We start from the raw sequence: 132,966 nt of genomic DNA, 5'->3' as shown, positions 1-132,966 counted from the left end.
CCCATTCATCATCTTATATGTCTCAATGAGATCTCCCCTCATTCTTCTAAACTCTAACGAGTACAAGCCTAGTTTATTCAGCCTCTCCTCATAGCTCAACCTCCTCAACTCCGGCATCAGCCTAGTAAACCTCCTCTGCACTCCCTCCAAGGCCAAAATATCCTTGCGTAAGTACGGCGACCAAAACTGCACACAGTACTCCAGCTGCGGCCTCACCAGTGCCCTAAACAGCTGCAGCAAGACCTCCCTACTTTTATATTCAATCCCCCTCGCTATGAAGGCCAGCATCCCATTCGCCTTCCTGACCACCTGCTGCACCTGCAGGCTGGGTTTTTGCGACTCATGCACAAGGACCCCGAGGTCCCTCTGCACCGTCGCCTGCTGCAGTTTTTCGCCACGTAAGTAATGGTCCTTCCTACCATTATTCCTACCAAAGTGGACCACCTCACACTTGCCAACATTAAATTCCATTTGCCAGTTCCTGGCCCATTCGCCCAGCCTATCTAGATCCTTCTGTAGACTCTCCACACCCTCCACGCAATTTGCCATTCCCCCAATCTTGGTGTCATCAGCAAATTTCGACACCATACACTCGGTTCCCTCCTCCAGATCATCTATATAAATGGTAAATAGCTGAGGCCCCAGCACCGACCCCTGGGGCACTCCACTAGTCACCAACCGCCAATCTGAATAGCACCCATTGACCCCCGCTCTCTGCCTCCTATTTCACAGCCAATCCTCTATCCACGCTAACACCCTACCCCCAACTCCATGCCCCCTTACTTTCTGCAATAACCTCTTGTGAGGTACCTTGTCAAACACCTTCTGAAAATCAAGAAAGACCACATCCACTGGCTCTCCTCTATCCACCGCCCTAGACACATCCTCATAGAACGCCAATAAATTTGTCAGACACGACTTCCCCTTAACGAAACCGTGCTGCGTCTGCTCTATCAAGCAATTCCCCTCAAGATGCCTCGCTATTTCCTCCTTGATGACGGATTCTAACATTTTACCTACAACAGACGTTAAACTAACCGGCCTATAATTCCCTGCCTTTTGCCTGCCACCCTTCTTAAACAATGGTGTAACATTAGCCGTTTTCCAATCTTCCGGCACTTCCCCGGAATCCAGCGACAGCTAACTAGGACAGCTAACCCACAGAATCATAGAAATGATGCAACACAGAAGGAGGCCATTCAATCTATCTTGTCCATGCTAACCCAAAGACATGATGCAGAGATGCCGGTGTTGGACTGGGGTAAACACAGTAAGAAGTCTCACAAGACCAGGTTAAAGTCCAACCAATTTATTTGATAGTAAACTCACAAGTTTTCAGGGTTTGCCCCTTTGTCAGGTGAATGGAGAGTTCTGGTCTCAGACAGAGCATATAACAGCACACACAGTTTACAGATTACTGATTCGAATGCGAGTCTTTACGACTAACCAGCTATTCAAGTCTTAAAGATGCAGATAATGTAAGTGGAAAGAGCTTTAGGCATAGGTGAAAGAGATGTGTATTGTCTCCAGACAGTACAGTAAGTGAGGTTTTGCAAACCCAGGCAAGTCATGGGGGTTACAGATAGTGTGACATGAACGCAGGATCCCGGTTGAGACCGTCCTCATGCGTGTGGAACTTGGCAATCAGTCTTTGCTCAGCGACTCTGTGCTGTCGCGTGTCGTGAAGGCCGCCTTGGAGAATGCTTACCCAAAGGTCAGCGTACGGGCATTCGGCTTGACAGGCCACTGCCTGTTACCAGGGGAACTCTTATTCAATGGGCCCCACAGGGAGATCCCTTATGAACCTCGTGGGGGTCAAACAGATCTCAAGATGCAACTTAAAGGAGGAGCGAGAGGTTTAGGGAAGGGGAAACCAGGACAGGTCAGAGACCAGAATTGGATGCACTTTCAGATAGAAACATTACATTACATGGCAGAGGCCATTCAGCCCATCATTCTGCAAATTACTTGCTTCCAGTTGCTTATTGATTTCCTTTTTTGAAAAGCCACAATCGAATCTGACTCTACCAGCCTCTCAGGCAGTGCATTTCACATCCAACCACTCTCTGTATGAATCGTTTCTCTCACAACACATTCTTTACTCATCACCTTAAATCCGGGTCCTCTGGAACAACCGCAGATTCTCCTCATAACTGGAATCCCTGAAAAAACTCTCATAATTATTTTCTTCACCTTCGCTCTCTGACATATTCACATCCTTCCTAAATTGTGGTGCCCACAACTGGACACAATATTCTGAATCAAGATTCTATCAAAATTCATCGTAACTTCCGTGTTTTTGAACTCTACACTTCTATTTACACTACTCAAGATTTCTTGTGCTTTTTTAATTGCTTACTCAATCTGACCTATCACATTCAGTTATCTGAGCAAAATACCCCAGTCACTCTTTAGAATTTCCTATTTAGTTTGTCCCACTTCCCCTTGTTCAGAACAGAATGTATCACTTCACATTTCCCTGTGTTAACCTTCATTTCAAAATTGAACAGCCATTCAACCAGGCTATGTCCTCTTGAAGTCCATCATCATCCTTCTCACAGCTGGACGGGTGCAGCTCCAACAACACTCAAGAAGCTCGACACCATCCAGGACAAAGCAGTCCTGCTTGATTGGCACCCGATCCACAAACATTCATTTCCTCCACCATCGACACCCAGTAGCAGCCATGTGTACTATCCACTAGATGCACTGCAGCAACTCATCAAGCTTCCTGAGACAGCACCATCCAAACTCAAAACAATTACCCTCTAGGAGGACAAGGGCAGCAGACACCTGGGAACACCACTATCTGGAAGTTCCCCTCCAAGTCGCTCCCCATGCAGACTTGGAAATATATCGGCCATTCCTTCACTGTCACTGCGTCAAAATCCTGGAGCTCCCTTCCTAACATTATTGTCATGATGTGGCGATGCCCTCATTGGACTGGGGTAGGCACATTAAGGAGTCTCACAACACCAGGTTAAAGTCCAACAGGTTTATTTTGAAATCATAAGCATTTGGAGCACTGCTCCTTCATCAGGTCAGCCATTATTATGTCTGTTTTTGACTTTGGGGAAAGGGAGTTTCTAATCTGAGGCAGATGTGCCAGGCCAGCTGGATGTCCTTGGGCATGATGGTGACCCACTTGGCATGGATGGTGCACAGGTTGGTCTCCTCGAAGAGCCCCACCAGGTAAGCCTCGCTGGCCTCCTGCAGGGCCATGATGACAGAGCTCTGGAATTATTGCAGATTGATACAGAAGTCCTGGATGACCTCTTGCCCCAGGTGCAGCTTGACAGGGAGCTTGCTGATCAACGGCTGGTATTGGTGGATCTCCCACAGCACCACGGTGCTGGGCCGGTATTTCTTCAAGCCACCATTGGCCGGGGCACTCTTGTGGGCAGCCTTGGTGGCCAGCTGCTTGCGCAGAGTTTTGCTCCCAGTGGATTCCCGCGATGTCAGCTTGGTCCTCGCCACCTGCTCCCACCTTCGTCTTCTCACCCCAGCTCATCACTACCTTCTCAAGGGCACTTAGGGATGGGTAATAAGGGCTGGCTGAGCCAGTGACACCCACATCCTGTGAATTAGTGCCATGTGCAAATTTTCAGACTGTCTCATGTACACCCAAGTTTAGGTCATCAATGTAGGTCAGGAAAAGCAGCAGATCTAATACTAAACTCCATGGCACCCCCAGTATAACTCCCTCTAGTCCAAAAGGTGGGTGTCCCGGTGGCACAGTGGGTTAGCACTGCTGCCTCACATGCTGGGTTCGAATCCCAGCTCGGGTCACTGTCTGTGTGGAGTCTGCACATGCTTCTCGTGTCTGCGTGGGTTTCCACCAGGTGCTTCGGTTTCCTCCCACAGGCCAAAGATATCGGGACGGGAGGTGATCTTACTGGCTCATCATGCCAGTTGACAGCTGGAGCAAGCCAGTAAGATTGCACAAGAGGCAAAATATCAGGCTCACATTCGGTTTCTCACCACTTGTGATCTTATTGGCCCCAGATTTCTGCTGATAATTAGTGAGCCGGGGATGTAATTGTCCAGGCTCACTTGCTGTAACAGCCTTACAGGTGAAGGTCTTCATCAGTGAGGATCATGCACGGCCTCCATCAATGGGAACTTGACAGGGTGGCCTCACCGGTAGGACTGGAGGCCATTGAGGCCCCTGGTGGTCAAGGGCATTGGGGGGTGGGGGTAGTGCCAGGCTGGCAGTGCCACTGGGCACTCTGACACTGCCCACCAGGCACCCTGGCACTGCCCACTGGGCACCAGGCAGAGCCAAGGAACAGGGCCATGATGGGGGTGGGACCTAAGGGTAGGCAGGTAGGTGAGCAGAGCTACGCACTCTACAATCGGTGATCAGATGGGCCGAGGGGAGCAAATGGCCTCCTTCTGTACTCTAAGGAGCCTATGATAAAGATAGACATTTTCTCACTGGGAAGAAGGTTGAGAAGTTAGATGATTACTGCTTTTCAGATGTTGAAGAGATTACCTAATGCAGGTGGCACCACTGTTACAGCAGGTAGGATTCTTGTCTCTGAGTCAGAAGGTTGTGAGTTCGAGCCCCACTCCAGCAACATGAGCCTAAAATTGAGGTTGGCATTCTGGCGCAGTACTGGATGAGTACTGCACTGTTGGAGGTGCAGTGTTCCAGATGGAAGTGGAAATCTCCAAGGAAGACACAAAACACGCTGTGCTGATATTTTGAAAGAAGAGGACTCCCGACCAATTGTACCCCAACCAACCCTCTGGAAAGATGATCCAATGATGGGCCGGAATTTTCCCGTTCAGCCCACAACGAGAATCAGAGCGGGTGAGGGATGAAACATGAAAAGGTCTGATAACCTCGGGCGGGATTTTGGGACGAGCGAGGCCGTAAAATCCTGCCCTTAATCTCAGTGTTGTTTGTGGGATCTTACTGTGTAAAAAGTGGCTGCCACGTTTCCTTTATTACTTCAGTATTGAACATTTTAAAACTGTTTCCCTGGCTGTAAAGCGCTTTGGGACAGCCTGAGGCTATGAAAGATTTTATATCAACGTGATGGCTTTATGTCTAGCTAAGGGTGACCGTGATAAGCCATTTCCTGCAGTGCCAAGCAAGTTTGTATCTCTGTGCCCAAAGGGAAGTCAGAAATAATCCGTGTGTCAGCGCTCAACCTTTGGAACTGTCTCTCCTGGGAGATGGTGACAGCAGTTACGACTGATAAACTGACATTAAAATGAGGTAGATAGTTTCAGAAAATACCATTTTGGGACATGAAGCATTCGAGGCAAGGCAAGTGCTGAATGTAACATGCTTGGAGGAACTTGGCAAGTTTGAACCTTTGATCCCTGAAGATTCCCATTTCCGAGAGTTTTCTAACGTCTGGGTCTAGTGTAGATCAATTGATTCCTATCATCAGCTCAATTATATTTCAATCATGTGACTTATCAGGATGGCCACAGGTTCTATGTGTAAATTCACACAAATCTTCTGTTTATGGTGATTTTGTTCCTTTGGTTCACACTAATAATTATGAACCATTTTCCCTACAATTTGGCATGACTATCAGCTCCCAACAGCCACTGGCAGTCTCCCAACAAGTTCCAGAGAGGGATTATATTCCGTCTACCTTCACTATCAGTGGGCACACAGCGTAGTCTGTGCACAAATTTGCTCTGTGAACACCAGCAGGACAAAAGAGGTGTCAACTTGCAGATCTAGCCAAGCATTTACAGGGCTCTGATGATGCTGCTTAGTGTTGTATGGACAGCATCGGGCAATGCATATGTTAAGGAACTGAATCACCTTCAACTCAACCTGTTAGAGAACGCCCTCCGGCCTCATCCCAATCTCTTCCTATTCCTGAATTACACGCTGACCTTAAACAATGCTCTCTGTAGTAGTGCGGCCCTTGAAGGGTGGGGGCATGTTCCGAGGACTACATGACCGGCGAGGATGCTATGGATAGCTCCAGCAGGAAGCTGAGCCAATTGGCCGGGGTGGGGCATGGATAGCAAGTGGAAGGAGGACAGGCAGTTGGAGCCTAGGAGTCCACTTGTGGTCTGGTCTTACCCTGCTGTGCATGTATATGAATACTCTGTTGGCAACAAAGCCTTTATTGTTAAAGCTGCATCGAATCCTCCTCAATCTATTACACTGGCGACGAAACAAAACAGCAATGCTGTCAGGGCCCACTGAGTCCAGCTAGAAGGGGAGGAGACTTGAGTGTTGGGAGTAAGAAGTAGTAAGCTGTACTCAGTTCGCAATGTCGATGATAGAGAAGATCTCACCATTCGACCCAGTGAGTGTGACTGGGAACAGTATATAGAAAGGCTCAATATCACTGTATTACAAATGAAATAAACACAGAAAACAAGAGGAAGGTTTGCTAACAATCTGTGGCTCATATGCTGACAGCTCAGTGAGTGAGAATATTAACATAGTGTTAGGGTCCTGGACTACAATCCCAAATTATATTAGGAAGCCAGACCAGAGCCCAACAATTTTTCTATTTTGGCAGGAATATGAGAGTAGGATGTTTCACTCCTGCAGTGATCCCACTGACAAGTTACGGACCTTGTTACCAAACAAACTTTATTCAAAACACAGTTTAAATTTAATTCGAACAAAATGAAGCAGTTTAACTCTTAATAGTTGAACGATACTTAAAAATGAAAAGAAACAGCTCCAATTTCTAACTTATCACTGTTTCAATTCCAAATAAGCAACAGTCTTCTTATTGACTTAAAAACCACTTTGAATACAGACAGCGGCAACTTGCTATAGGGAGTGTAAACAGTCTCGAAGCAGTCAGAGAAGTTTTGATTTTCACAGCAGCTTGCAGACCTCTGATTTTAAACAATTCCCAGCCAGAACTCAAAACTGTTCTCATCCCTACCAACCTGGCTCCTCCCATTAACCACATCATCGTGTGACACTGCCTACCTAAATCCACATTCCATTCCTTTCATCAAAAATCACAGGGACGTTTTCTTTTTGTAAACAGAAGTCCTATCTCAGGAAATGCTACATGGCTAAAATGAGTAATTACCCTGCTCTTCCAGGTGAGGGCAGCAGAGCAGCAGAGCTGATTGGCTGTTGCAGGTAAGGTTTGCAATGGCGCAGTCACTGCGACCAGAAGGGGATCTGTGGAAGAGCTGTTGTAAAAGGTCAGTTAAATCCCAAACGGTACTTCAGTGTTTCCCTCCTACCTCCTCCTCTAACCAAAAAAAAGACGTCGGGAGGGCCACAAGCGAGGGAGAGGTGAGTTGAGATTATTTTATTCTTTTACCTGTATAAGGGCATGCATAGGCAGCTGGGATCAAGTGAATCCCTTGAAGAGTCTGGGGGGTTAGGAGTAGAGTTAAGACAGAAATCAGGAAGGCAAAAAGGAGACACAAGATTGTTTTGGCAGATAAGGCAAAAGAGAATCCAAAGAGCTTCTACAAATACATAAAGACCAAAACAGTGACTAGGGAGAGAGTAGGGCCTCTTAAGAATCAACAAGGTCATGTATGTGTGGATCTAGAAGAGATGGGTGAGATCCTAAATAAATATTTTTCATCAGTATTTATGGTTGAGAAAAGTGAGGATGTTAGGAAACTTGGAGAAATAAATAGTGATGTCTTGAGGATATACATATTACAGAGAAGGAAATGCTTCTCTGTAAGTCTTGAACTGCATCAAGGTAGATAAACTCCTGGGACCTGATGAAGAGTATTCCAGGACATTGTGGGAGGCTAGGGAGGAAATTGCGGGTCCCCTGGCAGAAATATTTAAATTATCGATAGTCATGGGTGAGGTGCCTGAAGGTTGGAGGATGGCAATGGGAGCTACAGGCCGGTGAGCCTCACATATGTGGTGGATAAATTGTTGAAAGGTATTTTGAGAGACAGGATCTACAGGCGTATAGAGACGCAAGGACTGATTAGGGACCGTCAGCATGGCTTTTTGAGTGGAAAATCATGTGTCACAAATCTGATCAAGTTTTTTGAAGGGGTAACCAAGAAGGTAGACGAAGGCAGTGCAGTCGATGTTATCTACATGGACTTTAGCAGGGCCTTTGACAAGGTACCACATGATAGCGTTGTTGCATAAGGTTAAATCTCATGGAATCCATGATGAGGTATCTAAATAGATACAAAATTGTCTTGATGACAGAAGTCAGAGAGTGGTTGTAGAGCATTGTTTTTCAAACTGGAGGCCTGTGACCTGTGATGTGCCTCAGGGATCAGTGCTGGGTCCACTGTTATTTGTCATTTATATTAATGATTCGGATGAGAATAGGAGGCATGGTTAGTAAGTTTGCAAATGACACCAAGATTGGTGGCATAGTGGACAGTGAAGAAGATTATCTCAGCTTGAAATGGGACCTTGATCAATTGGGCCAGTGGGCTGATGAATGGCAGACGGAGTTTAATTTAGATAAATGCGAGGTGATGCATTTTGGTAGATTGAACCAGAGACAGGACTTACTCAGTTAATGGTTGAGCGTTAGGGAGAGTTACAGAACAAAGAAATCTAGGGATACAGGTTCATAGCTCCTTGAAAGTGGAGTCACAGGTGGACAGAGTTGTGAAGAGGGCATTCAGCATGCTTGGTTTCATTGATCAGAGCATTGAACACAGGAGTTGGGATGTCTTGTTGAAGTTGTACAAGACATTGGCAAGGCCACACTTGGAATACAGTGTACAGTTCTGGTCACCCTATTGTAGAAAGGGTATTATTAAACTAGAAAGAGTGCAGAAGAGATTTACTAAGTTGCTACCGGGTCTTGATGGTTTGAGTTATAAGGAGAGGCTGGATAGTATGGGATTTTTTTTCTCTGAAGCATAGAAGGCTGAGGGGTGATCTTATAGAGGTCTATAAAATAATGAGAGGCACAGATCAGCTAGATAATCAATATCTTTTCCCAAAGGTAGGGGAGTCTAAAACTAGAGGGCATAGGTTTAAGGTGAGAGGGGAGAGAAACAAAAGGATCCAGAAGGGCAATTTTTTCATACAGAGAGTGGAGAGTGTCTGGAACATGTTGCCAGAGTAGTAGAGGCGGGTACAATTTTGTCTTTTAAAAAGCGTTTAGACAGTTTCATGGGTATGATGGATACAGAGGGCTATGGGCCAAATGCGGGCAATTGGGACTAGCTTAGCAGTTTAAAGAAAAGGGTAGCATGAACAAGTTTGGGCCATAGGGCCTGATTCCATGCCGTAAACCTCTATGCTCTATGACTATGATCTGAGCTATATATTTTCTAGACACATGGACAGCCTGCACAATGAAGCCAAATCTGTAAACAATCCATAACACAAAAAATATATAAATATATCTAAAACAATAGCATACTGTCATCACAATAGCCAGTCATTCCAGACACAACCACTTGACCAGATTGTGGATCTGGGTCAAAAATCATTTTAACAATCATTATATTGAGGTACAAATTTCATACAGCAATCCATGTGCCAGCGGGGACCATTTCATGTTTCATGGCAACACCCAGGAGATTGGAAACTCAGCCCAGCATTAACTGAAATGTTAAGGGACAGAACAGTCTGTCGGATGAACAACTCAATAATTCAAAAAGGGTTACTAGTGGAGACCAAAGTCACCTTTCAAAAAGGTATGGAGTCAATCTGGGTGACTGACTGCACAGAGCAGGAAGTCCCAGAGTCGCCAGGAGTTCCAAACATGGTAATTGTAGCAGGAAACGGCTGTGCGGCAAAACAACCCAGGAGCCAGTGCAACAGTGCCTTGTAAAAGAGGTGTAATGTTCTGAGGGCTTCAATGGGTTTTCAATGTAGGAGAGAACGCTCCCAAGATTTTTTAAAAAATTCTTTCATTGTACATGGGCATCGCTGGCTGGCCAGCATTTATTAGCAAAAGCCACTAGCTTTCGGAGCGCTGCTCCTTTGTCAGGTGAGTGGGAGATCCTCTCCACTTGGAGCCAGCAGTTTGTGGTGTCGATGGTAGCCATGATGTGGAGATGTTGTCATTGGACTGAGTAGAAGATCTCCCACTCACCTGACGAAGGAGCGGCGCTCCGAAAGCTAGTGGCTTTTGCTACCAAATAAACCATTGGACTTTAATCTGGTGTTGTGAGATTTCTTATTGTGCTTACCCCAGTCTAACGCCGGCATCTCTACATCATGGCTACATTGACACCGCAAACTGCCAGCTCCAAGTGGAGAGGATCTCCCACTCACCTGACGAAGGAGCAGCTGTCCGAAAGCTAGTGGCTTTTGCTACCAGATAAACCTGTTGGGCTTTAACCTGGTGTTGTGAGACTTCTTACTGCATTTACCCTAGTCCAATGCCGGCATTTCCACATCACAGCATTTATTGCCTATCCCTAGTTGCTCGAGGGCGGTTGAGAGTCAACCACATTGCTGTGGCTCTGAAGTCACATGTAGGCCAGACCGGGTAAGAATGGCAGATTTCCTTCCCTAATGGACATAAGTGAACCAGATGAGTTTTTCCAACAATCGACAATAGTTTCATAATCATCAGTAGATTCTTAATTCCGGACTTTTTTTTATCGAATTCAAATTCCACCATTTGCCATGCGGGATTCGAACCCCAGTCCCCAGAACATTAGCTGAGTTTCTGGATTAATAATCTAGTGATAATACCACTACACCATCGCCTCCAGATTTAACAACAATGTGTGCTTCAGGTGCAACAAGAAAGGTCAATTAAAGTCATGATACAGAGTACATCAATCAGGGCAGTCAGTGCAAAGGAAAGAAACAGTGATGGCTAGCTTAATTCCTGTAAACAAGTTGGATGAGGAGCCTAGCAAGGGATCCAAGTCATTCCCCCTAAAGCAGGACCAACAGGGGTCTGACATAGATGTCCTTGTTATCTCGGTGTTTCAGGATTGAGTGCAGGGACAGGGAAATGGCGTCTGCTGTGGATCCAGGTAATCAGTAAGGCTGGAATTGATTTGAGCCATGACTAGTCTCTTGAAGCACTTCATAATGATGGATGTCAGAGCCACAGGCTGATAGTCATTCGCACGCTGCTTGATCTTTTTTAGGTACTGAGATGATGGTCATCTTCCTGAAGTAGATAGGGACTCAGATTGTTGTAAAGAGAGGTTGAAGATGTCCGTGAATACTTCCACCAGCTGATCTGTGCAGGATCTGAGTGCACGTCCGGGTATCCCATCCGGGCCAGTCACTTTCCATGGGTTGACCTTCGAGAAAGCTGCTCTGACATCTGCAATGGTGATCCCAGTTATAGGTTCATCCAGGGCTCCCATGGTGGAGGGTATGCTCTCACTGACCTCTTGCCCAAATAGGTGTAGAATGCACTGAGCTTATCAGGGAGAGGTGCGTTGGAACCGGCGATTTTACGTGCCTTCATCTTGTAGCGTGTTATGTCTTGTAGGCCTTGTCATAGCTGGTGGGTGTCAGTGTGGCTAGCCTGGGTCTCTAGCTTGGACCAGTAATGTCTTTTGGCATCTTTGATGGTTCTCCTTAGATCATATCTGGCTTTCTTATATAGGTCATTGTCACCTGACTTGAATGCCCCAGACCTGGTCTTCAGCAAGCAGTGGATGTCCTTGTTCATCCATGGTTTCTGGTTGAGGAACATACGGATTTGCTTCTTTGGCACACAACTCAAGAACAGCTTCTTCCCTGCTGCCATCAGACTTTTAAATGGACCTACCTTACATTAAGCTGATCTTTCTCTATACTATAGCTATGACTGTAACATTACCTTCTGCACTCTCTCCCTTCTTTCTCTATGAACGGTATACTCTATCTGTATAGTGCGCAAGAAATAATACTTTTCACTGGATACTAATACATGTGACAAGAATAAATCAAATCAAATCAAGAGACAGAAAATTCTGGAAGATCTCAGCAGGTCTGACAGCATCTGTGGAGGGAGAATAGAGCCAATGATCGAGTCTGGCCATCAGAGACTTATCGGAGCTAAGAGCATAGAAAATCAGAATACTATGAGGGGGTGAGGGACCATAATTAGACAAAGGGAATGTAAATGAGGATGAAGAAGGCTGTGAAAGATGCTAAAAGTGTCCACTGAGTGATCAAAATGTGTAAATGGCAGAACAGAGGTAAAGATGGTTAAGGGATTATCTGAGGATTGTAGCAGTTGCTCTGAAGGAGACATGGGGAGTGTTGGGAGCAAGATGGAGAGCGAGAAGGGAGAAGTAGCAAAATGGAAGTGAGAAAGAAGGATGATAAAAATGGATGAATGAGATGAAAAGAAGAAATGAAATGAAATAAATAGAAGTGGGCTGAAGGTGGAGGAGAGAGTTCATGCTCTGAACTCAATGCTCAGTCTGGAAGGCTGTAAACTGCCCAATCAGAAGGGGAGGTGCTATTCCTCCGATTTGAGTTGGGATTCATTGGAACATTGCAAAAGGCCAAGGACGGATATGTGGACAGGAGAGCAGGGTGGTGAGTTGAACTGGTAAGTGAGAGGAAGGTGTAGGTCCTGCTTGCAGATGGACCGAAGGTGTTCAACAAATCAGTCGCCCAGTCTGTGTTTGGTCTCTCCGACATCGAGCAGACCTCATTGAGAGCAGCAAATGCAATAGAGCAGACTGAAGGAGGTGCATCTGGATCACTGCTTCACCTGAAAAAAAGAGTGTTTGGACCCAGGGATGGTGAGCAGGAAGGAGGTAAAGGGGCAGTTTGTTGCACCTGTGACTGTGGCCAAATTCCCCACCAATTTGATTTTCAAGTTTGCTGACAACACATTGTAGTGGGTCAGATTTCAAACAATGACGAAGCAGAGAACAGGAATGAGACAGAGAATCTGGTGAACTGGTGCAGTAACAATAATCTCTCCCTCAATTTCAACGAAACAAAGGAGATTGTCATCGACTCCAGGAAACCTAGTGAAGAACATGCCCCTGTCTACGTCAACAGGGATGAAGTAGAAAGGGTCAAGAGCTTCAAGTTTTTAGGTGCCCAGATCACCAACAAGCTGTCCTGATCCCCCCCATGCTGACACTATTGTTAAGAAAACCCACCAATACCTCTACTTTCTCAGAAGATTAAGGAAATTTGGCATGTCAGCTACGACTCTCACCAACTTTTACAGATGCACCATAGAAAGCATTCTTTCTGGTTGTATCACAGCTTGGTATGGGCTCCTGCTCTGCCCAAGACCACAAGGAACTACAAAGAGGTTGTGAATGTAACCCAATCCATTACGCAAACCAGCCTCCCATCCATTGACTCTGTCTACATTTCCTGCTGCCTCAACAAAGCAGCCAGCGTAATCAAGGACCCCATGCATCCCGGACATTCTCTCTTTCACCTTCTTTCTTCGAGAAAAAGATACAGAAGTTTGAGATCATCTACCAACCGACTCAAGAACAGCTTTTTTCCTGCTGCTGTCAGATTTTTGAATGGACTTATCTGGCATTAAATTGATTTTTCTCTACACCCTAGCTATGACTTAACACTACATTCTGCACTCTCTTGTTTCCTTCTCTATGAACAGTATGCTTTGTCTGTATAGTGCGCAAGAAACAATACTTTTCAGTGTGTGTTACTGCATGTGACAATAATAAGTCAGATCAAACCAACCTTCTGCAACTGCACAGGAAGGTGCGGTGGGCAGAGGGAGAGGTGTTGGGTGTGATGGAGGAGTGGCCCAGGGTATCCTGGAGAGAGTGGTTCCTGTGGAATGCTGACAAGGGGGGCGAGGGGAAGATGTGTTAAATGGGGGCATCATGCTGGAGTTGGCAGAAATGGCAGAGGATGGGCCTTTAAATGCAGAGGCTGGTCAATTTAGCACGGTCAATGCACCTAACCAGCACATCTTTGGCATGTGGGAGGAAACCAGAGCACCTGGAGTAAACCCATACAGACACGGGGAGAATGTGCAAACTCCACACAGACATTAACCCGAAGCTAGAATTGAACCCGGGTCCCTGGCGTTGTGAAGCAGCAGTGCTAACCACTGTGCCAACAGCCAGCTTTCGTATTCTTGGAGATGGGCACGTTGACATGGGGATAGCAACCTGACGTGATGCAATTTATGCACACAGAGGATGGCAGTGGCCTCTTATCCCCAGTGGATAATTCACCCCCCAGTGTCATTCCTGAATATCCTCCCTCCCATTGCCAGCGTTAATTGCCTTTATTGAACCGATGAACCCTTTTATCACTTCAAGTGACTCGATCATCCCTCAGTTTTCGGTGCTCAAGGAACTAGAAACCAAGTTCTCTGCAACTTGTGCTCAGGATTTAACCCTTTAACCACCAGTATGATCTGAGGTGTTGATGGTGTATTGTTGTGGCACATTGCCCTCTGGTGGCAGAGTGCATGAACCTCCTAAATGCCAAAACCCAGGAGTTGCTGGGAGCTGACGGCCACGAGAAGCCTCTCAAACTCTTGGCACAGGGGAAAGAACCAGGGGCCTCCCTGCAGCTCATGCTGAGGTCAATGACCTCGGGGTTGGTACATGTCCTACCTTGTGAGAGAGAGAGAGAGAGAGAGATGGAAAAACAAGAGAATTCTCAAGTATAAACGCCACACACGAGAAAACTGTTCAAAAAACAGTTAAAAAGCAGAAGATTTTGGGTCCATAACAACCGAGCAAAGGACAAAAGGAGATTGGAATGTAGACAGGAGCAAGGATGAAAGTAAAACAAAGGGAATGGGTCTCAGTGGAGTTCTGAGTCGCTGCTGTTGTAATAAAGGATTGTTATTTCAGCAACAGTAACTCCACTTATCTCACACACGAGCGGATTTCTAGTTACAGCTTCATTACATTGACTAATAAGTGTTGATTTTACACTACCGTTCGATATGCTTACATCAAATCACATGAAGAGACACAAACAATGCATCTCGCTGCCGAGATCAGGAGTGCTTCCTTATTAAACTACAACTTCCCAAACATTATCCTGCTCAGACCCTCATCTTAACACCCGAGAACTGGCACGACCCCAGAGTGAAGATTGGGAGCTTGAGGAGCTTGAGGGGTGGGGAGAGGGGCAGTGTTGGGTGGGTAGATTGTTGGGCGGGGGTGGTTGTTGGGTGGGGGGGTGTTGGGTAGGAGCTGTTGGGTGGGGGGTGTTGGGTGAGGGGAGTTATGTGGGGCAGGTTGTTGGATGGGGAGTGTTGGGTGGGGGGAGTTGGGTGGTGGGAGTTCGGTGGTTCACACTACTGCCTCACAGCGCCAAGGACTCGGGTTCAATTCCCGGCTCGGGTCACTGCCTGTGTGGAATTTGCACATTCTCCCCATGTCTGTGTGGGTGTTCCGGTTTTCTCCCACAGTCCAAAGGTGTTGTGGGGAGGGGGGGGGGGGGGGGGGGGGGGGGGCGATTCTTCCAAAAAATTCTAAGTGCTGAAGTTGTGTAAAAACTGGAGTAAACCCTGCTGGTTTTTCCAGCAGGATTTTCAGAATGAAGCTCTGGGCACTGCAGAGCGCCCTTGCGTGAATCATGTTGAAAATCAGTAGGCGAGGCCTATATCTGCTGGAGAGGCCAGCAGCATAGCCACTGCGGGCCATTGCGCATGCACTGATCTGTCAGCACCCAGATCAGCACATGCATAGTAACCCCTCACTGCCGGCTTCCCAGATCACTGGCCCCCCCAAACATGTCCAGGTCAGCCTCCATACCCTCGCTGTTCCCAGCATGTACCAACCCCCATCCCCAGCAGCCAGAAGCCACCCCTCCTCCCCGCCCAGCAGCCGGACCCCGGACCAGACCCCCAACTGCCCCCCCCCCCAAAACCCCCTCACCGGATGCCCAGCCTGATCACCAGGCTCCCTTCCTCTGTCATCAAGCCCAAATGCAGAGTTGCAGTGGGAGCCCCCCCCCGCCTCCACCAGCCCCACCTATTGCCCCCATTTCCATCCAGAGGCCCTACCCCCAATAGGTCCCATTCGCTTGGCCCTGCCTGATGCGCAGTGGGCAGTGCCAAGTTGGCAATATCCAGGGGAGCACCTCCTCCCTTATCCACGACCTCCTGGGGGTGGAGGATGCACTCTGCGAAATTGGGTCACCAGCTTCACGCAAGTGGGGAGCTGTTATAAACCCTGTTTGAGTGGAACACTCCCAGCAAGGGGGGTGGGGTGGGGGGTAGATTCAAGCGGGCCGACGATTTCAGTCCTGGGCCCACTGATCATATTGAAAATATATCAAATAAGAATTTAAGTAATTTATGCAGTTCCGTGCCGATTTCTGGTGTGGATAGTGCCGGAAATCTGGCTGATGGAGAGTCGCAGAGGCAGTAGTGCCCAGTGGGAAGCCCTCCAAACAGCTTCCGTTTGAGTCCTCACCCACTGCGTTGCACTCCCCGTGCAGGTTCGGTGGAATGGCCATGGGAAATGCAAGGGATTACGGGGATGGGTGGAGGTAAGATGCTTTTTTGGAGAGTCAGTGCAGACTCAATGGGCCAAATGGCCTCCTTCTGCACTGTGCGGGAATCAGTGTTGAAACTGTTGACGTGACTACAGTCATGCTTTCATTGACTTTTTGATCTGATTGGGTTTCCAGCCTCTGGCTCTGTTGTTCTCTGTTTCTAAATGTCTTTTAAATCTTATAAATGAGCCGTCCTTGGAGAATACAACTGCTTCTTCCCAAATTTCTTTATTTTTTAAAAACCCTTTTGGACATTTAATCACCTCCCCTGTTTGTTCCATGTTTTCTGTGAATTCAGTAATCTTTCTGCATATGTATGGATTGGAGAAGGTAACTTGTCCCATGCACTCACTATTTCTTTGGGATTGATGGCTGTCTGTAACTCAGTCCTCGCCAAACTCATCCAGAAACCACACTTCCTTTGAAACTTAGCGCTGAAATCATAGAATCCCTACAGCACAGAAGGAGGCCATTTGGCCCGTCAAGTCTGCACTGGCAACAATCCCACCCAAGCCCTGTCCCCATAATCCCATGTATTTCCCCCTGCTAGTCCCCCTGATAGTAAGGGGCAAATTAGCATGGCCAACCCACCCAACCTGCATATCTTTGGACTATGGGAGGAAATTGGAGGAAACCCATGCGGACACGGGGAGAATGTGCAAAAGCCACACAGACAGTGACCCACGGCTGGAATTGAACCTGGATCCTTGGCACTGTGAGGCAGCAGTGCTAACCACTGTGCCACCATGCCACCACAAAGCCAGCACAGGTCAATGAAAAGTTTCAACAGGGGAGCAGAACAAAACCTGTGCAAGATCTGATCAACATTCAGACATGGTTTGGTTTATATTAAACACATACCAGAACATGGCCATCTCCAATAAGAGAGAATCTAACCTTGGCAACCATCACTGAATCTCTCACCATTAACATCCTGGGGCTATTGTTGACTGGAAACTCTGCTGGATTGGCCAGTATAAATACTGTGATTACAAAACCCCGTCAAAAGTTGGAAATTTTGTGGTAAATAACTCATTTCCTGACATCCCAAAGCCTGTCCACTATCTCCAAGGCACAAGTCAGGAGTATGATGGAATACTCCCCACTTGCCTGGGTGAGTGTGATTCCAACAACACTCAAAAAGCTCAACACCATCCAGGCCAAAGCAGCCCCGCTTGATTGGCCCCCCATCCACAAACATTCACTCCCTCCATCACCAATGTACTGTGGCAGTCGTATGTACCATCTACAAATTATCAAAGTTCCTTTGACAATCCCTCCACCTTCATGTCCATCTCTCCTGGGAGTCCGTGTCTGAGCCTCTCCACTCAAGTTTCTACCCATGTGACAGGACTGAAAAAATTCTTCTCAAAGTCACAAATGACATTCCCTGTGACTGTCTGCATGGAATAGTCCATCCCTTCCCATCATCCTCAATCCATCTCCATCCATTGATATGGGTTAACTCAGCATCCTCCTCCAAATACTCTCCATTGCAGAGTCAGCGGAGATTCTGCAATGGCTTATTCACCCGCTCCCACTCCATTTATTTTTATTCTTTCAGGGGACGTGGGCACTGTTGGCAGTCCAGCATTTGTTGTCCATAACTAATTACCCTTGACACAGGTCATTCCAGAGGGCAGATGAGAGCTAACCACATTGCTGTGGCTCAGCAGTCACGTGTAGGCCAGACTGGGAAAGGACAGCAGATTTCCTTCCCTAAACAGCTTTAATGAACCAGAATTGGTTTTTACAACAATCAATTTTTCATTCCAGATTTCTGTGGAATTCCACCATCTGCTGTGGTGGGATTTGAGCCTGGGTTCCCAGAGCTTTATCCTGGGGTCTCTGGATTACTGGTTCAGCAGCAATACCAGTCTGCTACCGCCTCTCCTATTGTTCGCTGGAATCCCCAAGGATCTATCTTTGCCCCCTTTCCTAGTTCTCATTTACATGCTGCCTCTCAGCAATATCATCCATAAATAACATACCAGATTCCACATGTACACTGATGACACCCAACTCTACCTGGTCGTGCTACACTCAACTCCTCCATTGTTTTGTCAAATTGCTTCATGGAAACAGAGTCCGAGATCAGTCACAATTTCCTCCAATTTTGAACATTGGGAAAACCAAAATCATTGTCTTCTTTTCCCATCACAAATTCCACTCCCTCGCTGATTCTACCCAACTCCATGGTGGATATTTCAGAATAAACCAAACAGTTCTCAACCTCAGTATTCAATCTGGCCCCAAGATTTCAAATCCTTATCCCCCCTTCACAAAGTTTGTCTATTGCCTCCTTTGTAACAGCATCCATCTCTGCCCCTACTTCTGCATATCTGCTGCTGAAACCCTCCTGTGTGTTTCTGTTAACCCCTGATTCAATGATACAGATGCTCTTCTGGCCAGCCTCCCTGCTTCCAGTCCTGTGACTTCCAGCTGATCCAAAATTCTTTCCCATATCTTAACTCTTTCATTCACTACTTTGGTAAGGGGATGTGATGGTGTAGTGGTATTGTCATTGGGCTAGTAATCCAGAGACACAGGGTAATGCTCTGACACGCAACTCTACCTGATCGTCCTACACTCAACTCCTCTATTGTTTCATCAGATTGCTTCATGGATACAGAGTCCGAGATCAATCACAATCTCCTCCACTTTTAGACATTGGGAATCTCACCACAGCAGATGGTGAACTCTGAGTTCAACAAAAAAAAGTGTGGAATTAAAAACCTAATGAAACCATTGTTGTTAAAAACCCCACCTGGTTCACTAATGTTCTTTCGGAAGGAAATGTGCTGTCCTTACCTGGTCTGACCTACATGTGACTCCAGTGCCACAGCAATGGTTGACTATGAAATGCTCTCAGTTCAATAGCAATTAGGGACGGGCAATAAATACTGCCTCAGCCAGTGACGCCTACATCCCAATAACGATTTTTATTAAACAAATGCTCACATTGGCTCCTGGTCTACCAACACTTTGGTTTAAAATTCTCATCTTTGTATTCAAATGCCTGTATGGCCTCACCGTTCCCTATCTCTGTACTCTCCAGTGTTACAAAAGTGCAAATATTTTTCCAGTCATGTCCTTTTGTTCACCCGACCCTTCCTTTACTGCACCATTGGCCCTTCACGCAATCTGTTTTAAAGTTTAGACTTTATTAGTGTCACAAGTAGGGCTTACATTAACAGTGTAATGAAGTTACTGTGAAAATCCTAGTCACCCCACTCCGGTGCCTGTTTGAGGGAGAATTTAGCACGGCCAATGCAACTAACCAGCACGTCTTTCGGACTGTAGGAGGAAACCGGTGCACCCAGAGGAAACCCATGCAGACACGGGGAGAACGTGCAGTCTCCACACAGACAGTGACCCAAGGCAGGAATTGAACCTGAACTTTACAGAAATGATTCACCATGATGTTGCCTGGGCTGCAGTGTTTCAGCTATGAAGAGAGGCTGGAATAGAGAAGGTTGTGAGGCAGCAGTGCTAACCATTGTACCACCATGCCACCCTACTGCAACATATCTCTCTAATGTTGTAACTCCCTCATTGAAGACTGTCCCTCTGATACTGGAAATCACCAATTGAAACCTCCTTCTCTAATATTGTAACTCTTCTATTCAAAGTAATCTGTCTTAGACTGTAACTCCCCCACTGAATACTGGGCTGTGGAAGGAAACCAGAAGAAACCTATGCAGACACAGAAAGGACATGCGGACTCTGCACAGACAATGACCCAAGCCAGGAATTGAACCTGGGTCTCTGGCACTGTGAGGCAGTGGTGCTAACCACTGTGCCACCGTGCTGCCAAGGGTCCTTAATCCTGAAAATCACCCCCTCAACCTCTACTTTTCTCTACGTCTTAAAGCTACCCTCGCTGACTTAAGCATTTAGCACCAATTCTAACATTTGTCTCAGAATAGTTGAAGATAAATGCAAGTTCTCATTGTGTTTGAATAAGTGGAATCATTTGTAAAAGCTACAGTGTAATTACTTCCATCAGGGACCCATTTAGTCTTTTGGCTAATCAAAGTCTCATATCACCATCACCACCACCACCCCACCCCCCCACCCCCTACCCCCATCACATCCTTCTTTATGGACAAAGAGAAATGAAAATGAGACTGACGCAATTAAAAAAAAACACAAAGAAGCCTGATTTTATTGAGCGTCTTTTGTGACCTCAGGATGTCCCAAAGTGCTTTACAGCCAGTTAAGTACTTTTGAAATGTGCTCACTGTTGTACTGTGAAAACATAACACCCAATTCAACACAGCAAACTCTTCCAGACAGCAGTGTGATAATGGCCAAAGGGTTTTCTTAATGCTGGTTGTGGAGCAATATGGCACATGAAGCATATTGATGATGTGGAGCTGCCAGCGTTGGATTGGGGTAAGCACAGTAAGAAGTCTCACAACACCAGGTTAAAGTTGTTGGTTAAAATCCAGGTTAAAGTCCAACAGGTTAAACCTGTTAGACTTTAACCTGGTGTTGTGAGACTTCTTGCAGTTCCATATTTGCCCAGGATACTCAGAAGAACTCTTCCATCTTGGTCTGCAATGACACCATGGGATTACTTGCATCCACAGGTCCACTATCAATAGTGTCTCAGGTTAACATCTCATCAAAAATATGGCACTTTCAGCAGTGCAGCACACCCTCAGTACTGCACTGAAACATCAGCTCAGGTCATTTTTGTGTGAATGCACAGCTTTCTGAATCTGAGACAAGAATAGTGATATCTAATATATGAGATAGGGAGAGAGAGAGAGACAGCACATGAGAAAAAGAAATAGGGAAGGGGAATAGGAAAGAGATAGGGAGGTAGACAGGCAGACAGACAGAGATAAGATAGACAGGCAGACAAACGGACAGATACCTAGATAGAGAAAGAGTGAAACATGGAACTTTATGTCAATGATAAACTGGATACCTGGGGAATAATTTATACCTGTTTTGTCCTTCACTTATTTTCCATTTGCAGAAAGTTATGAGTGAAACAGAAAATGCTGGAGAATCTCAGCAGCTTTGACAGCATCTGTGGAGAGAGAACAGAGCCAATGTTTCGAGACAGGATGACTCTCAGAGCCGATGAAGAATCATCCAGACTGGTTCTCTCTCCACAGATGCTGTCAGGCCTGCTGAGATTTTGCAGCATTTTCTGTTTCAGATTCCAACACACGCAGTAATTTGCTTTTAAGTTGTGAACGAAAGTTGTTAAGTTGCACAGCGCATTGACATTATGATGATCTGAGCTTGTTAAGAGCATAGATGCACCGTAGGGTAAACATTGCATTTAGCTTCATTGATTGAACAGGTTTGGAATTACTGCACATTTAATGATTCGACCTCATTAAAACTCCAGAACTCACAGAAAATATTTAAATTAAACAAAACGTCTAAGCCGACATTGTGTGTTCTGAGCCTATGTTCCATCATTTTTCGGGATGTTTCATTTTTGACAAAGTTTTTAAAGGGAATTACATTTCTGTTTTTGTTAGTGTGGTATTTTGCATATTTTTAGGACAGTGCTGTTCATATTGAGTGTTTCCAACACTTTCACATTTTTACTCAGGTGCAGTTTTCAGATAATTTTTAATTCACTTGCAAACAAAGGTTGTTTTTTTTAACAGATCTGAAAATGTAGTTTGTTGTTGCTTGGTGCCAGTACTGGCTCACTCACACCACTGTGTCAGAAGTCACAAGTTCAAGTTCCCCTCCGGAGACTTTGGTACATAATCTAAGGTGACAGTTCAGTACTGAGGGAGTGCTGTGGGCTTGGAGTTGCTGTCTTTCATGCTAACATACATGGAATTTTAAAGGACTGCAAGACATAAGATCAGAGAAATGAGTAGGCCACTCAGCTCCTCGGGGCAGCTCTGCTATTCAATGAGGTGATGTTGAATCTATACCTAGCTCCATTTCCCTGCTTCTATTCCATACCATAGAATCCTGACAGTACAGAAGAAGGACGTCAGTCCATTGAGTCTGCACCGATTACAATCCCACCTAGGCCCTATCCCCCTAACCCCACATATTTACCCTGGTAGTTCGCCATCCCCCCCCGAAACTTAGGGCAATTTAGCACGGCCAATCAATCTAACCCGCACATCTTTGGACTGTGGGAGGAAGCCAGGGCACCCAGAGGAAACCCACGCAGACATGAGGAGAGTGTGCAAATTCCACACAGTCACCCAAGGCCAGAATCAAATTCAGATCCTTGGTGCTGTGAGGCAGCAGTGCTAATCACTGTGCCACTGGCCACCCTTTGATAATCTCACCTGACAAAAGTTCATAAATCTCAGATCTGAACGTTCTAATTCTCCTATCATCCACAGCTTTTTGCAGGGGAGGAGGAGGGAAGAATTCTATAATATGTTCTGTGACAAAGTAGTTCCTAACTGGTTCCTAACTTTGCCCACCAAGGGTCCTTAGGCAGCACCTTCCAAATCCACCACCGCTACCATCTACAAAGACAAGGGCAGCATCACATGGGAACACCACCCAGAGGTTCCCCTGTAAATCACTCACCATCCTGACTTGGAAATATATCGCCGTTCCTTCACTATCACTGGGTCAAGATCCTGGAACTCCCTCCCCAACAGTACTGTGGGTGCACCTACATCTCAGGAACTGCAGCGGTTCAAGAAGGCAGCTCACCACCATCTTCTTAAGGGCAACTAGGAATGGGCAATGAATGCTGGCCAGCCAGTGACTCCTATATCCTGTAAATTAATTTAAGAACATATTGAGCAGCATAACTCTGATTTTAAGATTATTCACCACCCCCGGTTCTTCATTTCCCTCACAGAGGAAATATTTTCTACCCTGTCAAATCCTCTTACTATTTTGCACATCCCAATCAGACCACCCCTCAATCTCCTGTACTCAAAGGATTCCAAACTAAGCTCATGCGGCCAATCCTCAAAATTTAACCCTCAAACACTCTCAGCATCATTCCAGTGTATCTGTGCTGCACCTATTCCAAGGCCAATATACCCTTAATAAAGCTCAGCATTCCACGCTCAGTGTGGTGGCTGAGATCTCTGTCCAACTGAAATACGGTTGGGTGCAAGTTACAGTCCCCAGATGGGAAATGAAGGTAAGGTTGATGATGGGGATTGGTTTGAATGCACTTCAAGACAGCAGGATAAGGTAAAACAAGGCAGGTCACTCACCATAACACCAACTCTCTTTAGTACACCAGGCTCCCATTGAATCAATAGGCTGCCCCCGCTAACTCCCTGATCAGGAGTCAACTGCAAAGCTTTGCCAACTCCTGCAAGGATGCTGCCAGTCAAAGTGAAAAGTCTGTCCCCCCCATTTCAGCCTCTGGCAAGATGGCATCAGTGGAAGTTCTGGCCACATGTCCATCAAACAATGGATGCAGGGCACCATCAGGTCCTGACTGTGTGCAGGATATTGGGTTTACTGTTGGAGCTATGGCTACCTGGAAAAGGCACAGATGTGCCAAGGGAGGCTAACACATAGCAAGGGGAGGCTGTGACATCTCCATCAGGAATAGACAAAATGGCGTATCACACTGCCAGTCCCTTTAATGTCACCACTGCATCAATCATTACGTATTGAGTCCCTCTTTAGACCAGCACTGGGTCACCTGCCCTATAAGCCTGTTCGGTTGGTGCTTGTAGATGTACCAAGGAGATACACACATCATGGAACAGGCCCAACACTGTGACTAAGGGGAGCAATGTACAGAGACAACAGAATTCCAAAAAACAAGCAGATTCCCTGACAGTCATTGGCCATACCTATGTTGCATTCAACCCCCCCAGTGCACACCATTCCGGTCCATGTGAGATAAAGGGGATCTTATTCATACAGCTGTCAGCTCAGGGTAACAGACTCAAGTCCCACGTACGGGTCCCACAAGGATTGGGCTGACACTCCAGTGCAGTACTGAGGAAATGCTACCCTCTCAGCAATATTGTCTTTCAGATGAGATGCTAAATCAAAAGACAAGCAGAGAAATTCTCCTCAGGGTCCATGTCGAACCCTCCCCTGGCAGCATTATTCTGTCTGTGGAACATTGACCAACGTAAAAAATGGCAGTTCTGAGAATATTATAGAATTACAAAAAAGGCTGGGCTGAGACTTTTAGCAGAATGTTTTTCTTTCTCTCTCTCCCGCTTCAAGGAATCTTCCAGTACTCTGCGAGAGGCAGAAAAGACGCAGCATGTTCAAGATAGGTTTTGTAAATTAAAGAAACGAGCACAAGTCTTGGTCACAAACACTCTGAAACCTGGTAAGGTGGATCTCATTCTCAATATCTAAACAAAATGTCTTGCATAAGGTTGACTTGATGTTCTAACAAAAGAGACCCCCATGGGCTAAGGCCTGGGATTGGAGAAGGTGAGACCCTCTGAGTATATAAACAGGCACTCAGAAAGAAAAAGGTACATCAGAATGGCGAGTTCTCCAAATCGGATCCACGTTGGGGGTTTCGTTCTAACATCCTGGTTAAGAGACTGGCAGCTGAGGAGATCAGCTGACAGGTGCACCATAGAAAGCATCCTTTCCAATTGTATCACAGATTGGTATGGCTCCTGCTCTGTCCAAAACCACAAGAAATTAAAAGGGTTACGAATGCAGCCCAGTCCATCACATTAACCAGACTCCCATGCATTGACTCTGTCTACACTTCCTGCTGCCCTGAAAAGCAGCTGGAATAATCAAGGACCCCACACACCCCAGACATTCTCTCTTCCACCTTCTTCTGTCAGGAGACAGATACAAAGGTCTGAAGTCACATACCAACCGACTCAAGAACAGCTTCTTCCCTGTTGCCATCAGACTTTCGAATGGATCTACCTTATATTAAGTTGATCTATCTCTACACCCTAGCTACGACTGTAACACTACATTCTCCACTCTATCCTCTCCTTTCCCCTCCCCCCATGTACTCCGAGAACAGTAAGTTTTCTCAGTATAGCATGCAGGAAACAATACTTTTCACTGTAACCCAGTACATGAGACAATAATAAAGCAAATCAAATGTATCCTCTTGTCTGAGCTAGGACTGGGAAATGATTCTCTCATGTACTGGCTGGAGGTCAATTTTGCCTTTTCAGCTTTATTTTATTGTATTTAAACAGTTGCTTCTTAACAAACTGCTTTAAACCACTTGTGATCTCAAAACCATCCCACCTTCCCAATCAGACAACCCCTGTGATCCCCAGCCCAAATTGTAAACACTAAATTCCACAATGATGACAGTGGTGCAGTGGGATTGTCACTGGGCGAGCGATCCAGAGACTCACGGCAATGCTCTGAGGACCTGTGTTCGAATCCCACTGCAGCAGATGGTGAAACTTTAATTCAGTAAAAAGTCTAGTGATGACCACAAAACCATTGTTGATTGCCGGAAAAACCCACCTGATTCACTAACATCCTTTAGGGAAGGAAATCTGCCGTCCTGACCTGGTCTGGCTTACATCAGACTCTAGAGGCACAGCAATGTGGTTGACTCTTAACTACCCTCTGAAATGGCCAAGCAGGCCCCTCAGTACAGGGCAATAAGGGATGGGCAATAAATGCTGGCCAGACAGTGATACCCATATCTTATGAATGAATAAAAAAAACTTCAGATGTACCTGATTGGCTGTAAAGTGATTTTCAATGTTCTGAAGAGGTTTTAAAAGTCTTTTTGTTTGCTCAATAACCTACTGTGTAACTATGAGAAGTTTGTAAGACACGTGAATATCTCCTTCATTTAGTGTTCTCACAATGCCCATTAAAGTCAATTATTTGTAGTTTGGGAAAGCTGTACAAAGGCTTTAAAAATTTCAAGGCAATTCTCTTCAGCCATAACTCATAGCAACAATGTAGCAATTACTAAACAAAAGCAGCGTCCAGATAAGCAAAGGTCAAACTACAGCCAGAATTATTATTCAATATCTGAATCCTTCCAATCAGGTTTCCACTGGGTTGCAGCACCAAACTAGCTCTCATCCAAATGACACTCTCTGACTGTGACTATCATTCCTCATCCTTCTCAACCTGCCTGCAAGCTACCCAACCTCTCCATTGTTGACCAGCTGCGTGGAACTGCATTCACCTGGTTCCATCCTTCATGGAGAGTCTGACATTACACTTTAGAATGATGTCGGGGCGGTGGGGGGGACAACACACAGATGACAAATAGGAGGGGAGGCTGAGCACAGATCCTTAGGGGACACCAAAGGCAATGATGCAAGAGTGGGGATAAAAGCCAATGGAGGTGATTCCTTGGCTACAACTTTGACTCTATCCCTCTCAGAAATGTCTGCGGCTGAACCAAACCATTCACAACACTGATTTTGAATCTGAGTCAGAGAGGAGCAGTGTCCATTTTAACTTTCGTTACATTGCCCGACTCTGTCCCTACCTTTGCCCATCAGTTGCTGAAACATTCACCATGCCTTTGTTACCTCTAGATCTGATCATATTGCACTTCTGCTTGTACTTTAACCTTACATCCTTCGGCTTAACAGTTGTCAAATTCCTATCTTCCACCGAGACCCATTCACCAATCACCCCTGAGCTTTCTAAACTACACTGGTGGTGCAGAAACCCTCCACATTAAAATTCTCATCCTGGTTTTCAAATCTCTGCAAGGCCTTGTCCAATCCACCTAACCTGCATATGTTTGGACACTAAGAGGCAATTTAGCATGGTCAATCCACCTAACCTACACATCTTTGGACACTAAGGGGCAATTTAGCATGGCCAATCCACCTAACCTGCATATGTTTGGACACTAAGGGGCAATTTAGCATGGTTAATCCACTTAACCTACACATCTTTGGGCACTAAGGGACAATTTGCCATGGCCAATCCACCTAACCGACAAATCTTTGGACGCTAAGGGGCAACGTAGCATGGCCAATCCACCTAACCAGCATGTTTTTCAGACTGTGGGAGGAAACCCATACAGACACGGGGAGAACATCCAAACTCCACGCAGTCATCCAAGGCCAGGATTGAACCTGGGTTCCTGGCACTGTGAGGCAGCAGTGCTCACCACTGTGCCAATGTGCCACCCTCAATACAATACCTGCCTTGGAAGCACAGTTTCAAAGCCTGTTTGATAACACTCCTGTAATGCACCTTGGGAACTGTTCTAAAGGTGTTATATAAAGGCAAATTGTTGCTGTTGTTGTTGTTGTTGTTGAAGTAGTTCTTAAACAATCAGGGAGTCTTTTGGTACAAACAACTTTCCTTTTCCCTGGCTTTATGATATGAAGCAACCCATGTCTATATGCAGCAAGACCTGGATAACATTCAGATTTGGGCTGGTAAGTGGCAAATAATATTCACGTCACACAAGTGCTAATCAATGATCATCTCCAACAAGAGAGAGAATCTAACCATCTTCCTTTGACATTCAATGGTATTACTATCACTGAATCCCCCACTATCAAGGTATTGGGGGTATTGACCAGAACTGGACCAGCCACACGAATACTGTGGCCACTGGAGCAAGGCAGAGGCTGGGAATGCTGTGACGAATTCACCTCCTGATTCCCAGAAGCCTGTCCACCATCTACAATGAACACATCAGGAGTGTGATGAAATACTCTCCAGTTTACTGGATGAGTGCAGCTCCAACAATACGCAAAAAGCTCAACACCATCCAGGACAAAGCAGCTTGTTTGATTGGTATCCCACTCACCATCACATTCACTCCCTCCACCAACGATGCACGTTGGCAGCTGGATGTACCATGTACAAGATGAACTGCAGAAACTCGCCGAGGTTCCTTCAAAGGTGCTTTCCAAACCCACGACCACTACCATCTAGAAAGACAAGAGCAGCAGATACCTGGGAGCACCACCACCTGCAAGTTCCGTTCCAAGCCAACCACAACCTAACTCGCAAATATATCGACCGTTCCTTCACTATTGCTGGGCCAAAATTCTGGAACCCCCTCCCTAACAGCACTGTGGGTGTACCTACACCATAGGGACTGCAGTGGTTTAAGGAGACACTTCAGCACCACCTGCTCAAGGACGATTAGTCATCAGCAGTAAATGCAGGCCTAGCCAGTAATGCTCACAACCCGAGAACACGTTTTAAATAAAAAATCATCTGCTGTATCTTCTTTTGATGAGGTGTACAAAGAGAGAGTAATGACTGGAAAGGTGAGGTCTTGGCCACGGGTTAGGTATTTTCTTTTGCAGCAAGGAGAACTACCTATCAGCCATTGACTCACGCTACAAAGTACTTCTGTCAGCTGAACGGAAAATCATGCCTAAGGCCTCTGCCAACAAGGTCATGTTCCCAGTCAACACGGGCCAATCTCTGGACACTCACCTTTGTGATTTGGATAGAAGGCACATTTGGAAGGAACTAAAAATGGTGACAGGTGTATCAACAGATAAGCGATGGGAGCATTATTAAACAGAACATGGAAAAAACAAGAGAAAAACACAGAAGGTTGAGGAGGGGCAGAAAGACTTGCATTTATATATCTCCTTTCACAACCTCAGGGCAACCCATCACACTTTACAGCCAATGAGATATTTTCAAAGCGATAGTCACCATGTTAATGCAGCACAATAAGAATTCAAAAACAGCAATGCAACCAGATCGCATGCTTTTGTAATGTCAATTGAGGAATAAATATTGGAGAGGACACCAGGGAGAATCCCCAGACCCCTCTTTCACAATCACGCCATGGGAACTTTTACAACCACTTCATGAGCAGACTGAGCCTTGGTCTAACCAGGGAGGGAAGAGCTAGTCACGTTGACACAAAGTGAATAAGTGGTGCCATCCCTTTAAAGAATCAGCACCTCCAACAGTGAAGCTCTCCCTCAGTACCTCAGTGGAGAGTTAGCCTAGATTATATGTGATTCTCTATGGAATAGCCTTTGAACTCATAACTTTCCAATTGTGAACCAAGAGTACTATCCAGTGAGATATAAATTAAACGTGTGTGTGTGTGTGTGTGTGTGTGTGTGTGTGCGCCTATGCATGTGTATATACATAGCCCAGGTAAATACTTACACAACAGAACACATAGAACAAATAAACAGAGTGCTTAGATTGACAATGAGCACAAATAGGTTTAGACAGTTCCCTAAACAGATTGAACACTTATGTAGAGTAAAGGACAGATAGGCACCAAGAAAGTAAAGCATTACGCACATAGTTAAATGAGCTATTTTGGTAATTAAGATGTTGAGTCCTTTTTAACTCATTTGTCAATGTGCAGAAACTGATAAGAATCACAGATTCACAGATTGATGTCAGACAGAAGAAGGTGATTCAGCCCATCGTGACTATCCCTGCGCTTCCGTAGAGCTATCCATAGAATCATACAGCACAGAAGAGGCCCTTCGGCCCATCAAGTCCACACCAGAACATTAGAAACACCTGAACTTCCACCGAATCCCATCTGCCAGCACTTGACCCATCGCTGTGATTGTTATGATGTGCCCAGTGCTCACCCAGGCACTTTTTAAAGGATGTGAGGCATCCTGCATCTACCACCCTCCCAGGCAGCACATTCCAGACCATCATCACCCCTGAGTAAAAAGGTTTATCATCACATCCTTCTAAACCTCCTGCCCCTCATCTTGACCCAATGTCCCCTCGCGACTGTCCCTTCAACCAAGGGGAACAGCTGCTCCTTATCCACTCTGTCATAATCTTGTACACTTCAATCAAGTCACCCCTCAACCTTCTCTGCTCCAATGAAAACAACCAAAGCCTACGCAACCTCTCTTCATAACTGAAATGTTCTATCCCAGGCAGCATCCTGGTGAATCTCCTCTGCGCCCCCTCCAGTGCAATCACATTCTTCTGATGATGTGGTGACCAGAGCTGCACACAGTACTCTAGCTGTGGCCTCACCAAAGCTCTAAACAAATCCAACATGACCTCCCTGCTTTTCATAGAATCCCTACATTGCAGAATGAGGCCATTTGGCCCATCATGTGTGCACTGACCACAATCCCATCCACCCCCTATCCCTGCAGCCCCACGCATTTACCCTGCTAGTCCTCCTGACACTAAGGGGCAATTTACCATGGCCAATGCACCTAACCTGTACATCTTTCAGACTGTGGGAGGAAACCGGTGCACACGGGGAGAACATGTAACTTTTCACAGGCAGTGACCGAAGCTGGGAATCAAACCCAGGTCCCTGGCGCTGTGAAGCAGCAGTGCTAACAGACTGTACGTTCTCCCCGTATGTCCCATATGCTTTTTTTCACCACCCAACAAACATGCCCTTCTGCTTTCAGCTATCTGTTGCCAAACACACCAAGGTCCCTTTGTTCCACAGAACTTCCTTGTGTCCCATATTCATTGAGTACTTTCTTGTCAAATTAATCCTTCCAAAATGTATCACCTCACACTTTTTAGGATTAAATTCCATCCACCATTTATCTGCCATCGCATCTATACCTTCTTGTCCCAAGACACTCCACCTCACTATTAACCGCCTATCCAATCTTTGTGTCATCCACAAACTTACTAATCCTTCCCCTCACATAGTCATCAATGTCATTTATATAAATGACAAATAATAGGGGGTCCAACACAGATTCCGGTGGTACGCCATCGGACATTGGCTTCCAATCACTAAAGCAGCTGTCTGTCTCCTACAACTGAGCCAATTTCAAATCCACTTTATAAAATTCGTCTGTATCCCATGTGAATTTACCTTCTTTACAAGTCAAAGGCTTTGCTAAAATCCATATAAACTACATCGACTGCACTACCCTCATCTACAGACTGGTCACCTCCTCAAAACGATCAATTAAAATTGTTAGGCATGACTTTCCTCTGATGAAGCCACGCTGACTATCCCTGATCAAGCTTTGCCTCTCCAAGTAGAGATAGATGCTCTCCTTCAGAAATTTGTCTCATAGTTTCCCTACCACTGACGTGAGACTCACTGGTGTGTAGATTCTTGGTTTAACTCTACAACCCTTCTTAAATAGCGGAACTACATTAGCTGTTCTCCAGTCATCTGGTACCTTCCCCATGGCCAGAGAGGAATTAAAAATTTGGGTCAGAGCCCCTGCAATTTCTTTCTTTACCTCCCACAGCAGCCTGAGACACAATTCATCTGGATCTGGGAGATTTATCCACTTTTAAGTCTTCCAATACCCCCAATACCTTGTCTTTCCCTATATCAATTTCCTCCTCCCAAGTGCTGTATGTTTTTGACCTCCATATTTATCAAATTCTCTTTTGATTGTTAACACTGAGTACCTTCAGGCAGTGCATTCCAGATTACAACTCTCTGTGTAATAAGAATTGGTTCCTCATGTTATCGCTGGTTCTTTTGCCAATGATCTTAATTCTGCGTTCCACTCAAAACACTTAAGAACAAAGAACAAAGAAAATTATAGCATAGGAACAGGCCCTTTGGCCCTCCAAGCCAGCACCGACCATGCTGCCTGACTTAACTAAAACCCCCTACGCTTCCGGGGACCATATCCCTCTACTCCCATCTCATCCATGTACTTGTCAAGATGCCCCTTAAACGTCACTACTGTATCCGCTTCCATTACCTCTCCTGGCAACGATATCCAGGCACCCACCACTCTCTATGTAAAAAGTCTGTCTCGTACATCTCTTTTAAAACTTGCCCCTCGCACCTTAAACCTATGCCCCCTAATAATTGACTCTTCCACCCTGGGAAAAAGGTTCTGACTATCCATTCTGTCCATGCCTCTCATAATCTTGTAGACTCCTTTCAGGTCTCCCCTCAACCTCCATCGCTCCAATGAGAACAAACCAAGTTTCTCCAACCTCTCCTCATAGCTAATGCTCTCCATACCAGTCAACATCCCGGTAAATCTTTTCTGTACCCTCTCCAAAGCCTCCACATCCTTCTGGTAGTGTGGCGACCAGAATTGAACACTATTTTCCAAGTGCGGCCCAACTAACATTCTATAAAACGTCAACATGACTAACTTCTTCTGTATTTATCGAGTCAAAATCATTCCAAATTTTGACCATCTCTATCGAATCTCCTCTTAATCATCTTTGCATTATGGAGAATAATCCCAGCTTCTCCAAGAGGTGTGAACCTGCAGAATTCTTTAAGTGCACTTTTAGCTAGTACTTAGCAAGCAAGAGAAGGGGCAGCTCTGGATTTAGTTTGAGGAAGTTAAGATGGGCAGGGGGAGGTAGTGGCACAGTGTTTTGTCACTGGATTAGTAATCCAAGATAATGCAGGTCCAAATCACACTATGGTTGATGGTAAATTTGAATTCACTAAAAAAATCTGTAAGGAAAAATCTAACAATGACCACGCAAATTATTACAATGTCAAAGGGAGATCATCAACAGATCTCCCCGTGGGCCATGTAGAATATGAGCTCCCCTATTAGGCGAGTGAAGGCTCACTCAATAGGGAAGGGGCAGTGAAGGAGTTTGAAACCAGCTGGTTTCACTCATGCTGGCAGTCATCATTGTGATTAGTGATGTTAAGACAAAAGGATAAAGTTCTAAATTGTGGGGAGGGGTGACTGGGCAAAAGTGTACTGGAAACAGGTCAGAGCAGAGGGAGGCACTCAAGGAGGTGCTAAGGAGGGTTTAGAACAAAGGACTCAGGATTTCAAAAGAAAAGGCAAAAACAAAGCCGTTTCTCAGATGTCAAGGCCTCAATACTGCAAAACGCCTAAAATGGCACTGAAAGTGCAAAAGTGAAATTAACAAGGGAATCAGGGGAAGGAATGAGACAGCATACAAAAATTGGCAAAAATAATCAAGGAGGAACCCTGTTTTATCAATACACAAAAAAACGAGAGAAGAATTGGGTTGATTAGAGGTCAGAAATACAATTTGTGCCTGGAATCAGATGTGAGCATGGTTCTTCATGAATAACTTTCATCTGCCTCCACATTAGTGGGGAGCAAAACAGATTTTGCAGATAAGATGGAGAAGAATGTGAAATATTGGATAGGATAAATATAGTGAGAGGGGAAATATTGAACTGTTTGGTACCTTTGAAAGTGGACAAGCCGCCAGGCTCAGGTTAAAACGTATCCCCGGCTGCCATGGGAAGGGAAGGAAGAAATAGCAGAGGTTCTGACCATCATTCTCCAATCAATCCTCCCTGGCCACAAGCAAGTTGATGAAGGACTGCTACAATCGGGCCGTTATTTAAGAATGAAGGAAGAACAGGATTGGATGTTTGCAGGCCAGTCAGCTTAACCTTAGTGGTGGATCAATTACTGAAAAAAAATTCTGAGGGAAAGCAATCATCATTTAGAAAGGTCTGGATCAATCATGGATAGTCAGTATGGATTGAGGTAATTTTCCATAATGATTCCCACAGCGACGGAACCAGAAAACCTCACCTCTTATTATCTCTGCAGGCAGTTCAGAGAAGGTTCACTAGGATGATCCCCAGTGTGAAGGGATGTTCTATAAGGGCGGCACGATGACACAGTGGTTCACACTGCAGCCTCATAGTGCCAGTGACCTGGATTCAATTCCAGACTTAGGTGACTGTGTGAAGTTTACACATTCTCCCTGTGTCTATGTGGGTTTTCTTCCGTTTCCTCCCACAGTCCAAAGATGTTCAAGTTAAGTGGATTGGCCATGGGAAATGCACAGGGTTATGGGGATGGGTGGGGAGGAGGGGAGCTGGGTTGGATGCTCTTTCAGAAACTTGGTATAGACTCAATGGACCGAATGGCCTCCTTCTGCTCTGTAGGGATTCTGTGGATTGGATTCTGCTCTGTAGGGATTCTGTGGATTGGATTCTGCTCTGTAGGGATTCTGTGGTTCTATGGATTGGAAGTTCTCAATATCCGACAGCACACACTACAGTTTAACAACTCACACACTCAGTTTGATCCAAAAGCTGTCACAAACGCATTCACGAGTATATTTGCCTTTTGTGAATGGACAAGATCCCGGCACATTATAAGCCCAGTGCCTACTTAATATGACCACTCCCCCCTCCCCACCTTTCACTCTTCACTGTGAGCCAATGTGACTGGCTCTTCCCTCTCTCCCCTCCTCAAGCCAAAAAGGGGGAAAAAAACTTTGTAGGAAATAATCAGCCAACTGTGTCACTGGCCAGGAACCCCTCCTCCCTGAGCGGTGTTGCTGCCTCTTGGCTTTGTACAACGTGAGGCAGGGAACTAAGTGCTGGAGGATGTGACCACAGTGTCAGGAGACCGGCTGCCTGTCAACAGGACCTCAGTTGCATCGGGACCGAGGGATCCATGGCTTCCTCGAATGAACCTGGAGTGATCAACCTGCCCCACCTCACAGTCACGGTAGGAATCCAGTCCTCCCCTCTTCACTGCTGTCCCCTTCATTCTAATGAAAATGTTACATTCCTTCCCCCCCCCCCCCACCATTCCTTGCGTGTTTTCAAACAGTAACTTGTGTAGCATCTAGAATGTGCATCTATACGAGAGATCTCTCCGTATAATTCTTCACCCACCTGTCGATGATTATCCACTCATGTTAACAGATGTCCTCATTGCTTTTCCACTGTTTCCAGTGTCATTTGCTTCTGGGGTTCTTCCTGCAGGCACTTTATTCAAACCAGACTTTAGTGCCTTACTTTAACACTCAAGCGAACTGCCAATGTTAGCAATCGGAGTGAGACACATCTAATAATCTGCTCACACCGCTTACTGAACTGACCTCTTTCATTTACAGATACCCGGAAATCTGATTTGTACATTTCCTACTCCCTGAATCCACCCTTTCACAACCTTCACACAACTTTGCCCACTTTTTAAAATAATCTGACATTTCTCTTTATCCGCCCGTTACCTGCGAATGTTTTAAACATTTGCATCCACTTGTTCAATTCCTGCGTTTTTCGTTTCCAGTTTATTTTCTATTTTTGTGATTTTCTGTTCATCCTCAAGACTCCCTGACTACCTTCACTCCACAATTCACTTAATTTCTGCTCGTCTGTGTGACTGCCTCATCACCCCAGTGAGTCAAGGTGCCCCCCACTCCTCCCACATAAATACATCCCTTTGAACACCTTAGTTTCCCCCCAACCACTCCCTTAACGCAGTCACAGAGAGTACAATCGACTATTGGGGATTTCTAGTGCAAAACCATTCTGCACATTCTCTTTTCCTTCTCTGTGAACGATATGCTTTGTCTGTATAGCTCACAAGAAACAATACTTTTCACTGTGTCCCAATACATGTGACAATAATAAATCAAATCAAATTAAATCAAATATTAAGCTGATCTTTCTCCACAGCCTGTCTGTAACTATAACACTACATTCTGCACCCTTTCCTTTCTTTCTCCCCTATGTACTTTTGTCTGTACAGCACGCAAGAAACAATATTTTTTCACTGCATACTAATACATGTGACAATAACAAATCAAATCAATGTAACAAAAATACATCAAATCAAATATTGACTTTCCGCTCTTGCCAGCCCTCCCAGCACTTTACAATAGGCTCACAAACATAGTCAGTGAATTGGCTCCCAGTTTCTGAAATTCCAACACCGCCACAAATGCACACATCCCTCTGAAAACTCCTCTTCTCACCCCACTACTCTGCAAATTTCAATCACTTTTCTAGACCAGAAATGTAAAGCTGAGAGTTTTAAAACTTAAAATGGATCTTACAAAGAAGTTTTAACTAATTTGGGAATTGATAAATCTGTGGAATAATTGACCAGATAGAAAAAGAGCAAAACATTCATATATTTGAAATAACGGCAGATTAGTTGATTATCAATGGTTTGGGATTTGACTGGAGGATTAGAGAAATGGAAAGATGGACTTCAATAGAAGAGTTAGGATATTAGAGGTGGGGACTTTGTTCCGGGAGGGTAAGGAATGATTATGATTTCAGAGAGATTGATTTCAATGGGAGGGTTTCAGTATTAGATGCTTCAATCAGAGAAATATTGTATTGGAGAGGTGAGTTCCAATGGGAGATGAACAGTATTAAAGAGAGAGGTTTCAATGAGTATTAGAGAAGTGGGTTCATTGGGACAGTGATAGGATTAGAGTGATAGTTTTCAATGGGAGAATTACAATATGAGACATAAAGGGTTAGGGAGGTGGGTTTCAGCAGGAGAGTTACAGGATAAGAGAGATGGGGTTCAAAGGGAAGACAACAATATTACCATGGGATTCAGTGGGGGAGTTACAGTATAAAACAGATTAGTTTGAAAAGATGAGTTACAATATTAGAGAAGGAGGTTTCAACTGGTGATTTCCAGTATCAGAGGGACAGTCTTCAAGGGGAGTTACAGCATTAGAGAGATAATGTTTCAAAAAGGTGGCATAGTGGCACAATGGTTAGCACTGCTGCCTCACAGCGCCAAGGGCCTGGGTTCGATTCCCACCTTGGGTCACAGTCTGTGTGAAGTCTGCATGTTCTCCCTGTGTCTGCATGGGTTTCCTCCGGGTGCTCTGGTTTCCTCCCACAGGCCGAAAAGTCAGGTCCATTGGCCATGCTAAATTCTCCCTCAGGCGTACTCAAACAGGCTTGAAGTGTTGCGAGTAGGGGCTTTTCGCAGTAACTTCATTGCAGTGTTAATGTAAGCCTACTTGTGACTCTAACAAACTTTAAACTGAGAGTTACAGTATTCAAGTGTTGGGATCCAATGGGGGAGTTACTGTATGAGAGAAATGGGTTTCAATCAGTGATTTACAGCATTAGACAGATCAGTTTCAATGGGAAAATCACAGGCTTAGAACGGTTGTTTTCAATGTGAGAGTTAAAGTATTAAATGGATGGGTTTCACTGTGATAGTTATAGTATTAAAGAGATGGATCTCAGTGTGAGAGTTACAGTATTCGAGTGATGTGTTTCAAAGGGACAATTTTTTTTTACATCATTAGAGTGATGGATTTAATGGGGGAGTTACAGTATTAGAAATATTGGTTGCAACAGAAGATTTATATTATTAAAGACACAGGTTTCAATGGAACATTTACAGTATTAGAGAGATGTGTTGCAATGTGTGTGTTACAATATTAGGGAGATAGGTTTCAATGTAAGAGCCACACCTGGAATATTGTGTACAATTTTGGTGTCCTTATCATAGAAAGAATCATAGAAACCTACAGTGCAGAAACAGGCCATTTGGCCCATCGAATCTGCACCGACCACAATCCCATCTATTCCCTACCTCCATATCCCTATATATTTACCCACTAACCCCTCTAACCTATACATCTCATAACACTAAAGGGCAATTTTAGCATGGCCAATCAACCTAACCGCACATCTTTGGACTGTGGGAGGAGACCGGAGCACCCGGAGGAAACCCCCGCAGACATGAGGAGATTGTGCAAACTCCACACAGGCACTGACCCAAGCTGGGAATCGCACCCAGGCCCCTGGAGCTGTGAAGCAGCAGTGCTAACCACTGTGCTACCGTGCTATCTGAGGAAGGATGTTTTTGGTATAGAGGGAGTACAGCGAAGGTTTACTAGGCTGATTCCTGGGATGGCAGGTCTGTCATATGGGGAGAGACTAAGTCAGTTAGGATTATATTCACAGGAGTTTAGAAGACTGAGAGGGGATCTCATAGAAACTTATAAAATTCTAACAGGATTAGACAGGGTAGATTCAGTAAGAATGTTCCCGATGGTGGGGAAGTCCAGAACTAGGGGGTCATAGTTTAAGGATTAGGGGCAAACCGTTTAGGATAGAGGCAAGGGTTCTTCTCCCAGAGGGTGGTGAATGTTTATAATTCACTACCACAGAATGTAGTTGAGGCCAAAATGTTGTGTGATTTCAAGAAGAAATTAGATATAGCTCTTGGAGCTAAATGCATCAAGGGATATGGCGGAAGGGTGGGATCAGGATATTGAATTTGATGATCAGCCATGATCAAAATGAATGGCAGAACAGGATCGAAGGGCTAAATGACTTCTAGTTTCTATGTTTCTAAGTTACAGTAAATGTCAGATGGGTTTCAATGGGAGAGTTTCGGTATCAGTGAGAAGGGTTTCAATGGACAACTGAAATATGCTAGATACTTGGGTTTCAATGGGAGACTTACGGTATCTGATAGATGGATTTCACTAGGAGACTTACAGTAATAGTGAGATGGGATTCAATCAAAGGTTTAGTGAGATGTGTTTCTATGGATTAGTTACAGTATTCGAGAGATGGGATTCAAACTGAAAAATACAGTGTTAGAGAGATGAGTTACAATGAAAGATTAACTTTATTAAAGAGAAGTTTCAATGAGAGTCACAGTATTAAGGAGATGGCTTTCAATAGGTGTGTTACAGAAGTACAGTGATGATCTTACAACATAGAAAGATGGGTTTCGATGTGACAGTCACAAAATTAGAGAAATGGTTCTGACAGGGAGGGTTACAATATTAGTGACATTGGTTTCAATGTATTACAATATTAGGAGGATGAATTTCAATGGAAGATTGTCAGTATTAAAGAGAAGGATTTAAATGAGGAGTTGTGTATTTGAGAGATGTGTTTTATTGGGAGAGTTTCAATATTAGAGAGATGCATTTCACTTTGAGGGTTACTGTATTCCAGAGATGGGTATAAAAGGGAAAATTACAGGATTAGAATGAGGCATTACAATGGGGAGTCACAGTATTTGGGAGATGAGTTTCCATGGCAGAATTACAGTATTAGCTAAATGGATTTCAATGGGTGTGTTACAATATTAGACAGGTTTCGCAGGGAAAATTACAGGAATAGTGTGCAAGGCTTCAATATTGAAGTTACAAAATAAGAGAGATGGGTTTCAACAGGAGATATAGTATTGGAGAGATTGGATTCAATGGATGTGTTATATATCAAAGTGATGGGTTTCAGTGGGGGTTTTACAGTATTATACAGATAGCTTTCAAAGGGAGGGTAACAATATATGCAGCTTGATTTCATAAGAAATAAGAACATAAGAAATAGGAGCAGGAGTAGGCCATCTAGCCCTTCGAGCCTGCCCCGCCATTCAATAAGATCATGGCTGATCTGTCGTGGCTCAGTTCCACTTTCCCGCCCTCTCCCCATAACCCTCAATCCCTTCTCTTATCAAAAACCCATCAACCCGCTTCTTAAAAATATTTAGCGAGGCAGCCTCCACCACTTCAACGGGCAGAGAATTCCAGAGATTCACCACCCTTTGAGTGAAGAAGTTCCTCCTCAACTCCGTTCTAAACCGCCTCCCCTTTATCTTGAGGCTGTGCCCCCTAGTCCTACTGTCTTTTTTGAGCGGGAAGAGTCTCTCCACCTCTATCCTATCCATCCCATTCATCATCTTATACGTCTCAATGAGATCTCCCCTCATTCTTCTAAACTCTAACGAGTACAAGCCTAGTTTATTCAGCCTCTCCTCATAGCTCAATCCCCTCAACTCCGGTATCAGCCTAGTAAACCTCCTCTGCACTCCCTCCAGGGCCAAAATATCCTTGCGCAGGTGCGGCGCCCAAAACTGCACACAGTACTCCAGCTGCGGCCTCACCAATGCCCTATACAGCTGCAGCAAGACCTCCCTACTTTTATATTCAATCCCCCTCGCTATGAAGGCCAGCATCCCATTCGCCTTCCTGACCACCTGCTGCACCTGCAAGCTGGGTTTTTGCGACTCATGCACAAGGACCCCGAGGTCCCTCTGCACCGTCGCCTGCTGCAGTTTTTCGCCACGTAAGTAATAGTCCTTCCTACCATTCTTCCTACCAAAGTGGACCACCTCACACTTGCCAACATTAAATTCCATTTGCCATTTCCTGGCCCATTCGCCCAGCCTATCTAGATCCTTCTGCAGACTCTCCACACCCTCCGCACAATTTGCCGTTCCCCCAATCTTGGTGTCATCAGCAAATTTCGACACCCTGCACTCGGTTCCCTCCTCCAGATCATCTATATAAATGGTAAATAGCTGAGGCCCCAGCACCGACCCCTGGGGCACCCCACTAGTCACCATCCGCCAATCCGAATAGCACCCATTGACCCCCACTCTCTGCCTCCTATTTGACAACCAATCCTCTATCCACGCTAACACCCTACCCCCAACTCCATGTCCCCTGACCTTCTGCAATAACCTCTTGTGAGGTACCTTGTCAAACGCCTTCTGAAAATCCAGAAAGACCACATCCACCGGCTCTCCTCTATCCACTGCCCTAGACACATCCTCATAGAACTCCAGTAAATTTGTCAGACACGACTTCCCTTTAATGAAACCGTGTTGCGTCCGCCCTATCAAGCAATTCCCTTCAAGATGCCTCGCAATTTCCTGCTTAATGACAGATTCTAACATTTTACCTACCACAGACGTTAAACTAACCGGCCTATAATTCCCCGCCTTTTGCCTGGCACCCTTCTTAAACAACGGCGTAACATTAGCCGTTTTCCAATCTTCCGGCACTTCCCCAGAATCCAGCGACGTCTGGAAAATAACCACCAAGGCATCCACTATCACCTCCGCCATTTCTTTCAGAACCCTCGGATGCATTCCATCCGGTCCTGGGGACTTGTCCACAATCAGCCCCTCCAGTCTGTCGAGCACCACCTCTCTAGTAACAGTAATGTCATTAAGACCCTCCATTCCTACCACCTTTCCATCGCTAACACCCGGCAAATTATTCACGTCCTCCTCCGTGAAGACAGAAACAAAAAAGTTATTCAAGACCTTCGCCATATCCCCATCCCCTACCACTAGCTCCCCTTTCTCATCCTCTAAAGGACCAACGTTCACCCTAGCCAGCCTCTTCCTTTTTATATATTTATAAAAACTCTTGCTATCCTTTTTTATATTAAGTGCTAGCCCAGCCTCATAGCTTCTCCTACCCTCCTTTATCAACTTCTTTGTCAATCTTTGTTGACATTTAAACCTTTCCCAATCCTCTTCTCGCCCACTGCTCTTAGCTACTCTAAATTCCTCCGCTTTTAATTTAACACTTTCCTTCACCTCCTTCGTTATCCACGGCTTATTACCTCTCTTCCTACTGTCCTTTTTAACCATCGGAATAAATTTCTGCTGAGCACCAAGAAAGATCTCCTTAAAGATCCTCCACTGCTCCTCAGCAGACCTACCTTCCAACACATTCCCCCAGTCCACATTCGCTAATTCTTCTCTCATCCTACCATACTCCCCTCTATTCAAACAAAGGACGCGCGTCCGGGAACCCACTTTCTCCTCCTCCATCTGCACCAGAAACTCCACCATACAATGATCACTCTCTCCAAGAGGATCCTTCACCGCAAGGTCCCTAATTCTACCCGTCTCATTACATAGCACCAGATCCAAGATAGCTTGCTCCCTCGTCGGCTCCAACACACACTGTTCAAGGAAATTATCCCGGCAGCATTCCAAGAACTCCTCCTCGAGCCCACCTCGTCCAACATGGGTCGACCAATCAATATGTAGATTGAAATCTCCCATAACTACTGCCGTCCCATTCCTGCACGCCGCACTTATTTGCGTGTTAACAGCCCGCCCCACCTCCAGATCATTATTCGGGGGCCTATAGACGACACCCACCAGCGTCTTCCTCCCTTTGCTGTTCCTAATCTCCACCCACAACGATTCCACGTTCTGCTCTTTGGCTCCGATATCATCCCTTGCTACCACCTTGATACTATCCTTAATCAGCAGAGCTACGCCACCCCCTCTTTCCTCCTGCCTGTCCTTCCTAAACACTTGATAGCCCTGTACATTCATCTCCCAGTCCCTGTCACCTTGCAGCCACGTCTCTGTAATGGCCACCAGATCGTATCCATTTGTGTCGATCTGCGCCACCAGCTCATCCACTTTATTCCGAATGCTTCGTGCATTCAGATAAAGCGCTTTCATCCCAGCCTTCTTCATCCCAGCCTTCACCTGGACCCTATTTGCCGTAACGCCACCAATTGGGACATCCTCGGCCTCTTCCCTTACCTGTACCCTATCCTTAACTTTAGACCTCGTAGCGTCACCTACCCTCGCACCCTCCCCCCCCCTAATTAGTTTAAAGCCCTGTCTACAGTCCTCTTTACTCGATTCGCCAACACTCTGGTCCCAGCACGATTCAGACCAACCCCATCCCGCCCGAACAAGTCCCACCTACCCCAATACTGGTGCCAATGCCCCATAAATTCGAACCCATTCCTCCTGAGTTACAGGATAAGAGAGATGGGTTACAAAGGAATAATTTCAGAATTAAAACAATATTTTCAATGGGGGAATGGGAGTATTAAAGGATGGGGTTCACGATGAGAGATTCAATATTCAAGAGATTGGCCTCAATGTGAGAGACTCGATATTGAAAAGATGCTTCAATGTGAGAGTTACATTATTTGAGAGATGGGTTTAATGGAACATTTTACAGTATTAGAGAGATGGGTTGCAAAGGGTAACCTACAATTTTACAGAGATTAAGTTCAATGGGTGTGTTACAATATTAGTGATATGGGGTTCAATAGGGGAGTTACAGTCTGAGAGAGATGGGTTTCAATGGGAGAGTTACAGCCTCACAGAAATGGATTTCGATGGGAGAGTTACAATCTGAGAGAGATGGGTTTCATTGGGAGAGTAACAGTCTGAGCGAGATGGGTTTCATTCAAAGTTTTTAAGTCTGAGAGAGATGGGTTTCAATGTGGGAGTTACACTTTGAGAGGGATGGGTTTCAATGGGAGAGTTACAGACCGAAAGAGATGGATTTCAATGGGAGAGTTACAGTCTGAGAGAAATGGGTTTCGTTGGGAGAGTTACAGTCTGAGAGAGATGGGTTTCAATGGGAGAGTTAGAGTCTGAGAGAAATGGGTTTCAATGGAAGAGTTACAATCTTAAGACAGATGGGTTTCAATGGGAAAGTTACAATTTGAGAGAGATGGGTTTCATTGAGAGAGTTATAGTCTGAGAGAGATGGAGTTCATTGGGAGAGTTACAGTCTGAGAGAGATGGGTTTCAATGGGAGAGTTACAATCTGAGAGAGATGGGTTTCAATGGGAAAGTTACAGTCTGAGAGAGATGGGTTTCATTGAGAGAGTTACAGTCTGAGAGAGATGGGTTTCAATGGGAGAATTAAAGTCTGAGAGAGATGGGTTTCGCTTGAAGGTTTTCAGTCGGAGAGATGGGCTTCAATGGGAGAGTTACATTTTGAGAGAGATGGATTTCAATGGGAGAGTTACATTTTGAGAGAGATGGAGTTCATTGGGAGAGTTACAGTCTGAGAGAGATGGATTTCAATGGGAGAGTTACAGTCGGAGAGAGATGGGTTTCAATGGTAGCATTGCAGTCTGAGAGAGATGGAGTTCATTGGGAGAGTTACAGTCTGAGAGAGATGGGTTTCAATGGAAGAGTTATAATCTGAAAGAAATAGGTTTCATTGAGAGAGTTACAGTCTGATGGAGATGGATTTCAATGGAAGCATTACACTCTGAGAGAGAGGGCTTTCATTGAGAGAGTTACAGTCTGAGAAATGGGGTTCATTGGGAAAGTTACAGTCTAAGAGAGATGGGTTTCATTTGATGTTTTTCAATCTGAGAGACATGGGTTTCAATGGGGGCGTTACAGTCTGAGAGAGATGGGTTTCAATGGAAGCATTACAGTCTGAGAGAGATGGGTTTCAATGGGGGAGTTACAATCTGAGAGAGATGGGTTTCATTTGATGTTTTTCAATCTGAGAGACATGGGTTTCAATGGGAGAGTAACAGTCTGAGAGAGACGGGTTTCAATGGAAAAGTTCCAATCTGAGAGATGAGTTTCAATGGGAGCATTACAGTCTGAGAGAAATGGGTTTCAATGGGGGAGTTACAATCTGAGAGAGATGGGTTTCATTTGATGTTTTTCAATCTGAGAGACATGGGTTTCAATGGGAGCGTTACAGTCTGAGAGAGATGGGTTTCAATGGGAGCGTTACAGTCTGAGAGAGATGGGTTTCAATGGCAGAGTTACAGTCTGAGAGAGATGGGTTTCAACGGCAGAGTTACAGTATTAGATAATATACTAACCCCAGGAGTCAGTTGAAAGGGAACAGTGCATTTATTGCACCAAATATAATAAACAAGAACCATAGGTCTGTAGTAATCACAACAGGTGCCAAATAGGACTAAAAGATAATGGAACCACTCAAGGTCTTGCTTTATACAGGGCTCAGTATACGAGCTTCATCTGTTTGGTTAACTGCCAATCCCAAGGGAGCTCGTATTTGAGTGCTACTGGGAGGCTCATCAGTGATTCTCCATGCACATCATGGGGGTTAGCAATGTGAGAGTGACAGTATTAGTGTGATTTGGCACCTACGACACGCTGACGTAGTCGTTAGCACTACTGCCTCACAGCGCCAGGGTCCCGGGTTCAATCCTGGCCTCAGGTCACTGTCTGTAGGGGTTTGCACGTTTTCCCCTTGTCCATGTGAGTATCCTCCGGGTGCTCTGGTTTCCACCCACAGTCCAAAAGATGTGTGGGTTAGGTTGATTGGCCATGCTAAATTGATCCTAGTGTCAGGGGATTACAGGAATATGTGGGGTTACAGGAATAGGATGGGATTGTGCTGCAGATTCAATGGGCCAATTGGCCTCCTTCTGCACTGTAGGGATTCTGTGATTCAAAAGAAGATTATTAGAGAAATTCCTTTCAACAGGAGTGTTACAATCTTAGAGAAATGTGTTTCCATGTGAGAATCACAGTTTTGGAGAGATGAGTTGCAATGTGGGAGTTTTGCAGAGATGTGTTTCAATGGATGAGTTCCAATATTGGAGAGATAGGTTTCAGTGGGAGATTTCCAATGTTAGAAAGAAGATCTTCAATGGAGGAGTTACAGTATTAGAGAAATGGGCAAGAACACTTCCTCCACGATCATCCTCAACACTGGTACCCCCAAAGCTGTATTCTTAGCTCCTTACTATACTCCTTCCACACCAATGACTGTGTAGCCAAATGCCTCTCCAACTCAATTTTCATGTTTGCTGATAACGCCACCGTAGTGGATCGGATCTCAAACAGAGATGAGACAGAGTACAGGAAAGAGATAAAAATCTGGTGAACTGGTGCGATGACAATAATCTCTCTCTCAGTGTCAACAAAATGTAAGACATAGTCATCGACTTCAGGAAGCATAGTAGAGAATATTCCCCTATCTACATCAATGGAGGCCAAGTAGAAATGGTAGAGAGCTTCAAGTTTTTAGGTGTTTGGATCACCAACAATCTGTCCTGGTCCCTCCATGCCGATGCTATAGTCAAGGAAACCCACCAATGCCTCTACTTTCTCAGGAAGCTATGGAAATTTGGCATGTCTGCTATGACTCTCTCGAACTGTAACAGATGCCCAATAGAAAGCATTTTTTCTAGTTGTATCACAGCTTGCTATGGCTCCTGCTCTGTCCAAGACCGCAAGAAACTACAAAGGGTCATGAATACTCTCTTCCATCTTCCTCTGTCGGGAAAAAGATACAAAAGTCTGAGATCCTGTACTGACTGACTCAAGAACAGCTTCTTCCCTGCTGCCATCAGACTTTTGAATGGACCTACCTCGCATTAAGTTGATCTTTCTCCACACCCTAGCCGTAACTGTAACATGACATTCTGCACCCTCTCCTTTCCTTCTCTATGAACGCTTTGTCTATATAGCGCACAAGAAACAATACTTTTCACTGTATAGTAATATATGTGACAATAATAAGTCAAATCAAATGGTGGGTTTCAATTGGGAGTTACAGTATGAGAGTGATCAGTTACAATGGTGTAATTACAGTATCACATAGGTTTCAATTGGAGATTTACAGTGTGAGAGAGATGGGATTGAATGGGAGATTCAGTGAGATGGATTTGAATGGGACAATCAGATATAGAGTATATCAGATAGATGGGTTTCAATCGGAGAATTACAGTATCGGAGAGATGTGTTTCAAAGTGAGCGTTATTATTAAAGTTTTAAAGTTTATTTATTAGTGTCACAAGTAGGCTTACGTTAACATTGCAATGAAGTTACTGTAAGATCCCCTAGTCGTCACACTCCAGCACCTGTTCGGGTACACTGAGGGAGAATTTAGCATGGCCAACGCACCTAATGAGCTGCTCTTTCGGACTGTGGGAGGAAACCGGAGCACCCTGAGGAAAATCTGCTCAGACATGGGGACAACATGCAGACTCTGCACAGACAGTGATTGAAGCCAGGGATCGAACCCAGGCCTCTGACATTGTGAGGCAGCAATGCTAACCACTTTACCATCATGCTACCCCTCATTTGGCAGATATATTTGGCAGATGTGTTTCAATTGGTGAGTTAAACTATTAGAGAGATGGGTTTGAATGAGAGGGTTTCATTATTGGAGAGATTGGTTTCAATGAGAGAGCTCCGGTATTAGTGAAATGGGTTTGAATGAGAGAATTATAGCATTTGCGAGATGGGTTTCAATAGGTGAGTTAGTTAGACAGATGGTTTTCACTGCGAAAGTTACAGTAGTAAGCAGATGCATTTCAGTGGGTAAGTTACAGTATCAGAGAGGTAGATTTCAATTGGACAAATGCAGTACTAGTGTGATGTGTTTCAATGGAACTTTAACAACATTAAAGAGAAGTATTTCAGTCAGAGTTGCAATATTATAGAGATGTGTTTCAATGGGAGAATTACATTATTAGAGTGATGGGTTTCAAAGGAGAATTACAATATTAGATAATTTTTAACAGGAGAGTTCTGCATTAGATTTCTGATAGACAGGGGAATTAAGGGTTATGGGGAGAAAGCGGGAAAGTGGAACTGATTCACTTCAGATCAGCCATAATCTTATTAAATGGCGGGGCACGCTCGAAGGGCTAGATGGCCTACTCCTGCTCCTATTTCTTATGTTCTTAGAGAGATTGGTTATAATGGGGAGTGTTAAAGCATTAGAGATAGAGGTTTCAATAGGGGACTTACAATATCAGAGAGAAGAGTTTCAATGGGAGTGTTGGGTTATTAGAGAAATGAATTTAAATGGGACAATTACAACATGTCAGAAGATGGGTTTCAGTGGGAGATTTACAATATTAGAGAGGTGGGATTCAATGGGATAATTATGGTATTAAAGAAATGAGTTTCAGTGGGTCAGTTGCAGTATTCGAAAGATGGATTTCAATGAGAGAGTTACTGTAATGGAGACACCTGTTTTTAAGGGAGAGTTACAGTATTGGAGAAATGGCTTTCAATGGGAGTGTTACTGTTTTATAGTGATGTGTTTCCATGTGAGAGTCACAGTTTTGGAGAATTGGGTTTCAAAGGGGAAGTTTCAATTTTAGAGTGTTGTGTTTCAATTGGTGAGTTACACTATTGTGGATGGCAGGGCTAGCACTGCTGTCTCACAGCACCAAGGACCTGGGTTCAATTCTAGCCTTGGGTCACTCTCTGTGTGGAGTTTGCGCATTCTCCCCATGTCTTTACGGGTTTCATCCAGGTGCTCCAGTTACCTCTCACAGTCAAAGATATGCGGGTTGGGTGGATCAGCCATGCTACATTTCCCCTTAGTGTCAGGGGGATTAGCAGGGTAAATATGTGGGGTTGCTGGGAATAGGGACCAGGAAGGATTGTGGTTGGTGCAGGCTCAATGGACCAAATGGCCTCCTTCTACACTGTAGGGATGCTATGATTCTTCTATGATATTGGGGAGATAGGATTCAATGGAAGATTTCCACTATTACAGAAATGGTCCTTAATGGGGGAGTTTCAGTATTAGAGAAACTTGCTCAATAGGTGAGTTACAGTATTAGAAAGATTGGTTTAAATGCATGTGTTACATTATTAAAGAGATTATATTTGATGGGAGAGTTAAAAGTTAAAGTTTATTTATTAGTCACAAGTAAGGTTTACATTAACACTGCAATGAAGTTACTGTGAAATTCTCTTAGTCGCTATTGTTTGGGTCAATGCACCTAACCAGTACGTCTTTCAGACTGAGAGAGGAAACCGGAGCACCTGGAGGAAACCCACACAGACACAAGGAGAATGTACAGACTCCACACAAACAGTGACCCAAGCCAGGAATCGAATCAGGGTCCTTGGCGCTATGAGGCAGCAGTGCTAACCACTGTGCCACCATGCCGCCCGGTTATAGTATTAGGACAGGTTTTAATTGGAGAGTTTTGGTATTAGGGAAATGGGTTCAAAGGAAACGGTTTCCTCTCAAGTCTGAAAGACATACTGGTTAGGTGCATTGACTTTTAACTCTCCCATCAAATATAATCTCTTTAATAATGTAACACATGTATTTAAACATTTACAGTTTGAGAGAGCTTGGTTTCAATATGTGAGTAACAGTAATAGAAAGATGGGTTTTGATGGAAGAGTTACAGTATTAGAGAATTAGAGAGGTGGGTTTTAACGGTTGGGTTATAGTATAGAGAGATGAATTTCAATAGGGGAGTTACAGTATTACAGAGATAGATTTCAATGGGACAATTACAGTATTATTAGAATGATGGGTTTCCATGGGGGGAGCGTCAATATTAAAGAGGTGTGTTTCAATAGGATAATTACAGTATTAGAGAGAATGGTTCCAATAGGAGAGTTACAGTATTCAATAGAAGGGTTGCACTGAGGGAGTTATTGTGTTAGAAAGAGTCGTTTCAATATAAGATTTACAGAATTAGAAAAATGGGTTTCCATGAGTGATATCCAGTGTGACAGATATGGGTTTCAATGGATCAGTTACAATATTAAAGAGATGAGTTTCCATTTGGGAGATAAGTTTCAATGGGAGAGTTACAGTTTTAGAGTGATGGCTTTCAGTGGGGAAGTTAATCTGAGAGATATGGTTTTCAATGGGGACTTACAGTATTGGCTTGCTGGGTTTTAATGGGAGAATTACAGTATTGCAGAGAACATCTTTTCCAACAAACCTTGTTGTTACTTTGAATCCATGTGTGCAAACCATGATATTTTCTATTTGTTAATTGTTAAAACCCACAACCCTTAACATAGTTAGAACATTAAAAAATGATAATTGGCAACGAGTTGGGTGTTTTTCACTGCAAACATCATGAAAAGATCCAAACTGAAGAGTAAGACATTGTGGGTCTTCACACTGAATATCAGAAAATTAATGAGAAGCAACAACATGATTACACATTGAAGTGCCAGTGCAAGAAGACAAGTAAGACAAAGCTCTCTGCTTGGTTTTAAAGGAGGGGTTTCTTTCTAATCAGAGAAGGGTGAGGTTTCAGGCAGTAACTGGTACATTTGAAAAGAGTGGATGCTTTGCTGTATGGCTGGAGTCATGTGAAAATAATACATCAAATCAATCATCTCCAGAGTTAAAAGGGGATTACTGGGAAGGCAGTAACAAAACATTTACTGAGCACTCTTGATTACTAGTGCCTGTAAAATGAATGACAGGTCGATTAGGATCCATTGGGTCCATTAGCAGTAGAAATTGCAGTGTCAGTGGAACTGGCTGCTAAAGAGGTTTCACAATTTGGTGCACAAATGAAGATCCACAAGTTGGGAGCTGCCCATAATAAGTCAAAAGAGTAACAGTCCTTTCACAGATATGCCAAAATGGGCCATTCAGTGAGTGAATGCTGGAACAAGGTTACTCAATGCAAGATTAGTGGCAAAATGGGTCACGCTGCAAAAGCATGTTGCACCAAACCAGCTTCCTCTGAGAAGAATATTCAGAAGAAGAATCTGGGTACCTTCAAGAAGAACAAGTTGTAGTCTACAAAAATAATTTACATCATGTAAGAAAAGAATTATGACAGTGAAGAGGAGAATGTTCAGAAAGATGATGAAAAATTTTGGTTGAATGTCTTATCCATATCCATTTTGGATGAATCACATAGATTCTGGGTGATTCCAAAGTTAAGTGGACAGCCTGTTAAGATGAAGGTTGATACTGGTGCTGCTATATTTTTAATTTTTGAGACTTCACATTAACAAAAGCTGAAGCATGTTCCTTTAAAGCCAACTGATGTGATTTTAAGGACATACAAAGAGATTGTGAAAGTTACATCGTGGTCAACGTAGAATAGAGTGGACAAGCAGAGGGGTTGCCTCTCCATGTGATCCATAATAATTTTTCAGCTCTGTTTGGAAAATCATGGTTGGAGAAGATCAGACTTAACTGGAGTGCCGTTGACAGACTGGTCAATTTCAAAACAGATTTACATCATCTTTTGGATAAATACAAGAGTGTATTCAAAGATACAGTTGGCTCAATGAAGAGAATTCAAGTGAAATGCAAAATAAAGCTTAATAGTTAACAAAAATGTTTCAAAGCAAGAGCGGGTCCATATGCATTTCAGCCCAAGGTCAAAGAGGAATTAGTACAACTTGTTAACACTGGTGTGTTAAAACTAGTTACAATGAATCACTGGACTAGCCCCATTGTACCTGACATAAAACCTAGCTAATTCCATTTCCTTACTTCTCGAAATAATGGATCTAGCTAACCTGGCTCATGTACTTAGATGCGTTGCTATGCTTTCAGTTACCCTCAGCCTTCTGTGGGCTAAGACTACTTCCATTTTATCACTTTTCCAATTTCATTACTTTGGTTTTAGCACAATTTTCAAACTTACTGCAGCTATATTGTATACCTCCAGAAAGATCAAGCTAGATAAAGAGCCATTTTTTGCAGCACCTTACCTTGAATAACATGTTCTCATGTATTTCCATGTGTCTTCACTCTCATTAAATTTAAAAAGTCAAAAATCCTCTCGGTCCAAAGAACAAGGAATTTAAGATCCAGGGCTCGATTCACCAATTTTCTGTCATGAAGCATGCTGATGTCACCTGAGAAGCCGCTCTCACTTGAAACAACAGTTCATGGTGGTGTATAATTCTGTTTTTGGAATGGTGTGAGGAGTCTTGTGAGACCTCAGTGAGAATAACAGTCCAGTCATTGTGTAACAATTTTTAAAGACTTTTTATTAAACTGAAGAAAAGACAAAACACACAAAAAGACTATAGTACTTTAAAACAATTAAGTATATGAATCACTAACACACAGTTTATGTAGAAATTACCCCAAAATATATCTATGATCCCTGAAGTCCTTAAGACTTCCCCTTTCCCAAACAACATTCAAATTAAATAAGTCCACAAGTCTAATCGAGTTTATAGTTACCACACAATACATCAAGGATCAAGTCTGGGAAACATTTTTACCTGCTCCAGTAAAAATATTTAAACTGCCTTTATGAACAGTAAGAAGTCTCACAACACCAGTAAAGTCCAAAAATGACTCCCCACTCACCTGAGGAAGGAGCAGGACTCCGAAAACTTGTGATTCCAAATAAACTTGTTGGACTTTAAGCTGGTGTTGTGAGACTTCTTACTGTGCCCATCCAAGTCCAATACCAGCATCTCCACATCATGCCTTTATGAAGGGAGTGAGTTGTGGCTATGAATTGTGGACTGGCTCTCAGGCTGTTAGATATGAACTAGACTCTCAGCTATTAGATATAATTGGCCTGCTTGCTTCTGAGGGTGTTGGCAATTATATCATTTTTCTTCTTTCATTCTTCATTCTGTGCATTTGGCTGTTTGCATGTCTCAAATTCCTGGACTCTAGAAATAAGCATGTGTATGCCTCCAATGATCTCTCGGGCATCTAGGTAAGCTGGTTCCTAATAATAGGGCAATTTACACCTGCTTCTATCTAGATGCATGATAATGGCATTACTGGTAAAATCACAAAATTAGACTGCAGGCTCCTGCTGTTGTGAGGCAGATTATTACTTGTTGCTACTACTTGGCAGGCCATACCCTATCATGCTTTGTTAAATGTTTGTTGTTACTAGGCAGATCTATGACAGAGTTACATTACTAGAGAGATGTGTTTCAATGGGAAAGTTAGGACATTCGAGAAATGGGATTCAATGAAGGAAGTTACAGTGTTTGAGAGATGGATTTCAGTGGGAGAGTTACAGAATTAGAGAGATGGGTTTCAATGGGGGAGTTACAGAATTGGAGGGATGGTGTCTGATTTGAGACTTACAGTGTTAGAGAGACGGTTTCTGACTTGAAGGTTTTAATATTAGACAGATGGGCTCCGATTGACTGGAAGGCCATTTCTGCTTCCTAACATTTCTATGCTCCCACATTCAATCCTTTTTTTGATTTCAGGGTCAGAATCTTATTTGTTCACTTCTATTTTTGGTTAGCATCTGCTTTTCATTATAAATTGGTGGACTTCATGTTTTCATTCTTTATTTTACAGCTAATTCCAATCTAATGTGTAAGGCTGTCTCTTTTCAGTTTTTTGCTAATTTTCATCGGAAAATTCCCAGAACTGGAAATCAGATGTAATCAACCATTATGGATTTTCACCCTGAAGATTACTCATACCTCAGACTTGTCATCCCATGTGAACTCATGGAGACTTCTGGTTTCTGCGTACTATGTTTGGTACAGTTGGTACTTGTCTCCTTGGGAGTAGAAGCATGTGATTTCTGAGCTCTGTTTTAACCTTGGCTAACACCTCAATGCACTAATAAGAGAGATGCAATGTTAGGGATGAAGTCTTTCAGACAGTATGGTCAATGGCTTGTTCAGGTGGACATTGAAGTGCCAGGAATTTTTCTGGTGTCCTGATCAACAATCTACCATCAAGAGAGCTTCCTGTGTACTGATAGGCTGCTCTGATGGCAGGCATAATGTGGGCATGGGAGAGGGGATGGTATGCAAAGTGGTCATGAGTGGAGGAGGGTCAAGGAAGTAATCCAACATGGCCTTAACTGGTGATTGAGGCAGTAGGGTTAGGGAGGTTAGATCAAGAAAAGACATTCACTGCTGTGGTCTGTCGTGTTTACTGTTATCTACCTTTCAGAACTAGCATCAAAATGAGGATTAAAATATCTGTTGACATTTAAAGTAGAAAAATTTGTTTTTAAAAAAATTGACAAAATTGGACACATGGAGGCATAGTCGTAATGTCACCAGCCTATTAATTCAGAAGCCCGGGCTTAGGCGCTATGTGAGAACAAGGAGCAGAAGTAGGCAATTAATCCACTCACGTTTGCCCTGCCAGTCAATACTCTGGGGACATTGGGTTAAATTCCATTAATAAATCTGGAATTAAAAGCTAGTCTCAGTGATGGTGAGCATGGAAACTTTCACTGATTGTATAAAAAAAAAATCTGGCCCTAATGTCGCTTTAGGGAAGGAAACCTGCCATCCTCACCTGGTCTGACCTACATGTGACTCCAGAGCCACTCGTAAATGACTCTTAAATGCCCCTCTGAAATGGCCGAGCGAGTCATTCAGTTGAAGATCAAGTAGGGATGGGTAACAAATGGTGACCTTGAGAGAGCAAGAGAGAGACAACCATATCCCATGAAAGAATAAAGAAAAATAAATGTGAGTTCAGATGCCGTTCTAGCCTTTTTCTGGTAAATTAATTTCCACGTGCAGCATGCGACGGTGCAGAGGGACCTCGGGGTCCTTGTGCATGAGTCGCAAAAACCCAGTTTGCAGGTGCAGCAGGTGGTCAGGAAGGCGAATGGGATGCTGGCCTTCATAGCGAAGGGGATTGAATATAAAAGTAGGGAGGTCTTGCTGCAGCTGTATAGGGCATTGGTGAGGCCGCAACTGGAGTACTGTGTGCATTTTTGGGCGCCGCACCTGCGCAAAGATATTTTGGCCTTGGAGGGAGTGCAGAGGAGGTTTACTAGGCTGATACCGGAGTTGAGGGGGTTGAGCTATGAGGAGAGGCTGAATAAACTGGGCTTGTACTCGTTAGAGTTTAGAAGAATGAGAGGAGATCTCATTGAGACGTATAAGATGATGAATGGGATGGATAGGATAGAGGTGGAAAGACTCTTCCCGCTCAAAAAAGACAATAGGACTAGGGGGCACAGCCTCAAGATAAAAGGGGGGCGGTTTAGAACAGAGTTGAGGAGGAACTTCTTCACTCAAAGGGTGGTGAATCTCTGGAATTCTCTGCCCGTTGAAGTGGTGGAGGCTGCCTCGCTAAATATTTTTAAGACACGGGTTGATGGGTTTTTGATAGGAGAGGGGATTAAGGGTTATGGGGAGAGGGCGGGAAAGTGGAACTGAGCCACGACAGATCAGCCATGATCTTATTGAATGGCGGGGCAGGCTCGAAGGGCTGGATGGCCTACTCCTGCTCCTATTTCTTATATTCTTATATTCTTATATTCTTATAATATTTTGTCTTTAAAAATAGAAACTGGTAAATTACCAAGAAATTATCAACTGGGAGTGAAGATCTTTCTTTGCACTTTTTGGTGACATTTATAAGGGTCTCTGTCTATCCAGATCTTCCTGCATTGAAGAAAGATTAAATTCTTGATATTTTTGGGGTGTCCATATGAATTATTTTCTTTCTCTCCATTTATAGGAGGCGTCAGTGACTGATGTCCAGTACAATCATGCCTTTCCTACGGTGGATGTACCGGATCATGCCCACTACACTATAGGGGCATTCATTCTAGCAGTGGGTATCACTGGCATGGTGGGCAACTTCCTGGTCATCTATGCATTCTCCAGGTACAAGCGCGCATGGACCCTGAGATCCATGTTCTTCTGCTATGCGATCGCGAGCTCCCCAACATGCCAGGACACAGACAAGGTTCTCCATTGTCAAGATTATACCCTGAAAATAATGAGTACCGTTTAATGGAGACGACAGGAGGGGTTTGTCCACCAGTTGGAGAGCAGGCAAAGAGTTCCACATTGCCCATCTTACAAAAGGTCTGCCAAATTAAATGCTACTCAGGCACTTAACTGGGCTGCAGAGGGTCTTCTCTGGCATCAATGATGTGGGCCGGGGTGGTGTTGTGGATCTCTCACCTAATACGCTTCGACTGAACAGCAACCCCATTGGGGCGGGGCGGGGCGGGGTGGCGGCGGCTGCCAGTACAACATCCATACCTAAATTTGTTGCTGGATTCAAGGCAATGGGTCAATGATGGTGGAAGGGTTGTACCTGGGAAGGAGGGTCAGCTGCAAGGAGAGTGGGGTGGCTCTCAGCAAACCCTCCCTTGCCTGATGCTGAGCCCCATTTAAGAGCCTCTTTTGGAGGCAAGGTGGGTAAGCCAAGCACTGGCCTTCCCGCCACGGATTTGGTCAGTGTGGAGGTGAGAAAATGGTGGGTTCCCCACTCCCACCTGATTAATGTCAGACCTATGGAATGAGTAACTGGCTAGGCGTCAGCTGGCTACTGTGCCCATGGCTGGATTCCACACTGAGGCAGAATGCCAAGGGCTTGAGTAGGGTTCAGAGGAGGTTTACTGAAATGGCACTGCGGATGAGGGGCTTCACTTTATGGGCAGGATGAATTCAAATTCTTAGGGAAAAGAAGGTTAAGGGGAGATTTAACAGAGATAATCAAAATCATGAATTGTTTTCACAGTGTAAATTTTTAAAAATTTGCAGAATGGTAGAGAATCAGCCAACCCAAATTTAAAGTAATTGGTGAAGGAGAAATGATGATTGTTGCTATTCAGTGGATTAGGAGAAGTCAGTACAGACATGATGGGCCGAAATGCCTCTCTCTGAGCCAGAGCGATTCCCAAACAGGGAAGTTTATGAAAAGGAGGTTGATTTCAGCTGTGGTGTCAGTGCGAGCCTTTGGAACAACTTTCTCAGGTCAGAAGCAGTACACACCTGTGAGTCAGAAGTTGTGATTCAAGCTTCATTTGGAAATTTGAGCAAATAATCCATGCCTGTCGATCCAAGCAGTACTGAAACTACGGGAGCGTCCTAGCCTCTGTCACATGGAATGCTAATTTGATGCCCCTCCTGCCTTTCAAGGATCCCATATTCTAAAAAGGATATTCTTCCAGGTGTTGGCCCAATATTTTTCCATTAAGGAACATCACTATAAAACTGACTATCTGATCACTTTAATTCTTTGTTTTTTGTAGCACCTGGCTCTGTGAACATTGCTGCATTTCCTTTTTTCAACATTTATTTGTTCATGGCACATGGGTCTCACTGTCTAGGCCAGTATTTATTGCCCATCCCTAATTGCTCTTGAAAAGGTGGCGGTGGGATGCCTTCTTGAATCACAGCAGTGCATCTGTTGTAGGTAGATCCACTGTGCTGTTAGGGATGGAGTTCCAGGATTATGACTCAGTGACAGTGGGGGAAACAGCGATGTAGTTCGAAATCAGGATGGTGAGTAACTTGGAGGGGAACTTTCAGGTGGTGGTGTTCCCATGTGTCTGCTGCCCTTGCCTTTATCGATAGTAAAGATTACTGTTTGAAAGGTGCTGTCGCAGGAACCTTGGTGAGTTGCTGCAGTGCACCTTGTAGATGGTACACGCTGTTGTCTTTATGTGTTATGGGTGAAAGGAGAGGATGTATAAGGTGGTGCCAATCAAGTGGGCTGCTTTATCTTGGGTGGTGTTGAGGAAGGGCTAACCACTGTGCCATCATGCCGCTCCAATGCAGATTTATTTTTCTTTTTTAAATCTCGGCAGAATTGGTGTTTTGTGAATTCGTTGGGAGCTGTTGAGCTAAAGGGAAATGGAAACCAGACTTCTTCAAACCAGGTTTAGTACTTGAGGAAATGTGAGAGTTCAGCTTGAGATGAAAGATCATGTACCTAAGCAAATCATTCGATGTGTGGGAGGAGACGAGACCTATTGATGGACTTGCCAAAGGCAAGAAAGAAACAGGGTTTTGAACTGACTTATTGAAGACAGGAAGGAGAGCAAGATGTTATGTCACACCGCTTCAGCTTACACATAGTTCTTGAAGCTATTTAGCAAAGCAGAACATGTGTTTATCTTTATTTCTAGAACTAAAAAGTAGGCAAGTTACGTTAATTCTTGGTGAGGGTATAGTGTGCACTTCTATGAGATATGGGTATCGCTGTCTGGGCTGGCATTTATTGCACATCCTTAATAGTCCCTAAATTGAGTAGTTTGCTGGGCCATTTCAGAGGGCAGTTAAGAGTCAACCACTTTCTGTGGATCTGGAATCACATTTAGGCCAGACCAGGTAAAGATGGCAGATTCCCTTCCCTGAAGGACATTAGTTCTGCTCAGCTCATTACGAAAAGGTACAGAAACAATGGAGAGAATATTTGCAAGAATGATATCAGGATTGCGTGGGTCTACATATCAAAAAAGGCAGGAGGCTGGTTCTTGTTTCTCTTGAGAAAGAGGCGAGGGTGACCTAATGGTCACCCTTGCCTCTTTCTCAAATTAAAATTAGGAAAAGTTTTGATTGGGTGGCTACAGAGGGAATGCTTGCTCTAGTGGCTATCAATATAAGATCATCAGCAAGGAATCCAGTTGGAAAATCAGAAGGAACTTCTTTACCCAAAGAGTGCTGAGAATGTGGAAGTCACTCGCACAGGGAATGGTTCGAGTGATTAATGTAGATGTATTTAAGGGGAAACTAGACAAGGGCATGAAGAAGAAGAGAACAGCAGGTAGACACAGATGAGGAAAAATGGGAGGAGGTGCGAGTATGTATAAATACCATCACAGACTGAATGGGTCAAATGGCCTGTTTGTGTGCCATATATCCTATCTGCAATCCCATATAATCCTATGATATATAAATCACCAGCACCAATACAAAAAAGGAAAAGGGTTATGGGCAGCAGAGTGGCCAGGTTAGAATGAGTGATTTTGAGCAGGTATTAGGGTTGTAATTGTGTGGAAGATAATTCCGTCATACAATCAGCGCTGTTAAATGATGTTTTATCACCTGAGCTTTTAACTAAATTGAAAATTAAAAAAAAGAAATGTTTGAAAAATGATGTTCATTTTTATTTCTTAAACTCTCATCTTCTCCCTTTCTCTCCCTCCTTCTCCCTCCTTCCCCACAGAAGTAAGAGTCTGCGGAGTCCATCTAATACTTTCATTATCAATCTAGCCATCAGTGACTTCCTGATGTCAGTCACACAGGCTCCCATCTTCTTCGTCACAAGCCTACACAAGCGCTGGATCTTTGGCGAGAAAGGTGAATTTCATTTTCCTTTCTGTCTTGTCTTTCAGTTTGCCCTTGGATCCCTGTCCAAGCATCAGCCTGCAATGCCCAAACTGTACCTCCCCACTCAATGAAAACTCAGGCTGTGCATCCAGTTCATTATGAGGACATTGCCATTGTTGGAGTGTTTTGATCTTTTCATGATTGCTTCACTGCGTTAATGAATCCTGTTTTTAAACCGATTGTATTTGCATTGTGTCTGATCTTACTCCCAGAGCATTTCACAACTGAACAACAAATTCATCCATTTCTTTTGAAATGTTGTCATGTTACGGTTTGGGCTCTGCAGGATTCTACAAACAGCAAATGCAATGACCATAAGGACATAAGAAATAGGAGCAGAGGTAGGCCATTCAGCCCTTCAACCACCTTCACCATTCAATGAGATCATGGCTATTCTTCTACTTCAATGCCATTTAGATGCAAGAAAGATGTTGCCAATGGTCCAGAACCAGGGGTCGTAGTCTGAGGATACAGACTAGATCATTTAGGACAGAGATGAGGAGAAATGTTTTCCCCCAGACAGTGGTCAGCTTGTGAAATTCGAAAATAGTTGAGGCTAAAACATATGTTTTCAAGAAGCAGTTAGATATAGCACTTGGGATGAAGAAGATCAAGGGATGTGGGGGCAAGGCGGGATCAGGCATTTGAGTTGGATGATTAGCCATGATCATAATGAATGGTAGAGCCAGCTTGAAAGGCCAAATGGCCTCTTCCTGCTCCTATTCTCTATGTTTCTATTTTCCTGCCCTGTTCCTCTATCCCTTGATGTTTCTAATATGTAGAAAGATAACAACCTCAGAACATATTCAATGACTGAGCCTCCTCAGCCCTCTAAGGCAGAGAATTCCAAAGATTCACCAGTTTCTGAGGGAAGAAATTCCTCCTCATCTCAGTCCTGCCCCTTACTTCTGAGACTGTGGCCCCGCCAATCTCCCTGACACCAAGGGCCAACTTGACACAGCCAATCAACCTAACCCACACATCTTTGGACATCCTCCTGCCAGTCTGAAAAATGAGGTAGGTTGGTTGGTTAAGGAGCTCAAAGAGGGTAAGGTTTGAGCCATGCAAAAAAAGAATTGCAGAGAGGTCAGAGCAAGTGGGAATCTGCTGGAAGACCATTAGAGAAATTTTACCCTCATCCTACAAATATCTACAAACCCACCAGCGGGGGAGCATAACATTCTCCCCAACATTTCAAAAGTTCAGAAGCATTTCATTGGCTATAAAATGTTCTGAGACATCCAGTGATGGTGAAAGGCATTATATAAATACAAGTTTTCCTCTGATAAATTAGCAATTGCCTTATCTTTCCTTATGTTTGAAAAGTTACAATTCATGACTTTTACACTAAAGGGGTTATATTTTCCAGCCCTGCGCACCGCAGGAATCATCGCAGGTGGGATGGACAATTTGATGGACCATTGAAAGGTCATTTACCTCTGGAGATAATTTCTGGTCTCGGGACAGACAAAGCCTGAAAATATCACCCTAAATCTCTAGATTGGTTTCCCCTGATTTATGAGATGGTGGGATTGACATGACTGATTTCGGACTCCCTAGAATCTGTAGCATCAAAAAAACCAAATAGTTCCTGGTTGTAAGTGCCCCTACTTTGTACCAATTTTCTTTGTAGGATTTGGTTTTCCTCTTATTTTCCTCTTGTTTTGTTTTTGGACAACAACTGTTCATTCATCCTGCACCTTCTCTAGGCATATATTTTCTTTCTTGTCCCATTACCTCTCCCTCTGACCCTGCACCACTAATTCTTTTGTCATTTAATCTCCCATCTTCCACCTGGTCAACACGCTTTCCTTTGTGTCCTTGCTCCCATCCTTCCCACTTTTCCTTACTTTCAGACCAATTACTTTTCCCAGTTCTGATGCAAGGTCAATTCTGTTTCTCTCTTCACAGGCGCAGCCAGACCTGCTGAGTATTTCTAGAACTTTCTGTTTTTATTGTCATTATCAGTTATTACCTGTGCCCACCACTGACCCAAAGGGGCAAATTTTACAGGTCCAGCTGGAAAATACGGCGAGCCATTTGAAAGTCCATTGACCTCAGCGGGACCGGAATATTCAGCTGGTGGGAAGCACTGGAAAATTCCTGCCTTTGTGTGCGGATTCACGAGAGCAACCTTCACTGACGTTCAATGGCCGCCCCCATTGTAACATTCCAAGCGCGCTCACACATTGTTAAATTAACCCAATGTGAGTCAAGTCTGAGACTAAACATGAACCTTTAAATAGATGTCAATTCTTCAGTATCTGATGCTCCCCTTTCCCCCCACCCCTCCTCTTCTTGCAGGTTGTGAGCTGTATGCTTTCTGTGGTGCTCTCTTTGGAATCTCCTCGATGATTACGCTGGTTGTCATCGCGGCCGACAGATATTTGGTGATCACTCGACCTCTGGCCTCCATTGGAATGCTGTCCAAGAAGCGAGCTGTCTTCATTCTGCTGGGAGTCTGGTTGTACTCTTTGGCCTGGAGCCTCCCTCCTTTCTTTGGCTGGAGTAAGTCTCACTGAGAGACGTTGTGAGGGAAATACCAACATTCAAATGTTTTCTAGGATATATGATCACATTCCCGCACTCTGTTACACTTTAGCATGTTAGGCCTCTGCATGGACAGATTTCTTAGGCCTCATTTTCAACTAACCAGAGTGCTAGGATATCATGAGGGTAATCCTCCGACTGGAACATTTCTATAACAGGATAGCTGGCCCACAATGTAAGTTGTCCACTCCAGTGATCAACTGAAAACGAGCCTTTTTAAATCCAGGATAGGTTCTCTTTCTCTTTCCCCAGGGGCTGAATTTTAAACACTGGGGCTGGGAATCAAAAGCTGTTTTTGGGTCCAAAATGCCCCTGAATAGGGAAGCGGGGGGCTCACTCCTTGGGATTAAACCAGGGATCTCCCTTAATTGATCTGGAGACAGCTTTCCTGTTCAATTTAGTGCTGTTGGTGGGCTCTCAAATCTGCAGCGTAGTCAGAAACCTCGCAGCCTGGTAATCTTAATCACTGATGGACTGATCATCTCCCAGTCTGAGTCTCACAGTAGGTTGCAGAGTTAAAGGGAAATTTTGCAAGACACAGCACCTGTCATTGCCCCAGTTGTTCCAAAGTGTTTCATGGTCAAATGAATCATTTTGAAGAATAGTCACTGTTGTTGTGCAGATGAACTGGTTTTTACTCAGCAATGTTCCATAAATATTGTTACAATCCTTTAGCTTGGACAATTCACCTAACCAGCACGTCTTTTGGACTGTGGGAGGAAACCAGAACACCCAGAGGAAACCCACACAGACACGGAGAATGTGCAGACTCTGACAGACAGTGACCCAAGTCAGGAGTAAACCTGGGTTTGACTCCTGGTTGGCGGTTAGCAGTGCGCTGTGAGGCAGCAGTGTTAACCACTGTGTGACCACGCTGCCCTAGTGCAGAAGGCTGTGTTTACCAGGGTGGTCCTCCCAGCCTGCTCCCTGACTGTTTCCCTGTTATCCTTACTCTGCAGATTAAAGGGACAATCAACACTTGGTGTAGGGCCCATTAGGGATGTTGCCCATCCCTAATTGCCCTTAAACTAAGTAGCTGACTAGGCTATTTCAGAGGGCATTAAGAATTAACCACATTACTCTTGATCTGGATTCACGTGTACATTAGTGAACCAGATGGGTTTTCAAAAATAGTTTCATGCTCACCATTACTGAGATTAGCTTTCAATTCAAGAATTATTAATTGAATTTCAATTCTACCAGCTGCCGTGTTTGGATTTGAGCACATCCATCACCACCCCCACCCACCTCCTAGGACATTATTGTGGAATTCAGAGTTACTAGTCCAGTGACACTACCACGATAGCACCTAACTCCCCCCACTATTTTAAGAACGATACTAGAATTTACTAGAACTATACCACAAGACTACACATTTGTAAACAAAAACAAACTTCAATGTGTGAGAAAGATTTGAATAAAAGAAGCACCATTAACTTAACAACAATATGAATCATGAGATTAAACTTTACTCACATTCTACATAATATATAATGAAGTTACTCTGTTTTCAGTACCAGCCAAACTAATTGTCATTACTTTGGCTATCTTCTTTCAGTGAGCTCACTACACACAAATTCCAAACTGCAACTAAAAAAGCTCTCTCAGCAAATGCCCAAGTAAATTGAAACCATAAAATTTCTCTAATTAACACTGATGTCCATTCTCTAGGATGTCCTCAAATGGATCTTTAGATTAAAGGGAGCGGTACGGTAGCACAGTGGTTAGCACTGCTGCCTCACAGCACCAGGGACCTGTGTTTGATTCCCAGCTTGGGTCACTATCTGCATGGAGTTTGCACATTCTCCCCGTGTCTACATGGATTTCGTCCCACAGACAAAAGATGTGCGAGTTAGGTTGATTGGCCATGCTAAATTGCCTGTTAGAGTCAGGGGGACTAGCTAGTGTAAATGCATGGGATTGAGGGATAGGGCCTGGGTGGATCATGGTCACTGCAGGCTCAATGGGCTGAATGGATTCCTTCTGCATTGTAGGGATTCTATGATTAAGATCCTCAATTAAAATTCCAAGTTTGGTTTGAAGAAATACATTGATTTTATAAAGCTTCAGGGTTTACTGCTTGCTGTTGAACTAATTTAGTTCTGACCCTTAAAAGGAAACCACCTTTCTGGATTTCTCTTACTACAAAAATTGCTGATGTCATGTTTCCAGTTCTTTAATTAAGTAAGCCCATACACTGTTTTATGTCCTTACCTTTCTAACTCGTAATATCTTAAGTCAATATGACCCCACATTTTAAGTGTTGTAAACTTCATTCTTGTTTGAGTTGCATTTGCTGTAGAGTTGTTCATCAATCCTCAATCAGATGCTCCTTTCACTACAGTTGAAACTTCAATTCCTGGAACCATAAGTAGAATTCTAAAACACAGGAACCATGAACTAAACAGTCATGTACTTAATCTGTTTAATTGGCAATAATTGAAGGTTCGATATTGACCAGGGCACAAAAGAATTCCCAGCACTTTCTTGAATAGTGGTTTATATGCAAACAGACAGGGGAGACATCAGTTTTTCATCTAAATACAGAACCTTTAATAATGTAACATTCCTGCATTGATGCACTAGATATCTGACTAGATTATATGCTCAAGTCTCTGGAGTTGGGCTTGAATCAACAAACCTCTGACTTAGAGCGAGTTATGGTTGTATCGACGGGCAAAGCTTTTGCCCATATATTTCTGTTTATTTATTTATTAGTGTCATAAGTAGGCTTACATTAACACTGCAATGAAGTTGCTGTGAAAATCCCCTAGTTGCCACACTCCTGCACCTGTTCAGGTACACTGAGGGAGAATTTAGCATGGCCAATGCACCTAACCAGCACATATTTTGGACTGTGGGAGGAAACCGGAGCATTGTGAGGAAACCCATAGAGACATAGGGAGAACATGCAGAATCCGCACAGACAGTGACCCAAGCAGGGAATCGAACCTGGGCTCCTGGTGTTGTGAGGCAGTAGTGCTTATCACTGTGCCACCCAGAAGACGCAATTGATGGCAGTCAGGCTATTTACTACAAGTGGTGGGTGGCAAATTAAGGAAGTTAATAGTCTATTAAGGCCAATTGTGAGAGGCTGTTGCTGCCCTTTCCCCCTCTCCTCACAGGCTCTGAACTATGGAGCTTTCTGAGGTGCTATTTTTGGAACCTTCTCACTAATCACAGCAGTTGGAAATTGGTATCTGGGACATCCTATCGGCCCCAGCTCGCCTACACAACAACTGACTTCCAAGGAATAGGCCACTTGCCTGGAGGCAGCCTCTCAGCAGCCAGAGGCCTCCAGGGTTACCCCACCTCCCTGACCACTGCTGCAGATACAAGCTGCCCTGTGGAGGGATTTCTCCTCCACGCTGGTGGCCCTGCTGCAGGGGCCATCTTCAAATGTATTCTTAAAACTGCAAAGAGAGCACCTCAAAGTGGAGAATACCCCTCCCCCCATCCTTACCCAAATTGTAGTCTGCAGCTTCTTCAGGATAGGTGGGCCTCTGGTTGGCTCTCTGACTTTGAGAGCCCTCTCTACCATTCTTAACAGGATGTGAAACCCACCCTCTGGCCATGAATTAATTCAGGAAAAATCGCTGACGGGTGGTTGTTCTTCACAGTGTGGGGTCATGAACCCCATTTGACCGCAACAACTGGGTCCCACCTCAAAGCCTTAAATCCTCTCCTTTGTTTCTAGTGAATTGCTTGAGGGAACTAGAGGTCACACAATCTGAAGTTATGTAAGATTAGATATAAGGACATGATTCTTTTCACAGTTAGTAGTGGATCGAACACTGATTCACTGTATGTTTTTCAAGCGAGAGTTGGGCTAGTTTCTAACTCTCTAGAAAATCATACATACAAAGGGATAAATAACATTAATCAGGGCACAGTACTCTCCTCAGCTGATTTGAATGGCCCGAGCAGCTCAGGAAGGATTCCCAAGTATTCTTTTAGGCCTAGGATTTTTACCTGGGCCGGGATTCTCTCCAACCTCCATAGCTACCAGTGAAAACGGAGAATTTGGCACTCAGCCAAAATTCCATTCAGTGCAGCGCGACTGGAGAATCCCAGCGTGAGCGAGATCCGAGAATTCCAGCCCTGGCTTTTCAACATGGTTTTCAGTTGGGGGTGGGAGTTGTGTTCCTGATGTAGGCAGCAGTATGGAATAGGCTATCCATCATTGTTCATATGAACCAATGAGAACGTCCACTGAACCAAGCTGGCACTTTGTTTAGGCAATCAAAGAGCCCAATAAGTTGTTTAATTCTTGGCCATGTTTAGTTGTAGAAAGATGCCACAGAACACAAGCAAATTATAGACATTAATATAACAAGCGGTAAAGATGATGGCTAGTGATACTGTAGACCACATTGCAATGTACTGAAACTTGGCCAAAAGAGGCACACTAGTGTTCTTAGAAGTGCCATCAGGCACCCAAATTGCCAGGTACTGTTATTTTTAGGAACTGCTGTTTTTGCAAAGTGTCTGAAAGTACGGGGAGTGTTTCTGGAGGTATTGTGGTGAATTTCTGGATTTTCCAGAGATCTATATCTCACAGGAGCCTTAATCTCGGTATGTTTGTGTAGAAATTTTAAGATGCATTTGGGACTTTTGGAGTCAATTTGGAGGCACTGGCAGCCATGTGTACCATCTACAAGATGCACTGAAAGAGCTCACCAAGGCTCCTACATCAGCATTTTCCAAACCTTTGACCTCTACCATCTAGAAGGACAAAGCAGCAGAAACCTGGGAACACTACCACCTGGAGGTTCCCCTCCAAGTCATTCACTATCCTGACTTGGAAATATTTCAGCCATTTTTTCATGTCGCTGGGTCAAAATCCCTCCTTACACCCAGGGACTGCAGCAGGTCACCACCTTCTGAAGGTAACTATAGATGGGCAAAAAATGCTGGCCAGCCAGTGATACCTATGTCCCATAAATGAAAAGAAAATGGAGTTTCCAAGTTACAGAGAATTGTGAGTTATTGACGATATTGAGGGAAGGAGAGAGGGAGTAAACGCTAAAGTGATTGTTCCCATCCGAATTGATGCTCCTTTTGATTACTAACAGTCCTTATTGGAACATCTATGTAACAATTGATCCAATCCTTTGTTGAAGGGTATTTCTGGCAGGAAATATTGAATTATGAATGATTACAGCACAGAAGGAGGTCCATTTGGGCCCTAGAGTTGGCCCTCGCGCTTCTGAACAGCAACCCAGGTAGTCACACTCCCTCATTTTTTCCCCCTATTCCTACAATAATTGCTTCTAGTATTTAACCAATTCCTTACTGACAGTGACTCAATCTATTTTCACCATCCTATCAGGCAGTGTATTCCAAACCCTAATTATTCATTGCAAATCAGTTATTTTTCTCATGTTGCCTTTGTTTCTTTTCTCCAACACCTGAGATCCGTGCTCTCTCGTAATTGACCCTTCAAAGACTGTAGCCATGATGTGGAGATGCCAGTGTTAGACTGGAGTGGGCATAGTAAGGAGTCTCCAAAAGCTCATGATTCCAAATAAACCTGTTGGACTTTAAGCTGGTGTTGTGAGACTTCCAACTGTGCCCTTCAAAGATTGGAAACAGTTTCTCTTTATTTACTCTCTGTAACTCCCTCATGACTGTAAACATTTCTATCAAATCCCCTCTCCCAAAGGAAGTTGGATAGATAACAGAAGGAGGATGAAATTGCAGGGATACAGGGAAGAAGCAGGGAGTGTGGGACTAATTGGATAGTTCTTCAAATCTCATCTTAACCTTCTCTGTTCAGAGAAGGGAGATGTGGAGAATTATGAAGATGACAGCGTGAAAGGACATGATCATTTCTAAACAGTAGTTATATTCTATTGAGTTGCCTCATGATCTAAACAATACAAAGAGCTATTGTCTGCATCTTGGGTTTTTCTTCTTAGATTGCTTGTATTTGATGACTGCTGGTTAGAGGCTGTAAAGGAGCCGTCAGTCAGTGGAGACCTTCTGAACCTGTGTCAACTTGAATACAACACCATGATGGAGGTCACTTGTCCTTTTCACAATGTCACTGGAGTGAAGGATTACAGCTGGCAATATTCTCAGAGTGTTTCTGCTCCACCAATGGCAAAGGGATTATGGGAAGTTATGGGGAGGACTGCAAGGAAACATTTTGACTGCAAGGCAGGGATTTTCAATTGCTAATGGGGCTGGGAAGGAATGTGGGCATGATTTGAAAATTGGGTTCTTGGAGGGTGGCCATGCTGTCTCCAGAACATGATGCAATTTTCAAAGTGAGGGTGGTGCGAGGGAATGGGGAACCCTCCCACTTCAGTGAAAGGCCCATGGAGCTTGTTAGTAGGACGGGGAGGACCAGCAGGCAATTTTCAAAGTTGAAATCGATGATCCTTTACAGTCTGGTTAGTGCACAGCTGTCAGGCTGACTTTGAAGGATTTATCATGTGGAAAGATGTCAGAAGCTGAGGGATATTGTGCCAGACCATGTGCTTTACCTTCTGTTTAGCCGCTTTTGTGCTCTTTAAGGCTACTGGCCCTCCTAGGTGCTGCCTCCTCTCCTCTGCAAGATAGCAGCAGCTCCTTCATGGTCACTATCTGACTTTGCTGTTCATGCTCTGCAGGCAGCTTCTACATCCTGATTATGCTCAGTGCCACTGATTAGAGGCAAAATACATCTCCTGCCCAATTAGGACACATACAGTTCAAGATGGTGATGCATCAATAACCCAGCTATGGTGAGGTGTTGGGATTCAGGAAATTACCTGTGCATCACATCACTGGCCTTGAAAATCACGCTTCAATAAGAGAAATTCCATTTAGAATGGCTGCCCACAGACTGCCGTTCAATGCATTACTAAGGGGTCATTTATCTACAATTTTGGTCTCCTTAAGAAGGCAATATTTACAGTGGAAGCAGTTCGGAGAATACTCTGTAGATTGATTCCTGGGATGGAGGAATTGTTTTATGAGGAAAGATTGAGATGTTGGGCTTACATTCATTGGAGTTTAGAAGAGTAAGAGGTGGCCATATTGAAATATCTCTTTGAGCTGAATGAGGGGTCTTGACCATGTAATAGCTGGGACTGTGTTTCTCCTTTTAGGAGAATCTGGAACTAAGGGGAACAATTTACAAATAAGGATATTGAGTGTTAACTAGTGTTTGGAATTCTCTTTCACAGAGAGCAGTGGAGATTGGGTTATTGAATAAATTGAAGGCTGAGTTAGACAGATTTTTGACCTAAAGGGAGGTAAAGGTTATGGAGGTCAAGCAGGAATGTAGAGTTAAGGCCACAGTCAGATTTGTTATGATATTTTTGAAAGGCAGGGAAGAAACCTGAGCAGGTTAAAGAGCAGCAGCATTGTGTGTAGCACAGGAAATAGACAAGGGATTTGGGTGTAGGACATGGATTGGACAAGCGGTCTGGGTATAGAATGGGGGGGAATGAACAAGGGATTAGGATGTAGGACAGGGAATGGACAAGGAATTTGGGTATAGCACAGGGAACGAACAAGGGATTTGTGTGTAGGACAGGGGAGTGAACAAGGGATTTGTGTGTAGGATAGGGAATAGAAAAGGGATTTGGGTGTAGGACAGGGAATGAACAAACGATTTGCGTATAGGATGGGGGGGAGTGAACAACAGATTTGGGTGTAGGACGGGGGGAAATGAACAAGTGATTTGTGTGTAGAATGGGGAGAATGAACAAGGGATTTGTAAGTAGGACAGGGAATGAAAAAGGGATTTGGGTGTAGGACATGGAATGAAGAAGGGATTTGGGTGTTGGACACGAGGGAATGAGCAAGGGATTCGGGTATAGGACATGGGGAATGAACAAGGGGTTTGAGTATAGGAGAGGGGGAGTGAACAAGGGGTCAGATTATAGTTCTATTGTCCCCTTTGTTGCTGCTGAAAGCTCCAATTAAAACTGTTTAAACAATCAACCCACAACAAAAGTTAAGAGAAAAAAAGGATTGATATTGAAATAAATTTTTTAAAGTCTAGGGATGGTCCATCAAAGCATGGTGATGTAGAGCTTGACACTGGAGCAGGCAGAAGCTCTAAAACCAGGAGCTATGCAGGTAAATGTCAATTTGTAAGATATGCCCTTCATTTCCACTTCGCGGTGTTGTTATCTCTCCATTTCCTCTTATGAACAGCTGATTTGCCACATTTCCACCTTATTTTATAGCGTGAGTGGTTAAGCTCTAATGCACTGTCCGAGAGTGTGGTGGATGCAGATTCAGGTCTAGATTTTAAATGGGATTTGGAACATTACTAGGGAGACGGCGGAGAAGTAAACTCACCGAGTTGTTATAACAGAGTGCTGGCACCAACACACAGGGCCAAATGGCCTCCTTCTGAGCTGTTACCATTCTACATTTGTCATGCTTTAGAACTAGGCCCAAGTTCTCGTGGTAATTTTAATCAAATACACCTAGAGGGATTAGAACCTCCTTTCCCATCTCACCCACTGCCCGCATCCCCATGTCCCCTGCTAATTTGACTTTTATTGATGGATGGCTGATCCAAATTGTGGCACGTATTCAGTGGACTGATAGGTCACATTTTGTTTTGAGAGTTGGAAGTGTATTCAATCATAAGGTCAGTGCTCCTGGGCCTGGCTGAGCTCTCGGTCTTCATCTAAACACAATTGTCCAGTGATTATTGTGAAGCGGAAATGTCTAAAAACAGCCATGTGAGAGTGAAAGAAAAATAACACTTCAATTATTAAACTTAAGTGAGGTGACCATTGCTTTAATTTTGGCAGAACATTTTGTTGGAGTCTAATTATAGACTTGTGAACCCTAATGGACAATTATTCATTGACCAAATATCCTGTTGGGCATTTACAGTCAAGCTAAATATAAAATATATTAAGTGTTCCTTGATCAGAGGTGGCCTGTCACTGACTGAAGAGCTGCGAGGAAGTAACCCTCCTTTAGAAAGTGTTTATAAATATATCAGATTATGCAACACAGAAGGTGGCTATTCAGTCCATTGTGTTAATGCTAGAACCATATGACTGCAATCTCATTTCGAGGTCATTTTTACACAATTAATTGAGGTTATGTTTGGTTCTATATGTAGGTAGGTCACCCATTAAACTGATCATCATTAATAACACTAGTTAATAGATTATGCATTTTGTGCATTGGTTCTGTGACTCCTGCCTCTAATCCTGCAGGTTCAGGGGTAAAGAGCAACAAGACTTCACAATAGCCTAAGTTTGTGCAAATCTTTCCAGAATTCTACAGTATTTGTCCCAGAGCTAAAGTGTGCAGATATTGAGAAAACAACCTCATATTTGGTCCCATGCAATGGCCTCAGTCATGAATGTTCTTCACTCCATCTAATATCATTCAAAGTATGTATGAGTGGATACGGAGCGGTAGACAGTGGGAGCACTCTCAAAGCTTTGTACATCAAAGTGTTCGACATCAGATCTCCATATCAGTGAAAAAGGAGGAAAACCCATATAGAAGCCAAACTCGGAACCCAATTGGAGTATCTGAGTGAAATTTTGAAACTTAGAGCAATATTCCTTCTCCATTGGATTAGGATCCAACCTGTGGTGAGAGGATCAATCCTCCCTCTCTCTCCTTAAACCTCACTTCGGTTTCTCATGCTAAATGCACACAAACATTGTATCATGCAAAAATAATATATTCCTCTACTATTCCAGTGTGGTGAGTGTCCCTTTACATTTATAAAGTGCAGTTGCAATTTGGCCTTTTCCTGCAGGTCAGAATCAAGGCTTTTTTGTGGGGTGATCAATTAAAAAGCTGAGAATTTTCTGATTCCAGCACTGTGTGAGATACAAAAATTAGCATTTTGACCACATCAGGCTTCTATAATTTTGAAATATGTTTATTAATTGACAGGCCGACAATTTGGGAGGCGAAGAGACAGACAGATGTAGCTAGATGAACATGGAAATAGACAAACAGACAGACATTTAGACAGATAGACAGGCAGGCAGATATACAGACAAATGTGGAGATAGACAGACAGATGGACAGACAGATGGACAGACAGGCAAACAGATATGGAGACAGGCAGGCCAATGGGCTGGCAGACAGACAGGCAGAAAGTAGACAGATATGGAGACAGACAGACAGATAAACAGACAGGCAAATAGATTATCAGGCAGTTAAACAGACGGATGGACAGAGAGGCAGACAGATGGATAGAAATATAGACAGACAGATAGGTAGACAGACAGACAACAGGCAGACAGATAGATAAAAAAGAGAGATCGATATGGAAGCAGGAAGTTAGACAGACTGACAGGTAGACAGACAGACAAACAGGTAGATAGATTGACAAACTGACAGGCAGATATGGAGACAGCCAGACAGAAAGACACACAAATATGAGTAGGCAAAAACCACTTTGCCATTTAGTCTGGATGTAAGAATCACTGTTACTATCACTTACCATTGTTCAACAATATCCTATTGACACCACACATTTGAAATGCAAATTAAATATAAATTCATGTTTTTTTAAATTCCAGTTATCATGCTTTCTCTTGAGGGAACTCACGTTTGCTGAATAACATTGCCAATTGCCCTCTTTACATCATTCAAGCAGCCATTCTTTCTCTGTGATCCTCAGCAATAAATATTGCTCACTTCATTCCAAAATGGTTGCTCCATGAGTTGAATCATTCCATCAGAGGGACAAGGGCAGCAGGTGTTTGGAAACTTCATCCCTGTGAGGTCCCCCTCCAAGTAACATACCATTCTGACTTGGAAATACAATACCATTCCTTCACTGTCCCTGGATCAAAATCCTGGAACTCCCTCCCTAACAGCACAGTGGGTGTACCTACACCACAAGGACTGCAGTGATTTAAGGTGACTCACCTGCACCTTCCCAATGGACAATAAATGCTAGCCTTGCCAGAGACACTCAAAGCCAAGAATGAATAAAATAAATTGCCTGAAAAATAGATTACTCACAGTGTCTACAATGCTGTTTCTGCTTGTTGTATCTAGGTGCCTATGTGCCTGAAGGATTGATGACCTCCTGTACCTGGGACTACACAACATTCACCCCATCTGTCCGGGCTTACACCATGCTTCTCTTCTGCTTTGTCTTCTTAATTCCTTTGGGAATCATCATCTACTGCTATATCTTCATCTTCCGGGCCATTCTATCCACCAACAGGTCAGGCTAGCATGCTTCATAATAAATTTCTTAACGTGTTTTCAATTCATGTTGGGAGAGTATTTAACATTTTGCCAGGTATATATATTTTCTTCATTTCACTGTTTAACATCTTCAGGATTTATTTTTGAGGAATCTATATTCTCTATGTTTTCTCTGAAATGCAGCCATCCAGTCCCTGTTACAAACAATGCTTCCAAGTTCCATTTATTCAATTCACGGCTGGACTTCCCCCAGCTGAACTTATTGCTCTTGAGAAGAGCATGAGAAGAAAGTAAGGTATAGAGTCATAGAATCCCACAGTGCAGAAGGACTCCCTCTTGACAATCAAAAATCTGTCTAACTCAGCCTTGAATATATCCAATGACCCAGCCACCACTGTTGTCTGGATAAGGCACGGTGGCACAATGGTTAGCACTGCTACCTCACAGAGCCAGTGACTCGGGTTCGATCCTGGCCACACTGTCTGTGTGCAATTTGCACATTCCCCTCGTGTTTGCATACATTTCCTTTGAGTGCTCTGGTTTCCTCTGAAGATGTGCAGGTTGGGTGGATTTGCCATGTTAAATTGTCTTTTAGTGACAGGGGGATTAGCAGGGTAAATACATAGAGTTACAGGAATAGGGCCTGGATGGGATTGTGGTTGGTGCAGACTTGATGGACTGAATGGTCTCCTGCTGCACTGTAGGATGTAGGACTCTATAAGGAGAATTCAAAAGATTCAACTTCACTTTTCTGCCTGTTCCCTGTGACGCTTGACTCCCCAATAGATTGAAAATCTGCCTTTCTCAGCCCTAAATATATTCAATGTCTCAGCCTCTGCTGTTCTCGTCAGCAGAAAATTCCAATGATTCGGTTCCCGTAGAGAAAAAAAAATCCTTCTCATCTCTGTCAAAAATAGGAGACCCCTCATTTTGAAATTATGCTGCTTGTTCTTGATTCCCCCATGAGAGGAAACATGCTCTCAACATCGACCCTGTCAAGCCCACTTAGATTCTTCTGTGTTTCCACAAAATTACCTTTCAGCCTTCTAAACTCCAGTAAGTATAAGCCCAGCCAACTGAGCCATTTCCATAAGGCAATCTCTTCATTCCAGGAATCAACCTAGTAAACATTCTCTGAATTGCTCCAACGCAAATACTGAGAGGGTGTTTCAGTCAAACATATAAAATTCTGACAGGGCTGGACAGACTGGATGCAGGGATGATGTTTCCCTGGCTGGGAAGGCATAGAACATGGGGTCACAGTCTCAAGATACGGAGTGGGCCATTTAGGACTAAGACGAGGAGAAATTTCTTCAGGTGATGAAGCTGTGGAATTCTCTACCACAGAAAGCTGTGGAAGCCAAGTTACTGCATATATTTAGGATAGAAACAGATAGATTTATAGACTCTAAAGGTGTCAAGGAGAATGGGAGAGAACAAGAGTATAGCATTGAGATAGAGGTGTCGAAATCTTGCTGCTGTTAATGTGACAGGATCTTACAGTTCAGCTAATGACATACCTCCACCAGGTGAGAGATATGTTCAAGAAGAAACCGCGTTGACAATGGCAGGACCATAAGATCTCACCACCAGCAAGCAGCATGCAGCCCCCTAATACCGCAAAAGAAATTGCGGAGAGGGAGGAATGGTGGATTGGATGGTGGTGTAGAATGAATGGGCCGAAAGGCCTAGTCCAGTTCCTGTTTCCGTTTCTATCTCTCCATAAATAAGGAGACCAAACTGTGGGCAGCACAATAGTACCAGAAGTTTCTGGTTACGTACATCTCGTTACTGCTGCTAGTGAGAAGAGAGAATTTGACGCTCAGCGAAATCTCCATACACTGCACGGCACTGGAGAATCCCAGCTGCAGGAGAGGTCAGAAAACTTTGGCCTAGGTGTGGCCTCACCAATACCTCGTAGCAAGATTTTTATACTCTATCCCTTTGCAAAGGCCAACATTCAATTTCCCTTCCCAATTCTGTACCTGAACGCTAACTTTTCTAATTCATGTACAAGGACACTGAGATCCCTGTGCCCCGAACTTTGATAAGGAGAAATTTTAAACTTTCACTATAACTTAGCTTTTGCTGTGATAACTCAATTTTCAACTTGTTGAAACTTGTTTTTCAAACTTACTGCAATTCGATCTGAACTCAAACTCATTTCAGCTCTCTCTACTCTGTCCCTCTTAAACAATCCTATCTCTGGACATCCCGACAAAGTGTTCTGTGACACTCTGGATTTTGGATATCTGACAGGTCAAATTTACAAAGATCAGTCAAACTTAACCAATCACAAACTATTGTTCATGCTTGAATTATGTAGTAATCTCCCTCAAGCCAGTAGCCAATGAAACTCGCAACTGGGGTTGACTGGATGGTTTTAACTGCTGAACTCTCCCTGCGGAATGATTGGATTTGAATGGACAGCGACCAAACCAAAATCAAAACACTTCTTGCCACAATGTCATTGAATTAAGAAGGGATAACGGGACCAGGGTTCCAATCCAATAATTGACATTCAACAAAAATCTGGGATTAAGAACCCACTGATGATCATGAAACCATTGTTGATTGCCGGAAAAACCCATCTGGTTCACTAATCTCCACTGGGGAAGGAAATCTGCTGTCCTTGCCCGGTTTGGCTTATATGTGATTCCAGAGCCACAGCAATATGGCTGACTCTCAAAGGCCCTCTGAAACAGCCTAACAAGACACTCCGTTCAAGGACAATTAGGGATGGGCAACAAGTGCTGGCTTTGTCAGCAATGCCCACATCCCATGAATGAATTTTTTAAAAAGCTCTTGGAAAACAATGGATTCTGCCCAGAAGTTTTACAAACAGTGATCCAGATTTAAATTTCCCTTCCTGTCGTGTTTTTGCTGAAATCCATATACACATTGGTGAACGCAAAATCTGCCAGGGACCAGCATAATGATTCTGAACAGAATTTTGTAAAAAATGTTTAAAATGCTGTGATATATTTAATAGTGGTAATATGGTGTAGTTTTATTGAAAATGCGCGATACTACAGGCCCCCAAATAGTCGGCAGGAAATTGAGGAGCAAATATATAAGGAGATTCAGATAGCTCCAAGAAAAATAGGGTGGTAGTAGTTGAAGATTTTAACTTTCACAACATTGACCGGGACAGCCATAGTATTAGAGGGTTGGATGGAGAGAAATTTGTTGAGTGTACTGAGGAGGAATTTCTCATTCAGTATGTTGATGGCCCGATGAGAGAGGAGTCAAAACTTGACCTCCTTCTGGGAAATAAGGAAAGGCAGGTGACAGAAGTGTTAGTGAGGGATCACTTTGGGACCAGTGACTATAATTCTATTAGTTTTAAGATAGCTATGGAGAATGATAGGTCTGGTCCAAAAGTTCAAATTCTAAATTGGGGCAAGGCCAATTTTGATGGTATCAGGCAGGAACTTTCAAAAGTTAATTGAGGGAGTCTGTGGGAAGCAGAGGATGTCTAGTAAGTGGCAGGCTTTCAAAAGTGCGTTAACCAGGGTTCAGGGTAAACACATTCCTCTGAGAAATCTTTAGTAAAAGGCGAAAGATTTATACGATCTGAAGAGAAACCAGAACAGTGAAGGGCACGGCTGGCAGAAGTAGGGAACGCTGGATGACTTGGGATATTGAGGCTCTGGTCAAGAAGAAGAAAGTGGCACATGACCTGCATAGGCAGCTGGGATCAAGTGAATCCCTTGAAGTGTATAGGGGTGTAGGAGTAGAGTGAAGAGAGAAATCAGGAGGCCAAAAAGGGGACATGAAATTGTTTTGGCAGATAAGGCAAAGGAGAATCCAAAGAGCTTGATAATGTGTATCCTAGGACATTATGGGAAGCTGGGGAGGAAATTGCGGATCCCTTCGCCGAGATGTTTGAATCATCAGTAGTCACTGGTGAGGTGCCTGAAGATTGGAGAGTGGCAAATGTTGTGTCTTTGTTTAAAAAGGGCTGCAGGGAAAACCCTGGGAACTACAGGCCAGTGAGGCCTGTAGTTACCCAATTTACCCATCTGTGGTGGGTAAATTGTTGGAAGGTATTTTGAGAGACAGGATCTACAGGCATTTAGAGACGCAAGGACTGATTAGGGACAGTCAGCAAGACTTTGTGAGTGGAAAATCATGTCTCAACAAATTTGATTGAGTTTTTTGAAGGTATAACCGAGAAGGTAGATGAGAGCAGTGCAGTTGATGTTGTCTATATTGACTTTAGCAAGGCCTTTGAGAAGGTACCGCATGATAGATTGTTGCATAAGGTTAAATCTCACAGGATCCAGGGTGAGATATCTAAATGGATACAAAATTGGCTTCCTGACAGAAACCAGAGGATAGTTGTAGAAGGTTGTTTTTCAAACTGGAGTTCTGTGCCTCAGGGATCAGTGCTGGGTCCGCTGTTATTTGTCATTTATATTAATGATTTAGATGAGAATATAGGAGGCATGGTTAGTAAGTTTGCAGATGACACCAAGATTTTTGGCATAGTGGACAGTGAAGAAAGTTATCTCCGATTGCAAGAGGATCTTGATCAATTGGGTCAGTGACCTGACGATTGGCAGATGGAGTTTAATTTAGGCAAAAGTGAGGTGATGCATTTTGGTAGATTGAACCAGGGTAGGACTTACTCAGTTAATGGTAGGGCATTGGGGAGAATTACAAACAAGGAGATCTAGGAGTACATGTTCATACTCCTTGAAAGTAGAGTCACAGGGAGACAGAATGGTGAAGAAGACATTCAGCATGCTTAGTTTCATCAGTAAGAACACTGAATACAGGAATTGGGATGTCCTGTCGAAGTTGTACAAGACATTGGTAAAGCCACACTTGGAATACTGTATGCTGTTCTGGTGACCCATTACAGAGAGAATATTATTAAACTGGAACAAGTGCAGAAAAGATTTACTAGGATACTACTGGGACTTGATGGTTTGAGTTATAAGGAGAGGCTGGACAGACTGGGACTTTTTTTCTCTAGAGCATAAGAGGCTGAGGGATGACCTTATAGAGGTCTACAAAATAATGAGGGGCACAGATTAGCTAGATGATCAATGTCTTTTCCCAAAAGTAGGGGAGTCTAAAACTAGAGGGCATAGGTTTAAGGTGAAGGGGAGAGATACAAAAGTGCAATTTTTTCACAAGGGCAATTTTTTCACACAGAGGGTGGTGAATATCTGGAACAAGCTGCCAGAGGCAGTAGTAGAGGCGGGTACAATGTTGTCTTTTAAAAAGCATTTAGATAGTTACATGGGTAAGATGGGTATAGAGAGATGTGGGCCAAATGCAGGCAATTGGGATTAGCTTAGAGGTTTAAAAAAAAGCACAGCATGGATAAGTTGGGCCAAAGGGCCTGTTTCCATGCTGTGAACCTCTATGACTCTATGACATTTAAAACAAGGCCGCTATCTTATGAGTAACCCCATTTTAAATGAGTGAAAATGATTTTAACAATGTTCTAGATTCAGTTATATTAGTGTACAGTTCCTTAGTAAATTAAAAATATGTGGATACATTCAAAAATTTGTAAAATATTCATATTAGCATCTTTGCACTTAAAAAGCTGAATTTCCCATCTCCACAATGGACAGTAAGTGGATGCAAAGGTGAGATATATAGGGTTGAATTTTACAGGGAGCTGTGGTCCCACCCCCCCCCCCCCCCCCCCCCCCACACCGGTGTAGTATGTTGGTTGGTGGTGAGGGGGTTGGTGGGATAGGGCGGAGCCTCCCAAAAGCTGCCCCACACCAACTTATTGTTCAGAGCAACATTAATTGCTTTAAGGCGAGACTTCCACCACTTTCTCAGGAGGAAGTCCTGCCAACATGTGTCCTGGTAGCCACTGCCAGGATGACAAGCAGTCCCCGGTGTGGAGCAGCAGGACTCAATGTTTCAAACCAGTGAAAGGTTGGTGCTGGGAAGGCAACAACCCACTGGATTTTAGAAGTTGCCTCCCTTTGCTGATTACAGTGGGTAGGGGGCATTAAATCCAATCCCAAAAGGGAAAAAACAGCACAAAGTGGGGAATAAGATTACTGGTCTGAACTGGTCTTGTACACCTTAAAATAGAACAGCAGTACACAAACTGGGAAACAATAATACTGGTCAGAACTGGGTCAAGTTTGTGAGGTTGGCTGGGGAATACTGTGTCAAAGAATAAAGCAAAGCCTCCCCACCCCCCCCACCCCCCCACCAAGCCCATGCCTTTCACCTCTTTGCTCCTTATTTCCCATCATTGTCATTCTTTGTTTCCTGTCATTATTTTGGTTAAGTTTGGACCAGGCATTGTGATATTGCTCTTACTTGGGCTGGATGATACCCGACATTTAGATTGTCGACTGTTTCTCTCCTTACAATCTGTGATTGGTTGTGAGACAAAGACATTCATAACAAGTATATGTATAAACCTCTAAATCTCTGTAGTTCTGTCAATCTTTAACAATTCCCTGCATTCACTTCCACCTTATTAATTTAATTCGAACTCTGTCAGCCTCATTGACTTCTTCCATCTGGTTAGCTACTCAAATTCCAAAGTCCAGCACTTTGTGCGCCATTTCTTGAGAGAGAGCTCAATTATATTCAGTGTACATTATCTGGACCACTCAATTGGACTGAATCCTCTGCAAGTCATCATGCTCGACTTCCAGCTGACTTAGTGACTCAATGGTAGTGCTAAGTTTAAATTGGTATTGTCTGCAGATGTGGAGCAAGGATTTCATAATATCTCTCTTCATTATTCTTTATATATGATTCTGATGCTGGAACATGTCACAGTATATTGGTTAGAAGCCCGGTTCTTAATGCTGCTGAGTCTGATATAGAATTGGCAAAGTTAACCAGTCTTGCCTGTAATGACTTTCATTTCATCCTCACAGAATCCCTACAATGCAGAAGAAGGCCATTCGGCTCATCGACTATGCACCGACTCTCTGAAGAGTATCTTGCCCAGGCCCTCTCCCTCACTATATCCCCGTAATCCCATAAATTTATCATAGCTAATCCCCCTAATCCACATATGTTTAGACACTAAGGGGGCAACTTAGCACAGGCAATCCACCTAACCCAGACATCTTTGGACTGTGGGACGAAACCAGAGCGCCTGGACGAAACCCACACAGACACAAGGACAATGTGCAAACTCCACACACAGGCAGTTACCTGAGGCTGGAACTGAACCTGGGTTCTTGGCGTTGTGAGGGAGCAGTACCAACCACTGTGCATTGTACTGTCCTCAGAAATGGTCTGATTCACTTATCATATTTCTTCAACCTATGAATGGGTACACATAGAAATAAGAGTAGGCCATTTATTCCCTCATATCCGTTCTTCTATGTAGTGAGATCATGGCTGATGTGCGATCTAATTCTACATAGCCATCTAATCTCCATATTCATCAATATCTCAGGAATGCAAAACTCATCCATCTCTGATTTAAAATAAACAATCTACCCAGCACCAATTGCCATTTGGAAAGGAGAATTCCAACCTTCTACTGCCCTTTGTATGTAGGCGTGTTTCGTCATTTCACTTCTGAAAGGATTATTCTCCATAATCCTAGATTCCCCAACCAGTGAAAGCCTTTGCTCTCTATGGACTCTATCTGTTCTCCTAAATATCTTGAAAATTTTGATCAAATCGTCCTTTAATCACTTAAATTCCCTAAAATACAACCCAGGTTTGTGTAATCTCACTTCATTATTTAATATCTGGGAGGCCAGGTATCATTCCAGTAAATCTACACTGCACTCCCTCAATCTAGGGTATTCCTGCTAAAGTGCGTTACCGGGAACTGTGCGCAGTCCTCCAGGTGTGATATAACCAGGGCTTTGAACAGTTGAAACCCAGCTTCCATCCCTTGTATTTGAGTTTTCTGAATATAATTCCAAACATTCCACTTACCTTTTTGATTATTTTCTGTAATTGTTCATGACATTTTACTGATCACACTCTGCGTTTGTTCCATTTCTTCCAATCTCCTCAATTTTTCCCCTTAATATCTTGAAAATTTTGATTAAGTCTCCCCTGAGCCTTCCATATTCCGGGAAAGACAACCCTGGTTTGTTTAATCTGTCCTTTTGGCTTATTCCTGGTGTTTTTCCCAGTAAATCTATACGGCACTCACTCAATAGCCAGTACATCTACAAAATAAATCTACAGAGTGCTTGAAGGAATAGGCAAGGTAGATGTTAGTAAGAAGTTGTAGAGTCTAGAACCAGGGGCACAATTTTAAAATAAGGAGGAAGCACTTAGGATCAAGATGAGGAGAAATTTATTTACACAGAGGACTGTGAACCTTTACAATTCTGTACCCCACAGAGCTGTGTGGCAGCTCAGTCATTGAGTATTTTTAAGGTAGAGGTTGATAGATTTCTGATTACCAGTAATGCAAAGGGTTATGATGATAGGGTGGATAAAAGGCATTGAAGTGCCCAATCAGCTATGATTGTATTGAATGTAGGAGCAGGCTCAATGGGCTGAATGGCCTACTCTTGTTCCTATACTCCTATATCCTTCTTAAAGTGTGGTTGAAACTGCTCACAGGAATCCAGGTACGGCTGAATCACGGTTTTGTACATAATGGAAGCAAGGACAGATACCACCCCCCCTCCCCTGAAATTTGGCTCAAACCAAACAAACTTGTTTTCAACAGGGATGTGCAGAAAATTGGAGGAAACACGAACAAGGAATCCCGGAAACGATTTCAGAGGATAACGAATGAGTGGAAGATGGCCAAAATTGCTTTGATAGTTATTCTGCTCTATATCATCTCCTGGTCCCCATATTCCACAGTGGCCCTCACCTCTTTTGCTGGGTATGTACACCCACTGTTGTGTTTTATTCCTGTTAACTGCTAGAACGCTAGGGTTGTATTTACACTCCAACTTTATTATTTACTGGAAGTGATTTCAACTCAGTGTCAATGTCTAACTGGCTCTTGACTACTCTCTGTATCTACAGGTATTCCAGTATCCTTACACCTTACATGAACTCTGTTCCAGCTGTGATTGCTAAGGCCTCGGCCATTCACAATCCAATCATTTATGCCATCACCCATCCCAAGTACAGGTATGTTTTCAAAATAAAAGCAAAATACTGCAGATGCTGGAAATAGAGCCACAGAATTCCTGCAGTGCACAAAGAGGCTGTCCGGCCCATTGTGTCTGCACTGAGCCTCCAAAAGAACATCCCATCCAGGCCCACCCCTCTGCCCTATCTCCATAACCCTGCACATTTAACATGGCCAATCCACCTAACCTACACATCTTTGGACACTAAGGGGCAATTTAGCATGGCCAATCCACCTAACCTACACATCTTTGGACACTAAGGGGCAATTTAGCATGGCCAATCTACCTAACCTATACATCTTTGGACACTAAGGGGCAATTTAGCATGGCCAATCAATTGAACCTGCAAATCTTTGGACTATGGAAGGAAACCGGAGGAAACCCACATAGACACGGCGAGAATGTGCAAACTCCACACAAACAGGTACCCAAGACTGGAATCAAATCGTGGCTCCCTGACACTGTGAGATAGCAGTGCTAACCATTGTGCCATCCCTGAAATCTGAAATAAAATCTGAAAACACTGGAAAGAAAAATAGTTAACATTTTGAGTCCATATGATTCTTCATCAGAGCTCAGGGGTAGATGGGAATGTGGAATTTAAAACACAAACAGATCAGCCATAGAACAGGCCCAGATGACCGATAGGCCTACTTCTGCTTCTATTTTGTTTATTCGTATGTGGTCATATAGAGTAGAAATGGCAGCATAGTGGTGCAATGGTTCGCACTGCTGCTTCATAGCGCCAAGGGCCTGGGTCCGATTCCAGCCTCAGATCACACTGTCTATGTGGGGTTTGCATGTTCTCCCTGTGACTGCGTGGGATTCCTCCAGGTGTCCGGTTTCCTCCCACAGTTCAAAGCTGTGCGGGTTAAGTGAATTGGCCATGCTAAATTGACCATAGTATCATGGGGTTTAGCAGGGTAAATGTGTGGTTACACGACTAGGTCCTGGGTAGGATTGTGGCTGGTACAACTCGATGGGCCGAATGGCCTCCTCTGTACTGTAGGGATTCTATGATTCTATGAAACATTCACCTTGGTTGGGATTTTCTGGTCTTGCCGTGGGACCAGAAATTAAAATTAAAATACCCACCCAAAGTTAATGGACCTTGGTTGATCCATGGAATTTTCCATCCCACCCATGGTGGGCAAGACTGGAAAATCCCGGCTTCTGTTTTTATCTCCATAGATGTTGCCTGACCTGCTGAATTTTTCTCGCGTTTTCTGTTTTAATCTTTTTTAAATATGTTTTGTAGTCCGGGTAGGGCTGAACCCAATGGGTATGGTAGCATAATGATTATGTTTCTAGACTAGTAATCCTGAGTGAGCAATTGATGAAACATGAGCTCAAATACCACTGTGAAAATTTGAATTCAGATTTTTAAAAATTGTAATATTTGGAAAATAGAAAGCAAGACTCAGTAAAGAGGAACATATTTAAAGTAATTTGCAAAAAAAGCAAATATGATGTAAATTTTTTTCACACAAGAGGAATGCACTGTCTGGAAGTGTGGTGGAGGCATGGAAATAGGCATTGGATGATCATTTGCGTAGAAACAATGTGAAGGTGTATGGAGAATGGCACTAAACCGCAGTGTTCATTTGGAGAGGTGGCACAGACACAATGAGTTGAATGACCTCCTTCCATGCTGCAACAATTCTGTGATTCCATGGGGAAAACCCAACTGGTTCACAAACATCCTTCAGATATTGAAACCTATGATCTTTATCTGGCCGAGTCAAAATGTGACTCTAATTGCCACACTACTGTTACTGAGTCTGCAGTGGCCATAGGAAGCTACATAGTTGTATTAAACAATTATACGGAAAACCACATGGACTCCCATCACCATCTACAGAGCAATAAATGTTGGTCTCTCCAGAGGTATTGGGTAATTACTTTTTGAAAAATGCAATTAGGATGGTCCGACCAAAAACAAAAGTAGTTCGGAAGTTTTTGATTCAATAACCTAGTTCTCAATTTTCAATTCCAATTCTAGCAGGTTTGCTAACTGTTTTTCTCTTCACTTTCAGAATGGCAATTGGGAAATATGTCCCTTTCCTGCGCTGCTTACTGAGATTGTCTCATAAGGATTACAAGTTAACGAGCAGCTACTTTTCCACCAGACAATCCACCATGACCAGTCAAACTTCAAACTCAAGTACCAATCTCCGGCCTAAGAGTCGCATGTCTGCTTCAGATAGTGAGTCGGTAAGGGAACATCACTTAACCAATTCCAGTATCTAAGGGTCAAAGGAACAGACGTCCTCCACCATTCATATAGATCATGACTGGCCTGCGTCTTATTTCCTTCATTTCCGATCCTTTAAAATCCTACCCTAACTGAATTGAACTTCTTCAACCCACTTAGAATTGGCTGTTGTGATCTGGTTAATTTATAGCATTGGAGGCATTGTCATGGAGAAAGCAATGAGGAACTATATGTTGCCAAGGCTCCTGGGTAATTCAGAAAGGTACTTGTTACTTTTGTTTGCAGAGAGTGGGTCTTTGTACGTGAATATACATTGCTAAACAAATATAGTAAGTAAAAATTCAGAGAGATGTAAAATGAACTGTCACATCTCTTGTTTTACACGAGGAGTAAAGTTAAAATTCACCAAAAAAATGTTTACACTTACTTCCTTGGGGTTACCATTGACCAGAAACTCAACTGGACTTCCCACATAAACACAGTGGCTACAAGAGCAGGCCAGAGGCTAAGGATACTGTGGCAAGTAACTCACCTCCTGACTCCCCAAAGCCTGTCCACTATCTGCAAGGCACAAGTCAAGAGTGTGATAGAATACTCCCCACTTGCCTGGGTGGGTGCGGTTCAAATCTGAAGAAGCTCAACACCACCCAGGACAAAGCAGCCCCGCTTGATTGGCATCACATCCACAAACATTCAATCCCTCCACCAGTAGCTCAGTAGCAGGGTGTACTATCTACAAGATGCACTGCAGCTATTCACCAAAGGCAGCACCTTTCAAACCTATGATTACATCCATCTAGAAGGACAACGGCAGCAGATAAATGGGAACACCACCACCTGCAAGTTCCCTTCCAAGCCACTCACCATCCTGAAAGTTATCACCATTGCTTTGCAGTTGCTGGGTCAAAATCCTGGAATTCCCTCCTTAATGGCATTGTGAGTCAATCAACAGAACACGAACTGCAGCAATTCAAGAAGGCAGCTCACCACCACTTTCTCAAGGGCAACTAGGGATGGGCAATAAATGCTGGCCAGCCAGCGACACCCATGTCCCACGAATGAATAAAAAAAACAGCAAGGAGCAAAAACTGCATTGACTAGATAGACTGAGCTCCTCAATGGAGGAATTGGAGTCTGGTAAAATATCTCTGATCCTGATTGGAGAAACTTTCCATTGTTATTGACTGTCAGAGACTGGGTAGATGGTAAAGCAAACTTAATCAGATATACTAGCTGATGTTGAGTGAGGTTGCAGGAGGATTTTGTACAGCCAGCACCTTTTCATAGCATTTGTAGAGACAGTTAACCTTCCCAACAACATGACCATTGCAATACCGAGTGTTCACAGTAATCGGGAAATCATAGGAGAAAGGAGGAAAAGGTCAGTGAGCTGCATAGTGTGCAGTTCCTCAAAGCAGCCACAATGCAAAGAACATTACTTTTGCTTGAAAGGAGGCTAATTCGAAGTTAAGTGCAATGAAGTATTTCTGCTGAACAATGTGAGCAAATTCACATCAGGAATGCTTGACAGCCTTATAGCAGCAGAAAGTAGTGGTTCGAATCCACGTTAAAAACCTGTTGCTTAGGTTTGCAAAAAAAAATTGTTTTTTCCTTAAATGGAGGTCTTAGGATTTGAAGCTTGGGTGTGTCACATGTGGGGCTTGAACAACAGCTACCCTGTGCCAACATTAGATATCAGTGGCTCACACTGTTGCCTGTCACATGTATCCATACAAGCACCGCATTCTCACCATCTCAAACTACAATATAAATCGAAAAAGAATCCCATTGCTTTTCTGTGCGCGCAAAGGAAAACTTTCAAGAATACAGCCGGTGGAAGTTTTCTTTCGAAAATAATTCACAATATGCTGGTTTATGTGAGGGCAGTTTTCATCTTCAGCACTCCCAGTAACACAGCTAGACATTAGAGATTGGATTTACGCTCCCATGACTCTCTGTCCAATAAAATGAATGGATGAAAATAATGGCAGCATGTAACTGAATTGCTGATGTGCAATCTCAGTACATGAATCACAGTGCCAGGAGGAGACCAGATAAATCATGGAAAGTTCCATATGTGAAAGATGCAACACAGAAATGTTGCATGTCAGCAGACTGCCTCTATCACTTTCATAGTGTTTGACTATGGTCCATCGTTCCTCCTTGTCCAGTATTCTTCCACAGAATTTGACACAGCTGATCTTGCCACCCTCTAGCAGTGCCTCTCCTACGGCGTGCACATTTATGGGATTAACTATTTGGACGGAGCTGAAGCATCTCCAAGAATGTCTTCTCTTCTATTCCCCCTGCCCCCAGGGCGTCAATTCCTGATGCTTTCCTCTCTCACATCTACATTCCATCCTTTGGTAACATTCACTAGTCACCACATTTGCACTGATAATCTCCATTTCTGCCTCTTCGTGACTTCATACACTCAACAACTTCGACGTTGTCAGGTTGCTTGTTTGACATCCTGACCTGGATAAGGGCACAACATCTTTCAATTCAATCTTGGGAACAGCGAAACCAATGGTCTTTCAGCCCCCCTTAGTGAAAGCTCTGTTCTTTTGCCATTCACTCCACGCCATCCTTTCCAGTCTTCATCTCAAGATGAAACACACTGACATCGTATTTGCCCTGGAGCTGGATTTCAGATCCCATATTCCCTCAATCACAGAGATCATCTCCTCCCACCACTGCCCTGCTTCACACTGTCTGTTCCTGAAGTCTCCGTACATCGTTTCATCACCTCAACTTGACAATTCCATCTTTCCCTTTCAGTCTACCTAACCTCCATCTTCCATACCTCTGTTGGGTCCACCCTGTGCCACTCCCCTATCCTCACAGAGTTACACTGGCTTCCATTCAACAACATCCCCTTTGTTAATTGTTGCTTCAGCCTCAGCTGACTCTATTTCTGTAATTTCCCCATGAGTTGGAATTCTGCTGTCCCCCAAACACTCTGTTCTTCTGACCCCTGGCCTCATATGTGGTGTCCTAGAACCATAGAATCTTCTACAATGTAGAAGAAGGAGGCCTTTCTGCACATTGAGTTTGCACCAACTTCAGACAATGTATCCCACCAATGTATCCCACGCCTCCTTTCATTGGCAAAGGGCAAGGAGAAGTCCAGCTGTAACATGCCATCACGCAAAGTTTGGAGTCCATCCTCTCCAGGGTGGGTGGTAGCCAACTCGATGAGGACACTTTCAAACCCTGAAGTGATGCAATTATCAATGCAGCTTCCATTGCAGCCCTATCCTCGTAAGCCCATGTATTTACCCTGCTAATCTACTAGCCTATACATCTTGGGACACTAAGAAGCAATTTAGCATGGCTAACCAACCTACCCTGCACATCTTTGACTATGGGAAGAAACTGGAGCACACGGAGGAAATCCACGCAGACATGGGAGAATAGATAGTGACACAGATAGTGACCCAAGGCTGAAATTGAACCTGATGCTCTGAGGCAGCAGTGACACTATGTCACCCCTTTCCTTCACCTTTTAAATTAGAGTTGTTAGACCCTTGACCTTACCCTTTGTGACCTTCTGTTTAAATTTCTTCGCCCCTGTACCTTCTCTCAAGAACCTCCCCAAACCCCAAGCCTTCAGCCAAGTTCTCTGCCATTCCTCCTCATCTCGCTCCTCTTGGCCCAGCATTTATTGCTCTTACACTAATTCTGTGAAGTGCCTTGGGATTCTTTGTGCATTAGAATTGCTGCTCAAAAGGAAAGTGTTGATGCTGTAAGTGATTTGTCCTTCTTTCGCCCTCTGGGAAAGCACTGAACTTTCCCTGGCTGTATTCCCTCAGTGACATGAGTAGAACAGAGCGTAGTGAGGATAGTCTGCCTTGCTCCTATTTGCTCATCTTAAACAAGTAACTTCCAAAACATTGAGGGCTAAAAATTGGTCTGTACCTGTATTTGCAGTTTGCTTCTGTTGAGACAGACAGCACACAAAGTCTGTGCTGCCCTTCATTTCCTGGTCATATCGTGCAACTAAATGAGATCCACACCGCTGGCTGGCTAATTGTTCAACACAGTAAAAAGTCTGACAACACCAGGTTTTAGTCCAACCTATTTATTTGATAATATTCTCACTAGCTTTCGAGGGGACAGCCTCTTCGTCAGGTGAATGGAGAGTTCTGGCCTCAGACAGAGCATATAAAGCACAGACAGTTTAGAGATTACTGATTAAAATGCGAATCCTTACACCTAACCTGCTGTTCAAGACCTGAAGTGGCTGACAATGTGAGTGGTAGGAGCACTGATCACAGTTTAAAGAGATGTGTATTGTCTCCAGACAGTACAGTAAGTGAGGTTTTGCAAACCCAGGCAAGCCACGGGGGTTACAGATAGTGCGACATGAACCCAAGATCCCTGTTGAGACCGTCCTCATGTGTGCGGAACTTGGCTATCAGTCTCTGCTCAGCGACTCTGCGCTGTCGTGTGTCGTGAAGGCCGCCTTGGAGAATGCTTACCCGAAGGTCAGAGGCTGAATGCCCGTGACCACTGAAGTGTTCGCCAACAGGAAGGGAACAGTCTTGCCTGGTGACTGTCGAGCGATGTTCATTCATCCGTTGTCGTAGCGTCTGCATGGTCTCCCCAATGTACCATGCTTCGGGACATCCTTTCTTGCAACGTATCAGGTAGACAATGTTGGCCGAGTTGCAAGAGTATTTACCATGTACCTGGTGGATGGTATTCTCACGTGTGATGATGGTGTCCATGTCGATGATCCGGCATGTCTTGCAGAGGTTGCTGTGACAGGGTTGTGTGGTATTGTGGTCACTGTTCTCCTGAAGGCTGGGTAGTTTGCTGCGAACAATGGTCTGTTTGAGGTTGTGTGGTTGTCTGAAAGCAAGAAGTGGGGGTGTGGGGATGGCCCTGGCGAGATGTTCGTCTTCATCAATGATATGTTGAAGACTCCGGAGAAGATGTAATCTCTAAACTGTCTGTGCTTTATATGCTCTGTCTGAGGCCAGAACTCTCCATTCACCTGACGAAGAGGCTGTCCCCTCGAAAGCTAGTGAGAATATTATCAAATAAATAGGTTGGACTAAAACCTGGTGTTGTCAGACTTTTTACTGTGTTTACGCCAGTCCAACGCCGGCATACCCACATCATGGCTAATTGTTCAACAGGGACTTATGGTGCATGAGCTAGCACATGTTCAAGCCTAGACTCCAGTTCTCAAAGTAAGCCTGTCCTTCACAAAGGAGAGCTGCAATGATTGAAAGCAACAGTTACTAATTGCTTACCACAATTGTATACAATTAGAAACAAATGAAATGCACTAATTCAGGGATTAGAGAGGGATCCCATGTGCACAGATATAGAGATCTTAGTCATGTGGGTAGAGAAAAGGAGTGAGGCTAATGTTTTCCACAAGGTCAGGAGGCCATAAAGGGATGTCCTCCGAAGGGACTGGACGAAGCTGGCCAGAGAGATTAACACATGGAGTGTGGCACTAAGAACCCATCTACAGTGCTGGAAAAAATTCACTGACCTCACACGGGTAGTCAAGGTCACTGAATGAATCTTCAGAGGCCATCTGCTTTTCATCACACCACCAATCCCTCATTCTGTCTACTGCACTATAATCTCATCAGTCACCCATCAGCAATCCCTAGCACTCAGTACTCATGCCAAACATCCTGATACTCCATCTCTGCCTCCAATCATGTCAGCCATGCACCCATCTCTCATTGCCACATTCCACCTGCCTCAAGCAATTCCCCCATGGCAGGCACATCCCTCAAACACAGTGCAATACAATTACCAACATTCTTCCCTCTCTCTTGTAGCAGAAGAAGGTTTGAACTGGAAGGAAGTGTGGCAGAAGTGGCAGGGAACAGGCATCTCCTGAGCCCTGTGAGGCAAGTGAGCCTCCTAATCCTGGCTTCTACTGCAGCAGAACTCATTGCTTCTGGCATTGCATCATATAGGAGAAGGCTGAGGAGCAGGCACACCAAGATGCTAGATACATTGGCTGGCCTGCAAGAGACAGCCTCCTTTCATTGGCAAAGGGCAAGGAGAAGTCCAGCTGTAACATGCCATCACGCGAAGTTTGGAGTCCATCCTCTCCAGGGTGGGTGGTAGCCAACTCGATGAGGACACTTTCAAATCCGAAGTGATGTAATTATCAATGCAGCTTCCATTGCAGCCCAGGCAGAAGCAATCAATATCTGAGTGCTACAGCAGGAGTTCAGAAGGAGGTCATGAGATCCACGCTTACTCAGACTGCCACTGGCATGGCTGCGGATCTGTGTTCAAAGGAATAACTCAGCAATCTGCCCTCCAGCAGGTTAGGAGAATTACTGAGGTGTCGCACCGTGGGAGTGACGGTGGCTCCACGAACCAGCTGTTCTCCCTCAGGATTGCAGTACTCATGCACATCAATGAAAGATTCTCCTACTTACTTCTGGATTAATAGTCTAGCGATAATATCACTAGATATCAGTGGCATAATCTGACATAATCCAACCACTCCTGGAAAGAGCAGTGGGGGTAAGGCAGACTCACTCTTCCCAGCATCAGAAGTGGCCAGCAGTGTGAACCGCCCCAATTTAATGTTTTCAGAGCTTGTACAAAGTGGCAGCACTAGCAGCACCATGGAATCAAATTGCTCAGGCTGTGAACCTGTAGCTTGAAGAGGCGGTGAAGGGAATGCTTGTGGTAAGGTTACTGATGTTTCAATATTCAGGATATTACTACAGTGCCTAACCTTTGACTGTGTTCCTGCTCCAGGGCTGGACTGAAAATGAGTTGGATATTTCCAGTATAAATTCCAGGTCTTTCAGCAGAGCTGTTTCCTGTGAGTTCAACAAAGATACAACTGAGCTAAATGACACCAAGGAGAAATCAAAACAGAAAAGTAATGATTCAAGCATCTTTGAGAAGGTAATGACTCAATCTGAATAGCAGCAACTAAGGATAGTGGCGTAATAGTGGCGGGACTTTTGGGGTAAGCTCTTACGTTTGTCTTACTGGATGAAGTCAGTCTTTGTCAGCAATATGAGATGATAGGCTCATGGCAAATCAATGGTGGATTTCCACCAGGCTCGATCTTCCCTTCCAGAGGAATTTATACTCTGACAATGTGGGTTTGAGCTGTTTTCTGGACACTCATGTCTTCATTTCTTACTTGATTCACAATGAACAATCTTTTCCAAATCTAGAGAAAGCCAAAAAACTTAACAAAGTGAAAAATCTGCTGCTGATTGGTCACAAACCTGTTTTTCACAGCTGATGGAAACCAATTTCACTCCCAGTAGGTTTTTGTTATTCGTTCAGGGGATGTGGGCATCACTGGCTAAGCCACATTCGTTCTCCACCCCTAATTGTCCTTGAATTGAGTGTCTTGCTGGGCCATTTCAGAGGGCAGTTAAGTGTCACTCTTACTGCTGTGGCTCTATAGGCCAGACAGGATAAGTTCGGCAGATTTCCTTCCGTAAAGGACATGAGTGACCCAGATGGGTTTTTACGCCAACCGAATCATGGTCATCATTAGAAAATGCTACCACCTCCCCAAATACAATAAAGTGGGCAAATTAGATTTTGGTCAATAGTGTGAAACAATATTTACACACCTACATCAATATCTCTCAGAATTTTCGGCAACAGTGTAAATAGGCTGATCCTATAAATTATAAAGCCTATTTTACATCATTGACCAAAGACTAAAGTATGCCCAAAGAGTGACAGCTGCAAAGGGACATTTTGTGAAAATTCAGTAGCTCCATGAACAGCACAAGAAACTTGAATACTGCCTGAAGTGATAACTGATAACTATATGAACTTGCAATGTTGAAAAGTACACTTGGCTCTCTGGGTTTATACGCAAAGGATCAAAATTCACTTAAGATTCATGATCCTGATATCTGCTAATTTCACTAACCTGCATTGCTTTCATTTCAGGCACCATCTGAAATGACCAACATCTTGCTGGTTGACGTGAATCCGAGAAATGATGGGAGACTCCCTCCCAAGGTACATACCAACTTATTCCAGTTAGGCTAGATCTGCATATGTTGTCAATATGAGGAATGTTCTAGAATGTTCTGAAGGGGGAAGTGTCCAGTTGCTCAGTCACTCAGCAGTATGTATAAGGCCAAACCTTTACTGCCATCTAATTCAAAATCAAACAAGAAGTCTTTTAGCTATAGTCATCACAAATCATTATGTTTAACTGTTGCATCCACACTGTTGCCGACACTCTTCCTGTGTATAACCTGTATCATGATTTTTGCACATTGCCTACGCACAGATGGCATGACTGTTCTACACAGATTTGTTTTACAACTGCGCTCTTTATTCTTATGTCTATTAGTTTGGAACTTGTAAATTACAATGCTAACTTGGAGTGATGGTACTAAAATAGTATTTTGAATCATCAGCAGCTGCTGTTTTGGATTTGTGGGAGCTTTTCTGATTATTCATAAGAATACCATAAGCAGTCATTCTACCTCATTTCTAACAGTGAGATGCAGCGTCCACTAATGACGAGTTGTTAATCCCAAAACCAATGTTTGAGATATTTACTACAAATACATAACAGAATCATTTTCACAGAATCATTGAATCCCCACAGTGCAGAAGGAGGCCATTTGGCCCATTGAGGCTGTACCGACAACAGTCCCACCTATCCCTGTAAGCTCACGTATTTACCCTGCTAATCCCCCTGACACTAAGGGGCAATTGACCAATCAAGCTAATCTGCACAGCTTTGGACCGTGGGAGGAAACCAGAGTACCCAGAGGAAACCCAAGCAGACAAGGAGGGAATGAGAAAATTCCACACAGTCACCCAAGGTTGGAATTGAACCTGGCTCCCTGGTGCTGTGAGACAGCAGTGCTAACCACTGTGACACCATGCCACCCACTTTTGGCTGATATTCCTCTGCCCTTTGTTTTAACACAGGACTCAAACCCATTTACAGACCATTCACTTCAGTGCTTGTTGAGATGTGGAGGCCCCGTGTCAGTAACACAGGATTCACAATACAGGGCACGCTGTATAGGCTATAGGGTGAAATATACTGTGACTTGGCAAATCCCCAGCAGTAACATTAACTTGAACCAGACAGCTTGTTGCTGTTTTTATGCACTTAGCTTATGTCTCTATCATTGTCCCAATGTTGTATTCAACAGGCATCGTAGTACTACATCGGAGATTACCAGCAGCCTTGTTACTTTGATAACTATCGATGTACATTGCTAGTCACGTTCAAATTTCTATTTCAGCTGAACTTGACACAGAAAATAATTGAATATAATTCACCACAATTGGCAAACTATGAATTGTGATATTTTTACAACATGGCATTTTAAAAAAAAACTCCACATTGGGATCTGGGCAAAATTTGAATTTATTGCCTATCCTTTGCTGCCCTTGAAAAGGCCACCTTCTTGCACCACTGCAATCTGTATCGGGTAGATGATTGAAGGTTTGTTTGCCTGGCTCAGGAATCTATATCATGGGGGCACAATCTCTGGATAAGAGGGTCATTGGTTTAGAACTGATATGAGGAACAAATTCCTCACTTGAAAGAATTCTTCATCCTCAGAGGGTAGTGAATCTTTGGAACTCTCTAATTTAGAGGGTTGTGGATGCTCCATCATTGAATATATTTAAGACTGAGATAGACAGATCATTGATCTATCCAGGAATCAGGAGATTGGAGCAGTGGATGAGAAACTGCAGTTGGGGATGATCAGCCATGATTGTATTGAATGGCACAGCAAACTTGAGAAGCTGCCTGGTCTGCTCCAGCTCCTATTTCCTATAATCTTATGGTAAAGGTTCTGCCAAAGAGGCCTCAGGTGGCATGGTGGCACAGTGGTTAGCACTGCTGCCTCACAATGCCAGGAACTGGTGTTCAATTCCGGCCATTGGTAACTGTCTGTGCGGAGCTTGCATGTTCTCCCCGAGTTTGCATGTTCTCCCTGTGTCTGCATGGGTTTCCTTCCACAATCCAAAGATGCGCAGATTAGGTGTATTAGCCATGCTAAATTTCCCCTTAGTGTCCAAAGATGTGTAGGTTAGGTGGATTGGCCATGGTAAATGCATGGGATTGAAGGAATAGGATAGGAGATGCACCTAGATAAGATGCTCCATTGGAGAGTTGGTACAGACTCGATGGGCCGAATGGCCCCCTTCTGCACTGTATGGGTTTGATGGTGAATTTCTGCATGCCAAGCTTTAAACAAAATACACTTCATCGTGATGTGCTGGTGGCTGAGGGAGTGAATGTTTAATGGTTTCAAAAAGCCTTCTATCAGATAACATTCTCCTTCAGAATAACACCTATTGCACCTTCTAATCACAACTCCTCAGTACTGAAGCTGTACAAATCCAAATGCAGCAAGAGCTGGTACAAGATCCAGGCTTCTGCTGACAAGTGGCAAGTAACATTGCCAGGCACTCATGTGACACGAATGACCATCTCCACAAGTGAGAATCTAATCACTGCCACTTTGACACTCAATGACATTACCATCTCTGAATTCCTGCACTATTAGCATCCTGGGGGTTACCATTGATTGAAACTGGACTGGACCAGGCATACAACAGGTACAACAGCAGGTCTGAGGCTAGGAATTCTGCAGTGAGTAACTCATTTCCTGACTCCCAAACTCTTGTCCACCATCTACAAGGCATAAGTCAGGGATGTGATGGAATATTCTCCATTTGTCTGGATGGGTGCAGATTCAACAATACTCAGAAAGCACAACACCAACCATAATTTAGCACCTCATCCACAAACATTCCGTCCATCACTGAGCTACACTGGCAGCAGTGTTTACTATTTACAAGATGCACCACTCCAACAAGGATCCTTTGACAGTACCTTCCAAACTCATGACCACTACCATCTAGAAGGACAAAGGCAGCAGCCACATGGGAACTCCATTATTTAGGACTTCCCCTTCAAGCCAGTCACCATCCTGACTTGGAAATATATCACCTTTTCTTTGCTAGGTCAAAGTCCTAGAACTCAATCCCTAACAGCATCATGGGTGTACCTACACCACATGGACTGCAGGGCTCAAGAAGGTGTCTTACCATCACTCATCAAGGCCAGTTAGAGATGGGCAATAAATACTGGCCTAGCAATGATGCCAAATCCTGTAAAAAAATTAATTCAGAAAAATATTCATGTAAGGAATGGAGATCAAATGAAGAATTTTATTTATTTATTGGTATCACGAGTAGGCTTACATGAAGCCACTGTGAAAATCCCCTAGTCGCCACACTCTGACACCTGTTGGGGTGCCTGAGGGAGAATTTAGTATGGCCAATGAACCTAAACAGCACATCTTTAGACTCAGAGGTTCTTCAGAGCATGGCACATTTTGGATTATTAACTGACCTGCAATGAAACATTGACCAAATTCTCTCGCTTGACTCATTGTTGATTCAGGTGGTTGGAAATCTGGATGCTATTGGACCGAGGAAAGTGGAAGTTGCATTGGCGAAAGCAGCCCAGATCCCCAGCATCGTAATTACTCACACCAGCAGCACTGGCAGCAGCCAATCTTCAGAAGTCAATTTAAATCCCATGTATGAAGCAAGCCTGACTGGGGACCAGTGACCCTGTCTCCCAAACCACTAACAGCAAAGTTGCTGCAATTACCACTGACACTGTCACCCACTCTTCAAGTTAGCAGCAACTGGTGTCTTTCCATAAAAAACACATAAGATCAGTGCAGTCTATGTAGTGCAGTGTAATAGACATTCAATATATAGCTTTAAGCTTATTTGTGACATTCCAATGACCGTATCACTGATTGAATGGGGCATCTTTCTTTGCACAAAACCCAAACTGAATAATTTATCTCCTAAAGTATTAGCGCAAAATGAGGTGCCCGCTGCGGTAACAATACATTTATGATTTACATGGGAACTCAGGTGATGGAACCAGAACAAAGGTTACGACCAAGGTTCACAAGATCAGGGGAAGAAGAGTAGGTTATGATTAGGAGGCTAAGTTTGGGTTTTCTAGATTGTAGAAGGAAAGCCTTCAGAGAGCTCTGAAATTCCATTTTGTTTGGAGAGGAAATTAGAGTAGGAATTGATGGGTAAGTGTTATTTCGAGTATAGGGAGGAAGTATACATTGGTGTATTTGGAACGTCAGACAATGATAGCAATGCCCTTCTCCCAAACCACCCAACCCTAATGATCATAGCTCAGATCTCATGATCCAATTACAAAAGGATCATGCGAGTTCATGTAAATAACAAATTGTTAATGCAGTCGCAAGTGAGGATCTTAAACTGAATGTTTGGCAACATATTTGAACAAGTGATTAAACAGCTGCCAGACATTTTTAAAATATTGAACCCACTTGTACCTTGTATCTTGTAAAATATTTGTCCCACTTGACCGACTCTTCTAATATCCAATGAGTTTGGATCAATAGTTCATTTTACATTCATTCTCTATAGCACTCGTTCCACTTGCACTCATTAACTTGTGCTTAACATCAGTGTGGTCAATTTTTGTACTATTCCCTTTAGGTCTATTGTATACAAGACCATTGAATATTCCAGCCCAATATCTACCCATATTAGCTCAACATCCACATATTATTTGCCAAGCACACACCCAACCACCAATCCTACCTCTGTACAGCAAGAGTCAGCTAATAGTCACATTAACTGTTGGGATAATGAATCCTTTTCAAATGTTGTGGTTCAATGTGAAGAGAGGGAGTTGGACCCCTTCCATAGAGCTCTTCTTCGTGTTAAGCACCAATGAGAATTGTGTACATATTATTGCAATCTTTGGTCTGCCAGTGTTTGGGCTGAAGACTCAGTTGGATATTTGCGTAAAAAATTGTACCAGTGGAATAATCCATGAATTCATTATTGCAGCTATGTTGACAGAAGCCAGAGAGTGGTTGTAGAGAGTTGTTTTTCAAACTGGAGACCTGTGACCAGCACCGTGCCTCAGGGATCAGTGCTGGGTCCACCATTATTTGTCATTTATATTAATGACTTGGATGAGAATATAGGAGGCATGGTTAGTAAGTTTGCAGATGACACTAAGATTGGTGGCATAGTGGACAGTGAAGAAAGTTATCTCCAATTGCAATGAGATCTTGATCAATTGGGCCAGTGGACTAACAATGGCAGATGGAGTTTAATTTAGATAAATGCAAGGTGATGCATTTTGGTAGATTGAACCAGGCAGGACTTACTCAGTTAATGGTAAGGCATTGAGGAGAGTTACAGAACAAAGAGATCGAGAGATTCATCTTCATAGCTTCTTGAAAGTGGAGTCACAGGCAGACAGAGTGGCGAAGAAGGCATTCGGCATGCTTGGTTTTATCTGTCAGAACACTGAATACAGGAGTTGGAATGTCTTGTTGAAGTTGTACAAGACATTGGTAAGGCCACACTTGGAATACTGTGTACAATTCTGGTCACTCTATTATAGAAAGGATATTATTAAACTAGAAAGAGTGCAGAAAAGATTTACTAAGATGCTACCAGGACTTAATGGATTGAGTTATAAGGAGAGGCTGGATAGACTGGGACTTTTTTCTCTGGAGCGTAGAAGGCTGAGAGGTGATCTTATAGAGGTCTATAAAATAATGAGAGGCATAGATCAGCTAGATAGTCAATATCTTTTCCCAAAGGCACGGGAGTCTAAAATTAGAGGGCATAGGTTTAAGATGAGAGGGGAAAGATACAAAAGTGACCAGCGGGGCAATTTTTTCACACAGAGGGTGGTGAGTGTCTGGAACAAGTTACCAGAGGTGGTACTAGAGGCAGGTACAATTTTGTCTTTTAAAAAGCACTTAGATAGTTACATGAATACAATGGGTATAGAGGGATATGGGCCAAATGAGGGCAATTTAAAAAAAAGGGCGGCACGGATAAGTTGGGCCAATGGGTCTGTTTCCATGCTGCAAACCTCTCTGACTCTATGTTCAAGTTTGGGGTATTGAAAGAATTTGCAAATGGGATTTTTATTACATCAACATCTTACACAGTATTCCTGCTTTTAGCCTTTTCCATGACAGAGGTTAGAAAGGGAAGGATGTGCTGTTGAAGTAGGTTTGTCGAGTTGCTGATTTGAGCATCTGAGGTATTAAATTAATACTTTCCATCTTTACCAAGGAGGTAGTTGCTATAATACCATAAGAAATAGGGAGAGGAGTAGGCCATTCGGCCCTTCGAGCTTGCTCTGCCATTCAGTAGGATCATGGCTGATCCAACATTCCTAACATCCACTTTCCCTGTAACCCTTGGTTACAGACAAGGAAACTCTGTCTCTAGAAGGATTCAAAATTGATTAGTAGGAAATATTAAATAGCACAACATCGAGGGCCGAATGGCCTATACTGTGCTGAAATGTTCTATGTTCTCTGTATATAGTTTTCTGGGCTTTATTAATAGGAGCATTGAGTACAGGATCAAGGCGGTTATCTGGGCTTGTACAAGACCCTAGTTAAATCACAGATGGAATATTCTGTACAGTTCTGGGCTCCACACTATAGGCAGGATGTGAACGCATTGGAGAGAGAGCAAAAGAGGTTTACAGGAATGATTCCAGGGATTGAGAAATTTCAGAGAGGTTGGGACTGTTCTCTTTGGAGAGAAGAAGGCTAAGAGGAGATTTGATGGAGATGTTCAAAATCATGAAGGGGCTGGACAGAGTAAACAGGGAGAAACTGCTCCTGTTTGTAAAAAGAGCAAGAACAAGAGGACACAGACTTAAAATGAGTTGCGAAAGAAGCAAATATGACATGTGAAAAAGATTTTTCATACAGTAAAGGGGTTGGGGTCTGGAATGTTCTGCCTGAAAGTATGGCGGAGGCAGGTATAATCGAGGCATTCAAGAGAGCATTAGATGATTATCTGACCAGAAGCAATATGCAGGGAGATGGGGGAAAAGGCAGAAGAATGGCACTAATTTATGATGCTCACTTGGAGAGCTGAAGCAGAAATGATGGGCCAAATGGCCTCCTTCTACATTGTAACAATTCTGTGATTCTATGAATGCTGCAGATTTGATTTGATTTATTACTGTCACATTACTGGGATACAGTGAAAATTATTGTTTCTTGTGCGTAATTACACAGGGGAGAAGGAAAGGAGGGGGTGCAGAATGTAGCATTACAATCATAGCTAGCGTGTAGTGAAAGATCAACTTAATTGTACGTACTATAGCCACAGTGCATTGACAATGGAGGGTGTGGATATTAACTCTAGGGCATTGACTGAGCAAATTACTGTGTCCTGGATGAGGGTGAGCTTCTTAGGTGTTTTTGGGGCTGCATCTATCCAGATGAATGATGAGTATTCCATCACACTCTTGACTTCAGCTTTGTGGATGGGGAAGATTCTAAGGGGTATAAAAGTAAGAGACTCTGTGCAGACTACCCAACCTCTGCCTTACTCTTGCAGCAATGGTGATTAATATGTTTGACCCAGCAGAGCTTATGTGGTCAATGATGAACCACACAATGTCAATAGTGAGTTCAGTTGACAGTTGAGTTTATCTAGCTGAGTGCAGCTACAATAATATTGAATAAGCTCAACAAAGCAAAACACTCCAATTCACCAGCTTCAATAGTCTTTCCCTCCATCACTACTATACCATGGGTTTAATGTGTACCTTCAACAGGATGTGCTGCAGCAACTCATCAAGGCTTCTTCAATGTCAACAGTCTGGTTTTACATAGCACCTTTCATGTAGCAAACTGTCACATGTTGCTTCACAGCTGCATTATAATCACAACCTGACATTGCGCCAAATAAGGACAGCTGACCAAAAGCTTGGTCAAAAAGGTAGATTTCAATGAGCATCTTAAAATGGGTGGAGTGGTTTAGGGAAGGATTTCCACAGCTTGGAGTCTTGGCAGCTGAATATTCAGCCACCAATGATGGAGCAATTAAAATGGAAGATGCTCAAGGTACTAGTATTGTAGAAGTGCAGATGCATCTGAGTGGAGCAGGAGGTGATATAAAGATAAGGAGGGCAAGGCCATGGAGGGATGAAGCATTGCTTAACAGGACCTACATGAATGGGTTTAGGACACAGGAACAAAGCTTTGGATGTCCTCATGTTTATAGAGAATTGAACATGGGAGGCCAAACAGAAGGGTTTAGACAAATCAGAGGTGGATTGAGGCAAGAGTGAAGGCAGACTATGTTATGGAGGTGGATATAGTCTTAGCGATGCTGTGGCTATGGGCTCAAATATGACACCAAGATTGCAAACTGTCTGCTCTTGACTCAGAAAGCGGGATGATCTCAGTGACTGGGAACAGTCAGTGACTTGGAAACTTGCTCCCAAAACCTCCCGGAAGGGCAAAGGCATGGGTGGGAACAGGATCCCAAATTAGACAGCTTTCTCCACTCCTTCATCATCACTGGGTCAAAATTCTGCAAAGGCCTGTCAAATAGCAGTGTAGAAAAACCCAAATCACACGGACCGCTGAAATTCAACAAGACCCAAGCACCATCTTTTCGAGAGCATCTCATATTGGAAAATTAACATTGGCCTTACCAGCAATGTTCACATCCCAATAAGGAGTGCTTAAACATTCTTACCACCTCTCCTTCTTCATTTTATGCTTTCTCTGTTACACACACTCTCTTTACCTCTTCCCTACCCTGTCTCCTTGTTCTCTCACTTCTTTCCATCCACTCTCTCCACCTCACTGACTTTAGTTTTGTGCTTCAACTCTCCCTTCATCTTGTCTTTTTTCCTCTCGTTCCATGCCCACTTCTTCACTATCTCTCCTCTCCCCCTACCCTCCATACATGCTCACTTTTCTTGCCCTCTTCTCCCCTTCATTCTCCCTCCTTGTGTGATACAAGCCCAGTAGGAGTTACCACTGGGTTCAGGAAGTGGATGGCTCACTTTCTGAGGACAGAGTTTGTTGGTCCAATTAAAAACTTTTTGTTTCAAATGACATGTCTTCCTCACAGGCTTGACTGGTGTCTTGGCCTTGGGATAGAATTTGGACAATGTTCTGTGGGGAAGGCAGGAGCATGGACACTACTTGGGTAGATTTAGCTCGTCCATCCAAAAACCAATGGATCAATCAAATTCAACAAAATACATCCAAATAAAGGAATTAAATAACCAAGTCACAGAATTGGGCTTAGTATTCAATTGTTAACCATTAATTATTCTAACTGGATGTAACAGGATGGGTGTAAATAGGATGTTTCCCCGGCCTGACAGCCTAAACACAGTAAAAAGTCTCACAACACCAGATTAAAGTCCAACAGGTTTATTTGTAGCAAACACCACTAGCTTTCAGAACTGGCTGTTCCTTCGTCAGGTGGGTAGGAGTTCTGATTACATATAAAGCATATAAAGACACAAAGTCAATTTACATTAATAATGATTGGAATGTGGGTCTTTACAGCTAATCAAGTCTGAAAGGTACAGTTAAAAAGATGTGTATTGTTTCCAGACAAGAAAGTTGATGAGATTTTGCAAGTCCAGGCAAGTCGTGGGGGTTACAGATAGTGTGACTTGAACTCAAGATCCCAGTTGAGGCCGTCCTCGTGTGTGCGGAACTTGGCTATCAGTCTCCTGCAGGAAAGGATGTCCCGAGGCATGGTACATTGGAGAGACCATGCAGACACTACGACAACGGGTGAATGAACACCGCTCGACAGTCACCAGGCAAGACTGTTCTCTTCCTGTAGGGGAACACTTCAGCGTTCGGCCTCTGATCTTCGGTTCAGCGTTCTCTAAGGCAGTCTTCATGACACATGACAGCGCAGAGTCGCTAAGCAGAGACTGATAGCCAAGTTTTGCACACATGAGGATGGCCTTGGGTTCATGTCATACTATCTGTAACCCCACAACTTGCCTGGACTTGCAAAATCTCACTAACTTTCCTGTCTGGAAACAATACACATCATTTTAACCTGTGCTTAATGCTCTCTCCAGTCACACTGTCTGTACCTTTAAGACTTGATTAGCTGTAAAGACTCATATTCCAATCATTATTCATGTAAATTGAGTTTGTGTCTTTATATGCCCTGTTTCTGATCAGAACTCCCACCCACCTGACAAAGGAACAGCCAGTTCCAAAAGCTAGTGATTTTTTTTTCAAATAAACCTGTTGGACTTTAACCTGGTGTTGTGAGGCTTCTCACTGTGTTTACCCCAGTCCAATGCCAGCATCTCCACCTCAGAGAGTCTAAAACCAGGGGACATAATCATTTAGGACTGAGATGAGGAGAAATTTCTTCACTCAGAGATTGATGAATCTTTGGAATTCTCCACCCTAGAGAGCTGCGAAAGATCATTCATTGAGCACATTCAATATAGAAATCAATAGCTTTCTGGAGATTAATGATATCAAGGGGTATGGAGATAATGCAGGAAAATGGCATTGATGTAATTGATCAGCCATGATCTAATTGAGTGCTGGAGCAGGTTCAATGGGCTGAATGGCCCACTCCTGTTCCTTTGTTCCTTTTTAACTATCCCCAACTGTCTTGAGGTCTTTTTATATGTTTTAAGAAAAAGACTTCTATCTAATATATATGTAAAACTTACAAATATATATATATATATAAATATAACACCTTTCACAACCTCAGGACATTCAAAAGCACTTTATAGCCAATTAAATTCTTTTGAGGTGTAGTCATTATTATAATGTAGGAAAATTAACTTTTAGCTTTTGCCCGTTAAGTGAGTCTCTGTTGAAAGAATGAAAGTGCAATCATCAAACAAGCTTGCTCTATTCTATTAATTATGGATGTAGTGAAAACCAGTGCTCAGCTGAGTCAATTAAGATACATTCCCATCAGAGAGCTTTACTTGGTAAAATTATTATGCAGACACAGAACAGATAGAAAAACTCCCGGTGCTTGGAGCCCTTTAAGGTAAATACCCGCCTGAGAAAGCTCTGGTAAGTTAGAGAGTGTGAAAAAAAGGGTGTTCGACAAGAAGGACTCATTTAGACGAAAATGATTGAGAAGAGGCAAAGGCGAATGGTTCAGGGCAACGCAGAGAATAGTCTGTCTTGTGGCACAACTAGGGGAATAAATGTGCAGAGAAAACGAATTACAACATGTGCTTTGGAATTTAAAGTTCTTGACCAAGCATCTTGAGCTCGGAACTGTAATGTGTTTGAATTTCTCATATGAAAACCCACAAAGACTTTGTCATAAGTGCTGCTGTGAATGTATGTTCAATTATTGTCAATATTTACTGTATACTTAATAAATCTGTGAACAGCTGAGATTCGCTGCTGGAATCCTTATTATTTTGAGGAGTAACTCGTGAGCAAGAATCCCCCGACATCAAACAGAAGGATGCATGGAAGGATAGTCTTTCTAAAATTGTTACTAACGCAGGTAATTTTCCAGGTTCACCATGCTTTTGATTTGCCGATATGGTTGGTGCGAGTGAGGTTTTTCCACTCGATATGGTTGATGTCAAATGAGGTTTTTTCACGCGAGGGAGTGATTACCTGCCTACCTCTGTTTAACTTTTGTTTAACTAAACCAACATCAGCTCGTTTGAATGTAAGGGTTGTTTATTACTGAGGAACAGCACCTTGCACTTACACAAAGCTTTTAATATTAGAAAATGATTCACGGGAAGGTAATCAGACAAACATTGACATTGGACCAAAGGAGAAGACATTGACTCCTTAGCTCCCCAGTGTCAGATTTGGGAGAATTCCCGAAAGATACATTAGGGAAATCCTTCTCGGACACTCCCAGATAGCTTTTATATGGCAACTATCCAGAAGCACCAACTTCCCTGGACAATTGCGCTGGGAACCATCTGACAAGGCAAATTAAATCACTAACTTCAATGATTCTACCAGTTTTACACCAATCACTACTCTGAAACAGTTAGAAGGGGAAAAAAAGATCTTCTAATTCAGCGTAACTATTTTAAACATCCCAGACACAGATCTGCATGAGATAACCCCCACACTCTGGAAACCCAAGTTCCTGAGTAATCAACCCCTGGGGCATTACTCAACTCAACATTGGCTCTGTTCTTTCTGCACAGATGCTGTCAGATCTGCTGAGTTTTCCAGCATTTTCTGTTTTCATGTTAATAAATAATTCCAGTTAGTTTACTCCCATTTACCTCGTGGTCTTTTATAGTCCATATTAGACATCATACATAATAAGTATTGTGCAATGAGGTAGGATTAATTGATTTCATGGTGAAGCCACCCCTTGACAGCAATGATCATAACAGGATTGAACTTTACATTTAGTTTGAGGGAGAGAAGAGTAGGTCCAAGATTAGTATTTCAAACTTAAATAAGGGAAATAATGCAGGCATAAAGTGAACTGGGAAAGTAGGTTAAGGGATGGGTCAATAAAGATGAAGTGGCAAACATCTAAGATGGAATTTCAGAATACATAAGATACACAATTCCAACAAAAAAAAAATTCCAATGGGAGAACCCAGCATCTATGGTTAACTAAAAAAAAGACAGTATAAAACTTAAAGCAAAAGCACATAATTGTGCAAAGCTGGATGACAGGTCAGAAGATTGGACAGAACACAAAAAAACAATAAGGAATGACCAAAGATCGATAAGTAAGGAAAAGTGTGAAAGAAAGTCAGCTAGAAATATAGAAACAGATAGTCAGTGTTTCTATCATTACTTAAAAAAAGAAAAGGTAAGAAAATGAGCTTTGGTCCTTTAGAGTGTGGGTTTGGGAAGTTATTAATGGAAAACAAGGAGATGGTGGATGAATTGAATAGATATTTTGCATTTTTCTTCACTCACCTGATCAAGGAGCAATGCTGTGAAAGCTCATGATTCCAAATAAACTTGTTGGACTTTAACCTGGTGTTGTGAGACTTCTTACAGTGCCCACCCCAGTCCAATGCCAGCATCTCCACATCAAGTTATTGGACTTCTCTGAAGAAATAATATGTGCCAAAGATAAAGAAGAACTGGTAGATGTACTGTATTTATAATTCCAGAAGCCAGTTGCTAATGTGCCACATCAAAGGCTATTGCAGAAACTAAAAGCTCATGGTATAGGAGATAACATGCTGGAGTGGATAGAAGATTGGCTATCTAATAAGAAACAGAGTGTTGACATAAATGCATTCTTTTCTGGTTGGCAAGATGTAACAAAAGGTATACCACAGGGATCAGAGACTTCAATTTTTTTTTACAATTTATATAAATGATTTGGATGAAGGGACCTAAGGTGTAGTTGTTAAATTTGCTGATGACACAAAGATAGGTAGGATAGCAAGATGTGTAGAGGATGCAAGGAGGCTATAAAGCTATACAGAGTGGGCAAAGACCTGGCAAATGGAGTATAATGTGGGAAAATGTTAAATTGTCTACTTTGGCAGGAAAAATGAAAATAAAGCATACTGTCTAAACTGTGATAGATTGCAGAGTTCTGATTTGCAGAGGGATCTGGATGTCCTAGTGCATGAATTGCCAAAGGTTAGTATGCAAGTACAGCAAGTAATTAGGAAAACTAATAGAATGTTATCATTTATTGTGAGGGGAATTGAATGCAAAGGTGGGGAGATTATGCTTCAATTGTAGAGGGCATTGGTGAATCTACATTTGGAGTACTGTGCATAGTATTGGTCTCCTCATTTAAGGAAGGATATAAATTAATTGGAAGCAATTCAGAGAAGATTCAGAAGACTAGTACTTGGATTGAGTGTGTTATCTTATGAGGAAGAGTTGGACAGGCTAGGCTTGCATCCATTGGACTTTAGAAGAACAAGAGGCGACTTGACTGAAACATATACAATCCTAAGAGGTATTGACAGGGTGGATGTGGAGAGGATGTTTCTTCTTGTGGAAGAATGCACCACTGCTTAAAAATAAGGGGTCATTTAGGACAGCAATGAGGAGAATTTTGTTCTATCATAGGGCAATGAGTCTTTGGAACTCTTCTTCAAAAGGTGGTGAAAGCAGAGTTTTTGAATATTTTTCAGGGAGAGCTAGATTTTTGATAAGTAAGGGGGTAAAAGGTTATCCGGGGTAAGCATGAATGTGGAGTGTAGGGAACAATCAGATCAGTCATTTGAATGGCAGAGCAGGCTACAGGGGCTGAGTGCCCAATTCCTGCTCCTAATTTGTATGAGGCTCCATCCAACCTCTCAAGTAAACAATCTGATGTTAGCACTCAAAGAACAGCAGGGAATTTCTCCATTATGCCCGAGTGAAAGGTTATCCCTCATCCAAGATTGTTAAAGAACAAATTATCATTATTTTGTTGGTGTTGTGCGGACAATTGCATGTGCAAATTGGCTGTGGTTTCCTGCCTAACAATGGTGACTACACTTGGAAAGTACCTCATTGACTGTGAGGATTTCGGGGCATTGTGAGCAAGCAAAAGGTACGATATGAATGCAAGTCTGACCAGGACTCGCAAACTCAATGCATGTGGGGGATGGCAAATTCTCACCATTCCACTCTCCTTCACGCTCATTTATCAACTTTACACCTACAGCTATATTCAGTCAATTGTTCCAGCTAATTCCACTGGTGGTTCAATAATAGGAATTAATGTAAATAACATAAACCCATACTTGTTAATTTGGGGACTAATTGAAAATAAACCATGACTGAGACTACATGCACTCAGTGACTGAGAAAATTTGATTTAAAAGGCAAGTTTATGAACTTGATGTAGAATATCCACTTCAAAACAGTTGAGAGACAAAAAATTAAAACATAAAACTTTAATACTTATTCTGGTAAGAGGTTTAAATATCAAAAGCATAAAGTGAGATGATAAGGTCTCTTTCTAGATTGAATTTCTAGACAGGGAGTTAAATGTATTGGAACATTGCAAGTGAATTCTGTCAACTCATTTCAAATACAGAAAATCATGGTCAATGTGCTTACAATTTTCTTATGTGTGTGTCCACAGGGTAGACTGCCCAGCAATAGTGCAAACTCAGATACTAACCTCTCCAAATAAATCACTACCATTTAAACTGTTATTTTAGATGAACATCCTGCTTAAATATATGTGTCATATGTTAGCTGTATCAATACCTAGGGATAGACAATAAATACCGGCCAGCCAGAAATGTGGTAAGAAGTCTCACAATATCAGGTTAAAGTCCAACAAGTTTATTTAGAAGTAAAACGCCACTAGCTTTCGGAATGCTGTTCCTTCGTCGGATGAGTGGAGAGTTCTGATCACAAACAGAGCATGTGAAGGCACACACAGTTTACAGAATACTGATTAAAATGTGAGTCTTTACAGCTAATTGCTATTCAATTCTTAAGGGATCAGACAATGTGAGTGGAGATAGCATTAAGCATAGGTTAAAGAGATGTGTGTTGTCTCCAGATAGGACAGTAAGTGAGATGTTGCAAGTTCAGACAAGTCATGAGGGTTACAGATAGTGTGACATGAACCCAAGATCCCAGTTGACGCTGTCCTCACGTGTGCGGAACTTGGCTATCGGTTTCTGCTCAGCGACTCTGCATGATCGTATGTCATGAAGGCCACCTTGGAGAATGTTTACTCAAATGTCAGAGGCCAAATACCTGTGACCACTAAAGTGTTCGCCAACAGGAAGCGAACAGTCTTGCCTGGTGATTGTCGAGCTGTGTTCTTCATCCATTGTCGTAGCATCTGCATGGTCTCCCCAATGTACCATGCCTCGGGACATCCTTTCCTGCAGCATATCAGGTAGACAATGTTGCCAAGTTGCAAGAGTATGTGCCGTGTACCTAGTGGATGGTGTTCTCATATGATATGATGGCATCCATGTCGATGATCTGGCATGTCTTGCAGAGGTTGCTGTGGCAGGGTTCTGTGGTGTTGTGGTCACTGTTCTCCTGAAGGCTGGGTAATTTGCTGCGGACAATGGTCTGTTTGAGGTTGTGCGGTTGTTTGAAGGCAAGAAGTGGGAGTGTGGGATGGCCCTGGCAAGATGTTCGTCTTCATCAATGACATGTTGAAGACTCCAGAGAAGATGTTGTGGCTTCTCCGTTCCAGGGAAGCACTGGACGACAAAGGGTACTCTGTCCATTGTGTCCCGTGTTTGTCTTCTGAAGAGGTCGGTGCAGTTTTTCACTGTGGCATGTTGGAATTGTTGATCGATGAGTCAAGCGCCATATCCTGTTCTTATGAGGGCATTGTCCACCATCTGGAAGTGTCTGTTGTGATCCTCCTCATCACAGCAGATCCTGTGTATACATGGGGAGACGCTAAACAGATGAATGAACACCGCTCGACAATCACCAGGCAAGACTGCTCCTTCCTGTTGGTGAACACTTCAGCGGTCACAGGCATTCGGCTTCTGATCTTTGGGTAAATGTTCTCCAAGGCAGCCTTCATGGCATATGACAGCGCAGAGTCGCTGAGCAGAAACTGACAGCCAAGTTCCGCACATATGAGGACGGCCTCAACCGGGATCTTGGGTTCATGTCACACTATCTGTAACCCCCATGACTTGCCTGAACTTGCAACGTCTCACTTTCTGTCCTGTCTGGAGACAATACACATCTCTTTAACCTATGCTTAATGCTATCTCCACTCGCATTGTCAGCACGTTTAAGACTTGAATAGCAGATTAGCTGTAAAGACTCACATTTTAATCAGCATTCTGTAAACTGTGTGTGCCTTTATATGCCCTGTTTGTGATCAGAACTCTCCACTCACCTGACAAAAGAACAGCGTTCCGAAAGCTAGAACCGTTTACTACTAAATAAACCTGCTGGACTTTAACCTGGTGTTGTGAGACTTGTTACTGTGTTTACCCAGTCCAACGCTGGCATCGCCATATCATGAGAGCCAGAAATGCCCAGGTCCTGCTATTAAATAAAAAAAGGATGCATCAGCTATCACAGAATTCTGAGATTGACAGATAAGTTGATAGTTGGGTGGGAAGGGGTGAGTATTGTTGGTGGATGGGAACATGGGATGAAGAAAAGCTGAGATGACGCATGCCACAGATCAGTGCTGGGACTATGCCTCTTCTGGTTTCTAAATTTAGTCAACAGCTTGAATTTGAAGGCGCGATGCCAGTTGGCTACATGTATGGCTGACACTAAGGCATCAGAGAATGAGTTAGTTACAATAGACCAAGAGGTGAGATGTGGACAGAGGAAGAAAAATGGACGGTGTAACCACATAAGACATTAGTGTGTAAATTTAAAGTGTATGGGATTGGGGGATAGTGTGTTGAGATGGATAGAAAACTAGCAGACAGCAAACAAAGAGTAGGAATAAATGGCTCTTTTTCCAAATGGTAGGCAGTGACTAGTCAGGTACCATAGAGATCAGTGCTGCAATCCCAGTTATTCACTATATATATTAATGATTTAGATGAGGGAGCTAAATGGATGGTACAGTGGTTAGCATGGCTGCCTCACAATGCCAGGGACCCTCATTCAATTCCTGCCTTGGATCACTATCTGCATGAGTTTCCTCCGGGTGCTCCGGTTTTCTCCCACAGTCCAAAAGATGTGCTGGTTAGGTGCACTGGCCATGCTAAATTCTCTCTCAGTGTACCCAAACAGGCGCCAGAGTGTGGCAACTCAGGGATTTTCACGGTAACTTCATTGCAGTGTTAATGTAAGCCTACTTGTGACAGTAACAAATAAACTCAAACTTTAAAAAACTAAATGTAATATCATCAAATTTGTAGCTGACCCAAAGTTGGAGGGTGAGCTGTGAGGAGGATGCAGTGATCCTTCAGTGTGACTTGGGCAAGTTGAGTGAGTGGGCAAATGAATGGTAGATGCAGTATAATGTGGATAAGTGTGAGGTTATCCACTTTGGTAGCAAAGAATAGGAAGGCAAATTACCAAATGCCTGGCCATAAATTAGCAGAGAGTAATGTGCAACAAGATCTGGGTGTCTTCGTACATCAGTTGCTAAAGGTGAGCATGCAGGTGCAATAGGTGGTAAAGAAGGGAAATGGTATGTTGGCCTGTAACAGCAAGAGGATTTAAGTACAGGAATAGGGATGGTTTGATGCAATTATACCTGCTAATGAGGCCACACCTTGAATATTGTGTGCAGTTTTGGTCTTGGTCTCCTTATCTGAGGAAGACGGTTCTTGCTATAGAGGGACTTTTACTAGATTGATTCCTGGGATGGCAAGGCTGATGTAAGAGGAGAGATTTAGTCAGTTTAGATTGTATTCGCTGGCATTCAGAAGAACGATGGGAATCTCATAAAAACCTATAAAATTCTAACAGGACTAGACAGGTTTGATGCAAGAAGGGTATTCCTGATGTGGTGTTGTCCAGAACTACGGGTCACAGTCTGAGGATACAGGGTAGATCATTTAGGACAGAGATGAAGAGGCATTTCTTCACCTGAGAGTGGTCAGCCCATGAAATTCACTACCACAGAAAGTAGTTGAGGCCAAAACATTGTATGTTTCCAAGAAGCAGTTAGATATAGCACTTGAGTCGAAGTGGATCAAAGGATATGGAGAGAGGTGGGATCAGGCTAATGAGTTGGATGATCAGCCATGATCATAATGTATGGCAGAGCAGGTTTAAAGGGCCAAATGGCCTCCTCCTGCTCCTATGTGGTCAATTTCAGTCAATGCTACAATGCCATGATACTGATAAATACATGAAAAGATGTATTTGATTTAATTCTGCTTTTAATTATGATATTGGCTATTCTGAGTCAATAGTTAACTCAGTTATTTGTGTGTAAGGCATTCTGAAGGAGTAAATTCCATTTACTATTTGAAAGTTTTTAGAAAATTGTCTTTGATCATCTTTGAATGAGCTTTGGATTTGGTTCATTACCCATCTCTAACATGGCTGTGAACTGTAATCATTTGCTTTGTTTCAGCTGGTAGCACTTGGTTCTGAGTCACAAGGTTGTGAATTCCGGATCTGCTCCAGTAACTGGAGCTCAGAATCTAGGCTGACATTCCAGTGCAGTACTGAGGCAGTGCTGCACTGTCAAAAGACTGCATAATGAATGACATTGAGTCCTCAACTGACTTCTCACCTGAACATAAAAGATCAAACAATATTATGTGAATACAAATTGTCACATTCTCTTGTTATCCTGCTATGTTTATTCCTCAATCCCCCCAACAAACATCTAAAATGAGATAAAAACAGAAAATGTTGGAAAATCTCAGCAGATCTCACAGCATCTGTGGAGAGAGAATACAGCCAATGTTTCGAAACTGGTTGACAGCAGTTCATGAAGGCGATTCATCACCATCATCTTAAAGGCAATTAGGGATGGACAACACATCCTGGTGCAGCAGGTGATGTCCCTATCCCACGAACAGATACATTTTTAAAAATCCAGCCTTGCATATATTCAACGACACAGCCTCCACTGCTCCACTTCACTTCATTTCCATCTTAAATTAAACTATGCTCTCTAGTTTTAGGTTCCCCAACAATTGGATAAATCCTCACAGCAGCTACCCTGTCAATCCTCCTCAATAAGATCAACTCTCATTTTTCTAAACTCCAATGAATTTAGGCCCAACCTGCTCATCCCTTTCTCAGAAACAGCCCTTTCATCCAAGGAATCAGCTTGGTGAACATTCTCTGAAGTAGTCCCAATGCAAAAATATCCCCCCAGCAGAGAGTTAGAGAGGAAAGTCAAGAGCAGAAGACTTCGATAGCTGAAGGCTTGGACTACCAGTGGTGGAGAAATGATACCCAGGGCTAAGCAGGAGGCCAGAATTGGAAGGGTGAAGAGATGTTGGCAAGTGGCACAGTGCTTAGCACAGCTGCCTCACCACGCCAGGGGCCCAGGTTCCAATCCTGGGTGACTCTGTGTGTTGAGCTTGCAAGTTCTCCCTGGGTCTGCAAGGGGTTTCCTCCGGGCGCTTCAGTTTCATGCCACAGTCCAAAGATGTGCAGGTTAGGTAGATTGGCCAGGGTAAATTGCCTCTTAGTGCTCAAAAATTTGTAGATTATATGGATTAGCCAAGGTGAATGCATGGGTCTACAGGAATAGGGTGGGAGGGCCTGGTTGGGATGCTCTTTTGGAGAGTCTGTGCAGACTTGATGGGTTGAATGGCCAATTGCTGCGCTGTAGGGAATCTATGTTTCCGTGGTTATAGGACTGGTGGATATTATAGTTACAGGGAGGGTTGAGGCCATAGAGGAATTTGATTAAAAACTAAAACAATGTCCTAACAAAGAATCAATATTCACAATGAGTTTTCTTTACAGTCCTGACCAACCTGCTGTGCATTTCCCGAGCTTCCTTTTTATTTCCACCTCTGTAAAGCATGTTGGTGAGTGCACTGTAATTGGCTTGCTTCACTTTGCAAGAGAACATTAATTATTATATCAGGGGTCCTTTCTCAAGGGGAGTACATTGTAAATCACTGAACATTTTTCTGGAATTTATTTACCTGTGCTGTGTGAAATTCAATGAGCTGTGAAATTTATATTCCTTTTTATCATTTGTTAAAGCTGCAGTTCAAAAGAATCAGTCACGTGGAGGCTGATCACACACACAGATAAGTGATCCAAAAATGAACAGAACTCAAAGTCAGGCAAGGAAAGAATAACAGAAAACAAGCTTTTATGGCAAAGCATGTCAAGAATCTCACTGAGCAGATCATCTGTGCATTGAGTAGAAGATCAGGCAGCACAGCTGTGTGTTTCTGTGCGTGCATGTATTAGTGCGCACATATGTCACAGGGTACGTGTGTGTGTCTGTGTGTGTATGCATGAATGTGTCTGTGTGCATGTGTGTGTCTGTGTGTGCATGTGTGCATTTCAGAGATGTTGTTTGAGATGTTCCTTGATCTTCCTCAATGATACCATGGGATTGTTTCTTTCTACCTCAACAAACAGCCTGAGTCTTTGGTCTGATTTCTCACAGGAGAGTTGTCCAATGGAATATGTCCCATGTAATTCAGTTTAAAAGCACTGTTCTATGTGCAGTTGCTTTAATTTAGCTGCCCATTAAAAAGATAAATGGCCTCTGCGCCACTGCTGGGTGTATTTCTATGCATTGCATTTATCGTATCTCGCATTCTACTTTAGAATATAGCGTATATGAATACACATTCCATTGCTGGATTATTTGACTGATCTTGTTTATAAAAACCACCCTCCTCTTGCCTGGGTGAGAGTAGCTGCAATGCCTCACAAGTAACTTGGAAATCCAGGACAAAACAGCCCACCAGATCAACATTCCATCTTAAATAACTATTTCCTCCATCAGCATGCACCAAGGCTGCAGTAAATACCATCTACAGGATGCATCAAAGCAATTCACCAAGGCTCGTTCATAGCACCTTCTACACCCACAATTTCTTCATTCTTCCTGGAAAAACAAGGGGAGCGGCACCATGGTAACACAACCATTTCCAAACTCTTCCATCACTTAGAATCCCTACAATGCAGAAAGAGGCTATTCACTCCATACAGCCTGCAACTACAACAATCCCACCCAAACCCTATCCCTGTAACCCCATGTATTTACCCTTTGCTAATCCCTCTTGACACTAAATCAAAACTCAGCTTGGCCAATCAACCTAACCTGCACCCTTTGGTATGTGGAAGGAAACCAGAGCACCTGGAGGAGACCCACGCAGACATAGGGAGAGTGTGCAAACTCCACACAGACAGTGACCCAAGGCCGGAATTGAACCCGGGCCCCTGGTGCTGTGAGGCAGGTTGCAGATTCTCCTGAATTGGACATGCATCACCAATTCATTGTCACTGGGTCAAACTCCTGGAACTTCCTCGCTAACCAAGGAAGTATCTTCACAGCATGGACTGCAGCTGTTCAAGAAGAACATCAAACCCCATGTTCTCAAGAACAATTAGAGATGAGCAGTAAATGTTAGCTTTGACAGTGATTCTCATATCACCAGAACGAATATTATCTGTGTATAGATAGGCTACACAAGGTCTTGTACAATCTTATGCTTTAGAAGTACACACAGTGGAACACTCAATATATCGGTGGGGGGGGTGGATTTTCTGTTCCATTTCCGCTCGCCATTAATTATCAGCAGGATTTTCCAGTCCTGCCAATTTCTACAGCACTTTGTGTGGCTCACGCTGTTGCTGGGGAACCCGCCATAGACAGTCTCCTTCAGCAGAACTGGAAGATCCAACTGGCAGGAAGGGCTGCAAAATTCCACCGAGTGGAGCTTGTAATTGTCTCCCATTTAATTTCAAGAGATCCAACTTAAAACTAGAACAAGTTCAAGTCCGACACAAACCTGTCCTTCTTCTGATCCACTGTCTGTGTAAACTCACAACATCAGTTCCAACCTCCTATCAATGGTGACACTGTAGCATCTTATTTGAGCTGGTAAGGAAAGCCTGATGGGTTTACATAGAAATTTTCCACTGTAAATTGAGATATAGAATTTATAATGCAAAAACTGGAAGCAAGTACTGCAATGATTATGTCAAAGAGCAGCTATTTCATTTTTTTACTAACTTGTATATTTTAGTCAGGTACTTGGAAGGTACAGAATGTTTGAGGATGATGTTCAGAGCAGAGCCCATTGTTGACTACAGGCATTGACATTCTGTGACATTGTTGCTCCAATGACTCCAGTAAGGATTAGAACCATTGATCTGTACTCATCAGCTTCAATCAACACCAGTGAAATCCAACTGGGTTAAAAGCTTTCTGCACAAACGTGTCACTGACCTACATTGGCAGAATGGGGGACTGATGGAACTGCCATCCTGTTTGTTTCACAGCTGCTAAATATGGTTTCAACCAAAGTATTAGCTTTCAAGGACAGTGGACTCCTTTTGATGTTCAGAAAAAAATGTACGATTCAAACCTTTTTAAAAATAACAAATATCTTAAATGAAAGGAGGTAGGCAGCTATGTATTCTCCAGGTCATCCGGACAGATCTGTCCTAACAGCTATTATGATTAGCCTTGCATTGCCCAGTCATAGTTAATAATTTCTCACATCCTTATAAGACAGCACAAATTTGCTCTCAGCTATAATTTCACTCTTTGGACCAATATTCTTGGACCCAAACGCTACTCACATGAATGGAAATTCCTGGCAAAGTCCAATCGTTTCTGATGAAACACCTCTATTTAGAATGTTATGTGAACAAGAAGATGACTTTAATGTCCCTCTACAGGACATCCACCAGCCTACTCTCTCCCCGGATATAGGTGCTGAGTTGAACCATTTGTACTTTCCTGATTAAGTGAAGGTGTTTGTGTTTACTCATCTGCTTGTTGCTGATTCCAGCTATGCCAGGTATGCTCAAGTGACCAGTGAAGTCCCAGAGGAATGAGGTCTATAACAACTGCGGAGGCTGGAAGTGGTTACTTGTTCTGAAGTCACAATATCATATCAGTGAAATGATGGTCTGGCTATTTGAAGATTAAATTCTTATTGTATGATTTCTGTGAATGCACAGCACAGAATCAGAGTTCCACACTGTTAAATATCCACCGTGCTGTCAGAATATGAGTGAAGGCAGCAAGGTCACTTTATTTAACTCTGTCACAAGATGGGGGTGTCACTGGCTAGGCCAGCATTTATTGCCCATCCCTATTTGCCCATGAAAAGGTAGTGGTGAGACACCTTCTTGAACCCCATATGAGGTTGGTGCACCCACAAGTGATGTTTTATTTCCCATCCCTAATCATGGCATGAGATAATGGCATTGAACCTTTTCTTGGCTACTGATTATTGCCCACTTCAGAGGTCACTAAGAGGTCAACTAGCCTGGAGCCACATGTACAGCCGTAGCAGGATCTAATGAAGGTTCCCTGAGGGTATCAATGTAGCAGGCAACTATTGAACCTCAACTAGCAGTTTTTATGCTTCATCTTTTACATGCCCTTCCACAGGTTTTACTGCCAGTTAATGTGATTGTTAGCTTGAGATCTGATGTGTAAGATTTGGGGTGTACCTACTTCACATGGGATTCATGAATGTCAAGAAGGTCTCTCAGCACCACCTTCTCATAGGCAAATTAGATGTTACAAACCACACTAAAAGAACTATTATTTGACTATGCCCTGTAGGCCTGGGTCCTGTAGCCAACTGTAGTTGGATGTGTTCATGGAGGCTCAATCACATATTCTGCTGTTGCCAACTGCCCTCTTCCCACCAAACAGCGTTTTCTTAGCCTTAGTATTTTTGCAACAAACAAAATACTATAAAGAAAATATGCTCCTGATTTCTCTCCTGTGTTACTTGCAAATGGCACCCGGGAGATTGCTCTATATTTCCACAAGACTCCAGGACAATTCTGGAGAGTTGGCAACCTGCCATCATGTCAGGTGGTGGAAAGTCATTGGCTGAGTGACCCATGATTTGTGAATTTACATGGTTCCTCTCCTGTAGTGCACTCTAGTTAACCCAAGCCCTCATGGAATGGTTGTTATCTGTTAATGGTTGCAATCTGTTAGATTGCAAAAGGTTCCAGAATGACTGAGTAACGGTCAATGTGTTTGCCATCAGCACAGTGTTGAACTCAGCCACTTGAGATATTTAATAAATATAATTTTGGGTTAGTATTCTTGAATTAATTTTTTTTTAGGATTATATTTGGTGGAGTTCAAAAAAATGAAGGCAAATCTCTTAGAAACCTATAAAATTCGAACATGACTCGATAGGGTAGATGCAGGAAGAAGGTTTCTGATGGTAAGGTGTCCAGAACAGGGGTCACAGTCTGAGGATACAGGGTAGACCATTTAGGACAGAGATGAGGAGAAGTTTCTTCACCCAGAGAATGGTAAGCTTGTGAAATTCGCTACCACAGAAAGCAGGCCAAAACATTGAATGTTTTCAAGAAGCAGTTAGACATAGCACTTGAGGCAAAGGGGATCAAAGGATATGGGGAGGGGGAAAGCGGGATCAGGCTATTGAATTGGATGATCAGCCATGCTTAAAATGAATGGCAGTGCGGACTTGAAGGACTGAATGGTCTCCTGTTCCTATTTTCTGTGTTTCCGTGTTTTGATTCATGGTGTTGAGCATAAATGCTCTCTAATAAAAATTCCCCACATAAAATATGTTTTGGCCGTTCTCCACCCAGTACCTTGCCAACAGATTGCAAATTGGCAGTAATTCACCTCTGCATGGATTAACCTAACATGCCAGGTCTTAGAGAAGACTGGTAAGATGAACTAATTCATCGTGTTGAGCAGAAAAGGGTAACTTTCTATGCTTATATGGTTCAGAGGCATTGCTGAGGTAGATAAACCTCTTAACGCACATCAGAAAACAATCTTTTTTTTCACAAATCCACTTCACTTTTATGCAAAAACAAAATTCCTCAGGCAATGCCTTCCAAACCCATGACCGCTACCATTTAGGAGGACAAGGGCAGCAGACACCACCACCTGCAAGTTCCGCTCCAAGTCACTCACCACTCCTACTTGCAAATATATTGCTGTTCCATTACTGTCCCTGGGTCAAATTCCTGGGAATCCCTCTCTAACAGCACCATGGGTGTACCTACACCATGTGGACTGCAGCAGTTCAAGCTACCAACCTATCAAGGAGCAATTAGAGATGGGCAATCAATGCTGTCCAGACACATCCGATGAATGACTCTGAAAAAAGGCAAATTACAACAGATGCTGGAAAGTTAAAACAAAAACGCTGGATATAGTCAGTGAATCAGACAGAATCTGTGGATGGAGAAGCAGAGATAATGCCTCAAGTTGTGACCTTTCATCAGAAGTTCTGATGCACGTTCAGGTTTGTGAAACTGGGCTGGTGGGGTCAACAGATTTTAAAAAGTGGGGGAATGTGTTGGTAAGGACCGGAAAGCAGACATGGTGTAGGAAGCAGTATGGTGTAGGAAGTCAAGGCAGAAGAGAAATTGTGACGACATCAGACTTGGGCAGTCAGTGGAACTGTTAGATTCAGAGCTTACTGCCTGTCACCAGTCAGCAATGTGGATGCACAGCCACTCAGAGGTATTGGTTACGTGTGATTCACTGTGCCATATGGTGCACAGTCCTAGTGACCAGGAAGATCACTGACTAGGTTCACAAACTGCATTGAGTTAGCCAATCCCAACCAGGAATGCATCTGGGCCCTGCCACTGGGAATCAAAATCATGCAGTACTGCTCACTGCCGGGAAGTCACTGGATGTAACATGGAGATATGACTGGGCTCACAGCACTGCCTTCCATGGTTAAAGAGCTCCAGGCTTACAAATTTTAGAAGCAATCAATTAAGAATGAATTATAAAATCCCCAAAGCACAGAAGGGCACCATTCAGCCCATCAAATCTGCACCAACTCTGACAGAGCATTCCTCCCAGGCTCTACTCCCGTAACCCCATGTACTTACCCCACACACCTCCCTAACCTACATATCTAGGGACACTAAGGGGCAATTTAGCATGGCCAATCCCCTCTCTAACCTAAACATCTTGGGCCACTAATTTAGCATGGCAAAGCCACCTAACCAGTGGGGGGAAACCCACACAAACACGGCGAGGTGGAATGTGCAGACTCCACACGGAAAGTCACCCAAGGTTGGAATTGAAGCTGGGTTCCTGGCGCTGTGAGGCAGCAGTGCCACTGTGCCACCCAGAGGTGTGGAGCCTAATGTGTGTGACGAGGTGAATGTCAGTCAGGAGAATTAATGAAAGGAAATACTGCGGTAAAAATCCAAACTTACTGTACTTTATTTTCAACTGGGAGGAGACGGGACTAAATTTGCAATGCTGCAACCTAATACTGCGTCAAATGATTTTTCAGTCAATCCTGGAAGCCGACGAAAACAGGAAATTGCCCCTTGCACATAGCAACATGCAGCCTAATGGCTGTTCCTGGCCCTGTTCCTGGAATTGGTGTTGCCCTGAACAGAGTGAATACCAAGCCAGGCCAGACCCAGGTTGTCTGGTTTTGAATGTGCCTAACGAGTAACCCAATGAAAGGTAAAATAAACTTTCATGTGGAGATAGGCAATCGCACTCCTACCAATTTCCCAAGACCCACCATTCACCCACCCCTACCATTCCACCCAGCCTCCATCTCCCAGCATTTACCTGAAGGATATTTAGGGTTGCCAACTGTGATTAAATATATATATCTGGAAGTTTCATCCTGTGACACCACCCTCCCCACCACTCCGCACTCCAGTCATTAGTCAGCCAACACATCAATCGTTGTGACACACGGCCTTCTGACACCAATTGGAAAGCAAAAAGATGATCCAATTGGAACAGCCTTTATTCTCCCCCATTTCCAATATATTGTATCTGGTGAAGAAAAATGTTCCAGGAAAATGACAAAAAGAGAACAATGTCCTGAAGATTTTTCTCCAGGGTCACACAGAGCAGTGTCCTGGAGATTGAACTTCAATTGCTGGAAGATTCCAGGCCAATCCTGGAAGGTTGGCAACTCAGGGGCTAGTGAGGCAGGTGGCACAGGCTGAATGGTCTGTAAAGGGTGATATGCCTGTCGATGTGGGACAGGCTGATCCCAATTAATAAATTACAGGTGGATGCGTGACTTCTCAGTGGCTTTGTGGGCCTCCTGTTTTGTGACCTGCTGCATACCAAAATGTAGGCCGATTACTAACTTCCACCTCAGTGCATTTCATATAAACACAGGCTCTCAGATTTGATAGCATGTGATCTTACATTCAGCATCAGTCAACAAGCCTCTGGATTTGTTCAAAGTTGGGAATTTGTCCAAAATGCCGTTTTGTTAGAAAGAAGTCAACCGATTTCACTCATTGATTTCAGCTGATGCTAAAACCAAATGAATCCAGCAATCAAAGTAATTAGCCGGCAGGTTTTGAAATTTGTAATGCGGCAATCAAACAGAGTCAGTCAATTAATTACAATAGGAGCAGGAGCAGGCCATTCGGCCCCTCAAGCCCATTCCGCCATTTCACTAGATCACGGCTGTTTTGCTACCTCCATCTCTCCGCCATCTTCCCAAACTGCCCCCGCATCCTTTGATCCAGAAATCTATCAATACCTGTCTTCAACATCTGCCTTCAACAGAGGTGTGCCTTAACAACCCTCTGGGGTAGAGAATTACAAAGATCCACCCTCACTGCCTGAAGAAATTCGTCCTCATTTTACATAGAAACATAGAAAATAGGAGCAGGAGGAGGTCATGATCATAAGGAATGATGGAGAGACTCGAAGAGTCTTTGAGTCTGCTCCTTCATTCCTTATGATCATGACTGATCATCCAACTCAATAGCCTCATCCCAAATTCCACCCCCCCCATATCCTTTGATCCCCTTCGCCTCAAGTGCTATATCAAACCGCTTCTTGAAAACATTCTATGTTTTGGCCTTAACTGCTTTCTATGGTGACAAATTCATCAGACTGACCATTCAGTGGGTGAGGAAATTTCTCCTCATCTCTGTCCTAAACAGTCTGCCCTGTATCCTTAGATTAAGACCCCTGGTTCTGGACACCCCCACAATCAGGAACATCCTTCTTGTGTCTACCCTATCTAGTCCTGTTAGAATTTTATAGGTTTCCCCTTATTCTTCTGAAATCCAACAAGTACAATCCTAACCAACTCAATCTCTCCTCATACTTCAGTCCAGCAATCCCAAGAAAAAGTCTAGTAAACCTTCTTTCTACTCCCTCTAGAGCAAGAACATTCTTCCTCAAATAAGGAGACCAAAATTACACACAGTATTCCAGGGTTGGGCTAACCAAGGCCTTTTATAATTGCATCAAGACATCCCTGCTCCTGTAGTTGAATCCTCTCGTAATGAAGACCAACATATCATTTGCCTTTTTTACTGCCTGTTGCATCTGCATGCTCACCTTCAGTGACACATTCCCCTCTCATAAGTTATGACCATTCAGATAGTAATCTGCCTTCCTGTTTTTGCTACCAAAGTGGATAACCTCATATTTATCCAAATGATACTGCATCTGCCAATCATTTGCCCAATCACTCAACTTGTCCAAATCACACTGCAGGTTCTCTGCATCCTCCTCATAACTCATCTTCCCACTCAGCTTTGTGTCAGCTGCAAATTTGAACATCTTAAACAGTCTGTCCCTTATTCTGAGACTGCCTCCTGGTCATCAACCCACTCAAACCTTCCTGCATCTAACCTGTGGGGCCTGTAAGAATTGTGTACTGCCCCACCTGCCACAGGAATTGGAGTGGACGAAGGGCGGAACTTGGAAAGGTCTGTTGACCTCGGGTGGGATTTTATGGTTTCCGGACAAGTGAGGACATAAAATCCCACCCAATGAGATCACCTTTCATTCTTCTAAACTTTAGAGAATCCAGGCTCACTCTCCTCAATCTCTTCCTCATAGGGCATACTGCCATTCTTTGAATCACTCTGGTGAACCTTTGCTGCACTCCCTCTATGGCTATCATATTCTTCATTAGGCAAGGAGACCAAAATTATACACCATACCCCAAAAGTGTGGTCTGACCACGCCTTCATACAAGGAAATAAAATGAAAATCAACAATTCAAATTTTACACTATTTTGAAATTTGGAATTCTGCCCTGTTGTGGAACTGCAATCTCAGTGAATCAAATTAAGAATATTTTTCTGCAATGTTTGACAGCATGTTTTCCTAGTCAATCTTTTTGTGTACAGGACACACCTGGGCAATTTTCCACATTGCAGGGTAGATGCCAGTATTGTCGCTATACTGGAACAGCTGGCTAGGGGCAGTGCAAGTTCTAAAGCACAAATCTACAGTGCTATTGCTGGAATATTGTCAGGGTCTTTATAGCATCCAGTGACTTTTGCTGTTTCTTGACATCTCATAGAATGAATTGAATTAGCCAAAGACTGACATCCGAGGTGCTAGAGACCTCTGGAGATGGATCATCCATTCAGCACTTCATCCACTCTCTCCCAACTGTATGCCTCTGTGCCACTGCCACCTCTGCTAGGTCTGTCCTGCCAGTGGGACAGGACATTCCCAGGAACAGTGATGGCGATGTCTGAGATTATCTGTAAGTTAGGGCTGTTGCTTGACTAGACTTTGTGACAGTTCTCCCAGTTTTGGCACAAGCCCCCAGATGACAGAGGATTTTACAGGGAAAACAGGGCTGAGTATGCTGTTTCCATTTCTGGTGCCTCCATCATTGTCGGGTGGTCCATCTGGTTTCATTCCTTTTTGTTTCCTTTACAGCAGCTGAAAACTGAGTGGCGTGTTAGGCCATTTCACAGGGCATTTATGTGTCAACCACATTGTTGTGGGTCTCAGTTCCATTCTGGAACTGGATGGCACAGTGTCACAGTGGTTAGCATTGCTGACTCATAGCACCAGGGACCTGGGTTTGACACCCTGCTTAGGTCACTGTCGGTGTGGTGTTTGCATGTTCTCCCCGTGTCTGCGTGCGTTCCCTCCAGGTGCTCCGATTTCCTCCCACAGTCCAAAAGATGTGCTGGTTAGGCGCATTGGCCATGCTAAATCCTCCCTCAATGTACCTGAACAGCTGCTGGAGTATGACGACTATGGATTTTCACACTAACTTTATTGTAATGTTAATGTAAGCTTACTTGTGACAAAATAAACACTAACTTTAATATTCACAACTCCTCAGATAGTTAATCAATCAGCGCCAACATGCAGTAAAACCTGGACCATATTCAGGCTTACACTGATAAGTGGCAAGTAGCATTTTTTATTGTTCTTTCATGGCATGCAGGCACCATTGGCTAAGCCAACATTTATTGCTCATCCCTAATCGCCCATCCCTAATTGCCATTGTGAAGGTGGTAATGAGCCACCTTTTAGACACACTGCAGTCTATCTAGTGTAGGTACACCCACCATGCTGTTAGGAAGGAGTTCTAAGATTTTGACCCAGCGACACTGAAGGAAAAGCAATACATTTTTAAGTCAGGTGAGTCTCTTGGACAGGAACTTGCCACACGAGTGCCAAGCAAGCTCCAACAATGGATAATCTAACCATCTTTCAGGCAATGAATCTCTCCCCAACATCCTGGAGGTCACTGTTCATCAGAAACTTAACTAGATCAACCATATAAATACTGTGGCTTGGAAGCTCAAGTCAGAGACTTGAAATTTTGCAATGAGCTTCTCCCCTCCTGACTCCCCAAAGCCATCTTCAAGGCACACAGGTCAGGAGTCTGATGGAATACTTCCATTTACCTGGATGAATGCAGCTCCAGCAACACTCAATAAGCTCGACACCATCCAGGACAAAGCAGTCTTCCGTTCCATAAGCATTCAATCCCTCCATTACCAATGAGCAGCGGCAGCCATGGGTACCATCTACAAGATGCACTGCAAGAGCTCCAAGGTTCCTTCGACAGCATCTTCCAAGCCCACAACCACTATCATCTAGAAGGACAAGAGCAGTTGACACATGAGAACAGCACTGCCTGGAAGTTCCCCTCCAAGCCACTCACCACCATGACTTGGAAATATATCAACTGTTCCTGGTGTCGTTGGGTCCAAATCCAGGAACTCCCTCCCTAACAGCATTGTGAGTGTACCTACACCACACTGACTGCAGCTGTTCAAGAAGGCAGTTCACCACCACTGTCTCATGGGCACTCAGGAATAAGCAATAAATGTTGGCCTAGCCAGCAATGCCTACATCCCGTGAATGAATAACAAACAAAAAATCTGAAAGGGTAGATGGGGGCCTCTGTTTAACATTTCATCTGAAAGCCAGCAGCCCAGATGGTGCAACTGCTCCTCAGCACTGCCCTGAAAGCCTGGATTACACAATCCAGTCCCTGGCTTGAACTCTCAATCTTGTGATTCAAAGGTACAATTTGGCTGATCGTTGTTTCTCATGAACAAACACATCAGAAAATTGGAGATGCTCAAGATATACTCACTCACATTGTCTGCAACCCTCAGTGTCCTTACTGACCATTTTGGGGACCAGTGGGTGACCCTTTATGAATTAATCACCAGTTTGAGCGCTGCCTCGGGTACTTAGATATCCTAGAAGGATGTCAGGAAGACATATCATGGCTCAAAGATAGTTGTGATGGGTTTAGAGAAATATAATGATAGACACAGGGAGAGAGAGAGAGAGAAATCAGAAAGGTTACCAGTTTTTATCAACGGCAAATTTTGTCCTTAACTGAGATGTTGGTAAGAGTTAATATAAATTCCTATTGATAACTAGCAAATGGATCTGACTGTAGTTGAATAGCTTGGCAGCATCTATTGTTTGAGCTCCTTGAATGGCCACCTGGGCAAAGTGTCCAATAGCTATTGACAGCTATGGAACAGCAGTTATATGAGCCACTGCACTCTAGATGGGATGTCTAATGACGACGACAGTCGCTAAGTTGAAGCTTAATTGACAGCACTCTTAGCTCTGGCTCAGGAGGTTGTGGGTTCAAGTCTCCCTCCAGAAACTTAAACAGTAGGAATTTAGTTTGCCTTGTCAGTCGAGTGCAAAGGCAGTCCTACATTGTTATCTTACAGATGAGACCTGGGGCAGAGACCCTGCCTACTCCCGCGGCTCTACTTCAGAGAAAAGCAAAGGCAGTCTTCCTGGTATTTTGACTGGTTTTTCTCAGTCAGCACAACTACAGATGATCGGGTTGTTATCATACATTTTAATTTGTGAGCTTACTGTGCACAAACTGGTTGCTGTGTTTCCTACTACTGTTTCAGCAGTGACAACATTTCATTGGCTGGCAAGTGCTTTTGGACATCCTGGAGTTGTAAAAGGCACTATGTAAATGCAAATTTTCCTTTCTTTACAAGCAAAGTGGGAGGGCGGGGGGGTGAGGGGGAACTGATACAACAGTGCAGCACACTCCTACAAATTCAATCTTGCTTCAATTTTGCTCCTACTGTTTACGAGTGTCAGCTGGGAACAGAAATTCCTCCAGAAACATCTGCACTTTTATAAGGAGTAATTCTGGAATTGGGCATAGCATGAAAGTGAAATTATGAGATCCCGACTGATTAAAAACAACTACCTCAGATTGCCAATGCTAAAACAGGACTTTAAGTTTCTGTGCCATTGAACTTTTATAATCAGCTGTTCATAGCATGCATAGCAGATTATTTAAATTATTGTTTGCACAAATTTTTATACTAAATTAATAGCAGAACTGCACAAAGAATTCAATTTACTCCTGGTATTCCCTAGTTCACTGATTATGTATTTGAGTTAAACTTGTAGATTATCAAACAACTAGATGGGATGTACACTGACTATTACAGCTACCATAGGGCAAGGCTACAATTCTGTGTTTAGGCTTTTCTGAGCATAGTCATTTTTTAACTGAACAAGAATTACCAAAAAAGTGGTGCACAGTTTATATGCAAACATTGGTTACTGTTTGAAGGAAGGCTGTGCAAAAATAATTTCAAGATTTCAGTCTGCTGTAGTTCATGCCACGAAAGCCTGTGTATAGTGTCTGTCGCCATTTTGGGGCTTGAAGTGTATGCGTAGTGCCTGAAAAATGGCCACTATACCTTCCAATCTCCAGCTGTGGCCTGTTAACAGCAGACCTTGCTTTATTGCCTAACAGGCAAAGTGCATTTCTTTTGTAACTGCCAGCTAAAACCGTTCCAGGAATAAATGTGTGCAGCAAATTGAGGGAAATACCTCGGGGAATCTGCCTAAAACAGGTGCCAATGGAAAGACCTGGCCAACATTCATGGTCAGGGTTCATTTCCATATCATTTCCCATTTCAATACACGTGCTAATTGAGGAACAGCAGCCAGGTGCTCGGGCGCGGAGCTTGTCTGGTGTAAGAAGGTGAAAAGAAAGGAAGCAAACATAGGGGAGTGTGTGGAGTGATGTATATCCCCAGATTGGTGTTTCAGAGGGTAGGAGGAACACTCATCACTCAAAAGTTGATTTGGTAAGCTTGAGTTGATTTGTGTTTTGCGCAGTTGGCTGCAACTCTTTTAAGATGGTCTCTGTGCCTGATGTCCCATTTGAGCCATTGGTACTGAAAATTATAAACAGAGATATACAATCCATGAAGGACTCTCCAATTTCATTGGCATTTAGCTCCCCGCCAGATTCAGATGAAGCTATTGAAGGTCCATTCGACACCCTCTTCAGCAAGGTGCTGGCATTGTCAGTCCCTCGAAATGACGACAGTGTCTGCCAGGTTTCACAGGAACAGAGGGACATGGGAGCAGGCCATTCAGCCCATCAAGCCTGCTCCGCCGATCAAACAGAACATGGCTGATCATCTATCTCTTCCAGTGCTTCAGACAGAGAGATTGCCTGGAAAAAGGAGGCGGGGGTGCTTCAAAAGCCCGTGTTCTGTCTTCTCTCCCATTTTCCTTGGCTCTCCACAGCAGCGTTCATGCGGTCAGCTTTCGATTGTGCCATGGCTCATTGGAAGAGATGCCGTCACATGAAATGGCTTTACGGAAAATTCCTCCCACTCGCCAATGTCAATTTGTCTCCTTTTCAATGCGGGCTTCAGAATGTCCTCAAAATCTTTTCTCTCAGACCTCCTTAAGATTGAGGGTCATCCTTAAGTTGTGAAAAGAGGATCTGAAGATGATATCTGATGTGTGGATACTGTGTTGAGACCAGTGAAGCTGAATTTGCATGACCATGGTTTCAGTGCTGGAAGAATTGGCTTCAGTGAGAATGTCAGAGTTTATTTGCCTGTTCCCACTTGATTTTGAGTATCCCGCGGAGACATTCTCAACCTTTCCAACGCTGTGTGCAAAAATGTTGGTCTCTCACTTGGCATCAGCAAATCCACCAGCCCTGCCCTCAGGCTAAGCGCCTACATCTCTTGGCATTAGTACTGGCAGGGGGGAGCTTTAGAAGTTGTTGAACACTTCTCCTATCTCAGCCACTGCTTTTTTCAAAAGATATCCATCAAAGAGGTAATCCCACACAGAATAACCTGTGCAAGCGGAGCCTTCCAAGCATTAAGTAACCAAATCCTCAAAAACAGCAATCTCCAATAGAAGATAAAGGCTTCAACTCATAAAATTGTCACCACATTCATGGGGCGGTGAGACTGTGATGACTTCAGCCAGGCTAATGAGGTTGGCTGCTAGAGTATGAACTACCTGATGAATCCTCACAAGAAGAACTACATGATGAGTCTTAATGGATGGTTAAATCATGCTTCCTATTTAAAGTAGGTGTGTCAGACTCCCAGCCTTCATTCAGCAGGGAGCAATTGAAGAGCTGGCTGTGTACAGATGTATGGTGTAAATCAAGTAACTTGGTGACGGGACTTTCGCCTCCGTGGGGTTATTACAGAAACCTCTGGGAACTGGAGAGTTTCCAGTCAGTAAGTAGCAAACTTCCTTCCACTATCCCTGATCACACCATTGTGCATACAAGATTGCAGTAAAAAGCCTCACAACACCAGGTTAAAGTCCAACCAGTTTATTTGATAGTAAACTTTCGGAAACACTGTTCCTTTGACAGGTGTGTGGAAGGTTCCTTCGTCAGGTGTGTGGAACCTTCCATACACCTGACGAAGGAACAGTGTTTCCGAAGGCTTGTGGATTTACTATCAAATAAAATGGTTGGACTTTAACCTGATGTTGTGAGGCTTTTTACTGTGTATACCCTAGTCCAAAGCCAGCATCTCCACATCATACAAGATTGCACCATTCAGGTTCCTGATCATGTCCTGTCTCCCTAACACTGAGGCTAAGGCTTTGTTTGTCTTCAGTAGCAGGTTGCAGTTTGTTGATGATGTTGTTCTCTGCACAATAACTGCTCACCGATCGTTATAAGCATTATTATAAAGGTTCCATGCAGATTAACACTCTCTAATACTGTGGAGCCATAACTGAACTCCAAAAAACAGATCTGAGCTTATTTTTGTGTAATTCTGCAATTTGTTGAATAGTTATCAGAAAGAATATATCTCCACATCTGTAAAATTATTTGTTTCGGGAATAGAGAAGCTCTTCTGCAACAGTTGTGAGTTAATATGCCATTAAAAGCTCAAATACTCCTGATTGAACAAAGTTAAACATTTCCATCAGTCCTTACAGTGAGAATAGTGTAAGTGAGGTTCACAGCAAATCAGTGATTGTGTGTTGATGCCATGAAGGCTGCAGTAGCAGACCCAACGGAAAAGCAGGCTAACACTGACAGTAACATCTGGATGTCAATGTGTGGTGCAGATGACAGAAGTCATCGTTAATATTAACAACCGCACGTGCTGGAAGTTTCTCTTGTATTACATCTGCAACATCCGGGCAATTACATGGAATTATTAGACTGAACATATGTGGAATAATGGAACAGTATATACCTGGAATAGTAGGACTGCAAATGTAAGGAATAATTGGACTGCTTTTACATGGTATGATGGACATTTAATTTGCAACAATGTGATTATGTGTATTGAAAAAAATGCAACTCTACATAGTGTACATAATTCCAAGTTGCATTCTATGACCACAGACCACAATCTCCAAGGATTCTGTCTTTAATAAATGATGAAGATGTGTCTGCTCTTTAACCATTGGAGATTGACTGACAAATTTTGGCTGACAAATCTGGTAACTTAAGAATTGGGGAAAATTAAAATTAAAAAAAGTAAAAGCAGGGGGTTGATTAGAGGCAGATGGCTAGAGAAATTATGAGATGTGAATTAACATATCAGTGGGAAATAAATATTTCACAGATGTGACTAGAAGAAGCATAGTTGTCCAGGTGCCAATGCCACACCAGGGGGTTTGGAAGCCGCTGAAGCACTTGGGTGATTGGGGCATGGCTAGGCAGTGCCCACCAAGTATCCTGGCAGTGCCTGTTTGGCACTATAAGTGTGCCAGGGGCACTGCCAAGAGGGTGGGACCTGAGTGGGAGTGGGGTTATGATGGGGAGGGCATGCATGATAACGTGAGGGAGGCTAATGAAGAGAGAGCTCCGTAAGGTGGTGGTTGGCGGGGCTGTGCTCTGCAAAGAGGACCATGCAAAGGGGGCTTTGCAAGAGGGGACGATGCAAGGGGGGGTTTGCAAGAGGGGACTATGCAAGTGGAGGCTATGCAAGGGCATTGCCAGGCCCTGCCCCAACAATCCAAGAGTTTCAATGGCTTCCAATTCCACTCCCCACAAAGCCATGTCTGGTCTCCACTGGTGGAGACCAACTGGGAAGTTCGACCAGCGAGGTGGTTAGAGCTTTACTTGCATATCTTTTCAGTCATATTGGTAGGAAAATAACAATGCAGATGGAAATCTATGGGATATGGCAATCTCACACACGACGAACAGTCAACAAAATGTCTCATGGGGCCACACTCAGAACCCAGAGAGTAAGTAAGTTATCCATGGGCCACTGATTGCCCACCACTTCATTAGGGGGACATCTAGAAATAAGGAAAACACAAGTGAAGCTACAGAAATAGTTTTACCAGCCAGGACTACTTAAAGATGTGGGCCAAAATGTTATGGTCATTCACACTGGTGGAATTTTTCCATCTCACTGCAGTGAACAGAGATTCAGCCAGGTACCAAATTCTCCAACCTCGCTGTTGTGGGAGCATGGTGTAAATGGCCGGTAAGAGCACACCCGTAGTTTGATTTTGTCAGCCACATCACATATGTCGGCATGGTGGCACAGTGCTTAGTGCTGCTGCCTCACAGCACCAGGGACCCGAGTTCAATTCCCGGCTTGAGGTCACTGTCTGTGTGGAGTCTGCACGTTCTCCCTGTGTCTGCGTGGGTTTCCAAGCAGCCACTCCGGTCTCCTCCCACAGTCTAAAGCTATGCCAAAGGGTTATGTTGATTGACCATGCTAAATTAACAATGATTTCAGGGAGGATTCGCAGGATAAATATGTAGGGTTACGGGGATAGGGTGGGATTGTTGTTAGTGCAAGCTCCATGAGCTGTATGGCCTCTTTCTGTACTGTAGGGATTCTATGATTCTATGTCAAGAAATTGGGATCCCTATTGATCCCTATTCCAGCTTTCAAAGAACCTTGTACAAGAGTCCTAGTCGACTATGTAGGACCATAATCAAAAATGCAAAATGGTAATTAATACTTGTTAACTATTATGGACATATCCACCATTTCAGTCAAGGGAGTGGTAGAGGAATTGTCCATGTTACTTGTTAGATATGGCTTACCAAAAAGGACAATCAGAGCAAGAGTCAAATATCATGTCAGGATGATTTAAAGAGGTCATAAATAGCCCGGAATAAAACAGTACAAATCATTGGCATATCATTTAGAGTCACAGAGGACACCAAACTTTGGCACCAAACTTTGAAAACAATGATGAGAGCATATAGTCAAAAATACCCTCAGGATTGGGACAAAGGAATTCCATTTTTATTATTTGCCATTAGGGATGTACTACATGACTTGACCAGATTTAGTCCTTTCGGATTGGACATGAATTTAGGGGACCACTAAAATTATTCCAAAAAAGTTATTAATTAAGAAATCAGAGAGTACACTTTTGGACCAAGTGTCAAATTTCTAAGAAAATCTGACTAGGGCTTGTGAGGTGGCAAGGAAGGATTTAAGATAGCACAGCAGAGAATGAATGATTGGAGAGAATTGATTTGCAGCGGAGGAGAAAGTGTTACTGCTTTTACCTGTGTCAGGCAAACCACTAAAAGCTAAATTTAGTGAACCATATCAAACTTAAAGAAAACTGAGTGAAGTAAATTATCTGGTATGCTCAACAGAGATGTAAATCCCGCAGAGTATGACATATTAACATGCTTAAGAGGTATTGGGATAGAGGGCTAACATGAAGTCTTGCTTGTAATGATGCAGGAAGTACAAGGGTTAAATTCTGACAGTGACTTCTCTCTAATTCATTTGGTGAATGAGGAAGTACTGAAAAATTTCAACAACTGGTTAGGTTATCTTCCAGATAAGAGCCAAGATGAATTTGAAGAGTTATTGCACTCTATAAATGTATTTGTTAAAAAAAATTAGGTAGAACAGAGATAGCAATCCTTGATGTAGATGTGGGGGAAACTGTTCCAATAAAGCAACATCCATGCTGGTTAAATCCAACAAAGTTATCAGAAGTACAGAAGTACTTTGAATATATGCTCCAGAATGACATTATTGAATTGAGTTCCTGAAATGATTGAAGATTTCCTATCATAGTGGTGCCACAGCTGGATGGGGGTGATCTTACCAAAAAAATCCAAAGTCCAGGACAGGTGGGAAAATAATATTCCAGATCCATTTTTTGGGCAAGTTCAAATCTGCCAACTTATCCATTCAGTCTATAAAAAAACAGCAGAAACGGTTTCTCGCCTGTAGGGGGAGAGGGGGCTCAAGTTACCAAACGCTGGCTGACAGCAGTAGAGGACGTCATTGCACATGCGTAGGTTGCTAGCACTCGGCCTCTGCTGCTCTCAGCCAGCCTCCATGGCCTCCACAAAGCACAGCCCTCCCCTCTCCAGCTATCAATGGGCTCACAGCATATTATGACAGCCCAGACTGATTTCCCCCCCATCCTCCCCCCTACATAATCAGCCACCCAACCTCCTGTTCCCCCCCGACCCCCTATGGCCAGCTCCAATCGTTCCCCCCTCCATCTCCATACCGATCCCAATGCAGAGCGGCAGCAGCTCACCTCTCCCTCCCCCATACTGATTCCAATGTTCCAATGCAGAATGCACATCCCCTCCCCCCCCCCCTACAATTGACCAGTCTGACCCTGCTGCCAATAGTCCTGTCCCCTCAAGCCTTGCCCCCTTAGCACTGCCCAGTGTTTGACGGACATGCCCAGTGGGCAGTGCCAGGGTGCCAGGCTGACACTGCCAGGGTGCCAGGCTGGCACTGCCCAAGGAGCACCTCCCTTGCCCCCAACCTCCCCGAGGTTGGGGGGGGGGGGGTGCTCAATGGCTTGCATTTCTACTGGCAAGGCCATCACGACCAGTACCAGTTGCTGAGGACCAGCTGTGATTCTTGCCAGAGAGAACCTCTCCCCATGAGCTCACACAGGCAAGTGAACCCAGACAATTGAGTCAGGCTCATGAATTCAATGCAGAAACAGAACTAAATGCATTTAAATAAATTATTCAGCTTCGTGACGGAAATGGGTGCAAAGCTAATCATGCCGGATATTTGGTGCTGGTAAGATTGCGACAAGTAAGAAATCAGGTGCAGACCTGATTTCCCAGCTCTCGTGCAATCTTGCCAGCTCACCCCACCATCGACCAGTAGGGTACAATGGTAAGATCACCATCAAAGACTTTGCCTGGATTGCAAAAGAGTGAATGTTGTCACCAAAAGGAATTTGTTTCTTATATCACAGTCGAAGGATTGCATTGAAAGAGTTGTACAGTCCAAATTCATCACAAAAATACTTACTAAAGTGCTATTGGCAAGTATCTTTGTCTGAGAGGGCAAAGGAAATCCCCATATTCATGATGCCAAATGGACTTCATCAATCTAAAGTTCTGCCGCTGCTTGGGATGAAGAATACACTTGCAACATTTCAAAGACTAACAACTAAAGTTAAACAACTAAGTCACTGTGCAGTGTACCTTGAAATTTAACGGTGATTAGTCAAAGTTAGACTGAACAACTGCAACACTTAAAAGAACGGTCTGAATTTGGCAAAAAGTGAATCTGTTAAAGCTCAAATTTCATGCTCAGGACATACCATGGGAAATGGTCAAATCGTCCCATGTGATGTGAAAATACAGACCATTTGGGATTTCCCAAAACATAAAACAAGAAAAGAGACTTGAAAGTCGCTGGGAATGGGTGGATTTTAGTGTAATTACTTACCAAACATTAGCAGTGTGGCAGCACCATTAATAGAACAAGTAATTTAACTGGACAGAGGACTGCCAAACTGCATTCCAACATTTGAAAACTATTCTGACAGCAGCCACACCAAATTATGACCAACAGTTTAAACTGGCTGTGGATGCTATAGTGACATTGGTGTGGTGGGGGCTGTACTTGAGAAGCCTGTGAGGTATTTCTCAAGGAAAGTAAATTGTCATCAACAGAAATATTCTACAATTGAACAAGAGACTTTAAGTTTGGTATCGGCATTGCAACATTTTGGGGTTTGTGTTTTATAGTAATCCAGCAATAACTATCATAATCCATTTAATATTCCTGGAGAAATCTAGATTGCAACATCAGGTTATTTCAATCGAACTGTTTAATTTAAAAATCATTCCTCTGGCAATGGAGAGAAAATATGATTGAGGATGTTTTATCATGAGGATGAAAGAGACAATTTGGGGCATTGGAAATAAATACTCTAGGGTTAAATTTTATGTTATCGCATGCTTTTAAATCTTCGTAATGGTTGATAAGGTAGAGCAGCTAAAAAAGGTTGAGAAATGAAATCATCTTTCAAATTAGGACATTTTGCTTTTAAAAAGAAGGGAAGTGCTAAGAATTGAGAAAAATTAAGATTAAAAAAAATTGTCAAAGCAGTGGGCTAATTAGAGACAGACAACTGAAGAAATGATGAGATGTAAATTAATCTATCAGTGGAGATCAAGTATTTTACAAAAGTGACCAGAAGAAACAGTGGGGCTACAGAGGAGGTCATTTAAAAGTAGGGAGATAAGGAAAATGACACATACCAGCCAAATGTCAACTCCATAGAGGGTTAAAATCAAAGGGAACCAGAAGACTATTTCCCCGACATGGCACCTTAACCTGGTTGTGATAATTATTTGCTGGATTTAGCTCATAAAGGCCCTTAATATTGGATATTTTTTGGGAAAAAGGTTGCCTCAGAATTCAGGTAAAACATCGTGGGGACCAAGGGATAGTTTCATGTAAAATTATAGGGGTTCAGCCATCAGTATACTCAAGTATCACAGAATATTATAGTCCTTCTTGTGTGTATTTTTGCTTTTAAGTTAATAAATACTCTTTGCTAACAGCTCACACAGATGCTGGACTGTTTCCTCACTGGATTGTACATTATTCTTCACATAATACCAACAAACCTCATACACCACTACAGACTGGCTTTTCAAATTAC

At 43.5% G+C, this 132,966-nt stretch overlaps 1 protein-coding gene and 1 pseudogene across 1 annotated transcript; one reads left to right on the top strand and one right to left on the bottom strand.

Moving 5' to 3' along the window:
* The first annotated feature begins 34,404 nt into the window (after positions 1–34,404).
* opn4a (opsin 4a (melanopsin)) lies at positions 34,405–100,374 on the top strand. The gene is made up of 11 exons (XM_080215612.1): positions 34,405–34,605; positions 54,569–54,717; positions 58,016–58,149; positions 60,484–60,687; positions 71,728–71,899; positions 80,537–80,698; positions 80,845–80,952; positions 82,991–83,168; positions 89,923–90,075; positions 91,093–91,164; positions 94,598–100,374. Exons 1-11 carry the CDS (start codon positions 34,552–34,554, stop codon positions 94,766–94,768), a joined length of 1,557 nt encoding a protein of 518 aa, XP_080071738.1. The 5' UTR covers positions 34,405–34,551; the 3' UTR covers positions 94,769–100,374.
* Positions 75,359–75,479, bottom strand: LOC145360606 (U5 spliceosomal RNA; annotated as a pseudogene).
* Positions 100,375–132,966: the final 32,592 nt, after the last annotated feature.

This window comes from Carcharhinus amblyrhynchos, chromosome 31, assembly GCF_965287045.1.
Source record: "Carcharhinus amblyrhynchos chromosome 31, sCarAmb.v2.hapA, whole genome shotgun sequence".
Lineage (NCBI taxonomy): Eukaryota > Metazoa > Chordata > Chondrichthyes > Carcharhiniformes > Carcharhinidae > Carcharhinus > Carcharhinus amblyrhynchos.
The sequence above is the reverse complement of the archived record's forward strand: the minus strand, read 5'-3'. Positions and strand labels throughout refer to the sequence as shown.

Coding starts and splice junctions, on each gene's coding strand:
- opn4a (XM_080215612.1), top strand. CDS start 34,552: ATGGCTTCCTCGAATGAACCTGGAGTGATCAACCTGCCCCACCTCACA. Junction 60,688..71,727: donor CCCTCCTTTCTTTGGCTGGA/GTAAGTCTCACT, acceptor TGTTGTATCTAG/GTGCCTATGTGCCTGAAGGA. Junction 83,169..89,922: donor CTGCTTCAGATAGTGAGTCG/GTAAGGGAACAT, acceptor TTCCTGCTCCAG/GGCTGGACTGAAAATGAGTT.